The sequence below is a fragment of the Euphorbia lathyris genome, chromosome 2, assembly GCF_963576675.1.
Source record: "Euphorbia lathyris chromosome 2, ddEupLath1.1, whole genome shotgun sequence".
NCBI lineage: Eukaryota > Viridiplantae > Streptophyta > Magnoliopsida > Malpighiales > Euphorbiaceae > Euphorbia > Euphorbia lathyris.
Window position 1 is genome coordinate 39,056,702 of NC_088911.1, and position 142,293 is coordinate 39,198,994.

General features: G+C 35.7%; 12 protein-coding genes and 3 long non-coding RNA genes across 23 annotated transcripts in view; 9 read left to right on the forward strand and 6 right to left on the reverse strand.

Annotated features, from left to right (window-relative positions):
- Positions 1-19,992: 19,992 nt before the first annotated feature.
- Positions 19,993-26,026, forward strand: LOC136217861 (agamous-like MADS-box protein AP1). The gene is made up of 8 exons (XM_066004537.1): positions 19,993-20,337; positions 24,324-24,402; positions 24,584-24,648; positions 24,726-24,825; positions 25,112-25,153; positions 25,348-25,389; positions 25,471-25,586; positions 25,708-26,026. Exons 1-8 carry the CDS (start codon positions 20,153-20,155, stop codon positions 25,808-25,810), a joined length of 732 nt encoding a protein of 243 aa, XP_065860609.1. The 5' UTR covers positions 19,993-20,152; the 3' UTR covers positions 25,811-26,026.
- A 12,959-nt stretch (positions 26,027-38,985) lies between these two features.
- On the forward strand, positions 38,986-40,134 carry LOC136220402 (universal stress protein PHOS32). Of its 2 annotated transcripts, none has more exons than XM_066008224.1 (3): positions 38,986-39,413; positions 39,489-39,562; positions 39,615-40,134. In XM_066008224.1, the coding sequence occupies exons 1-3, from the start codon at positions 39,101-39,103 to the stop codon at positions 39,921-39,923; spliced, it is 696 nt and encodes a 231-aa protein (XP_065864296.1). In that variant the 5' UTR covers positions 38,986-39,100; the 3' UTR covers positions 39,924-40,134. The 2 variants fall into 2 exon arrangements, with proteins under 2 accessions (XP_065864296.1, XP_065864297.1); XM_066008225.1 differs by having other exon boundaries at positions 38,987-39,413; positions 39,633-40,131.
- A 4,800-nt stretch (positions 40,135-44,934) lies between these two features.
- Positions 44,935-47,738, reverse strand: LOC136217863 (receptor-like protein kinase FERONIA). The gene has a single exon (XM_066004539.1). It carries the CDS (start codon positions 47,690-47,692, stop codon positions 45,191-45,193), a length of 2,502 nt encoding a protein of 833 aa, XP_065860611.1. The 5' UTR covers positions 47,693-47,738; the 3' UTR covers positions 44,935-45,190.
- Positions 47,542-56,262, forward strand: LOC136217865 (cytochrome P450 CYP749A22-like). Of its 3 annotated transcripts, none has more exons than XM_066004541.1 (7): positions 47,542-47,675; positions 47,746-47,865; positions 54,233-54,484; positions 54,560-54,780; positions 54,872-55,104; positions 55,188-55,554; positions 55,641-56,262. In XM_066004541.1, exons 3-7 carry the CDS (start codon positions 54,403-54,405, stop codon positions 56,067-56,069), a joined length of 1,332 nt encoding a protein of 443 aa, XP_065860613.1. In that variant the 5' UTR covers positions 47,542-47,675; positions 47,746-47,865; positions 54,233-54,402; the 3' UTR covers positions 56,070-56,262. The 3 variants fall into 3 exon arrangements, with proteins under 3 accessions (XP_065860613.1, XP_065860614.1, XP_065860612.1); XM_066004542.1 differs by having other exon boundaries at positions 47,660-47,675; positions 47,756-47,865; XM_066004540.1 differs by lacking the exons at positions 47,542-47,675; positions 47,746-47,865 and adding an exon at positions 53,034-53,478.
- Positions 48,529-52,154, forward strand: LOC136217862 (receptor-like protein kinase FERONIA). Its single transcript, XM_066004538.1, has one exon. It carries the CDS (start codon positions 49,250-49,252, stop codon positions 51,548-51,550), a length of 2,301 nt encoding a protein of 766 aa, XP_065860610.1. The 5' UTR covers positions 48,529-49,249; the 3' UTR covers positions 51,551-52,154.
- A 3,771-nt stretch (positions 56,263-60,033) lies between the features above and the next one.
- On the forward strand, positions 60,034-63,287 carry LOC136217866 (cytochrome P450 CYP749A22-like). 3 transcript variants are annotated; one of them, XM_066004546.1, is made up of 6 exons: positions 60,034-60,444; positions 61,030-61,241; positions 61,335-61,555; positions 61,892-62,124; positions 62,228-62,597; positions 62,691-63,285. In XM_066004546.1, exons 2-6 carry the CDS (start codon positions 61,160-61,162, stop codon positions 63,117-63,119), a joined length of 1,335 nt encoding a protein of 444 aa, XP_065860618.1. In that variant the 5' UTR covers positions 60,034-60,444; positions 61,030-61,159; the 3' UTR covers positions 63,120-63,285. The 3 variants fall into 3 exon arrangements, with proteins under 3 accessions (XP_065860618.1, XP_065860617.1, XP_065860615.1); XM_066004545.1 differs by having other exon boundaries at positions 60,034-60,434; XM_066004543.1 differs by lacking the exon at positions 60,034-60,444 and having other exon boundaries at positions 60,956-61,241; positions 62,691-63,287.
- A 966-nt stretch (positions 63,288-64,253) lies between these two features.
- LOC136217867 (cytochrome P450 CYP749A22-like) lies at positions 64,254-66,827 on the reverse strand. Its single transcript, XM_066004547.1, has 5 exons — positions 66,330-66,827; positions 66,012-66,235; positions 65,687-65,919; positions 65,233-65,614; positions 64,254-65,153 (listed from the first exon to the last, which is right to left on the reverse strand). Exons 1-5 carry the CDS (start codon positions 66,595-66,597, stop codon positions 64,725-64,727), a joined length of 1,536 nt encoding a protein of 511 aa, XP_065860619.1. The 5' UTR covers positions 66,598-66,827; the 3' UTR covers positions 64,254-64,724.
- Positions 66,828-69,228: 2,401 nt separating this feature from the next.
- On the reverse strand, positions 69,229-79,216 carry LOC136217868 (uncharacterized). 4 transcript variants are annotated; one of them, XR_010683558.1, is made up of 9 exons: positions 78,930-79,214; positions 78,756-78,828; positions 78,537-78,646; positions 78,025-78,120; positions 77,868-77,926; positions 77,529-77,556; positions 70,139-70,980; positions 69,922-70,043; positions 69,229-69,484 (listed from the first exon to the last, which is right to left on the reverse strand). It is a non-coding gene; the product is annotated as an uncharacterized lncRNA (long non-coding RNA). The 4 variants fall into 4 exon arrangements; XR_010683559.1 differs by lacking the exon at positions 69,229-69,484 and having other exon boundaries at positions 69,567-70,043; positions 70,139-70,201; positions 70,908-70,980; positions 78,930-79,216; XR_010683560.1 differs by lacking the exon at positions 69,229-69,484 and having other exon boundaries at positions 69,567-70,043; positions 77,868-77,945; positions 78,930-79,215.
- Positions 79,217-115,063: 35,847 nt separating this feature from the next.
- On the reverse strand, positions 115,064-126,183 carry LOC136217871 (uncharacterized). The gene is made up of 2 exons (XR_010683561.1): positions 125,900-126,183; positions 115,064-115,553 (listed from the first exon to the last, which is right to left on the reverse strand). It is a non-coding gene; the product is annotated as an uncharacterized lncRNA (long non-coding RNA).
- On the forward strand, positions 116,681-118,921 carry LOC136217869 (cytochrome P450 CYP749A22-like). Its single transcript, XM_066004548.1, has 5 exons — positions 116,681-117,138; positions 117,233-117,456; positions 117,540-117,772; positions 117,861-118,242; positions 118,324-118,921. Exons 1-5 carry the CDS (start codon positions 116,976-116,978, stop codon positions 118,750-118,752), a joined length of 1,431 nt encoding a protein of 476 aa, XP_065860620.1. The 5' UTR covers positions 116,681-116,975; the 3' UTR covers positions 118,753-118,921.
- LOC136217870 (cytochrome P450 CYP749A22-like) lies at positions 123,701-125,890 on the forward strand. Its single transcript, XM_066004549.1, has 5 exons — positions 123,701-123,973; positions 124,044-124,267; positions 124,354-124,586; positions 124,663-125,044; positions 125,132-125,890. The coding sequence occupies exons 1-5, from the start codon at positions 123,709-123,711 to the stop codon at positions 125,558-125,560; spliced, it is 1,533 nt and encodes a 510-aa protein (XP_065860621.1). The 5' UTR covers positions 123,701-123,708; the 3' UTR covers positions 125,561-125,890.
- Positions 126,184-128,366: 2,183 nt separating the features above from the next.
- Positions 128,367-130,242, forward strand: LOC136220561 (cytochrome P450 CYP749A22-like). The gene is made up of 5 exons (XM_066008376.1): positions 128,367-128,640; positions 128,706-128,929; positions 129,017-129,249; positions 129,354-129,729; positions 129,811-130,242. Exons 1-5 carry the CDS (start codon positions 128,367-128,369, stop codon positions 130,240-130,242), a joined length of 1,539 nt encoding a protein of 512 aa, XP_065864448.1.
- Positions 130,243-130,502: 260 nt separating this feature from the next.
- Positions 130,503-132,473, forward strand: LOC136220352 (cytochrome P450 CYP749A22-like). Its single transcript, XM_066008161.1, has 5 exons — positions 130,503-130,800; positions 130,871-131,094; positions 131,203-131,435; positions 131,517-131,877; positions 131,965-132,473. The coding sequence occupies exons 1-5, from the start codon at positions 130,503-130,505 to the stop codon at positions 132,391-132,393; spliced, it is 1,545 nt and encodes a 514-aa protein (XP_065864233.1). The 3' UTR covers positions 132,394-132,473.
- Positions 132,474-132,558: 85 nt separating this feature from the next.
- Positions 132,559-133,979, reverse strand: LOC136220353 (uncharacterized). Its single transcript, XR_010684499.1, has 4 exons — positions 133,412-133,979; positions 133,212-133,325; positions 132,913-133,044; positions 132,559-132,811 (listed from the first exon to the last, which is right to left on the reverse strand). It is a non-coding gene; the product is annotated as an uncharacterized lncRNA (long non-coding RNA).
- Positions 133,980-136,956: 2,977 nt separating this feature from the next.
- The window catches only part of LOC136217872 (uncharacterized), a 5,451-nt gene continuing 114 nt past the window's right edge, over positions 136,957-142,293 (reverse strand). Inside the window, exons 1-5 of the mRNA XM_066004550.1 lie at positions 142,155-142,293; positions 139,646-141,157; positions 137,684-137,797; positions 137,449-137,598; positions 136,957-137,297 (exon numbers count right to left, since the gene is read on the reverse strand). The exon at positions 142,155-142,293 is cut by the window's right edge and continues 114 nt beyond it. Coding sequence (XP_065860622.1) covers positions 137,160-137,297; positions 137,449-137,598; positions 137,684-137,797; positions 139,646-141,046 — 1,803 coding nt within the window. The 5' untranslated portion in view covers positions 141,047-141,157; positions 142,155-142,293 and the 3' untranslated portion in view covers positions 136,957-137,159. The remainder of the gene's footprint in view (positions 137,298-137,448; positions 137,599-137,683; positions 137,798-139,645; positions 141,158-142,154) is intronic.

Below are 142,293 nucleotides of genomic sequence, written 5' to 3' on the forward strand. Positions count from 1 at the left end.
AATGAATCCCATACCGCCAAACATCTCCAGAGGTCCATCATCGAAGGTCAACCCTTTGCTGTCTGGGGAATTGACATTGTTGGACCATTTCCTCCTACTCGTAGACAGAGGAAGTACGTGGTAGTGGCTGTAGACCATTTCACTAAATGGGTAGAGGCTGAAGCTGTCTCCTCCATCAATGCTGAACGAATGGTGGAGTTCGTCAAAGATAATATCGTGGGAAGATACGGGGTTCCACACACGATCATCACTGATAATGGGACGCAATTCAACTGTGGTGAGTTCAAAGCTTTCTGTGAAAAATTGGGCATTCTAAACAGATTCGCCTCCGTATATTACCCACAATCCAACGGTATGACCGAAGTCACGAATCGGACAATCGTAAAAGGAATAAAGAAAAGACTGGGTGAGCATGATAAGAAATGGGCGGATCAGTTAATGAGCGTCTTATGGGCGTATCGCACTACTCCCCGAACGGCCACAGGCAAAACCCCATTCGCCCTCTCTCATGGTGTGGAAGCTGTAATCCCAGTCGAGATACCGGTTCCAAGTGACAGAGTTGCATTCTATTGCGAGGATGAAAATAGTCAAAGATTGAAAGTAAGTCTTGATCAAGTGGAAGATAGGAGAGACAAGGCATATGTGCGTATGGCGGCATACAAGCAGCGGATCGCAGCTTATCATGATAAAAACGCCAAGCTTGTAGACTTGAATGTGGGAGACCTCGTGCTCCGCAAGGCTGACAAAATCCAATCTAGAGAAGGGAAAGGCAAGCTAGGGCTCACCTGGACAAGTCCGTATCGAATAGTGGACAAGATTGGGTTCGCCACATTTAAAATTCAAGACATGGAAGGCAATACATTGCCGCGCACATGGAATCTCCACAATCTCCGCAAATACTTCGCCAGAAAATAGAATGTAAACAAGGTCTTGAGTACTCTTTTTCCTTTAGTAAGCTTTTTTCCCCATGGGGTTTTTCTTATTAAAGGTTTTAATGAGGCTCACATATAAGACCCGCTTGCTGTAATAAAGCGTATCTCCTATCAATAAAAAAGCAATTGTTCTATTGTCCATATTCTTTTTAAGTGTTTTCTTGCAGCAATATAAATATTCCAGTCTAAAAAAGAAAGGGGGCATCCAACGCCTCCCACACTAAAAAGTACTGCTATCACATAGCTACTTTTTCTCCTCAAAGATAGGAGAACAATCTCATGGGCGGATCCATCCTTAGATGATCACCATTCGAGATAGAGTTAAAACATTCCTTGGACGCAAGGTCTTTACACTCTCTTGCACCCTTCCCAAAGAAGGGTTCACAAGTCCTAAAGGCGAATCGCTTCACCTCAAAGATAGGTAGCAAGACGATCCCTAAGGCAGCTTAACTTCCTCTAAAGGAATAAAACAGCTTCAAACCTTCACAAAGGTTCGCACAATGGAGTATGGCTGGCCACCTACTCCAAAATAAATCCTGAAAGCTTACAACTTTACTTATGCAAACGTAGAAGTATAATAAATAAATTAAAGGATTCAACAATTGTACTTAAGTTTTACAAACAAAAAACTAAACATTGATAGGAGCATCCTCCTTAGCATTTTTCTCGCCTAAGGCACCCGCCTGAGAAGCTTCCTTCTCAACAGCTCCGGATACGCCCACCAAGGAGACTTCCTTTTCCACAGAAGGTGTTCCCTCAAGAGGAAGGGTGCCATCAGTTATCGGCTCCTCACCCGCCTTTGGAGGTACTTCCTCGAGGTCCACTAGCTTGACACTGGCGGAAGGCTTGCTTTCTTCGACGGACCCCTTTATCCATTTCCGAACGTGATCACGGAGGTAGCCCTTGATGTCCGGGATTTTGCTATATTTGAGAACAACATCTGGGTCCGGAATGGCGAACTCCGGATCTGTAAAATCGATCTCGGGATACGCCAGCTGGACATACGCTATGATCAGCTCGCCGTAATAGAAAGCTTGCTCCCCATCCATGTACTCTGCATCTCCCAAAGCATCCTCATGCTCTTTAGCATCTGCTTCAATCTTCTCCTTTAGCTTTTGGATCTCAGCATCCTTGCAGGCAATAGCGGACGCGGCATTCGCGTTGGCATCAGCGACTTATTTCTCCAACTTTTCTATAGTAGCCTTGTCCGCTACACCTTGAAGGAGCTCAGCTTCCATGGCGCGTAAGCGAGTATACATCTGTTAAGATGAACAGTTCATTCAAAAGCTACCAAAAGGGGATCACTTATAGCCAAAGGACAGAAGGAACTAACCGTTAGAAGCTCCATCTTTCCCATTTGAACATGGGCTGATCCGGGGATCTGATTTTGGTTCTTCTGTACCTCGCCCAACTGACCGAGAGCCTCGTCCAGGTCATTGATAACAGACTCATTTTTCAAGGATCCCTTGATACCATACTTGGCGAACCAGTAACCGCCTAGGTCAGGCTTCGCTGTCTGCATGAAGATGTGAGGATCAAACCTTAGATTCAAAGTATGGCAAAAAGATTAAAGTAAAAGCAACTCGCATGTTCCCCCTCCACCAAGGGCACGGCGGATTTCATGGCATCCGCCATAAACTTTTGACCACCAGAAGCTGCAGGCTTCCTCTTTTTCAGAGGCGGATCGGCCGTTGTATCCGCCAGACGTTTCCCTGCACCCTTTTGGAGATCCACCGCCTGCCCATTCTTGCGAGCCTCATCTTCCTTCAACTTCCTGCGCCTCTCTGCAAGAGCGTGATTGGCCTTAGATAAACCCTTGCCAAAGAGAACAATAAAGCAATCAAGGTTCAAAGAAAAAACAAAGTTACCTTGATCAAATTGTGCAAACTTCGAGTAAATGAACTTGTCCCCTTCTCGACGAATCAGGGGAATGTCATTCATCATGAAGTCTAAGGCGTCAGCATATGTCCAAGCATCCGCCTTGACACTCTTCATGAGCTCCGCCGCTACCTCATCACTATCCGTCAATATACGCATATCTCCCGCCATGTGCAAAGGTTTGGGATTCCAGAATGTTGGAAAGCCTAGAGATTCGCCCTCGTTTATCTTTACATAGAAGAATTTTTCATCCCAACAATGGACGTTGGACATCTTACCGCTAAACGGCGAATACGCTCCAAACTTTGCAAAAGTGAGGAAAGACTCAGACTTTCGCTTTGACGGTTTATGAAAAGATCGAAAGATACGAGGGGTGCACACTACCCCTAAGTTTGAGGCTAGCTAACAATCTAAAGCAAGATCTAACCAGCCATCTGGATGTAATTGGCTGGCGGTAATGTCAAAGTAAGCAAGGATATCCACCATCATCTTTGGAAGAGGCAGTCGGAACCCCCTTTCTATATGACTACAGTATACAGACAAGAATGCGCTTGGCGGACATGCTGGTCGTTGATGAGCATCCGCCAGTTGGGTTTCATAGTTATTTATCCATGGGAATCTACTCGCCAGATCCGCTAAATCCGCGGCACTCATGAGAGAGGAGATGGACTCCGCACGAGGTGTCTTTTTCCTAGGCGGGGCAGAAGAAGAAGCCACCATCCCGGAAGATCGCCTAAAATCTATGGTCGGAGCAGTACCGGTGATAGGAACGGAAAGGTTTTGACTTCTACCTAAACGAGTCCGACCGTGATTACACGCCGAATCGCGCAACTCAGCTAAATCAGAGCTAACCGTACCTTCGGAGGAAAGAGAATTTTCCGATGAAGAAGTGGTCCAACTAACTACAATTTCAGAGGGAGAGGTCAAATTAAAAAGTTCAGAGGTTGATCTAGGGGATGAAGAAGAGCTCCTAAACATTCAGAAAATATAGAATGAAAAGATGGACTTACATGAAAAATAAAGGCTCAAAGGATTCTGAAACTCCGGGAGAAGCTCTGCAAAGAAGACGCAAAGGAAAATGGAGAGGAAGAAAGAGAAAAAGAGAAATGAAGAAAGCATTTTCTCTTTCCTCGAGCGGTGCGCCTGCCATATGTGTCACCCCTCGATTGGCATCGAACAGAGTGATCATTAATGCAGGTAATCATGACGGTGCGCAAAGAAGCTCAAGAGCCCTAAAGGACTTTAAGGGAACTTTGGGGGGGCTTCTGATAACATTGTGATATTATCCCAAGGATCAAAAGAGATATTCGCCGAAGAACACCACATGTTGATCAACTGATACGGGAATACCGCGGCGTATTGAAACAAAGAGATCCGACGGGCAGATCACCAAGGTCTCACCAAAAGAGACCCGCGAGCGAACCTGTGAGGCGAATCTCCATAAACACTCAATCCGCCATTAGAACGGCTGGGCCGATCCTGCTATAAAGACCATTAATGAGCTATCAATTAGCTAACAGCCAACTTAAAGGAAACCAGTAACCGCCATTAATGGAACATTAATGGAGACTTTCTAGTTACTGAAAGTTACGGCTTCATGACTATATATAGCCTATGTCTCAGGCTATCAAGGTACACATTCACTTACTCTTTGTCAATTCAGTTTGCTCTCTTATTCTTCCATACTGACTTTGGCATCGGAGCTTCCCCCCGTCGAACCCAACGACGCCCCCACAGAGATGGAAGTTCCTCGGAAATTCTCCACGAGTCATCAGTTACAAAAACCTATATAAATACCTCCACTCTGAGGTATTCGAGGTACACTTACCAATTCTTGCACACTCTTGTCTATTATTTTTATTATTCTCAAATAATATACTGACTTTGGTATCTGAGTGTCCCCCGTTGATCCCAACGGCACCTCACATGTAAGGGACCCCGATCAAAGATCTTTTACAAGTTATCACTAGCATTTCAAGCCAATATCTCTATTTAACTTCATGCTAGGTCAAACTCTATATTTATCATTCTTCTTTCAAAGCAATAATCAATAAGCAAATAATGCTAATTTCCATATAACACAGAATGCATGCACATACCTAAGAATACTAAAAAAATAAATACCCAAATAGATTTAAGTCTTAGCCAACTCTACCTTTCGATACTGACTCCATGTTGATTGATCTACTCACTCTTCATGATGGTGAGATCATAAAGATCAAGCAGATTAGACAAACTCATATTAAGTAAAAAAAAATATAAGGAATAACTAAAAGCTCCCACGAACAGAAATGGCAGAAAGTAAATTTATATAAAAAGTATACTGAATAGTTGTGAAAAATAGGAGGCAGAATAATGGTTGCCCTAAAGGATAAAACGTTATCATTATAGGCCACCCAAAAAGATAAAACTTTCCCTTATAAGCAAAGATATTAATGTACTGAAATATCCAATAACAAAAGGAATTATGTTGCACTATTCTGCAAAGGGTAAAAACAGTAGCAATCCTACACGGTGCCACCACACCTATTACAAATCAATATGCGTCATTGTCCCCTCCATGCACAAGCTGCATCTTTCTGCCAGAATACCCTTCTTCGCATTCGAACACGCTCATTTATGCTTTTGGTCCTGCAAACATATAATAACCATAATAAACCCAATGTATTGGCCCACAAATGCTAAATCAAGAGATAACACAACCTTTTATGATAACATTTTAGCACAAATTGACATACACCAATCTACTTTGGAGGGCATGACTTTGTCACATGTCATTGGCTTTATAATGGCACATGAAGCCTCGAAGTCCCAATCCTCTTTCATCTTGAGAGTGTGTGGATGCTGCAACGTTTTCTTCTACTTTTTTGTATCCCAAATCTCGAGCATAATAACCTCATTTTCCACAATTATAACATTTGATTGTTCTTATGTCGATGTGTCTTTTCGACCGCTTCTTTGTGGTTATGGTGAGCTCCCCTTGTTTCCAACTCTCTCCTTGTGGTTTTTCCTCCATCCTTGTTGTTTGAACCTTCCGCCATTTTTTTGATTTTGCGGTTTTTGGATCCTTTCTCTTTTTATTACTAAAACGAGCTTTATCTTCATCCTTGACTGAGATATTTGTTTGTCTAGAGCTTCTTGATTAGCCAAGATATTTTCTAATTCATTAAATTTGGCTCTTTAGCCCATCCACGGGTTACCGTGACAAGCACGTTAAACTCTGAATGCAACCCATGAACTATTATTCTTTTGATTTTTGTTTCAATAAATTTTATTTTCAGGATCAAATTTTGAAATTTCTTTACATAAAGTTGTAGCTTTAGTAAAAAAATTAACTCATTGTCATGTCTTTTTGTGGGACCGACAGTAACTCGTTCTTGAGTTGTTGGAGCTTTGCATCATTATTCCTTGAAAATAATCCGACAAAAGTGTCTCATGCTTCTTTAAAGGTTTTAGCATCCTTGATACGTTGCATCATATTTTCCTCCACCGAAATCGATAAAGCTACACTTAACCTTCAACTTTTTAAGATCGTTTTGTTCTGTTAGAGGTGTTGTGTCATTACCTCCAATTGTATCCCACAAATCTTGTACGAGCAGGTAAAACTGCATATGTGCACTCATAGTACTGTAAGTATTATTATTAATTTTTTCAAGAATATTTATCAAGGTAGTCATGTCAGTTGCGACTTGATTATCTCATTTGATCAACCAAGTAAGTTTGGTCCCGACCAATAATTTTTACAGTCCCGGACTGCGCTCTAGCAATACCTCGTACAATCACGATCCCGGATCGAGAACTCATTAGCACTCGGTGACTGGTCCATGATCGCCTACTTCTACTCGAGTATCGGTACCTAATCGCCTGCTCTGATACCACTTGTTGAATATTGACGATTTAAATGAACAAAAATAATAAGACTCATTTCTCCCTACTTTGAGGTTTTTATTTTTGTACACATAAAGGAGATTCTAAGCACCTATTTATAGTATGTTAAATTGATTTTAGATAACACATTAAGTATGTGAGGAAACAAAAAAAATCAACCAAAAAACATTTAAAAAAAAATCTAAATACTATAGTATATTAATCTAAAAATGAATTTTATAGACTACTTTATAAATTAATCTACCCATCCCTTAAAAAGTTGGTGATGTATAAAACCTAATATAAACTACTTTGCAGAAATTATTGGTGATTTAAGCTAGTCTAAATAAGCCCATTTAAGGTATCAGCCTATCTTCCAAAATATTAGTAATTAATAAGATTCCATGTTATGTTACTACAAATACGTAATACCATATAACCATATCTCACTAAATTAAGAAACCTGCATGTCCTTTTTTACTTTGTTGGGAAAAATTTAAAAAAGGTATAAATAAATTGATTTCATTTCTTCATTCAAAATAATTATGCCAATTTTGGAAACCTATTATTGATTTAAATGTTCGGTCCATTTGTGAACATCTATATACTAAAATACAATAAGTTTATTTCTTAGTTCTTAATAAATTTTTATTATCCTATATTTGGTTAAAGAGATTGTACTATAAAAGATAATTCTTTACTTTCAACTATTTTTGAAAGTAGAAATAAGCTTTGAATTTCTAAACATGGCATGGGAGCTATTTAGAGTAACATAAATATCCCAGATCAGATATTGATAAAAAATAAAAAAAATTTATATGACTATTTATAAATTCAAGATCTGTTTAATTCTTAAATTAAATGACTAAGTATATCTTGAATTATTTTTATTTATAGTAGTGTACATATATTGTTGGGCTTCAACCATGATATATATTGAAAATTTATATTGGAAAAATATGAGATGAATGAAGAGTACATAATTAAGAAAAATCTATTAACTCATAAATTAGGGTTTTGATATTGTCTTTATGTGTGGTTATAGTTTGTCTTCTATATGAGTGTTATCATGAAAAAACAGAAGAATTTTATCCACTATCACATAAATCTGGCTCATTGAAAATTTGTGAACTCATTCCTGAAACAAAAAAAAGACTATGAAGTCAATTCTGGGTGGAGTTTGTTTCCGTCGTCGTGCCAAAAATTGTTTCAAGAGCTGTCTACCATTGATCTATCACGATTTATGATATTGAATATGCAGATTCAAACTTATTTGATGTACTTATAGATTGTAATGTTAATTACTTATATCGAGATGTATTTATTAACGAAACAATTACTTTCTTTTTTTTCTAAAAAAACAAATTGGAAATAAGATTGTCCGAGAAGAATGGGTATGAGCCCAAATATATAAAGAAAAATATTTTATTACAAAAAATATATGGTGAAAAAATATCTCCAATATTAATAGTTATGAATAATTGTATTTACAGTGTCTAAAATGATGCAAATTTATCTTTAATTTTGTGAGTTGGGAGCAATTTTAGCTCTAATTTGGACAATCAAAAGCAATTTTACCCTAATGTTGCCAAGTTGAGTCAATTTCATACAATTAACTAAAAAACATAGATATTTTGTTATCGTATTTTGCATCAGTTACATATCAGTTGATTTTGAAAATATTGCATTTTTTTATAAGTTTATAATAGAATTAGAGATTAATATATTTTAAATTTGATGAAATATTTAGATTTTAATTTTTTTTTTGTCCAACTCATATATAATACTATAATTTTTATTTTTTAATGTGTATTCATATGTTTGTGATATGTTACATATGAATGATAAACTAACGCATATTTGCAGCGGTGATGACAAACTTCTCAACGAAGAAGACAGTTTGATTAATTATTTCTCAAATTAACACAACATGTCAATGTTAAGGGGAAATTTGTTCTTGAATGTCAATATTAGAAGTAAAATTATACTATTTTAGATGTTCGGTGTAAAATTGCTCGTAACTATCAACAGAGATGGAGACAAAAGTGTGCCCGGAGGGACATAGGTCCCTCCGGACGCCGAAACCACCCTACCATGGATGGTTTAGGCACTCTCGACGCTAAAACCACTCCTTCCATGGATGATTCCGACTCCTTAACTTTGAAAAATTAAAGTTGGAGATAGTCAATTAGTTAATTGAATTTGTATTTAATTACAAAATTCAACTTGATTAACTTATGATATGATGTATATATTTTACTAAGTTTGATCAATACAACCTAATTTTACCATTGGAGTCCAAAAATCTAGTTCAATTTTGATATGTCTTATAATGGTATGAAAAAAGATTAACGATTACGAATTAACATTTTTTTTTTTTTTAATGCTTGTAGGTATAAAATTAGCTCCTAAAGGTGCAAGTCTATATTAAACCTTATGCGAAATATGAGAATTAGAGCTGTTTGAAAGATATATGGAAAGTTATTTTCAAAGAAGTTAAGAGAATTGTGACATTACATACCATTGCAGAAAATATCTGATGTGAAAGGATACGTGGCATCAATATCCGCCGTTAATACTATTGAATCTGAGTATCTGTCGGTGGTATCCACAGGACCACATATAGGCCCGTCCGTGTCATACTAGTACTACAACTTTCTAGCTAATAGAGAAAGAAGGGTAATTACCACTATCACTAGAGTTTGTACAATATTTAAAAAGATCATAAATTTTTTTTTTTGGGCTAGCCCTTTCCCAGCCCCTTAACTTGTAGTAACTTTTTTTTCATTTAGCCACTTTAATTTTAGGTCTTCCTATTTAGCCACTTAAACTCAAGGCCTAACCCCTTCCCAGCCCCTTAAACTTGTAACTTTTTTTCATTTAGCTACTTTAACTTTAGGTCTTCCTATTTAACCACTTAAACTCAAATATTGTAACTCTTTTACCTCTTTTTCCAAATCAAAATTTAAAAAATTAGCAATTCGCTTAAATGCAGTTGTTAATTCATTATAACCAATTAAGTTATTAAACAACTAATCCCATAATTTGGACATCCATAAAACAATCTTTCCGGATTTGAGAGTTTCCGTGATACTTTAAGTGGTGAAATTTTACCGTTATACAGCCTAGGGGAATAGAAATTTAATATCCTACGTGCCTCCTAATGTTTGGAAAGACAACAAGTAACACGTAAGTGCCATGTAGGCTTATAAGGGCTAAATGTGTCTCATTTGTTGAGTTTAAGTGGCTAAATGGGAACACTCTAAGTTTAGGTGGCTAAATGAAAATAAGTTACAAGTTTAAGGGGCTGGGAAGGGGTTATGCCTTTTTTTTTCAATAAAAAATCACTTAAATTTAATGTTTTTCGAAATTGCTGACGTATCATCTCAACGATACACTAACACCATTTAGCATATTAAAAAAATATAACTACACATTTTAATTGGCAATTTTTTTTTTGGTAAGAAGGGAAGAAAAAAACAAACAAACAAAAACCTAACCCGGGATCAGTCTAGGAAGACTGACCCCAATCCTATCCTCAAGAAGAGAAGATAACAGAAAAGAAGGAGGAACGGAAAGGGTAGAAACACCTAACATCCCCCCATGCCCAGCAGCTGCCAAGCGATCCGCCACGCGGTTTTGCTCCCTATAAATATGGGAGAAGGTAAGAGAATCGAAGGCAGGACGAAGCCTCAAGATGGCTTTAATGAGATTCTGACTCTTAAGACAAACAGTCTGTCTATCCGAAATCCTGTTGATAGCCTCCAAATTGTCAGACTCCACCGAAAGTCTTTTAACACCCATGCGAATGGCGAGTTTAATGCCAGACAAGATCCCCCAGAGCTCCGCAGTAAAGGAGGAGCCCGTACCTAAGTTATGGGTAAACCCAGCCAGCCAGGCGCCACTAGCATCCCGAAGAACTCCACCACTAGCAATTCTGCCATTACTAAGGCAGGAGCCATCCGTATTCAACTTGACAACCCCTTCCCTGGGCTTCCTCCAACCAACTAACTGGACCTCTTTAACCGGGGAGGGGTGAACCAGGGGCTCTCCTTCAAAACTCTTTGTAATAACAGAGAGTTTTTTCGAGAAGTAAAACCGGAGGTCAGGAATAAAGACAGTCTTCTCAGCAAATAACTCTTCATTCCTCCATTTCCACATTTGGTGACAAATAATAGCGAAGAGAATAGCCCCGTGCTCCATACTGGCCAACAAATTCCCATTAACGCCTTCAGAGAACCAGTCAATATCAGAGAACCCTATAAAGGAAGGAAGGATGTGGTGAGGAAGGACCCCTTCCCAAACCTTTCTACTATTCGGACAATCCCTCAAAGCATGGCACAAGGTTTCCACATGGCCGCTGCATCTGCTACAGGCACCAGATACAACCAAGTGCCTTCTGTGTCTATCTGCATTCGTGAGGAGCCTGTCTTTGACTCCCAGCCATAGGAAACTCCTAATGCGGTAGGGGACTTTGAGGGCCCAAATGGACTTCCAAATTTCCAAGGGAGGATCAGCCCTATTAGGGGTAAAAGCTTCATAGGCCGATTTGCAAGAATAAGAACCATTATTAGTCAAGGCCCAGCAGTGTCTGTCCTTATCCTCCTCCCGATTACTAATCTTTACACCTCTAATATTAAGGAGGGTCTCAGGCTAAGAAAGGAGTCGAACTTAGACCAGATCCAGTCTCCCTCCGAGTCCACCACATCAGCAATTCTCCAGGAGAGGAGATCATTCGGCGGAGGGGCGATGCACACCTCAATCAACGGTTTGTCACCAATCCAGGTGTCATACCAGAAACTAATGGATCTCCCATTACCCACCTCCAAGCCAATCCCCGTACAGAACTCAGCAAAAACAGCACTAAGCCCTTTTCAGAGGAAGGAACAGCTGACAACCCTCTCCTTCGGGCCACCAAAGATTCTATCTTTCCTATACTTGCCGCACAGAAGACGAACCCAAAGGGAGGAGGGGGATTGCCACATTCTCCAAAGAAGCTTCATTAACAGGACTTTATTATTGTCCTTAGCTTGCCTTATACCAAGACCCCCCCTGCTCTTAGGCTGGCAGGCTTCCTTCCAAGGGACCAGGTGAATCTTCCTCCCATCCCCAGACTCTCCCTACAGAAAACGCCGATTAATTTTATCAAGGTCGTTGAGGATCGGCTCAGGGAGCTTACAGGCTTGCATGATGTGATTTGGAGCAGCGCAGTTGATAGACTGGATTAAAGTAAGGCGACCTGCAAGGGAAAGAGAATTAGCTTTCCAGCTAGCACACAAACCGTTAGATTTGTCCAAAATGTCTTTAAAAGAGGCTTTGGACACCCTATCACTATGAAGAGGGATCCCAAGGTATTTCCCAAACGACTGAGTCAGGGGAATGCCAGACATCTCACTCAGTCTTCTACACAAGCTATTATCCATATTCTTGGAACAAAGCATACAGGATTTATGGATGTTAATCTTCTGGCCAGAAGCCTCACAAAAGTAGTCGAGGATATCCATCACAGCCTTAATTTATTCCTCATTACCCTCCACAAAAAGCATGACATCATCAGCAAAGAGTAAATGGGTAACAGGGGGGCAATGTCTGTTGATGGAAACAGGGTGGAGAGTCCCTTTGCTCATCGCCTCTTGGATCAGGTGAGACAATCTTTCCATGGCAATAACAAAAAGGAAGGGGCTCATATGATCCCCTTGACGAATACCCCTGGATGGAGAGAACTCATCCGATATATCCCCATTGATCATAACCTGGAAAACAGGAGAGGAGATACACTTTCCAATCAAATTCCTCCAGTTCTTCGGGATACCAGCTTTGGCTAAACTATCCAGAAGAAAGCTCCAGTTCAACCTATCATAGGCTTTCTCCAGATCCAGTTTGAGAGCCACGATCCCTTTCTTGCCTTTTTAATCTTCATAGAATGGACAACCTCCTGGGCAATAACAACGTTACCCATCAATTGTCTTCCAGGAACAAAGCTCCCTTGATTTTGGCTGATAATATCCGGAAGGATCTTCCGAATTCTATTAGCCACAATCTTAGTAATAGCTTTATACAAGACATTACAAAGACTGATGGGTCTCATCTGGAGAAAGGAAGAAGGCTTGGCAACCTTAGGAATCAAGACAATGAGGGTTTTATTAACCAAACTGATATCGTTCGAACCACCAAAGACACCTAACACAAAGCTGTATATACCCTCTTTAACAGTGTCCCAGTGTTTATGATAGAAACTAGCGGGGATACCATCAATACCAGGAGCCTTAGTGGAACCGATGCTGGAGAAGGCCATATCAATCTCTTTAAGCTCAATAGGATGGAAAGCATTATTAATAGCATCCTCCCCCAAACGAGGAAAGGAAATGCCAGAGTGGGCACTCTCTAGGTCCACAGCTTCCTCTCTGAATAGGTCCTTGTAGAAATCAAGGGCAAGGCGCCGAATGTCCTCCTCCTCAAAAATCCACTCACCACTGGCGTCTTTAATAGCCTCGATCCTATTTCGCTGTCTGCTAATGATCGTTGACAGGTGGAAAAACCTGGTATTCCGGTCCCCGTATTGAATCCAAGCCTTCCTAGATTTCTGGAACCACAGAAGCTCTTCCTGTCTAAGCACAGCTTCCAACTCGTTCTGAAGAGCTCTTAGGTGACCATTCAGGCTATGATCAAAACGAACCTCCAAGCAACGCTGAACACCTTCCATTCTCCTCAAGAGTTTGTTCTTCCTCCTGATAATATGACCAGAAGTATTTTTATTCCAAACAGCCACATTCCTCCTGAATTCCTCAGTAGCGAGGAGAACATCAGAGTGGGGATGCCAATTGCTTTTAACGAAATCCTTAAACTCGGGGTGAGACTCCCAAGCCACCAGATACCTAAAAGGTCTATTACCTTTCAGGTGATTTTCTTTGACCAAATTAATGAGGATAGGGCAATGGTCTGAGTGACGGAAAGGGAGATTAAGTACCTTGACCTCAGGAAACCTATAAATCGCTGCAACATTAGCGTACACCTTATCCAACCTAACAAACACACTATTCCTTTTCCAGGTAAATTTGTGGCCAGCAGCACCCAGGTCCGAAAGCCCGCACATTGATATGTCACATCGGTTAATTTTTGGTCAAATTTCAATAAATAATTCTTATTTATTTGGATTAAATTGTGGTTAATTTTTTTTAGGGAAAAGTACGAAAAAAATGTATGTGGTTTGCCCAACTTGCAAATAGAGACATGTGGTTTAAAAGTTTACAAATAAGGGTTTGTGGTATATTTTATTACAATTACACTTTTAAGTTTTAATTACAACTAAATACATTTTTATTTTAAAAAAAATTATTCTTACATATCAGCAAAATACAACCTCCGAAAAAAACAACTTCCTAAATCGAAAAAATAAATAATATGATGAAATTTCACATTTTTTACTAATCTGACAGTTTACGAACTAAATTGATATTTAAGTCATTTTACATAGTTGCAATTTGATTTTTGGATCTATGTTTTGTCAATATATAAATGTAATTGAAAAAAAAATTAAAAAACACTCTTATTGTCATCAATTACTTAAAGTTTAATTTTATATACTTTGTTTGTAAATAAAACAAACCACATACCTCTATTTGTAAACTTTTAAACCACGGACCTCTATTTGCAAATAAGGCAAACCACGAACATTTTTTTCGTATTTTGCCCTTTTTTTTATTATGTGACAATACGTTGAAACATGTGATTAGTGTAAAGTATAACATTGTAAATCATAAAATAGGCAGGAGCTTTTACGTAATTGATTTGCTGGATTAAGTAAGCTTTTTTCTTCTTCTTCCTTCTATTCTGTAATTGTACAATTCCTTCTCATTCTCCATTAATGAATTCTCTCTTCCATATTCTTTTCATCTATGATTCTTCATATGTTATCACCTGCCTATTCTATGATTTACAATGTTATACTTTACAATTAGATGTCACGTAATCAACTGCGACGAAATATGTTCACTTTATTAGACAAAAACAAACTTAAATAGTTTTATGAATATAAATTAATTTATACCCTTTTAGAAATATTGTCTAATTTTTTTTTTTGCAACCACTGATATTAATTGCCCGGAAAAAGAAATTTATATTATATTATTTACTTAATTACTTGAATTCACTCTCTAAAAAAAACTTTGAATTCACTATTCCTAAATTCTAGAAAATTTGTGACACTATTTTATTAAATCGTTTTATTTTATATGAAAAGTTTGTTTTTCTTTAAGACTTTTTTTCTTTTTTTTTTTCTAGTTAGAGAGTAGGAAATCTCACCTTCCAAACTAGGTTGACATCTTAATTCAAAGTGTCCAAATATTATTAAAACTAATAATAAAAAAAATAAGTCTACAACAGACAAAGTTAGCAATCTGTATAGCTACGAGCCAATAAAATAATAAAATATAAAAGAATCATAGAAAGGTTGGTGTGTTAATCCATAAAAGTAAATATAATATAAACATGAATATTAATTATTGATTGCAGAAGGAACAAAATATTAAAAGCAGAAATACAAAACGAAAAACAAAAACACTTTTAAACATTTGAATCAACATGAGAAGTTAGTTGTGGTTGAAGCATGAAAGTATTCAGTTTATTTAAGATATATTTTATCCCATAAGAGCATCTCCAAGAGACTCTTAGTGAGATTTCTAAAAATAATATAAATAATTAACTTTTAGTGATTCAAGAGGGACTAAGATATATCATCTCCAACAATACTCCTTATATTTACTCTTTATTTATTATTTTATTATTAAGATTATTATTTATTGTTATATTTACCAATAGTGTAAGGAGAGAGACTTATCAATAATAAATTATTAATAAAAAATGAAGTTATGAGGCATTAAGAGATTGAGAGATGCTCTCTATTAATAGAGAGGATAGAGAAGCTCTTAGTGATTTGAGGAGCCACTAAGAGGCTGTTGGAGATGCTTTAAGTACCAAACCGTCTCCTTAGGCCAGGATACAAGAATATCGGAGGCGAACTCGTACAATTGCACCTAGCTATCACCCAAGGCAAGAATTGAATAATGCCGAACGAGATCATATTTTGCATTTTTGGAAGATTTTTTTTTTTTGAATTTGCAATACACTCTTTGTGACTGTATTGGACATAATAATCTGATCCTTATTCATATAAAGGAAAATCAGAAAACTCTATCAATATGCCAATTAAGCACGATGTGAATGTTGTGTTAAAGTCTTGTAACCACACAAATGTTTGCAAATTTGAAACCAAGAGGTTCATAACGTTATTCCGTTTTCCAGCTCATTGATACAAACTGTAATAGGTTTGAGAAAAAAATACAGACCGAAAAAGTAGACCATAATTCAGTACAACATTCGCATTACTCACGTCGCGCAGGTGCATCCGAAATCCGGTGGGATTGGATTACACCCCTTCTCGTGAAAGAGCATGACCTCTAATTATTAATTAAAAACTTGTCAAGATTTCTTCCTTATAAACTAGAGAAAAACTCCTCATATTAGCAATGTGAGATGTGAGAACTTTAAAACTCAGTTTTCCTCTTATAAACCATTCCATGCGGTTCAGTTTGATTTTTAATTTTTCCTTCATCTCTGGTCGGTTTTGGGTTTATAATATATTTTGAAAAACCCAAGTGACATACAATATATTGACATATTTCAAGTTATTCTAAGCGCCAAGTAACAGTTGTGTATTTAAGCCTCAAGCCAATAAAAAATCACACGACATAAATGCTATTTTTTGTCCTATTTTTCCAACAACGGGTACTACCACTCCAAAGAAAAAACAACAACACCTGACGAGTCTAAGCATTGGCAACTTTATTGTCTTCTCATAAAATTTGGAAAAAATTGAATTGCCACTACACCGATAACCCCTTCAGATGACGGTTTAAAACCGTCATCCCAAAGAATATAAAACTATCACGGGGCTCGTTGTCGTCTGATGCCTCTTCAGCTGATGGTTGCGTTCTATCATTTGAATTAACCTCATATGACATCAGCCTATTGGTACGATGTCATCTTACGCCTGTTCCGATGACGGCTTATTTATTATTCTCGTCACCTATATGACCCTTGAAATGACAGCCTACTAAACAAAAATGTCAAAAAATTATGAGAAACTGGCGTCTTGGTTATCGTGATAAGCATATTGATTTCTGTCATTGTAGCTTGTTTCAGATGACATAGGTCTTAATCAATTATGTCAATAGATTTTTATTCAGATGCCAAATTTTATGTATTATTTGTCTTTCTATTGTTCTTTATATGACATTTTTTTATTCAATGTGATTTGCTTTCTTCTTTGTTTGGTATTTCAATGAAATTTCTTGGTAATATTCAGATTGGCTTAGAAGCCAATTTATGTTTTTACCATAAATAATGAAACAACCATATTAAATGAACACTAATTTTTATATATCAAAGATTTGAAATCAACTTACAGAAACTAGTCAAGAACAAATAAAAGCAACATATACGAGTTGATTTCAATTTCTGAAACTATAGTTAAGAACAAACAGACAGATTATAATCGATGTGAATTAGATAATAAAGATTAGTCTTTATTCCCCAAAAAAGAATTCCCCAAATGCCTTGTTATCTGCAAAAACAATCATTAATTAGGCAAATAATCCATAATTCCAAAGCAAATAAACCTAACACAATAGTACGCACCACCGTTTTATCTTCAACATGACCTTTCACTTTTCCACCCTTAACTCATTACAAATAAAACGATGTTTCTACTTTGAGGTTTTCCCTAATCTTAAAAACGTTCAGATAAAAGAGCATACCAGCAAATAACTACACTTGAAATTTTGTAGAGACGAATTTGGTTGGACTTGTGCCAAGTCGCTCATGAGTCACTAAGGTGGCTTATCAGCTTTCAAGGTGTCTCAGTTAACCTACTTTTGTAGACTTCTTATTGCATTTCTTCTTATCAATGTTTGAGTCATATAGGTCCTTCACAATAAATGAATCAACAAAGAATTAAACGAATATATTGTTAGTAGCAGTTAAAGAACGAACATAAATCAAATTTTTAGAAGCAAGAGGAACAAATAAAATGTCTTTAAATTTGAGATTTTTACCACTGAGAGAGCAATCAAAGGACCAATAGATTGAATATGGAGTTTAGAATCATTACCAATGATTACTTCCTCAATCTGTGATATTTTGAACGAAGAGGAGGATTTTTCCAAATTAGAGGTAAGGTGATGAGTGACACATGTATCCATGACGCATGACCGATTGCACAAATTCGAGTAAGATGAATATTGCTAAAAGGTTAAGGATTGCAGTGTGGTGCTTGATTGAAAATTTGAGAAGAAACAATTGTTGCGATAATGTTGACGACCATTACAAATATATAACAAGTAATATAATACATGTCACTTGAATTATTCTGAGATTGCATTGAAATAAGATTGGTGTAGGTCCACATCAAGAGTGAAAATTGGACCGTTCGCCCCAGGATGTCGTCCACATCTTCGGCACAGTTTGTATTCCCTTCGCCACGAGAGACAAAGTTCAAGATGAGATGCATCATGCGCCATTTGAATATCTTTGGTGATGAGAAAACCAATAAATCATCGTAGGTGATAGGTTGTAAATGAGCCTCTAGAGCTCGTACGAATGGTCGATAAGAGGGTCCTAAACCTGTCAAAATACAATTAATAAAATCTTCGAATTCATTGGACTTTGCAATACCTCTAGATGAGCAAAAATTTTGTTTGCTTTTGCAAATAATTGAAAATTTAATATTGTTCCATTTGAGGGTGAGAAGTTGATTCCTTAAATCTCGAATTTGAGAGCATGAAGCAATAGATCACGTCGCATGAAGCTTGTCCCATGCATGCTTTGTTGTTTACGATCCGACCAGCTGGGATAACAATAATTGAAAACTTTGGAGTCTTGATGTTCCCAATTTAAAGCATCATTACAAGGGATGGGGTTGATGTTTCAACATGGTTGAAAAGACGATAGATTTTCGGAATATTAGTTAACTGAGCTTTCCATAACATGAAATTATTAGAGGTGATTTTGATAGATAAACTTTGAGAGAGACTTGGTGTAGAAACGAATTTGAACAAGGGATGAGGAGGACAAAGAATTCAATATAGTTAGGAGGTTTGAGAAGAAACAATTGACATTCCGTGTAGTTTTTAAACCCTAAAAAACTGTGATACCATATAACAATAGTATAATTGAATAGTCTTGGCTTGTCATTAATCACAAATCTCATACACACGTAGATATACACATAGGGGTCGAATACTATAGAGGCATTCTACTAGCCAATCTCTACTATTCAGGTGTGTAGTATAATCACAATCTATATCTAGGAATACATGTATATAGTAACTAGGAATGTAATTGCTTGATACACAAGTGACTTATCCTTATGATAGTTGAATTGGTTTATTGACATTGCGAACACAATACAAGCTTAATATGACAAGTGCAGATTGATAATATGCTCAAAATGTTGTGTTGAATTATAGTTAAGCTGACAATGCTACGTAAGTTTTTGAGTCGGGTTAGAGGTAATTTTGCTAACATAAAAATGACATAAATATCTAAAATTATTATTATATTATCTCATATTCTCATATGTAACATACGGCTCACCAACAAGACATGAACTGAACACGAAATTAATATGTGCCTAAACTTTTGAATTGGATTGGGTTGATCCATTGAACATCACTCGATAATCAACATACTACAAACACAATCCACTTACATGAATTGTCATCCCATTATTGATGTGGAGGTATGTCCAAATTTCTCATCAATACATTTAGGTTGTTTTATAGTGCAAAGTTAAGCCTTTAATCTTTTAGGTGTCTAGATCTTTAAAACCGTACAAAATAAGAGAACTTTGGCTGAAACAGATTTATAATAGATTACATTAAAGAAACGAAATTAAAAGATCTGTGAACTTGATTTTAACTATGATTCTTCTAATGTATATATCATTGAAAAAGGTTTGGCATTCACTTATGTTTGTGCGTATGGTGTAGGAATTGTGTAGTGATGTACTAAGAAGGAATATAATATACAATTTCTTTATCTTTTTCTTTTAAGTGAAAGGGAGAATAAATGAAGAAGTGAAATAATATAATTGCTGGAAAATAAAAGGTAAGGTTTTAACCCAGTGGACGCAGAGAACTAATTAGTACAGAAAAGAACCAATAAAAGAGTGACAACAAATCCTAAAAAAAACAAAGACCAGAGTGGTTTGGGGAAAACCGCCATATAAACCACCACTATTTCACCATTAACCATTCTATATATGTGCATGCCTTGTTAGGAAATAGGAAGAAGAAGAAAGGAAATAATCCCATTAATAAACTCTCTCTTTCTCTCTTCCCTCTTTGAGGTTAGGGATTTTTATCTTTTTTAGTTGTTTCTTGGATTTAGTTTGTTGGGTTATTTAGAGGAAAGTTAAGATGGGGAGAGGTAGGGTTCAGTTGAAGAGAATAGAAAACAAGATCAACAGACAAGTAACATTTTCAAAAAGAAGAGCTGGTTTATTGAAGAAAGCTCATGAGATCTCTGTTCTTTGTGATGCTGAAGTTGCTCTTATTGTCTTCTCCCATAAAGGGAAGCTCTTTGAATACTCTACTGATTCATGGTACTCTCTCTTCTTAGCTTTTCTTTCTTATAAGATCTGAAATGGGTTTTCTTTCCTTTTTCATGTTTATTGTACATCACAAAAACATATTTTTTTTCCCCATATGAAAGGGTAAGTACAACATGTTCCTCTTCTGGAGAATTACTAATACTAGAAGTGTGACTGTGAGTCATGTTATCAATTAAAATTAATTAATAGTAATTTAATGGTTCAGACATGTAATTAGTAGTTGAGGTTCAGACTGGAGGACTATGTTTAAAACCTTAACAGAAACTGAAGGTCTTTGGCCGTTGGTGGAAGACTGGCAGTTCTAGGTTTTATATGAGATTTAATACAAAAGGTATCAGAAGAAGCAGAAGATGTAATAAAAACTTGTTTCTTTCTTCTTTTACTTTTGTTTAAGATAAGCTTATCTTTTCCCTGTTTAAACCCTTCTTCTTTCTCTAAAAAGCTGTGAGTTTGAGTTTGAGTATGAACAAACTCTGAATTTCAATACCCATTTTGACATGTGTCCCAGATCCACTCAAGTACTAAGCTACAGAAACTAAATTGTCTGCTTCTCTATAATATTCTGCATGTAATAGATATAGGGAACCGATTTTTTTCTTAAAAAAAAAAATTGGGAAAAGTTGGTTCAATTTTCAGTGCAAAACCCTACTGCTCAACAGGAAGCCGATTCAATTTTTTTTTTCAAGTCTTAGGATCATAAAGTAAAGTAGCCGTACACTTACTTCTACCTGCGATTGCACGAAAAATATATACATAAATTTATTTATTTTCTTCTTTTTGTTTCATGTTTCAGAAAAGAACTACTTTAGCAAACATTGGACATTCTTTTTATGTGAATCATAATGAGATCAGTATATATATATAATTCTTTAGAGGGGTTTGACTGTTGTGATTTGTTCTATAGTTTTAATGTTTAGAAGTTTGTCTGTTGTGTCTTGCTTTGAAATGGGAGTTCAAACTTATTAATAGAGTATTTATATTGATCTTGAATAGAAAAGTAGTTTCTAAAGGAACTGTTAAATAGACAAATATATATTTTTTATAAAGAACATAGATTTATTCCATTATAAGAGGAATACAGTCACAAATAAATTAAAGAATGTTAAATTAATTAAGGGAAAGAAAGTCAGGTTTTGATTGAGAAATTATGGATGAAAAATGAAGAATGGTAGACTAATTAGGGGAAAGAAAGAAAACTTTTGGTTTACAAATTATGAGAACTCGTGACTCCAAACATGTACAACACAGATTCTTCTTACTATGTGTTATTTAATCAATAAAATGAGATTGCAAAGATTACCAACTCAAAAAATTTAGATTTAAACTAATTATTATTATTATTAATATTTCTGAAAGTGTGTATGTAGGTTAATTAGATAAAAATAAATAAATTGAATTCTTGCATCAATCTTGAATGTAAGAGTTATAGCATTCTGTTGTTAAATTAGGTTTTGTCTAGGATCATCTTGAGTGTTACCAAATCTCGGAGGTTTAGGAGTCTCCGAGGTTTCCCAGAGAAGGGGTTGAAGACATATATAGACATTACCAAAAAAGAAAATACAATTAAATAGATAGTGTGCAATGTAATGTAATAGAAAGAGCTAGCAGTTCAGCTTTTGTGAAGTCCCAAACTGTGATTAGCCCAACCTATGGTGTTTACAGTTGCATATATGTCAGACTTGCATAGGGATTAGGGAGAGTTTTTTGTTATTTGTTTCCCTAATTGTTTATTCATTTTATCTCTATTTACTTCTGTTAAACATGAAAAGAGTTGTTAGAGGTATAAAAAAATATTATTCAAAGCTTATCTATCATTTTAAACCTTAAAATTTTGTTTTTTTATTAATATAATAGTAGATTTTCTCTTATATTGTGCATAAGTATATTCAAGAGGTTAATTTGTGGGGGGTTTTAAATTAAATTTTAAAGAGATCGTGTTAAAACACAACTCCAAAATGTGTCAACTCTTCTTCGAATCACTAAAAGTTTCATTTTTTTCTCTATTATTGAAAATTTTCTATCCTTTTATTATTTCATTTTTTATTAATAATTTATTATCGAAAAACTTTTAAGTAATGAGTGTGAGAAGTATTGTTATATTGATGTCTTATATAGTTAAGAACCAATTTTTTTTATATTATATTTAAAGAGACGACCCAAACCTTCTTAGGAATCTTTTAAAGAGTTACCAAACCAAAGGAACTAGAGAGTTTTTAAAAGTGTAGATTTTCTTAATAATTTATCTAATTACTCAGTTTGAGTTTGGTCATGTACTTTTTAAATGAATCCACTTCTAACTAAAGTTTTATGACTTAGTCTCAATATTTTTAGCTTAAAAGACTTTAGTCTTTTAACCGCTCAAACAAACATTAATTAGTTTATAAACGAATATAATGATTTAATTTTTATTGTGCAAGAATGAGTAAACAAAAGTTGATATAATTTTGAAAATCTGAATTTATAATAAGATTAGTGAATTAAGCTTTAATAAAATTACTATTTTAATTAAAAAAAAGATTTAGTAAATTTTAATTATTAATTTATTTAAATAATATATACTACATATATATTTAATGACATTAAAACAGTTAAAATATTCTAAAATAAAGAGATAATACTCTAGATTTTGTAATTAATAGTTAAGATTATAACATCACATCTTAAGTTGAAATTCAACTTGATGAATGCCAATCCAATCTAAAGAAAATATAGCTTCCAAATATCCAATTTGAAGGATTAAAATTTGTTGGCTTTGCAACTCTTTATATTCTCTAAACTCTAAAACCTTATCTATCAGTTTAAGTTTTGAGTTTTTGAGTAACTATACAAGTTTGCTATGTAGAATTACATATTGCATGCTTAGATATGTTTGTATTAGACATTGTTGCATGTCCTTTTATATATATATATAAACATAGTCAGGTGATATATACATTTCTGAATATGGAAAGAGAATCTTAAGGTCTAGTGTTTATATATGTAAGTTTATATATGAGAAGAGAAAGAAAGAAAGAAAAAGCATCTTGTATATATGTTCCCTAAATGTAACTACATACTCAGAGAGATAAGAGGGAAATAGTGATATATAATTCCCTTTCCCTTTCAATGAATGACTTAGAAGAAGAAGAGTAATCATTCATCTCAAGATAAAAAGTACATAATCACTGTCAAAGATAATATATATTACTTGTCTGCCTGGGAAAAGAAAAGATCATTAGTTTTTCTTGGAAATGATATGGTCCCACTATACCCAGAGAAGATAAGGTAGTCTACCTAGTACTGATTAAAAGTTGGAACATTTTCTTTTAGTATTTTTCAATGAAAATGGCTGCTTTGCTTTGGACTATGGAATATCTGCACTTTGTTTCTTATCCTTACACATCTTTTTCATTCAATGAACATTTAATGACCCCAAATTCCCATAAATATATATATCTTTTAAATTTGTTTACATCAGTCTATCAATTTGATTCTTTGTTGGGAATCAATGAATATGCAAAATAAGGTATATATAGTTGTTTGATTTTATCCCTAGCAACAACACATGCTTGCTACATGAATATGTCAATCATAGTCTGATCTTTGAGCATGTTTCAGGATATGCTTGTACTTAGGTCTCCCATCCTATATATGATTTTGTTCAACTCTACTTTATTTCATTTCAACAAGACATGATTCAACTTTTGGAAAAATGAAATTTATACCAACTTCAAATCTCGACAACTCAATTTGTTAATGGAATTTCAATACACGGTAAAATGAGTTTGTGTTGTTCACGCTTAAAAATCCCCCGGGTATTCATGTGTAGAGGTATGTTAGAGATATAAGAAAAACTAGACTTAGACTTACTGTTAGTTTAAGTTTTTAATCAAATGGTCCGGTGACAATGATAACTTAAAAAATGGCTGATAGATCAGGCAAACAACATAAAGATTTATATTATTTGGTGCTGACATGATGGTATTCTTATGCAACAGCATGGAGAAAATTCTTGAACGCTATGAGAGGAATAATTATACAGAAAGGCAGCTCATGGCAACTGATCTCAACTCTCATGTATGTAACTTGTACTTATTCCCTTTACAAAAATTCAATTAGGTTTTAGTTGTTTAAGAACATCAGGATTAGTTTATCTAATCTATGTAATATACCTCATAATTAGTGAAATAGCAAATGAAAGTTTTTCTTAATTTATGATATTGTAGTATATATTTTTAAGCTGAAATTTGTTGTGCAGGAGAATTGGACCCATGAGTATAACAGACTCAAGGCAAAAGTTGAGCTTTTACAGAGAAATCATAGGTACTAGCTACTTCACACTTTTAGCTTAAATCCATTGACATGTATTTTTATTATTGTTTCTTTGTAAACCTCAACAGGCATTATATGGGAGAAGATCTAGACTCAATGTCTCAGAAAGAACTTGCCAACTTGGAACAACAGCTTGAAAATGCTCTCAAGCACATTAGGTCAAGGAAAGTATGTATCTTTCTCCCTCTGTCAATATGTAATTTATTTTCATCAAACCCTAACCACCTTTGGCTGATGGATGCAATGCAAAGCCACATTGCAATCAAATGATCTTTAATTATAAATGTACAATAAAATCTCAATTTTGGTTTGCAGTATCAATTTCTTCCAAAAACTAAACTCTGAGCATTAATTTAATCCATAGTTCATTCCTCAGATGAAAGGTTAAAGTTTTAGGTTTAGATGATCTGTTTGCTATTAAGTAGCTAATAAGCAATATTCCACTCTCTTGCAGAACCAACTGATAGGAGACTACATCTCTGAACTCCAGAAAAAGGTAAGATCACCTGTTTGCACTTTATGTTGTTTAGGGTTTTCTTTGCTTTCTGTAAACCCTAAACAAGTTTACTATATTCCTCAGCAATATCCAAATGCTGGGTTGGAATTACTTGTTTGTGTTCAATCAGAATGTTTGTTGGCTGGCTGTATTACTTTACTTGATTTTGTTTTCTAATGGTTTATCTATGGCAGGAGAAAGCAATCCTGGAGGAAAACAGCATGCTAACAAAGCAGGTAATCAAACCCTCTACCTTATCAAATCTATTCTTAAAGAGGGTTGAGTCTAAAAATATTTTGATTTTAAAATGAAAATAGATCAAAGAGAAAGAAAAGGCAGTAGCACAGCAAGCACAGTGGGAGCAGCAAAACCATAACAACAATGTCTCACAATTCCTTATGCCACAGCCTCCACTTCCATGCCTTAACATTGGGTATTTTTCTTCATTCTAATCTAATTAGTTTTCATTTTCGTTGCACATACACGCCTCAAGCTCAAATGGCATTTACGCGTATGGATGAATAATTGTGATTTGAATAAATGAAAAAATGCAGGGGAAATTATCAGGAAGAAGCAGTACCAGAGGTGAGGAGGAATGAACTAGACCTGACCCTGGAACCAATATATTCATGTCATCTTGGCTGCTTCACCTCATGAACTTAGGTTGAAGAAAGACAACTATTATTCTATTACTGCTACCTGATATAATGAAGGTCTTAATTTGTTAATATATGCAAGATCAAGAACTCTTTAATTATGTGTTTTTTGTTTCTTGAAAAAAGATGTTGGCAACTAAACTGTTTGAAAGAACAAATATCTATCCTTTATATATTTATATTAATATATGCATGATGATAATTGTGTATATTTCAATGCTCTTGGATGTATATGCTTAGCCTTTCATCTTTTTCTTTTCCTTGATGATAATTAATCAAGATGGTCCAGAGATCATCCTCTACTCACTCATTCAACAAAAAATACACGTGTTTGGAAGGTGTATATATATTTAGTTGCACGAATCAAAACCTCGGAGCTCAACTTTTAATGGAATAATGTCATTTCATCAGCAATTTATTTAAAAAAATATTAATTTTTAAATTTAGTGTTATAGAAAGGGATTAACGGTAATTAATCCATTTAGATATACGGATTCAGACGTACCTTATTGAATTGCAGAACCTGTAGAGAGGAGGAAGAGGCAACCTTTCTAACCTTATATTCTCTTATGGGGTGATTAGGGTTAAGCTTATTTATAGGAAGCTAAAACCCTAATCCTTCATCTCTTAAGATGGGCTTGGCCCATTCCATTTCAAACGGGTAATTAGATACATATCCAATTAATCCTAACATTATAGTTATCTAGTTTCCGCTTATAAACAGTTCAATTTTGCAATCAATATTTATAAAATAGTGCGATTTCAAGCATAATTAACAAATAATATTTTTTCTGTATGTAATTTCATGTTCTAACTACTTCTAAACTCTAGCGTTTTGATCATTCAAAATGACTTGAAATTACACATCTTTTGTTTTAAAAAAACAAAGCAAAAAGCATTATTAGCCTCTGATCTTTCATTTTTTTGGTTCATTAAGTCATTCATCTTTTATTTGGATACATTAAGTGTTTGATCTTTTATTTTTGGTCTCATTAAGCCATTGATGGCCAAATTAGTAAGTTGTGAATATGTAATTCTGTTAACAAGGCGTTATTAACTTTATATGTATTTGAAATTATTAAAAAAATAATTTTTACATTTTGTATTAAGGTTTTTACAGTTTTCTTAGGGCCCGTTTGTTTTACCTATTGTTTGCTGTTACAGTTTGCTGTTGTTGTTTGCTGTTGGAAAAAAGTTGTTCTCTACTTTTGTAAAAAGCTGCTTTTCGGGTGTAAAAAACAAACAGGAGATCACTAACCAAACACCTAATGCTGCTTTTCAGATGTAAAAGGCAAACAAGAGGTCACTAACCAAACACCTAAAACTCTCCCTTATGAAGTGAAAAGGTAAAAATGAGCATGAAAAGGAGCAACCAAACACCCCCTTATAGTCACAAACACATCCAAAGCTGCTTTTAAATAGCGGAAAAATACAAATTTCGAATGCAAGTGCAATGAATATAACAGCCTATTAACCAAATTTTATGTTCAAAATTACTTTTTTTTTTTTGTTATCAAGGGCTTAATGATACCTAAAATAAATGATTAGTGTCTTAATATATTCAAATAAAAGATCAAAGGCCCAGGGTCCGTTTGTTTTACTTGATGTTTGCTGTTTCCTGTTACGGTTTGTTATTTGCGGGTTGCAAATACTACTTTTCCAAAAGCAAGGACCAATGATGCGCGTTTTACGTATACGTGCACGTGAAGGCAAGTGTACCTTAGTCGTGTATCAAGTAATAAATTGAAAGTAGAGTATCGTTCTCACGAGGATGGTGATTATAAGTACTAATATTTTTTCTCACTAACTATTATTTAAACAATCGAAAGGTAGAGTTTGATGGACAACCAAACTAAGACTTAAGTAAAAAGTGAGATGAAAATTGTACAAAATTAGATGAGAGAATACTTATAATGAAAGAAACTAAGGCTTCTAGCTTCACTTAACCTCTTTGCCTGGTAATAACACTTAACCCCTTTTAAGTTGTTTTATCCTTTTTAAGATGACGATTTTTCTTATTAACTAATAGTTCTCGGGATTGGTTCTAAACTCTCGACTAATTACTTTCCCTTGACAATACCACTTTTGTGTAGTTAAAAGGGTAAATATGATATTTTATGAGTTAGAGGGGTAAATGGACAAGTTGAGGGGATGAGAAATACCACTTTTATGGAGTTAATGGAGTAAATAAGACATTCGATTAGTTAGGAGGGTAAAATAACCAATTTGGACAAGTTAAGGGGATTGAGTGAGCATTAGGCCTTATTTTAAATATCATCAAATTTTGATGATATTTTTATAATATCATATGTTAAGGTGTGAGTAAAGCCAAATTAAAAACTGAAAAAACCGAACCTGTTGGATAATTGTTATTGTTGGACAGACCACTTGGTCCAATTTTGAATTTACGAAAAAAAACTCAACCTTAGTCTTTTTTTTTTTGGTAAGATAGAGTAGCCTAAGGGCTACAAGGGGCATAGCCTGGGGAAGGAGACGCCCAGGACATCTTGGAGTAGAATTTCATGAATTACATTGGGGGATTGATTAAGGATGTGCAATCCCAATGGAACATCATGAGCAAGGTTAGCTAAGCGGTCTCCACTTCTGTTTCCTTCATGGTACGTGTGGGATATTACCACCATCCAATCTCGGTTCAGCAGCTCCTTAATGTCGTCAATCAAGTTACAAAACTCATTTGGACTGAGATCCTTTCCCTTCACAAGGCTGATCACAGTTTGGCTATCAGATTCCACCTCCACAAATCTTAGACCCTTAGACCAAGCAAGTGAGAGACCTTCGTCTTTAAACAGGACCAGGTTAGGTTGGTGTGGTGTTGAATCTATATTTTTTATTGAAAAAATAATAATATTTATTATTATTATTTTTAATAATTCGGATTTAATTTTTTATTTTAATGAAATTCATTTTCTCCTAACGTTTTTTCAATGGTCATGGTCAATAGTCAAGATTCAATAAGGAGTAACCTTCTCTGATTTCTCTCCATCTTTATTCCCCGTAAATCAGAGCATAACAGCTAGGGGTGAGCATCGATTCGGTTACTAACCGAACCGAACTTTCAATTAACCAAACCGAAATTTGTGTTATTTTCATAACCGAATCGAACCGAATAAGATTGGTAACCGAATTTTATTTAACCGAATTTTTTTGCTTCGGTTCGATTACCGACCGAATAACCGAAAACTTATAATATTTAATTTTTGTATATTTTTGTTTAATTGGTTTTCAAATAATGTTCTTATATAAAAGTTACAATTGAAGAAATTAAAGACTAATGAATCAAAATTTATATAGATAAAGATAAAAGTATATTTTTTAGGGGTTGGATTTTATATTTTATAAGTTATTTATATATGTAAAAATAAAATTATATTTTTTATATCTATATAATAAGTTCGGTTATCGGTTATACCAATATATTTTTCAATAACCGAACTGATAACCGATTACCAAACTAAGCTAAAATTAAAACCGAACCGAATGAGAATGTTAAAATAACCGAACCAAACTAAAATTTCGATTTGGCTATTGGTTTGGTAATCGGTTACCGGTTATTTTGCTCACCTCTAATAACAGCTCTTTTTTCTTATATAAATAGTTGTTGAGACTATCATTCCAAGTACGAAGAATTACAATATAATTTGCTTTGAGTAAATTGAAACTCGGTATTTATAAAGTGTAGACAGAAACGAGTTCGTACGGTGCAATATGAATTCGTATACGAGAGGACTTTTTTTTATCCTGTAGGCGACCGGAAATTACATTGCTTGCACTTTCTGACAGTTCCACGAACGTGTTAAAAAAAAGCGACTTAGTCCTCAACTCTGTCCATTGTTTTGTTTGGTGAATTTCGGGTTTTCAAGTTCCGATTCCAACAGAACCTAATTGATTTAATTTAGAAGCCGGTTCGATCTACTTTATAATTTATAACAATCAAATTTTCATTCGGTTTTGTTCAACTCAATAAAACAAAACTAAAATTGCAATATCACAACTTTTTTTTTCGATTCTCAGCCAAACTTGTTTCCAGATGATCCTGAAACGTTGACAAGCATTTATGAAATATGTATAAGGAAGATTGTGTCGAAGGATTTGATTCTGGTTATCCAGTATCGATTATTACCAAGTTGAACATTAAATGATATGATATTATTACAACTTTTATTCTTTCGAATAAATTCGTATAAGCCCCTGCTTTGCTTATATCTCATTGAAGATTTTGGTTCTTCTAACAATGTCAATATAACTTTTTTTTTTTTTTTTTTTTTTACTACTTTTGATATTCAAAAACCACAAAATGAAATTTGTAGTGTAGACCATGTTCATAGATTAAAATTGTGAAAAGTGAGGTTATATGTATTCCCAAGTTGCAAATGACACATTGACAACACGACAAAGCTACTCAAAGTTTAAGACATGAAAGGACTTGCTAACCAATCAATTATATCTGAAAAGTTATTGTGTGTGAAGGTTGTTCAATTTTAAATTGCTTTAAATAATGCCTCACTTTTCTCTATTTTTCTCAATGTCATTTCTAGTTCCCCTTCTTATTTTAATTCATTCATTAAACCACCTTCTTATTATTATTATTATCCACCTCATACCTATTGGATTGGGTGTTTGGTTGCTTATTTTCATGTTGCTCTTTGTCTTTTCACTTCAAAAGCAAAAGTTTTAGGTGTTTGGTTAGAAATCTTCTGTTTGCCTTTTATACCTGAAAAATAGCATTTTACAAAAGTAGAGAATACCTACTTTTTGGAAAAGCAGTATTTTTCAACACCAAACAGCAACAGTAACAACATACAGTAGGTAAAACAAACAGGCTCTCAATGTTTACTTGTAAATATTTTATAATCACGGGGTTGACCTTTTTCTAATAAAAGCAACATTATATATATAAGTTATTGTTTATGTCCATGAATGATGAAACCCTAGCTTGTGAATTACTTATGATCTTGATTTATTGATCATTGCCCTAGATTTGGTAAAGTTTTATGAGCTTAGAATAGTGGGTAATATCCTTATAACTATAGCATTAATAATTATCATAATCTTTACCTAACGGGATTCATGATCTTACCTAATGGTAATGGAGGAACAAGAATATGAAGTTTCTATAGTATCGGGATTCTTTTCTCTTTCTTTTGTTTTTTTTAATCACTAATATAATATTACTTTATTAATTTTATGATGACGGTATAATAATATAAGGGATATGTTGCAGAAATACCCCTAATATTTACAGTCACATACAATTTTACTCCAGCATTTAAAATGGTGCAATTTTACTTCTAACGTTGTCAGCAAAAAGCAATTTTTACCCCTAAGGTTGTCAAAATTGCATATCAGTTCGTTTTAAAAAAAAATCATATTTTCTGTGAGTTAATAATAGAATTGGAGGTTAATATTTATTAATTCGGCGATATATTTTAATTTTTTTTTTGTCGAACTTGTAAAATAGACAGTATATTTTTTTTTAATTTTTTTTCACGTCTAATCATATGTTTATGGTCTGTCACTAATGAGTAATAAAATGACTCACATCTGAAGCAGGGCCGATCCTGAGGTTTTAGAGGCCCAGAGGCGAGTTACTAATTAGGGCCCTAATAAATAAGTACAAGTAAGAAATAAAATAGAAAAATCAATTGTATATAAAAAAAAATAGCACTTAAAAATGACATTTTTTTTTGTTACATTTAACAAACAATCTAATAAAAACATTTCATTTGAAAAACATTTTATATTCCTTTAAGTACCCAATTTCTTATACAAAATGATGTCTATGAGCATTTCTAAATGCAAAATTTTCAAATCTAATAGATTATGAAATAGTTCTAATAGATTTTATGCTTTTCAGGACACAAAGTATGATAACAGAAAAATGAAAAATCAAATCTGAAAATCATCTCACTTAACGGGCTTCAGCGCGGCTAAGTTCTTGAAATTAGAAGATTTTGTTGCATTTCTCCCAAATTGTCTCTAAAGACCAAGTAAATCAGAATATGATAGAGTTTGGTAAAGACGGGAGAGATAAATTAGAAATTTTGCTAGGAATAATGGGCGGGAGAGATAATTATGGAAAGACTCTGAAATAAATTAGGGAATTGATATCTAACATTTTTATTAAGAAATTTGGAAAGAATGTGAGATAAATTAGAGAATTTGGAAACACTACTTAGTAACTGATGCCCATGTTTTTAATCAAGTATTTTCTTTTTTAATTTAATCTAATGCCAAGATTTTTAATTTGGAAAGAATCTTATGAAAATATTTTTAATCAAACTATATTTTTGTTTTGAATTTAATCAAGTATAGTTTTTTTGAATCAAAGAATGACTTTTATTAACTTAAATCAGAAGATAACACATCAATAATAAATGGTGGTTGACAAGCCCACTTACCACGAACAGAACTAGAAGTAACAGCTTTAGCTAGGCTATGGGCTGCTAAACTCGCTGATCGTTTAATAAAAGAGATCGAATAGGAATTCAAATCTCGTAACAAATCACAACACTCACGTATCACATCAGACAAATAAGATAATTGATATTTTTGGAGCTGAATAGCCCGAACCACCATCAGACAGTCGGACTGAACTTCAACATGGCTTAAGTTATAGTTCTTGATCCATGATAACGCTTCGCGGATTTCCATTGCCTCAGCCAAAGGTGTATCCGTTATCTCAGCAAGGTAACCCATACTTGCCGCAAAGCATCGCCCCTGATAGTCGCGTAAGAGGAAGCCAAAAGAGCAGAAATTATTTAAACCATTTACCCCTGCATCGACATTACAGATGTAGTAGCCTGCAACCAGTTTCTTGCATTTACACAATGCACCCGTGTATTGATTTTGTTGATTTGGGTGATGCCTTTGCGCTGCCTCCCAAGCTGTCAGTTCAGCAGTGGCGGTCTGAAATATTTCCTCAGGCGTTCGAAATTTATCATTCCAAACTTTTTCGTTTCGTGCCCTCCATAGTTGCCAACAGATCATCGCAATAAGGTTACAATCCATCGTCACATCACCAAAGATATTTGTAAACCAGTGGATAAAATTCGTGATTAGATCCAACCGATTGTCTTTAAACAATAATTTCCATACCTGAGCAGCTCGAGGACACCCTATGAACACGTGAAACACGTTTTCCCCAAAAGCTCCGCACACCGGACAGCAGTTAGGTAGCGAACTATGACGAATTGCAAGATTATTCAAAGTTGGCAAACAGTTGGTAAAAATTCGCCATAAACAGTTCTTGACTTTCGGGGCAACCGCCAAATTCCATATCAGCTTCCAGTTTATTCCGTTCGGATTTATTTGATTCGACGGTATCAGTCCCCTTACCCGAAAATATCCGCTCCTAACTGTATAAGCACCAGATTTATCAGATGGGCAAAACCAAGCATCTTCAACACGTGTACGCCTGGGCGGTATGGAATAAATGAGTTTGGCATCCCGTGGACTAAACGAGCTGTTAATAACCTCCTGGTTCCAATTTCCTTGATCATCCATAAGGTCTTTGACAAGTCCTGAGGGCAAAGATGTTGCAGCCGAACTTGTTGGGAAAGGGTTCTGATCGTCCGGCAACCAAGGGTTGTTCCAAATAGAGCTGGATTCTCCATTGCCAATTTTCCTCCTCAATCCGTGGATCAAGATCCCTCGACCCGCAATGATGCTGCGCCATATGAAGGAAGGGTTGTGCCCTAGGGTTGCCTGTAAAAAATCAACATTAGGGAAATACCTTGCTTTTAGAGTTCTTGCTAACAGTGAATCCGGATTCGTAACAAGGCGCCAACTTTGTTTTGCTAGAAGAGCGAGATTAAATTTATGGATGTCTCGGAAGCCCAATCCTCCATTAGCTTTGGGCCAACAAAGCTTATCGCATGCTTTCCAGTGGATTCCATTTGAGGTTGAGGATGATGAATTCCACCAGAACCTATTCAGCATATTGTTAATGTCATTACAGAAATCCATAGGCATGAGGAATATGCTCATGACATAAGTTGGAATAGATTGAAACACAGCTTTGATGAGAATTTCCTTCCCGGCACGGGATAAATATTTCTCCTTCCAATTATTGATCTGCTTCCAAATTTTGTCTTTTAAGAAACTGAATGCTTGCATCTTACTTCTTCCAACAACAATCGGTGCCCCCAAATAGAATCCCATATCCTCAACTTCAGCAACCCCAAGTTCGTTGCATACATCAGACCGATCTTCATTTGACGAATTGCCACTAAAAAAATACCGAAGACTTTTGGAAGTTCACGCACTGACCCGAAGCTTGTTCATAGCACCTTAAACAGTCTTGAACCACCCTTGCCTCTCTCTTATTGGCTCGAAAGAACAGATAGTTGTCATCTGCAAAGAATAGTACTATAATCAAGTATAGTTTAAAAGCCTATAATAGTACTATACATTATTATAATTGGGCCCCTTTCATCCATGGGCCCTAGGCAGGCGCCCCTCTTGCCCATGCTCAGGGACGGGCCTGATCTGAAGTGTAGATGATAAGATTAATGACCGAGAAAATAATTTGATGAATTATTTCTAAAATTAACCCAACTTGACAACGTTAAGGGTAAAATTACTCTTAGTTGCCAACGTTAGGTAAAATTGCACCATTTTAGACGTTAGGGGTAAAATTGCTTCTGGCTGTAAACGTTAGGAGTATTTTTACACATTAACCTATAATATAATTACCAAATTATCTATTTATCATTACAACTAAAATTTTCATAACAAACCTATATATGTGTGTGTGTGTGTGGACATCCTTTCAAGAGGGGAAGATTTGGCGAAGGCAGATCTATGAGCGCGCCTTACCAAGTCATTGGGATGGTCAATCGAGTCCTTTATACTTACTCAATTAAAGGGGTTGGTTGAAATTTCAACATTTTGCCATTTGCCAAATCCACTTGGATTTGAAGATCTGTTCAACGACTTGCCTCATCAAGCGATCCATGTTCAAAATGCCTTAATTTAGTTTTCTATCCATAGTTCCTCTAAGAATACCATTGTAATTATTTTATTGAAAATGAACCATTTTGCACTTGTTCCCGAATGAAATAAAACGCGATGGCAAGATGCTTCATTTTTTAATGGAACACCAGATTTGCACTTAAGTGAGTGGCGCTTAGGTTATCACAATAAATAACTGGAACTTGAGACACAAGGACAGCCAATTCGGTTAACAAGTTCATGACCCACATCAATTCTGTTGTGGTTGTTGCCACTGCTCTGTACTCGGCCTATGTGGAGGAGCGAGCTAGTGATTTTTGCTTCTTCGAGCTCCTTGAGATGGGGGTTCGGCCTAGGAACTCAACATGACCCATTGTGGATGTATAATCATCTTTGTTTCCTGCCCAGTTAGCATAAAAAAAGCATGAAGAATAGGGGATGACTCACGATAGATTGTAACCCCTTTATCTAGTGTGCCACACAAGTAACGCATTAGACGTTTTAGAGCACACCAATGATCACTGGTCGGACAATGCATAAATTGTGACAACTTGTTGACTACAAATGTTAAGGAGCTTAGAGTTGGCTTTGAGAAGCTTAGCATGACCACGAGATTGGCGAGCAAAGGTGTGTGCGAAGATGTCCCACGCTTCCTTAGCCGTGGAAGCACGAGAGACAAGTGGCACGATTGTAGAATCTAACATACCAATGAGAGCTCCGAACAACAGTTTATCCCGACGAACCCAAATTGTATGTGCTAGGTTGTTTCTAGTAGCAGCAGGAGTCCCAGTGGTGATGGTGGAAGGGGATGTTGGGTGAGAGCCATCAAGGAACTTGAACAAAGCATAGCCCACCAGTGTTGCTTCAAGCTGCAATTTCCATGACAAATAATTGGTGGTTGTCAGTTTGAGAATGTTTGAGAGGGAGACTATGACCAGAGGATGGTTGGGTTGAACATCATTCAGAATAGTATTGTTTGCCATAGTTGAGAAGCGTAGGCAGAATAAAGGGAGAAAAAAAATTAGGTTTAGGTTTAGGTTGAAACCTGCTCTGATACTATATCACGATAGAAGAGATAATTCTTTCATTAGTGTTTAAACGTATATAAAGAGTACAGAGTTTGATACTAGATAGACTTGTTAACAAACTAAGATATACACAAATCCTATATTTACAGTTAACCAATTTAACAAAAAGATAGTTGGACTTTATCAGCTCTTATCTCTAATAGATATGACTTATCTATTATTAAAAGAAGCATTTAGAGTTTTCATTTTTAGGTTATAAATATGTGGCTTCAAATTATAAAGAAATTAATCTTTGAAATATTATGAATCAAGTATTATCATTTAAAGGTTCGACCTTTCTTTGAAGACTTGCCCTTCTTTATCTTTGGAAATTTCACAATTGCTTCAAGTTAAGTTTGAGAATTCTTTTTTGTTGGTTTATGATCCAAACTTACGCACTTCTTTTTCTCGATCCATATCAGGTGGTATCAAAGCCTCATTATTTCCTAACCAGAAACCTCTTTGAAGATATGGTTCAACCAAGAGTTACTTCGGAACAAATGGAAGCGCTAGAGAAACACATGGAAGATCTAAAGTAAGAAGCTTGTGTTGAAGCCCATGCTACCATGATAACATAAGGGAAATCATCACTACATTGAGGAGAGAATTGTTGGAAGTGATTCAATAGAACCAACAAAGGAAATTGCAAGACATGGATGAGAACTTTAGACACAAGGTGGATTTGCTAACGTTCGAAAGGGACATAGAGATTGAAGGATTCATTCGAAGTGGAACAATTCTTTGAGTATCCAAAGGTATTAAATGTAGAAATGTGATGGCTTACCAACTGAATGGAGTAACTTCCATTTGGTGCGATTAATTTGCCTAAGACTGAATGAGGTGTGGAAGGGATCCAATCATATCTTGGCATCAGACGAGAGCCTTGCCGAGAGAAAGGTTGTTACCCCAAATTTTGAGCAATATATATTCCACATCTATCAACATTGTCTTTAGGGAGCACAAAGTCTCCATAGGTACGTCTAAGTTCTTAAGACTATCCGCTAGAGCTCCACCCACTAAGATGGAAGTCCAAAACGCCTCACACCACTTACGAACTAACAACAGAGAGAAGATTGGCATTTTGACAATTCTAAGGTTCGAGATGCACAAAATATAGCTTTGAAAGAGGACCTAGAGTTGAACAAACACTACATTTATCACCGAGTAGGGGTAGATGATTCTTTTTTCACAAGGGGTTCTCCCATATAGACTATAAGGGGGGAATAGTGTCAGACCTAGAGGATCAGACCTAGAGGAACATAGCCTGCCTATGGAGGAAGAATGTTGAGAGATGAAGGGAAACTAAAGGAGTTTTCCACAACTCCTATGTAGAATAATCTATAAATTTGTCCCCTTTTCATGTGCTTTAGGTGTAATTAAAAAACTACAATCCATAAGTATATTTGAGAAGGTTGAATCTGCATCTTCAATGACGGGAAACAAACTCCACTCAGAATCGAATTCAAAGTATTTTTCTTCAGGAATGACTTCATAATCTTTCAATAAACTAGATCTGTGTGACAGTAGATAAAACTCTTCTGTTTTCCATGAAGGCAAAATGATAATACCAATATAGACAAGGCCACAACCACCCGTATAGGGAGAAAGACCATGACCTATAGGGAGAAATACAAGAAAAAAGAAAAAACTTTAAATAAGAGAGAAACTATCAAATCTATCATAGTATAGTAGTAGACTGATTAAAATAAAAGCAAAGTAAAGTAAAGAATGAGCTTATCTTCTAACTAAAAGTCGAAAGAGAATCTCAAAATCTAGATAAAGAACTTGAAATTTTTTTTTTTTTTACGGCTAGGGTTTTGCTTTCCGATTTTTGAGTTTTCTTTTCATTTTTTTGTTTCTCATATCTAAAAGTCCTTTTTTTTTCATTTTAAATTAACTATTTTTTCTCTCAATTCACATTTGATCTGTATTATACATATGAAAATGCAAAAGCACATAAATCACTTTAGTTGTGTGATATGATACATGCCAAACTTGAATGCTAAATTCATAGAGATGGAATTAATTGTTAATATTAATTGAAACTATCGTGAGTAAAAATGAGAGAACCAAATAAATATTCTATACCCTTCTAGGCAAGCACCTCCCATCAAAATTAAGTAATAGTGTAAATGCTTACCTTTTTCTAGTTTTCTTATTGATTACTCTTGACTACCTTAATTATTTCGTTTGTACCAAATGAAATTATGACCAAAACCGAATTTTCCTTATTTGTTTAGTATTCACCCAAACAAATTTATAATCTGCACCATACAAATTAATGTCGATTGCCACTTTTGTATTGAGAAAATGCACTAATCATTATCTTTTGTTTTTATTTAATTTATACCAAAAGAAAAGGAGAGATAACATAAATAAATAATGCATTATATACTTTAATCAAAATGTTAATTACACATAGCTTTTACTACTACTATTTAAGTGAAAAGTAATGTTAGTTGTTTGATACTTATATCTATAAATAAAGTGGCCTCATATATAGATGAAGCAATAAGTAAATCGTGCCCTTAATCTCTCTGTGGTCTTTAGTTTTATTTATTTATTTTTTTTTTTTTTTTTTTGCCATGAATTGGAGATAATTATGATCTCTTATCTCTCAGTCCAATATTATGATGATTAAAATTTAATTATGAAGATAAAATTGGATTAATATGTTATTTATTTCATTTGTCTTCAAAATTTGTAAAATAAAAGTATGTAGAGATTTAATGTGACCAAAATAAATTATTAGGAATAAGTAGCAGGATAAGATGTCTTTGCCAAAAAAAGAAATATATCTTTAATAAAGGAAGATCAATGAATGAGATTAAAATATCCATTTATAGCAAAGATGATGAGAAAGACTAAAAGGTGTGGTATGCACATAATAAGATTGATTAGCGGACCATGATTAATTAAATAAAAAGAAAATCAAGTAACTGTATTGGAGGGCCATGTCTAAAATGAAGAAGACCCTACAAGTTTGATGACAAGCACGTTCATGAATAGCCCCACAAATTAAAGGAGAAAATAAAAAAGAAGTTGAATGATTAAACAACAAAAGTAAAAGCAAATCAAATATATATAACTCATGTGGTCCATAATAATAAGGACCATAACATAACCAACATTTAGAAACTTTATTGAACAACAGAAACAGAAACATTTAGTGTAATAATTACATAGAATTCTCTTACTTTTCAGTATAAAAATTGTTTGTTTCCTCATTGCACATTAAGAGAGAGAGAGATATGGGGAAAGTAGGCACAAGGCTGCCTAGTTTCTGCCTGAACAGAATCAGACCTCATGTTAGAGTTCGTTCTCCTCCTATTCAATCAAAGGTTAATCTGAAAGTGAAGTCTGCACCACCAGCAGCAGCAGCAGCAGGTGTTCAAGATCAAGAAAAAGAAAAAGAGGGATCAGTGAAATCAAAACCTATTATTAATGGTAGAAAAATCATGATAGTAGTTGATTCAAGTGTTGAAGCTAAAGCAGCACTATTATGGGCACTTTCTCACACTGTTCAGAGCCAGGATGTTCTCATTCTTCTTCATGTTACAAAGGGTTTGTTTTCTTGATTTCTTTTATTTCTTTTAATCAAAAGAAAGCATGTAATTAATCTAATTCTTTCTTCTTCAGTTACAAGTGATAAAGGGAGGGGTTATGAAGTGGTAAATTCGTTGAAGAAAATGAGCCAATTAAAGAGACCTGAGGTGAGTTTTATTGATTTGGTTTGAGTTTGTAGCGTGTGATTATGTTAAAAAGGGTTTTGGAAATGTGCAGATAGAGATAGAGACAGCGGTGGTGGAGGGGAAGGAGAAGGGGGAGATAATAGTGGAAGAGGCAAGAAAAAAGGGGGCGGGGCTTCTAGTAATAGGGCAGAAGAAGAGGTCAATGACATGGAAACTGATAATGATGTGGGCAAGGGCAAGCAATAGAGCTACGAGTGGAGTTGTGGATTACTGTATCCAAAATGCAGATTGTATGGCTGTTGCTGTCAGGAGAAAAAGTAAAAAACATGGGGGGTTTTTAATTACTACTAAACGTCATAAAGATTTCTGGCTCTTAGCTTAGCTTAGCTTTATTTTTTTTACTTTGATTCCTAATACTTGGACAGTTTTTCTGTGTTTATTTTGCTTTTGTAAAATTAAAATGAGAAATGAAAAGGGTTGATTATAATTATGAAAAAGCATGTTTTGTCATAATTTAGGGTAGTGGGAGTGGTTAAGGGAGCGACAATGGGGTCCTTTCACCCCTTTTGAGTCTCGTCCGTGGACTACAGTGTCTCAATAATCCACATGTTTGCTTCTTCTTCTTTTTTTTCACTTCATAATCCTATTAATGGTAAAACAAACTGTAGCTTCAATATCATTAGAGTTGTAAATGAGTTCAACTGTTCATGACCAGTTCAGTGGTCGGCTCGATAAAGCTCGACTCGGTTCAATTTATAAACGAGCCACTCGCGTATATAGTTTAGAGGCTCGATTCATAAACACACCGAGGTTGAACATTACAAAGCTCGGTTCAAAAGCTCGCAAGCAGACTCGGTTATAGACTTGTGAATAAGTTTATAACCAAGCTCGATTATAATAATGTTAACGAATAACATTGATTTAAGGGTTTTTTTTATGAATAATCATGGGATCACATTCACTTCTCCTCTCATTTCTACCTCTCACTCATAATATTTTTTATTTAATGACTAAAATGAGGTTTTTAATGTTTATGCATGTAAAATTGTATTATTTCATTTGCTAAACATGCTATTATTTTATTTGATATTATTTTGTTCGTGGACAAAAGAAACAAGTTGCTTGCAATCAAGCTCGTGAATAAAATAAATGAGTAGCTCGCGAGCTAGGCTTGTGAACAAGATAAACGAGTTGGATCGTGAGCAACTCGTGAACAAACAGAACCGAGCTCAATGACAAATTTGAGCTCGTTAACATGATAACAAGTCGAGCTTGAGCAGACAAAGCTCGGCTCAGCTAGAACCCTAAATATAATATAGATCGTGATAGCGCAATAGTAGACAATGCTTCAAATTACTTTTAGCACAACAATGAGAAATGCACTCTACCCAGAATTGACTTCATAGTCTTTTTCTTCATCTTCATTATTTGTTAATGAGTTATATCTATGTGATGATAGATAAAATTCTTCTAATTTTTTTTATAAAGTAAAACATGATAATTCATATAGAGAGACGAAGGACAACAATTCATATAGAGAGACATATCACAACCGCTCATAAAAGGAGAAAAGAACCAAAAGAAGAAAGTATCAAGTAGATAATAAAAACAAAATAAAAATGTATATCCAAAACTTGGATGAAAAAGAGGAGTTATATATATATATATAAATTAAATGCCCTTTCTACTAAATTTCATCATTTTTTAGTTAATTCATACTCTAAATGATTAAATGCTATAAAAAATACTAATTAAATTGATTTGAATGAAAATGGTAATTAGATCTCCAGTTTGATTGTTGACATTTATATATAAAAAAACTTTTTTTAGAAAATATATAAAAGAAACTTTAATGGAAAAAGAAACCATCTAAAAAATAACTAGACAGTGTAATAAAAGCTAGTAAAAACAATGGAGAGAGAGAGGCCTGCGAAGGGAGCCCAGAGCGGTATTGATGAAGATAAGTGAGCAATAATTATTGGGTTGTTTACATGAAATGCATAAGTATAATAATATTTATAGTGTATTCAATATTGGTAATTTAATTAGTATAATATTAAAAATATAAATTTTTATTTTATAAATGTCAAATGGTGTAACCGGTTAACTACCACACTTGACACAATTCATAATATTTACTGATAAAATTAGAAATAAATTTTTAATTTTGAATTTCCGTGTAAATTCCCCATAATTATTGTGGAGAAATGGGGCCTGTGGGTGGGTATGTATGTGATACATGAGTTTGAGTGCCAAATCTTTATTTAGTATTTGCTTTCGTGGGCTTTTCTGGGCCCTTCCTCCACTCACTTTTCTTTTATCATTTAAACATATTTTAAGCTTTATATCAATAGATATTAATTCTTTCTAATAAATTTTTATCAATATTGAAATTCGAACTTGGGCAAACCTGAATCCTCATCTTGTATTAGTCGGTACCCTCATTTTGGAGGGGACTCCTAGTGGTCAGCTTTTGAGCTTGCCTTCTGTGGCAGGCTGAGCCTTGGGCTGGCCAGCTCGTCGAGTTAGTGTTTAGCAAGATTCAGTTTTCGTCTTCTCCGGTCAATTGCATTTTCAGTTGAAAATCCATAAAAATCTCAATAAAATCTCACAAGAAATCTCCTTAAATATGTATCAAAATTCATTTAATTAATCCATAAAAAATTCCATTAAATACCAAGTCAAATCGATTATTTTTGATAAATTGATTTCATGAAAACCGACATTAAAATAAACCTTAATTTAAATTGATAATCTTTTATTGAAAATAAAACAAATTTGACAGAAACATAAATAAATGCTGTAAAGATAAATAAAAACTAAAGTTGACGAAAGAAATATTAAAATTACACAAAGTGATTCAAAATGATCAAAATAATCTTGAAAACTATACTAAAAATAGGATAAAAATACCTCTACTAGTGTCCGTCTTTTGAAATTTGATGAATCACTAGGGCTCAGATTTCAATTCCATCATCTTCTTTTGAGTAATTGCGGCTTTGATTGTAATTTTGATTTATGAGTTTTGTTTTTAGATGTGAAGAATGCGAGAGGAGAGAAACGAGAGACTATATAGAGAGAAAAGAGAGATTGAATAGTGAGAGAGAAAAAAGAAATAAGAGAACAAAAATATCATTTGACTATTTTGTTTGAAAATTAATACATCAAATTTTTTTTTTTTAATACCATTAGTCTTTAGAATCTTATTTGCTAATATAATGAATCTCAATGCTTCTATTTATTAAATTTTGAAATTCAAGATTATACTTGAATAACATAGTTTATTTTCGTACATTTCTAAAATCACAAAAACTAATTAGTGGATTAGATAAAAATATAATATTTTTTTTATAATGGTTTATCTAGTTATTTTAAGTTAACAATTAAAGTTAAGAAGCCTTATTCCATTAAAATCATCAATAATTCTAGGGATAATGTGAAAAATACCATCAACGTCGATAGCGAATAACAATTTTACTTTTAAAGTCTGCAATTTTACTTTTAATACTGGCAATGAAAACCAATTTTACCCCTTACACTATCAAGTTGGGTCAATTCAAAAAATAATTCATCAAATTGTCATCTCAGCCGTGAATCTTGTCATCTACATTTTATATAGTAACATATGACAATCTTGTCCTATTTGGAGCTATTTATAAACATCTGTTTGTAGTTATATGTTATTGATAAAATTATCCTTCTTATTTCCATAAAAAATGTTTATTCTTTAAAAATTATTTATATTTTTACAACATAATTATCAGAAGGACAAGATTTTGTTGCGTTCAATAAATTTTTTGTTTTTTATATAGATTATTTTTATTAATTTTTGTAAGGTGCAAAAATATCCCTAATATTTATAGCTATTGAGCAATTTTACCTTTAACGTCTAAAATAGTGCAATTATATCCATAATATTGGCAGCCAAAATCAATTTTACTCCTAACATTGACAAGTTGGGTCAATTTAAGAAATAATTTTACTCCTAATATTATCATCTACACTTCACATGTGCATCATTTTATCATAGTTAGTAACAGATCACAAACATATGATTAGATGTGAATTTTTTTTCAAAAAAATAAAAGAATATATGTTGTATTTTGTACGAGTTGGACAAAAAAATTCAAATATTTCTCCGAATTTATAAATATTAATTTTTAATTTTATTATTAAATCATAAAAAAAATATGAAATCTCTTTTTTAGAACTACTGATATGTGCAATTGGTGTAATAAGAAATAAAATATCTATGTTTTTTAATAATATCTGAAATCGACCTAACTTACCAATGTTAGAGTTAAAATTGCTTTTAGCTGCCAGTATTATGGCTAAAATTGCACCATTTTAAATGTTAAGAGTAAAATTATTTCTAGTTGTAAACGTTATGGGTTTTTTTTTGACATTTTTCCTTTTATAATTTCATCGTTGATTAATTTAAAACATGTCCATTTTAGACATTTTAAATCCGAACAGCAACAGTTCAATATAGTTTTACCAAACACTAGTAATTAAACAACTAATAACAAACAGGTAAATATCAAATAATTTTTATTCAATATATTTCACGAGTTTTTATTAAACTTGTTAACAAACCTACAATTGAACATGCTAACGAGTTTTAACTTGCTCAAGTTCGGTTTGTTTATGAATCGAATCACTGAATCGTACTCACGAAAACGGTTCGTTCATAAATCAAATCGAACCAAATTTTTATCAAACCATTCACGAGCGGTCCGATTCATTTAGGGCGCCATTTCTAGTGTAGATATTACTAATTATTTTTATGCAAGTAAAACCATAAAAATTCATTTCGATTTAAATGATTTAATAAATGATTGGCCGAATAACAGAATTAATTCCTAATTAGAAATAAAATGAATGTGATAGTAGAATTAGACGACGTAGAGGATACTTAGTGGATTTTCCAATATTGCATTGACAGCTAGCTGTCGACACATTCTTGCAAATTATAGCACTGTGGTTCGGCGATCAGGGGATCCAATTTTAGGTATTCTTAAAATCTAATTCAGAAATACATTTACTTACAGCATTATGCTTTTCAGTTTAATAATTAGTCTCTAGAAGAGGACAAATTTGATCTGGGTGTTCCTTTTTACAGCTTCATATCAGGTGCTTACTACCTGTTTGATAAAAGTCCTATTTGATAATTTTTACCTCTCTGTTTTGCTATTACAGATGAGAAACTCAGCCTGAATAACTGTAATCCTTTTGGGTCGTCTTCTTCTTTGCCTAATAATGGCTATTGGCTATGTTACTAGCTCTCTGAAACTTCTGGATTGGAATTTAAAAGTTATAGTTGTTAGAAGAGTGCCTGCTAGTTTATAATAAATTATAACAACTTTAAAATGAAAAAAAATATACATAAAACCTCAATATAGGAATGCACTTGGATCAGCCTATTTGTATAACAATTAACAATTGGAAGATCGGCAGTATTCTAGAGTTTTTTTTTTTTATAACAAAATAGAATTTATTCCGAGTATTCCATACAGAGGAGGTTTTACTGTATTATGTATATAGAAGATCATGAAGCAGAATCTCAAATCTAACACATTTAAATGCTAGTCCTAACTCTTAGGAGACATTATTTCAGATTTTGATAATTATATGTGTTCAATTTTATATTTACCTCCCTAATGGTATCATAATTTCAGAAAATTCCACTCCTTGAAACTTATCTGAATTGCCTAGGGACACCAATGTTATGTTTCTATCCTCAGTTTGCTCGTTCATTTGCAGTTCTAGCACCAATTCTAGGCTCCCAACCACCTCAGTTATCGATGGCCGATCCATCCCTCGTTCTGCCAAGCATTTCTGTGTTATCTCCATGAACTTTGCAAGAGATGCCGGTGCTATATTTCCTTCCAAATGTGGGTCAATGAGTTGATCCCATTGTGCCGTTTCGTACATCTTTAAGGCCCACTCGGTAAAGCTTATAGTATCCTCACCTTCCTCATATTGAACATGTTCTTCTGCAGGAGAATTGATCACAAACTTGGCAGAGAGTACCTCCAACAACACTACTCCAAAAGAGTAGATATCAGATTTTTCTGTCAATATATGGAGACGGCAGTATTCTGGGTCTAGATACCCAATGGTACCTTTAATCTTGGTGCTTCTATTGGTAGGTCCTATTTTGGACAAGCCGAAATCTGCAATCTTGGCAACCCACTTGTCATCTAACAGGATGTTGCTAGTCTTGACATCGCGATGGATGATTGGAGGCTCCATTCCTGTATGGAGGTAGCATAAACCTTGTGCAGCATCTATGCATATTTGGAGCCGCTGAACCCATGAAAGAGCCGATTTATGTGGTTGATTAACGTAATGAAGATGTTCAAACAGAGTGCTATTGGGCATATACTCATACACAAGTATCATCTCGTGATCATCACTACAATAACCAATCAAAGAAACAACATTGCGATGACAAAGAAGAGAAAGCGTCCTGATTTCTGCCTCAAATTCATCGAAACCCTGTTCTATCGATGCCTGATTCCTGCGCTTGACTGCGATTGCAGCCCCCCCAACTTGAGTCACACCTTTGTAAACAGTACCAAATCCACCAGTACCAATGATCCGTGCTTCATCAAAGTTATTAGTAGCTGCTTTGATCTCCTTGATAGTAAAATACTGACAAGCTGACTGGTCATGGCTTATCTTCTTCTTTTTCTTTCTCTTTTCTGTTGATACTCTAACCCAGACAAAGAGGATGATTAATGCCAGGACAACTACACCAAGAATGTATCCAACTACTCTAGCTATTATTTTTTTCGATGTTGGCGAATATGGATAAACTGGTGATTTTTGTAGTTGGGGAGGATTGGATCCAGAAAGATCTCCAGCATAATTGCTTAACTTGAATATCTCAACCCCATTTAATAATGCATCATAGTATTGAGGTTTTAGACCATTATCATGGTTGGGGTGCAGCTCCAGCCAAAGGTCCTGAATCTTTTCTTTGACTTGTGGAAACATCGACACATAGTCTTTATATACAGGAATGCCCTGTCCACCGCTCCATGCAATTATATCAGCTTGATCCTCAGCTGTTTCATTATTGATGTATATATTGAATACCCTCTGGTTTACTTTTGTTGTATTTCGATCAAGCTCACAGAAATGGAGCCTGAAAAGATACAAAAAACCAGTCTCCACAGGAAAAAACCAGCTTAAATTATAATTCAAGTTGATGGGAGCATAAGGACCCATAAAACGACCAGTTTGATATACCATTTCAGGTGCAGTATATGGTGGTACGGTGGGTGAATACCTGACTGAAAGATTGAAATCAAATATTTCTGCCCCATAACCTGCTCCAAATATGTACGGATCATCTCTTGTCCACGTTCGAAACATCCCAGAATCCAGTTTGGGTGAAATGTCAATCCCAGCAACATTTATCCTGTATACTGTTTCAAGTGCAGATTTGTTATCCAATGTGATGGATGTTTCAGGATGCCCAACAAAGGGAAGAAGAGTATACTCTCCTGGTAAATAGAGATGTAGAGGCATAGAAACGATTTCAATTCCGTTCAAAAAGGCGAACGTATCACTAGGCCTAAAGGTTAGATGAAGCGAGTGGTTAGGTACCTGAATTATAAATTCCTTGAATAAGTAATCAACATTTTTGTATTGAGCAGCAAGAGAGGCGCTGAAGTTGGATAGTAGAGTATGATGATCACCATCGGTGACTGAAAGCAATGCTTTTGAAGGATCAAAACCAGAATAAACAGAAGGATAGAAGTGAAGACGGACAAATTTCGGGCCTGGTGTTACGTTGAAGGTGTAGGTGAAGTTTGAGTAAAACAGCCTTGCAGTTTTATATGGAATGTAAGGGACTCCGGCTGGATTGTTGGCCATAGAAGAGGCTGTAGAAACTGTAGAGTTTGTGTTTGAGTTGGAAGGTAAAAACTTTGATCTCACATCACCACTCCAGTTTCGGCCATCAAAAAATGAAGTTTGCGAATAATAGGAACCACAATCTAGAAAAATGTTTTCTGAAGGAACATAATAAGGATGGCGAGTTGCAGCAAGGGATGGTTTCATCAAATGCAAGGATATACAGAGGTGTAACAAGATGGAAGTGAGATTACAGGAAGCATTCATGGTTGGTGTTTTCTCCATTTCTTTTCAATTTAAGATATTTCATTAGCTACATTAACTTTATCTATTATCAGTACTGTGTAGTTACATGACATTCAGGACTTTGAAGGATGCAATATCTTTTGCATTACACGGCAGCCTCCTGTTTTTAACTGTAGCATAAGTGGACAATACTCGCTTGCAAGTTGCATTAGGTAAAAGTCATCCCATTTATTTGTCTACATTAACAAGTGGTTTACCATGTAGCTTCCTCATTCTGATTAATTGTAACCACTAACCAATCATATACTTATTCTACCAATTTTGAAGAATTTCGGAGCAAACATTTTAAATTGATTGATGCTAGCTGTTACCTGCCTGTCTGTAGTACAAGTCATGCATTTCTCTTTCAAGTGAGAGATAGTTGATAGGAGGCCACTGTGAGGACAAAAATTTAAGGGTAAAATTCCAGTTTATGGTAGTTGGAGAAATATCTTTCCATTTTAGGCAGGTTGTAAACTATTTACAAGTTTAGGGTAGTCAAAGGATGTTTCTACGAGTCAAACTAGCAGACAAATTCTCTGCCAATAAAAAGTAATGGAGAATGATAATAATATAGTGGATAAATTCCCCGCCAATAAAAGTAACAAGTAACACAGAATGATATTAATATAGTGTCCGCAATTGATAATTTCGGACACAATATGTAACATATATATATTTTTTTTGATGGGAAACAGCAACTTGTATTAAAACATCAGCAAAGTACATCAGATTGAATACAAGTAGAGATACAGGGAGGAAAATCTTCTATTAAGATTTCCGATTGATTCAAGGTTAAACCCCAAGCGGCAAGTTTATGTGCCGGGATATTTGCAGATCTTCGTTCATGAACAATTCTGAACTGTGTGAAACAGTTGCTGATATCCAGGATATTACCAACCAACAGACCCAGCCAGTTTGGCCCCAAAAGTAATCATGTGACATTACGTTATCAATGGCGAAGATGTTAAGTGCTATATCTTCCTTTCCTACAGTAAAAAATAAATAATTGCAAGTTACCAATGAATAAGGTAAATTTGGGTAACAAAAAGACTAGAAAGCTTGACTCTTCATTTTTGTATTTTTAATAACGTGTTTTGTGCACCATTAATAATAGTGGAGGTGGTTTATAATAAAATAAAATAAAATAGTGGAGGTATTGTGTACTGCCCGCTATTCTCAATTGCAGATATATAGTTTGACCTGCAGAAACAACCTTTGACTACCCTTAAAATGGTAAAATGTTTCTCCAATTACCATAAGTATATTACTTAAAATACTATCTTCCAATGAAAAGAAAAAAGAAAAAAGAAAATAAATTGGAATTATATTACTGACTTTGATTACATGGACTCTTTGTGTGAATATGTGATTTTTTTTATTACTAGTTTGAGAACAGAAGAATGTTGTTAATATACAATAATGATGGAGTGAATATTCTGATGTGTTTCTAAATTTCATTTCTGGAATTTCTTGCACTTGTGCATTTGATGAGAAAGGTTGACTATCATCATCAGTGTCGTTGAACATATTTAGCCATCTCAACTGATCCCTTCCATGATTCGTTGGATCTTCAAGGTTTTATGCTGTTATTTGCTATTTGATTCCATAATATGTGCATTCGACAATTCATCCCTGGATAAAATTATCCTCAACTGTGGATCTGCTGAGTTTGTATCATTCAATGGAAAATATTGGAGTGGTGATGTAGACTTGAAGTTCATACCTGCAGAGTATGCGAGAAGAACAGTTTCTATGGCTTCAACTTCAATGAGTGATGATGTGCCCAATATTCCATACTCAACAGCAAGAGTCTTTCATTTTCAATTTGCTTATAGTTTTCCTATGTCTCCTGGGTTCAAATTCATCCGCCTTCACTTCTATCCGACTACTTATTCTGGCATTGGTGGAAGTAGCCGCAAAGTTAGTTTCTCGGTTTTCTCTGGTCAATACAGGCTTCTGAGCAACTTCAACCCTTCTGCAATGGCAAATACTTTAAAAGTAACTTACTTCACCAAAGATTTTGTTGTTAATTCGAAGGAGAAGGTATTGAATATTAGTTTTATACCGTTCCCTGAAGCTTATGGCTTTGTGAATGGAATAGAAATCTACAGCTTCCCATCCAATTTTCGCAATTATTCAAGGAAAGAGGCAGCCTTTGAGATGGTTCATAGAGTGAAGGTGGGCCGCAGTAATGAAGTCCAATCGAGTCTCTGGGATTGGTCAGATGACTCCAGTTATATTTTGGGGTCTATGAGTGGTAGTTCCATTTATACACAAGAGGAAACCCAGGATCCTTGGACGGACATGTCAGATTATTCTGCGCCAATTTCTTTGTATGCTGCAGCCAAGACAATGGGAAGCGACGAGGCCATTAACATGATGTACAACCTGACATGGAAATTCAATGTTGATCCAGGTTTCAATTATCTTGTTCGGCTTCATTTCTGTGAGATTTCTTATGAGGTAAAACAATTGAATCAGAGAGTTTTCACTGTTTATATCAACAATCAGACAGTAGAGAAACGTTTAGATGTTATTGCTTTGGCTGGAGCACCACTGGTTGGAGCTTTCAGAGACTACCTGGTTTTTGTTCCCAAGGAGAAAGGTGAGAGACAAGAGCTGCTATTGGCCTTGCATCCTAATATAGAGTCAAATCCATTGTTTAAGAATGCAATACTAAATGGGGTCGAGATCATGAAACTCAGTGATGAGCATAACAATCTTGCAGCAGAGGTCCTTCAAATAGTTGGGAAAAGGAAGATTCCGATCCGCCTCATGATATTTGGAGGCCTTGGTGGGATTTCAATGTTATGTTTGATTTTAGGGACATGGTTAAAATTGAATTCTATCCATTCCATAGTTCCAAAGCTTCAATTTAAATCTTCAACAATGCCGATGGAGAGTTTGAGTTTATCTGGGCTCTGCTGCGAATTCAAATTGGCAGATATTAAAGCTGCAACCACCAACTTCACTGAAGCTATGGTGATTGGTGTGGGTGGTTTTGGTAAAGTATACAAAGGCTCCATCTTTATCAATGGTGGAGCGACCGAAGTAGCCATCAAGCGTAAGCATCTGCAGTCTAACCAAGGAATCCACGAGTTCCAAACTGAAATCAATTTGCTTTCAACATTTCGTCACACCAACCTTGTTTCCCTACACGGGTTTTGCAGGGAGAAGGAGGAACTAATTCTGGTGTATGATTACATGTCCCACGGTACTCTTCGAGACAATCTGTTATTAAAGAATTCACCATTGACATGGATCCAAAGACTAAAGATTTGCATAGGTGCTGCTAGAGGATTACACTATCTTCACACAGGCACAAAACATCCAATTATTCATAGAGATATCAAGTCTACAAACATACTATTGGATTCCGAATTGGTGGCGAAAGTATCTGATTTCGGGCTGTCGAGAATTGGTCCGACTACGGCATCAACAAGTCATGTAAAAACAGAGGTGAAGGGTACATTTGGTTATCTTGATCCTGTTTACTATCGGAACAGAACATTGAGTAAGAAATCAGATGTTTACTCTTTCGGCGTGGTGTTGTTTGAAGTGTTATGTGCAAGACCAGCTGTGCATCCAGCTCCAATGGAAGAAGCTAACGATGGCTTCATTAGCTTGGCAGAATGGGCACTTCGCTGCCATAAAAGTGGTGATGTTGATTCCATTGTTGACCCATTTTTAGCAGGAAAAATAGCTCCTCAATCCCTTGTGATATTCATTGAAATTGCAGTGAAGTGCTTGGCTGAAAAGCGAACACAAAGGCCAACAATGGGTGTTGTGCTTCACAATTTGGAGCTAGCATTGTACCTACAGGAACAGGAAGTAGAAGATATCACCAATCAATAGTCCTCTCAGAAAATTAGGGCACCAAATTATTGCTGTTAGTGTTCTTTTCAACTTTCAGTTAGAACCGTTTTCTTCTTACTGGACTTGAATCGAACCCTAAACCACTTGTTCAAGCTGGCTCTAATACCATGTCATAGAACCGATTGAACTAAAAGCTCAAACTAATAGTTAAAGGTCCACTTGGTATTAATATTTGACAATTTTGTTGTAAATTAGACATTTGTGATATATGCGTTATGTCATGGTTGTTTTTAGAATTAAGAGTCAAATTGGCCCCTAAAGTCGGCAGACAAGTTTAGTTTAGCGCAAATTGAAGTTTAGGTATCAATTTAGCTTGGAAGTTGGTAATATTTGACAAAATAGCACATATTTGACAAATTTTTAGGTATTGAAATTGATTGTATTTGGACTAATTTATCAAATATTACTAACTTCAAAGCTAGTGGATCAAAACTTTGATTTGGATTAAATTGAACTTGACAAGTTGAGGGTAAAATTCGTCGTTTCTTTTGGTGGCTTTGGCTATGTTGATTAAGTGATATTTTTTATGTTTAGTTGTTGATATGATTAGTGTTCCCGAATCATTTCGGGACTAAGGCTTTGTTGTTGTTGTTGTTGTTGATATGATTAGTGTTGCTGCCTTGTGTTGATTATGACTTGCCAAGTTATAGAATCGAATTAAGGGTAAATTTGGTCTTTGAAGTTTGCAAATAGGTTCGATTTAGTTTAAATTGAGGTTTAAATATCAATTTAGTTTTGAAGTTGATAATATTTGATAAATTAGTCCAGATTTGACAAATTTTTAGGTATTGTAACAGATTATATTTAGACTAATTTGTTAAATATTACCAATTTCAAAACTGAATTGATACTTAAACTTCGATTTATCTGTCTGGAATTAAAGTGACCCTTAATTCAATATAATCACTCTTTAATTTTCAGGATGTGACTGATGTAGAGAGCGTTCCTTGTATCTGTTACGGGAATAATTCAGTTATCCTTCAAATAGCAATTTTGCTTTAAAGTTCGTGTCTAAAGCAGTAATTTAACAATTAGCAACGAAATGGTTGCACATATATGAATGAGAATACTTCTTATTTCATATTACTAAAAGCTCATTTTTCTTCTGTACATATCTAATCTGATGGAACTTAGAGAGTATTATAAGTAATGATTAAGAAAAATTAATAATAAGTTTGAATGGTTTGACTGTTTACAATTCATAATACTGTTCGATAGAATTTGTTAGTGGTGCTCTAAATCAATGTTTTTCAAAATTATGGTAATCCATTAAACACAAAAGGCAACCTTGTCATAATTGCGCCACCATTTATGAATTTGAATGGAAAGTGTTCAAATTGACAATGGAAAAGTTCAACTCAATTTTCTTAAGGTGTTTGAAAATCCAACTTTTATTTCTATTAATCAATATTTTTCTATTCCCCCTCTTTTCTTAACTTGGGGAATAAACCAACTCACAAAGATGTTGCTGTCAGATATTAAGATAAGATATATGATTAGACTTTAACTATCAGTTCAAGCTTTTAGTTCAATCGGTTCCATGATATGGTATCAGAGCCTCTAGGACCAAACGGTCGAGGGTTCGAGTCCTGACAACCTCATGGTCCAGTGTGCCTAATAGTTGCTTCACGTTCTTCGCAGCCTATCAGTTGACCCGTAGGAACAATATGCTCTTGAACACAATTCCTTGGCTTTTAATTTGGAAATTTGAGGTTCCAAAAAGAATTTGAACTTATTGTTGGCTGTTTGCTCATGACTGCATTATGTTGAACATTAATAGAGTTACATGGCATCTAGGCTCTCTAGTTTGAAACATCTGGGGCCTTATTCGAGATTCAAATGGGGATTGTATTGGGGATTTGTGCTTCACCTTGGAGTTTGTTCTGCTGTACTGGCTGAGATTTGGGGTTTGTTTTTTGTTCTGCCTAGCTTGGAATAAAATGGTTTAGAAAGATGTTTATTGAATTGGATTCTCAAATTGTTCTTTAGTTACATGCGGAGAGAGATTAGTGCGCATCACCCTTACATAATACATTGTCACAAGCATAAGAGTAAGAATTAGGATCTGAGAATTGTCTATGTGGAACTGACTGGATGACGAACTTCACATCATTTTTTGGTTAGGCTTTTATATATATAATTGATTAATTGAAATCAGTGTACAAATTGAGCAATTAAATTATAAATTTATTTTGATTTTCAGAAATCTTAGTATTTCGTTAATTACCGAGTTAATGATTCTGTTTAGGATTCTAAATAGCCCAATTCCAAAGGAGGAATTGGCTGAGTTAGAAGATTGCTCCACTTAATAGGACAACTGAAATGATCCAAAAGAGCTAACATCAAAAGCCAATCATGCTCTTGAAGATGCAGCCCATAAATCCATTTAAAATGAAAGATAGCCAAGTGTAAAATCAGCAATTAATTTAATATGATGTATCATTGTTTATAAAGATGCCAACATAAACAAAACAACTTCACCCTGTTATTATCGACATCTATAAATGATGATAAGAAATTGCCAAAAATGCTGAAATACAAATAGTATCTAGATCTGTAATCATGACATAATGATACTAAATCTGGTGGGTTATATTATTATATCACACTGAAGAGATTAACTGCTAATCATAAAATTAATGATGATAATTCTGATTTCAGGCTGTGTTTTTGCCTGCTTATTGTTTCTACTACTCATCAAGTTTTTGAATGAGGTTTGGTGGAATCCAATTCGAGTACAGAGAGCACTAAGAGCAGGTGGAATAAAAGGACCTTCCTACAATTTCTTCCATGGAAACTCCAAGGAAATTGTCAAACTTGGAAAAGAAGCTATGGCTACTTCCATGGAATTATCAGATCATCAACTATTTTATAAAGTTCAGCCTCATTTTTACTTATGGACCAAGCAATATGGTAACTTCTTTTTTGCTGTTAATTAAGGCAATTAAGTTATAATCTTTGATCTTAATTGGGATTTATTTGATGCAGGAAAGAACTTTGTGCAGTGGCTAGGTCCAAAACCTCAACTGATAGTTACTGATACTCATCTGGCTAAACAGATTCTGTACGACCAAGAATTATACCCAAAACCAGAATTTGAATCTTATGTTAAAAGGATGTTTGGAGATGGACTTGTTGCTACCAAAGGAGATAAATGGAACTCCCAGAGAAAACTGGCCAATCATGCCTTTCATGGAGATAACTTGAAGGTAACCATATATTTTTCTACTTTGCTTTGGTCAGATATTCATAAAATAGATGCTATTCTTGAATTCTACCTATTGGTAAATTTTAACATAGGGTATGATTCCGGCAATGATTTCGAGTTTGGAGATAATGTTGGAAAGATGGGGAAAGAATGAAGGAAAGGAGATAGAAGTATATCAAGAATTCAAGCTTTTAACTTCAGAAATAATATCCAGGACAGCCTTTAGCAGCAGCTACTTGGAAGGGCAGCATATTTTCGAGATGCTTGGCAAGCTAACCCATCTTCTGTTCAAGAATGGTTATAAAATCAGATTACCTATTATTAAGTAGGTTTTCTTCTTAATTTCCTAGATTAATTATCATGATATGTTATAATGTAGTAACTAATGTGATTGATTAATTGGCTCAGAGACTTGTTTAAGACAGATGATGAAATTGAATCAGAGAAACTAGAACAAGGGATGAAAAATTGCATCCTGGAGATGGTAAAGAAGAGGGAGGAGGAAGCAAATGGTAATACAGAAAGTTATGGAAATGACTATCTTGGAGTACTTATGAAGAAGAATAAGGAAGCTGAGAAAATATCAATACAAGATATAGTTGATGAGTGCAAGACATTTTATATAGCTGGACATGAAACTACGACATCTGCACTTACTTGGACTATGTTTCTTCTGTCTATTCATACTGATTGGCAACATAAGGCAAGGAATGAAGTCCTCCATTTATTTGGCAGTACAACTCCTACTTCCGAGGACATTCCTAAACTCAAGATTGTAAGTTTAAAATATGCATTTTGCTTATGAAAAATATGATCTTAATTAGAACTTTTAAAAGGAATCTGATGATTGTGTTTGTTCAGATGAGTATGATTGTGAATGAAACGTTGAGGTTATATGCTCCGATTAGTAATCTGGCAAGGCAAGTTGAAAAAGGAAGCAGATTAGGAAAGCTACAAGCTCCAAGTAGAATGGATATACTAATTCCACCTCTATCAATACATCATGACCCTGAAATATGGGGAGAAGATGCAGACATATTCAAACCAGAAAGATTTGCAGAAGGAGTTGCTAAAGCTACAAACAATAATATAGCTGCATTTGTACCATTTGGTTTGGGACCAAGAAATTGTGTTGGTATGAACTTTGCCATGGCTGAAATAAAGCTTGCTCTCTCAATGATTCTACAACGTTACACTTTTACTTTGTCACCGAATTATGTCCATTCTCCAATTGTCATTTTTGGGATATGCCCAATGAACGGCCTTCAGATTAATTTTCAGCCATTATAGATTGTTGATCAAGCTTAGTACAGTTGCTGGGTTTTTCGGTTCCTTGGCTTTGATTCCCATGTTGTTATCATAGGATATGTAATAAGATTTTCGTTCTTGGTCCACTACTTAAATGATGAATTAATGTATATTGGTAATTGTTGTTTATCCTACTACATTTTCTTTAATAAGGAAATTCTGTACATTAATTTGAGACTGATCATGCACATTTTGAAGAGTTTTGATTTGAATTGGCTTTTTTTTTTTTTTCTCTGAGTTTGTAACTAGCTATACAGTTGTATAATGGATTGGATATACAACTGAAACTATTTGAATTTAAAATACACCTAAGTCTAGTTCAAACAATAGGAACTTTGCAAATATTACTATCCTTATTTAGTCCCCTCAATTAATAGAAGGTTAACCATTAATTGGTCGCAAAAGAGCTGGAATCGAGATTTGGACAATGAGTTAGTTAAAGTGTATGTTGTTTGATTTGATTCATGGTGGAAACATAACATACACAGAAACTCTTTCTTGGAAACTTTATCACGCAGAAAGTGAAAGCCAAGTTCCAAATTCTTGGACCAATATGGAAAATCAGATTTGCTAGAGGATGAGAAAAATTAAAATTTGGTACCATATGGAGCCATGTAACCTTAACCTTATTAGAGAGGTAAGAGAAGCCATAAATTCAATTTTGTTGTTTCCTTGAATGCCAAAAAATAAGATTAGGACCCAGAAATAACAGGAGATGGATTGGCAGAAATTGGAAGCCATGAGTTGGTGTGGAATGCAAGTAACAAAGTAATACATTTGACAACCTTCGAATGGTCATTTGTTAGCTGATACATGAATTGCGATATAAGCTATTGAATTTCCAGCATCAACTTTTGACATCTAGAATTATCTACTAATAATATCTAGATTTTTCTTTGATTGTTTTGTGGTCTTAATTTATACAAGTTTGTGGTCGTATTTTGTACAAGTTTATAGCGCAAAAATTATATTTCTATTCACATTTAATCTTATAAAATAATACAATATGATGATGTTATACAGTTCAGTTCGGGATTTGAACTTTGTACTTTTAATTTCATTCATAGGGAGGGGAATGAACCGGCTCATAAGATGGCTATGTGGGCACGAGACTTTAATTCTCCATTAGTTTTCATTGAGGATTATCCGTCTTCTGTTTGGGAATCTATATGTAAGGGTACTACAAGAATATGATTTATGATAAGTAAGTTTTCATCAAAAAAAAAAAATATATATTTTTTTAAATATCAATAATATTTTGAAATATTAAGTCAATAAAAATCGTAAGTGAAATGTTCGTTTGATGGCGAGCATTCGAATCCTACCCTGATTAAAATTAAACATACATGCAATCTAATCAGATCAAACCGTTTAACCGGAACCGAGTCATTGAGTTCACGATTCTAACTGATTTTTAAAGATTAAAAATTTGAACCACCTCTAGTCCGGAATTGTGGTTCGAATCCTACCCGTGCTAAAATTTATTTATTTTTTAAAGCAAACATGCCTGCAATCTAATTGAACTAAACCGCTCAATCAGAACTGAGATAACCGATTCACAGTTAACCCAACCGGTTTGAGCGATTTTAACCGATTCTCAAAGATTAAAAATTCGAACCACCTCTGATTTAGAATTGTGATCGATTCTGATCAAACCGGGTTGAACTAGCTAATCTAATTCGATTCTTACAATCATATTTGATTGTACCTTTTTCATTTGTTTAATCAAATCATAATAGATTTTCTACTGTATGTACTTCAATAGATATTGATGTGGCAATTAGGAAAAATTTCATATAAAAGATTTCAAGTTTATTCTTTATCATTGTTGTGCAAGTACAAATTTACTCATAAAGTATGAAATGATAAAAAAAATCTAGTAACATTTCCAAACAATATGTATTTTACCCCATTTAATAGATACTTTGTGCAGAATGATTTTACTGTTATTTATTGGCATATCATATCTTTCAAAATAAATTTGTATATAAGTGTTGGGCCAATAAATAAATTTTATTTATTCATGTGAATAATAGCTTATATTAGTTTTTAGACTAAGGTTGTAAATAATAAAAATCATATAAAAAAAATTAAAGAAAAAAATCAAATATGACCCTCTTTCCAACAGCACCAACATCATTTCCACGGACCACTTGAGGTATCAAATGGATGAATTTTTTCACAATGCCGAGTGTTCCAGAAACTAGACATCCCGAGAAATCCATGATGTGTTCGTGGGCCTAATTCGGGTCCATATGGAGAGAGAAATAAGCTTTGGAAGTTAGAGTACGTGGACCAATGTCACTTCAACAGACAATTTGAGATACTAAACAGATGAATTTTCACACAAGATCGAGCGTTCCAGAAACTAGAGATCCATAGGAAACCATGATGTATTCTTGCGCCTAATTTGGATCCATAAGCAAGGAGAAATAGGGCTTGGAAGTAAGGCTCATGCTTAAAGAGTTAGTTAAGTGGGTTGATATCCCTACTTTTACTCTAACCAACTTAACTATCCATTCACTCTACCTAACTTAACCACTCACTAGCAAGTAAATAAACTGAAATTAAGGGTTAGTGGAAAGAAATTAGGGATTTATTTACAATAAAACCTACCATTTTCAACTATAAATAGACCTCAAATCTTTTATAAATAATCACTCATTCAACACACAAAACTCCCTCTCAAAACTCCAATGCTTAGTTCTTAATCCTAGGTTTTTAGTTCTTGTTTATTTTTCATTTTTCTTAGTTTTAATTCCCTCATTTAGTTTGCTTTAGCTTCGATTCAAGTTTTAATAGTCTTTTTTCAAGTTCTTTCAATTCAATTTAGCATTCCTAAGTCTCAAGTTTTCAATTCATTAGCTAGAGTCCGTTTTTGCTTTCGATTCCTTCTATATATTTGTTTCTGACTTCCTCAAGTTAAATTTAGTCTTTTGATTCACCCAATTCCGTATTCAGAAACTCAATTTACAAGCCAATCTTTGCACCCCCAAAATGTTTTAGACATTCTGTTTCCAGCTTTTATCATAATTCATCCAGTGTTTCTCTAAGCTCATTTTCATCTACTTAACGTTCATTTTAGCATTCGATCCCTTCTAAACATATGTTCTTGACGTCCTGAAGTTCAATTTAGCCTTTTGATTCGCTTGATTCCGTGTTCGTAAGTATTCATACTGTTCCCCCGAAATTGAAGATCAAATCTGCCCCATACTCGCCTACTACGAGTCAGAAGTTTTCAAAACCAATTCTGCTCTTGCCAATCGACTCAGTGCTCCGAAAACATCAAGCCGACACCAAATTTAACGTCTAGCCGAGATAGCTATTGTGGCTCCGAGTTTGTCGTTGAATTTCAATTTTATTTGTTATTACATTTCAATTATGTATTGATTTGTTTTTAATTTACTCGCATTACTTAAATAAAAATAATTTATCTAGCAAAGTTTCTATAACGGCGCTAGAGACCCAAGAGGGATTTTCTCAATCCTTACGTCCCTTGCCAATCGTTTCGTTTAGATTTCAAGTTTTTTACCATGCAAATTCTATAAATTTAACCATTTTAAATGAGAAATAATCTTCTGTGGTACGCTTACCCTCTAGCTAACCACACGTGACAAAGTTGAAAATTAGCCTTACTCGCAAAATATCACTAACAATATATTAAACCAGTTTCGTGTATTTTACACGTTGTTTGTATTTGTGCTAATAAAATGATAAATATTTTAGGGATTTGGATCCTCATAAGTTCGTCTCTCATGTTGTCTACATTACAATCATTAGTTACAAACTTCAATGTTTGAGATTTATTTATTTAATAAATAAATAAATAATTTTTAGAATTTAACAACTAAACTTTAATAATTAATTTTGTCATTAAAGGTTGAGATAACAACCTGATCAATTTGTGTTTTAACTTTAGATGATCCAAATTCATATTTTAGGCTTTTTTTTTGTGATTATATTAGTATGTGGACGACTCACCCCTCTCTACAGGAACTTGTTTCCACGCAGTGGACGACTGCTCACATCTCTCTCCCGCACGTGCAGCTGCTGGGTCACAAACCGAAGACGCTTCGGCCGATCTTGCGGAAGTGGAACCTTTCGGTTTTCAAGAGGGTTGAGGCAAACATTAAGAATGCTACTGATCAGTTGAAGCTAATCCAATTGGAAATTTCTTCTCATGGGCACTCCCCGGATAGTCACTCGCGTGAAATTGCTGCGCAGGCGGAGCTCGACATGCAGTTATATCGGCAAGAATTGATGCTTCGGGAGCGCAGTCACATTTAATGGCTCACCGCAGCGGACATGAACTCAACTTTCTTCCACCGTGCAGCTAAGATCAGGAAGGTACAGTCAGGTCTGTCTTCTCTACTCATTGGTGTGGAGTGCTCAATAGTGGTGAAAATTGCATCTCGGAGCACATAATTGATTTTTATACTACCCTGTTTTCTAGTTCTGTACATAATTGATTCCCTGGCATGTTATGGTGCTTCAGTCTCCGGTGTTACTCTGGTGGCCTTCTGCCCCGGCTTTCAATAGTTGTTTTATTTTTGATGACTTTTGTAATATTGCATACTCCCTGACTAAAATTATCATTTTATACACTACCGATACTAAAAAAAAAAAAATGAATAGGAAATATTATCTCAAAATTAAAAGAGATCATCTTATAAAATGAACAATTTAATATTTATCATAGTTTATAAAGAGGCCAACATAAACAAAACAAGCTTGCCCTGTTACTATCGACATTTGAAAATGATAACAAGAAATTGCCAAAAATGCTGTATGACAAATAGTATCTGTAATCATGACATATTAATACTATAACCTGGTGCGTTATATCACAAGGAAGTGATTAACTTCTAATCATCAAATTAATGATGATAATTCTGATTTCAGCCTGTGTTTTTCTCTGCTTAGTGTTTCTATTTCTCATCAGGTTTTTGAATGAAGTTTGGTGGAATCCAATTCGAGTACAAAGAGCACTAAGAGCAGGTGGCATAAAAGGACCTTCTTACAATTTCCTCCATGGAAACTCTAAGGAAATTGTCAAAATTGGAAAAGAAGCTATGGCAACTTCCTTGGAATTATCAGATCATCAAGTTCTATATAAAGTTCAGCCTCATTATTATTTATGGGCCAAGCAACATGGTAACTGTTTTTGTATTCAGAAGATAATCTTTTCTCTTAGTTATGGCAATTAATTTATAATCTTTGATCTTAATTGGGATTTGATGGATGCAGGAAAGAACTATTTGCAGTGGCTAGGTCCACGACCTCAATTGATAATTACTGATACTCATCTGGCTAAAGAGATTCTATACAACCAAGAATTGTACCCAAAACCAGAATTTGAATCTTATGTTAAAAGGATGTTTGGAGATGGACTTGTTACTACCAAAGGAGATAAATGGACTTCCCAGCGAAAACTGGCCAATCATGCCTTTCATGGAGATAACTTGAAGGTAACCATGCATATATTTTTCTACTTTGTTTTTGTCAGATAAGCATATCATAGATACTATTCTTGAATTCTACCTATCAACTTCAAATTTATGGTTGAAATGGTTGTTTCAGAAAGTACTAGACCTTCCGACGGCAATTTCTATGGCTAAACATATCATTTATGCCGATAATTTCACTCTATTCAGAATCTGGGACAGATTTGGAATTAGCAACAGAATTTGTCAACATTATCTGTTTTTTTAGGCTTACTTCCCAAAATTATAATATGTAAATTTTAACATAGTTTGGTCGATTGACCCCCAAATATTTGTTTATGACTCCGCCACTGCATGTAGGGTATGATTCCGGCTATGATATCAAGTTTGGATATAATGCTGGAAAGATGGAGAAAAAATGAAGGAAAGGAGATAGAAGTATATCAAGAATTCAAGCTTTTAACTTCAGAAATAATATCCAGGACAGCTTTTAGCAGCAACTACTTGGAAGGGCAGCGAACTTTCGACATGCTTGGGAAGCTAGCCTTTCTTTTGTTCAAGAATAATTATAAAATCAGATTGCCTATTATTAAGTAGGTTTTCTTCTTAATTTCTTTAATTAAGTTTCGAGATATATATGTATAGTATATATGTATAGTGTTGTAGTTAATTAATTAATGTGATTGATTGGCTCAGAGACTTGTTTAAGACAGAGGATGAAATTGAAGCAGAAAAACTAGAACAAGGGATGAAAGAGTGCATCCTAAAAATGGTAAAGAAGAGGGAAGAGGAAACAAATGGTAATACAGAAAGTTATGGAAATGACTACCTTGGAGTACTTATGAAGAAGAATAGAGAAGCCGATGAGAAAATATCGATACAAGATATAGTTGATGAGTGCAAGACATTTTATATAGCGGGACATGAAACTACGACATCTGCACTTACTTGGACTATGTTTCTTCTATCTATTCATACTGATTGGCAACATAAGGCAAGGAGCGAAGTCCTCCATTTATTTGGCACTTCTACTCCTACTTCTGATGACATTCCTAAACTCAAGATTGTAAGTCTAAAATATGCATTTTGCCTATCAAATTATGATCTTTATTAGAACTTTTAAATGGAATCTAATGAATTGTTAGTTATGTTTGTTCAGATGAGTATGATTGTGAATGAAACGTTGAGGCTATATGCTCCAATTACTAATCTGGTAAGGCAAGTTGAAAAAGGGTGCAGATTTGGGAAGCTACAAGCTCCAAGTAGAATGGATGTACTAATTCCACCTCTATCAATACATCATGACCCTGAAATATGGGGAAAAGATGCACACATGTTTAAACCAGAAAGATTTGCAGAAGGAGTTGCTAAAGCTACAAACAATAATATAGCTGCATTTGTGCCATTTGGTTTGGGACCAAGAAATTGTGTGGGTATGAACTTTGCCATGGCTGAAACAAAGCTTGCTCTCTCAATGATTCTACAACGTTACACTTTTAGTTTGTCACCAAATTATGTCCACTCTCCTGTCGTCATTATTGGGATATGTCCAATGAACGGCCTTCGGATTAATTTTCAGCCATTGTAGATTGTTGATCAAGCTTGGTGATGTTGCTGGGTTTTTTGGGTATATGTAATAAGAATTTTGCTCTTGGTCTACTACCTAAATGATGAATTGATTTATAGCTGCAATTGTTGTTTATCCTACTACATTTTCTTTAATAAGGAAATTTGGATATATTAATTTGAGGTTCATCATGTATATTTTGAAAGTGTTTTGTTTTTGAACTGACTTTGTTTTGTTAAGTTTAGCTATATAATTGTACAATGGATTGGATATACAACTAAAACTATATTTGAATTTCAAATACATCTAAAGTTCAAACAATAACAAATATTAATATCCTCATTGTTCCACCTCAATTTAATGGTGGCCGAACCATTAACTTGTCCTATAGCAGCTAGAATTGAGATTTGGACAATGTCTTTGTGAAAATATCTGTTGTTTAATCTATGGTGGAAATGTAACATACACGAAGGTCTATCTTGAAAATTTTGTCACGAACAAAGTGAAAGTCGAATTCCAAATGCTTGGAGCAATCATAGAAAATCAGATTGGTGGCACTTAAGTTGTAAGAGCACAAAATAGGATCAGGAAGAGAAAAATCCAATTTCGGACATAAGCATTCGGAGTAAGATAACTTCAGATGCAAGAGAAGCCACATTTCAATGATTAATCTAGAAACGGTACGTTAAAATAAGATTAGAATCCCAAAACGTATACTCACCCGGATATGGATTTTTTATCATCAAGAATATCCCCCAATCTGCATTAGTGAAGCCAGAAATAGCAAGAGATGGACTGAGTTCGAAGGCCATAAATTGGTGTGGAATGTAAGGTGATATATATATATATATATATATAGAACTAGTAACATGAAACTCTTACGTCTAAATTAACTTTTCTTTATTGTTCGTCGGATTCCGGTCCCTCTCTGTTCTTTGGTTCTGTTTTACACTGTTATCAACTCTTAAATTATTTGTGAATTAATGATTTGATAAATTAATATTGAAACATAACAGTTCAGGAAGTAATTATCTTAACCGTACATTGAAAAAAAAAAAAATCAATCAACTAATTATACACTGTATTTTACATATAGATGGACTACATTAATTGGAGAGATGATAAAATTATTTGGAGAGAGAATGGAATAAATGAGAGATATAATGAGAATTTATTCTATTGACTAATGATATTATGGTCCTATATTTCTTTATATTTACAACTTCGACACAAAGTTACTGCATTTATCAGTGTACATAAAGAATATAAGTGTGAGGGAGAGAGCTAAAATGCTTTTTAAAGCATTTTTGACATGGACTACATCTTTCACTTAATTAAAATAGATTCCTATCTATGTCTCTCATGTCCTTTTTCCTTTGTTTGGGACACTATAAAATGTGAGATTGCTAAATCATGATAAAATAAAGCAATAGGACCACCATTGCTTTTTTTGCCCATACAAGTCCATTATGAAGCCAGCTCAAGTATTCTAAAGTACTTCTCCAATTTGAGTACATAAAGAAAAGGCTAATGTAGAAAAGTTCCATTTGGAAATACTATGAAAACATGTCTACAATATAAGATGTTTTCATATCTACAATATAAGATGAAGTATACTGAGATGATCTACAATGGTTGAAGCAAGACCTGCAGTCCATGTTGTGGGGCTATGGTAAGAAATATATACGGAGAATGAACATAATTCGGTGATAAGACAAGACGATAACGTTGAAGAATCATTGATACTGCTATTTTGGTCTCTGTTATTGCGAAACTAGAACCCACACAGCTTCGAGCCCCCATACCAAATGGAATATAAGCTGCAACGTTGTTGTTTGTAGCTTTGGCTATTCCTTCTGCAAATCTATCTGGCTTAAACATATGAACATCTTCTCCCCATATTTCAGAATTATGGTGCAATGCCAAAACTGGAATTTCAATATATACATTTTCAGGAGTAACTATTTCCCCCAATCTCGCTTTCCCTTTTGCTCTCCTGAACATCACAGCAGCTGGAGGATATATACGTAGAGCTTCATTGATAATCATGCTCATCTGTTGTCAAACAAATTACTCAACTTCAATTAACACGATAAGAATCGTTATAATAATCTCTAATTTCATTTAAACTTACTATCTTCAATTTGGGAAGTGTTTGAGAGCATGGATTGTTTGTCCCTAAGAACTCAAGAACTTCTTCCCTAGCTTTCTGCTGCCAATCTGCGTGAACTGCTAGAAAAAAGAGAGTCCAAGTAATAGAGGCACCAGTAGTTTCATGACCAGCAACATAGAAGGTCTTGCACTCATCAATTAAGTCATCAACTGATATTTTCTTAGACATATCATTCTCATGATTAGCCTTAACAAGTAATCCAAGAAAATCATCCCCAAACCAATCCAATTGATTCTTCAATATTGCTGTCTCTTCTCTCTTCTTTATCATCTTCATCAAACATACTCGCATCTCTTCTTCTATCCTGTCCGATTTCTTCTCATCTTCGGATTTCACAAGCTTTCTACAACAACAATGAACAATTAATCGGTGTTACATAATATATGCACATCAAAAATTCTGAATATGTGCATACTGGGTTCCAGGAATTCTGACTTTATATTTGTTTCTGGAAACCATAACAGCCAACTGCATTAACATATCAAATAGGTTCTGTCCTTCTAAGTAGCTGCTGCCAAAAGCTGTCCTGGAAATAACTTCGGATGTTAGAAGCTTTATTTCTTTGAAAAGCTCTATTTCTTTCTCTTCATTTAGTCTCCACCTATCAAGCATCATCTCTACACTTGCAACCATTGCTGGAATCATTCCCTAATCAATTTAGAAAACATCATATTAAAAAAGAGTCATGAAAGTGATTTGTTTTGAGGCAATTAATTAAATTGAGTCAAAAATATATATACTTTCAAGGAGTCAGAATGGAAAGCATGATTGGATAATTTTCGAAGTCTAGACCATTTTTCTCCTGTAGTTGTTAGAAGTCCATCCCCTATGAGTTTCTGCATAAAAACATCTGGTTTTCTTTTGGTGAACATTCCATCTCTGTTGTTTAATATCTCTTTAACCAGCTCAACTTCTGTCACTGTCAATTGAGCTTGAGGACCTCTCCAACTCAGGAAATTCATCCCTGATTTACCATAAAATGAAACAATTCAATTACTCCAATTATACATACATTTCAAGAGAAATAGCTAGTTTTTCAATCAATTGTGCTTACTTACCATAAAGCTTGTTCCAGGCATAAATGTGAGGCAGTACTTTGGGAAGAACTTCGTGGTGCGATAGATGTTGAATAGGTCCTTTCATACCCATACTCAAAATCTCTTTACTGTTTCCATGGAAGAATCTGTAAGAAGGTCCTTTAATTCCTTGACACCTCATCATAGACTGTATTCGAATTGGATTCCACCATAGTTTCTTCAACGTCTTCACTACATATGACAGAATCATCAAACACACTACTGCACATATTGACGCATAGATCATCATATTTCCAATTTTTTAGTACTGCTTATCAACTACAGATTGATTGCTTGTTATAAACAGATTAGTCCATGATTAAATTCCATAACTCCTGTTAAGAAATTATAGGCTTTGTCCTTGTCTGATAGGACAACTAAATGAGTATTTCACATAAAGCACATAAAGATGGGCCATTCAATGCATTTTGTTTTCATTGAATGATGATAAAAAGACAAAAGAGATCAACCCATATAATTGAATGGCAAAAGATATATATCAGGAATTTGTGGTGTTTGTATGAGTAGAAAATATATGAAGGAATTTAGATTTATTAGATTTTGAGGTGCATCTTGAGTTTTATGTCAATTTTAAGCTATACATGTATAAAGAGGTGATGTGTCAAAACCGGAATGGCTCGGCCGTGTCAATCCAGTTGAACTGGATCCGATAGATAAACCAGTCCGAAAGTATTAAAAAATCGCATAGCTCAAATCCACTTGAAACACGTTCAACTGGCCAGTTGAACCAGTCATGGATTAGCGGGTTGTATTGGTCCAAAATTTAATCTTATTTAAAAAAATCAAAAATCAGATTTAATTTAAAGGGTGTTGTTAAACCCAGCCCCAAATTCCCACCCCTAGCCCCGTGAAAGGACGAAAATACCCTTTCATGGGTTTTGGGGAGGAAAAAGCTTTTTTTTTTGCTCTCCCGACACGCGGGCGTGTGCCTATCACGCCTCACCTTGTGGTCGGGCGTGATAGCCCCACGCCTCACCGTGTGGTCGGGCGTGATCGCTACACGCCCGACCACACGGTGAGACGTGGGGCTATCACCAGTGGCGGAGCCAGAGCTCAAGGTCCGGAGGGGCTCAATTGCATGAAGATTTTTTTTTAATAACGACTTAAGGCTTTGATTCATAGTAGTCAAATCGAAATTTTCAAATTTTTGATAATTAAGGGTAAATTTGATCATAATTGGAAAAATTAAGGTACAAAACAACTGAGATTCAATATGAAGAAGGATAAGGTGCAAAAATACTCTAATGTTTAGACCTAAGAATAATTTTACCTCTAACGTATAAAATGATGCAATTTTACCCTTAATATTGGCAGCCAATTTTATCCCTAACGTTGAGAGGGAGATTTGAGCACAGGACAACTTGGATGTAGAGATGTCTTTAATTATCACTACAACCAACTATGCAAACTTAGTTTTGTGTTATATAATTACATTCTACATTATAAGTATTAATTTTAACTATTTTGGGGGGGCTTCTCGGGACTGAACCACTATTCATCAAGGGTGTTCCGGAGGGTCGGGAGACCCTCCCTTACCCCCCCTAGATCCGCCCCTGGCTATCACGCCCGACCACAAGGTGAGGCGTGATAGGCACACGCCCGCGTGTCGGGAGAGCAAAAAAAAATAGCTAGTCCGCTATTGAATTAAATCCGTAAATACCTGTTACGTAAAAAAAATTAGTCCGCTGTTGAATTAAACCCGTAAAAAAATTATTCCGCTATTGAATTTAACCCGTAAATACCGGAATTAACAAAATAAAAATTTAACTAAAATTAACAAAATAAAGATTTAGTTAAACTAAATTAAACAAAATAAAATTTACAACTACTAAAATTTACAACATAAAAATTTAGTTAAATTAAATTAAACAAACTAAAAATTACAAAAAATTAATTAAATTAATTAAAACCCCTCGGGCGTATGAACATCACGCCCGAACCATAGGTCGGGCGTATGAACATCACGCCCGAACCATAGGTCGGGCGTGATAGCCTCACGCCCGAACCACAGGTCGGGCGTGATATTCATACGCCGGAACCGTAGGTCGGGCGTGATGTTCATACGCCCGACTGCGATTCCGACGTTTTGAAAAAATCACCCACAGATTCAATTTTTAAGCTCAAATCAAAAAACAAAAACGGTAAATCTTATTATTTTCGCTTTCTCTTTACGGTTGTTGTTACACTCCATGTTTTGGTTCACAAATTAGTCCGGATTTGATCAAAGAGTGTGTAGGGTATTTGAGAGGTTTTGTGTTTTTTCAAATTTTGGGTAAAGGGTAGTTTGGTCTTTTCATGGGGCTAGGGGTGGGAATTCATGGCTGGGTTTAGTAATCCACAATTTAAATTATTAACTCATTAATTGATTAGTTAGGAATTAATTAGTAATTAGAATTACAATAATGATAAAGTGTTTCTCTTGTTAAAATTGGAAAATTAATTAGACTCTAAGTATTCTCTTTTATTTAGGCTTTCTTTTTTGGCTTCTATATTATACTAGGTAAATACCCTCGCTTCGCTTCGGGACAAAAATTAGACTAAAAATTTAGTCATAATTACAATCAATTAATTATAGGATGAAAGCTAATATCTTATAATGCATAAGGATAGTAAATTTAGCTATGGTAAATATAAACTACAGTATGAATCATAGAATGAAAGCTAGTAAAATTAGTTATGGTAAACTTAAGCAGAATATGTAGCATTATACACAAAATTACTTAAGTTTTAGAGAGAAATATCATTTTCCTTATAGCAGTACCTAAAATTTCTACACAAAATTCTCTCATTTATAACATGATAAAATTTGAAAAAACACAAATATACTTACGAAGAAACGTAAAACCTCAAATAATTTGAAACAATTTTTTTTTTGTCTTGAAAGTGTAAATTATAATGAAATAAAGTAACATTCTTTTAATATCAAGTACAAATAATACTACAAAATACAAAACTGTGGTCTAGAAGTTGCAATCAACTGTTTCCTCAAGCTTTGCCATACATAAAAAATTCCTCTCCTTCAATATCTGAAACTAAGTATAAATTATCTTAAATTGCTTAATATGAAAAACTCTTCCTCTTCAAGTTGCAAGATGTCATTCACTATTTGATTGAAGCTAAAATGAGAAAAACAAAGTTGTTAATGAATCAATATGTTCATTTCCCATGACATTGGGATAGATTAAAAATATGATAATATTTAGCATTAAGTCGATATTCTCCTATTATTTGATATAAAAATTGTGTAACCTAATTTGGAACTTCTTAAAATGAGTGGAAGAATATATACCATTATGACACAACATGCCAAGCACTTTGATGTCATTGACTACCAAACAAACTAAAAATACGAACAAACGGTTTAAAAAAACAACAATCATATCACAATTTCTTTTTAATCCAAGCATCTTGCTCACACCTAAAACACACACAAAATGGAAAATGCATGCAAGGAACAAACATTTTACCAATATCAACCTCATTAGCATTAAACTGAAGGTTTTAACATAAGCTGAAACCAATGGAAGAGCTAAGAGAGAGACTCAATAAATACATGCGATTGATTGTTACCGCCAAACTGGCACCATCTGTCTAGGAAAAATCATTTGGATTAGCAGGAAAACCATCACGAGCTTCAATTATTGCAGCAATTGTATCACATAATCCTTTGAGACCCTGATAAAAATAAGAATATCTTGTTTTATCAAAATGAATCCTTGAACTTTCATGTAAATCTCGAAGTTCATCAAGGTGGATAGTATGATTATAACCTGACTGTGACTGTAAGCACTGGTTGCCTTTCCAGGAATTTGATCAAGAATCTGACAAAACAACTAAAGAACCAAAACAAACAGACAATTGCAAATCGACTAATGCATTTTCAATTAACAACATGAATTTAGAAATCAATAAGCCTATAGTAAAAACATAAATTACATTACTTCTAAAGCCCATAACAGTAAGTGCAGCACAACTATATAAATTGCTAACAGACAAAATGAGTCACGAAATACAAAATTAACAAAAAAGAGACAGATTTAGAGCTTGGCAAGTGAACATAATATAAAGGTTTAAAAAAAGTGACAGCTTTTAAAAGTCATGCCATTCAAATTTAATAGTTGGTGCCTGTGAATTTTTTCAAGCAAGTTGGTTGATGCTATATTGAACATATGAAACTAATGCATGCTTCCTCTGGTAATGCTATAATACCTGATGCTAAAACATGAGCCAGAGAGATCTGACCAACACAGAGAGGGAGATTTAATTAGAGATACAAATTTAAACTTGGTTTGAATGAATTGAGCGGGAAAAGATGTAAGTTTATAGAAGTGATTAATAGAAGAACAAAATGAAGCAATTTTTTGTTTCCATAGAAAATATTGAGAAAGACTAAGGATAAATAAACAGGAATAAAATAAGTAAAAGAAATAAATTGTAGTAAGAACAGTTAAAACATTCAAAACCATTACATAAGTACACATACAAAAACATATATTTTGAAGAGGTGTGGCCTTATTTCATCAGAGAGTTGGAACATACCTTATAACCAAACTCCCCAGGTCACATCCCCTTCAAAGTTGCACCAATGTGGAACATACTTCTCATGAGCATACTAAATAAGAGAACACCAGTCAATAAGAAATAAGGAAAACATATAAATTAAATGGATAGATACCAAAATATGTCTATGGTTTTTGGGGAAGTATCAATTTAGGCTCTACATACAAAATAGCACCAATATAGGCTTAACGTTTAAAAAATGGTACCAATTTAGGCCTCGATAACGGAACGTGACACGTCATTAATATCACTCCGTTAAGTTATGTCAATTGTATATGGAGGGAGAAATCAGAACTTAACGGAGTAATAAAAATGAAGTGTCCAATCCGTTCTCGATGCCTAAATTGATACCCTTTTCTAAACGTTAAGCCTATATTAGTGCTATTTTGTACGTGGAGCCTATATTGATACTTCCCAAAAACTATATGCCTATTTTGATACCTTAAAACTAAATTAAAACCATGAGAAATTTGGAAACTTCTTGTGCACATTGGCTATAAATTTTAGCAACTAATATAAGTCACTCATTGAAGTGCAAGCTCCACTCACATATTATGACCTAATCCGATGACGACACCCTCTTCTTCGCCGCCGCCACCCCCCCCCCCCCTCGGCCGCGCCGTTTGCGATTGCTCACCTATTCTCCCGACAATCCTTCTCAAAATATGGCAAATCCACTTCCTCATCCAGTGCCACTAGCTCCATGGCCGGTAAAGAATCATTGGGCGATTTCAATATCGCGCATCTGTTCGGCAGAGGAACGCAGAAATCTGGGGAATCTGGCAAAAAAGTCTCCTTCATGGATGCATTAATTGGTTCCTCTAACACCTCAATCGGTCAGGACGACGACATACCTCAGATTACAGAGGAGGGTGGATTTCGAGCCATCAAAATCCCGCAGTCGATATATCAGGAACGGATCGCAGCCTGCCAGAACTCAATCATTGGTAGAATCACTCTAGCTAAAGGGGAAACACCCTGGAAACAGCAGGATTTAAAGCGCAAGCTGAGCGCTATCTGGAACTGCAATTTAAACTGGAAGCTAATCTCGTTAAGGAGAGGTTTTTATCACATACTCATGCCGTCTGCGGAGTCGCTGTAGGCCGTCTGGGGTAAAGGTGCGATCCCTCTGAAGCCAGGTATTATGCGATTTATCCCATGGACCCCGGTTTTAACCCTGAATCACACAAACCAACATCGGCTCAGGTTTGGGTTAGAATCCACAACTTACCCTGGGAATATTGGGATAAGAGAATAATGACCAGCATTGCCAGAGCAATAGGTGTTCCCCTCAGGTTTGACAGAAATACTATTGAAGGAGAGCTTGGGCACTATGCAAGAGTGTTGGTTGACGTTGATCTGGCTCAGGATTTACAATACAAGCTGAGAATTGACACTGACTTAAAGATGCAATGGGTCCACCTTGAGTATGAAAACTTGCCCGCCATGTGTTCGATATGCAAGTCTATTGGCCATTCGGCAGGGAACTGTCGACGCAACCCAAGAAGAGAGGAGATTACCAAACCGCAAAGAGAGGGCAAACATATGCCTCAGCCCATCCCCGCGGAGTCGCGCAACCGGACAAATAAGAAAAAGCCTCTTCTTCTGCTGAACATATGCCAGTTGTTAATAGCCAACGAGAAGGGAAACGGAGCTGGGCAGATTATTCCTCAGATTCCGACAGCCTGCATGAATCCGAAGCTGAAACAGACACACAGATATCAGATACAGCAATTGAGCTGTACAAAGGGCCGGGTACCCCGAATTTGAATGTGCTTCGCCCATCCATGCCAACGGATTGGAACTGGAGTTTGCCAATCTCCACTATTCAACCTCTTAAGGAACACATGCCTCCGACACAGCTTCAGATGGTAGTTCACCCAAATGCCCAGGTTGCAGACCCTACAGCTAAGGGAACTGATTGCAGGACAACTGAGAAACCAGCTCATGATTCAGAAGGTGACAGGGAATGGTCCACGGTTAAACGGAAAAAACAAACATCAAAGGAGATCCAGACTGTTGTAGCAAGAGCCAAAAGGCTTAGTCGGACGCCAAAAAGGTACTTATGAATTCTATATTCTGGAACTGCAGGGGAATCAATAACCTCAGAACGCAACGATCTTTGAAAATGATTTGTAACTCTCATAAACCGGACATCATATGTATTGTTGAACCCATGATCCAGTTTGACTCTATTCACCCTCAATTCTGGTCGTCTCTGGGTCTCTCTCTTATTGCCGCCAACAGCAGACCTTCTCTGTGTGTCCTCGCTAAGACAAATTTGAATATCACTGTCGCTGAAATTCATGATCAGCACATAACGGTTGAACTCAGAACACCCGTTAGTCTATCCAGAATCTCCTTTGTTTATGGTTGCAACACTATTAATGGTCGTCTAGCACTTTGGGACGCTCTGGCTGCTTATAATTCGCTCCCTCTCAAAGCTTGGCTTGTGATGGGCGATTTCAATGCCGTGATTGGGGCTTATGAAAAAACAGGCTTGGCCCCTTCGCATATTTCATGCTCTAACTTCAGACAGTTTATAAATCAGTGTGATCTTCTGAATGTGGAAACAGCTGGGGCTCAGTTCACCTGGACCAACGGGCGCAGGGGAGAAGCTCACGTGGAATGCAGGCTCGACAGAGCACTAGTGTCTGAAGAATTTCTTGATCAATGGACCTCGATCAGCTGCACCGCGTTGCCTAGACATTGCTCTGACCATAATCCTTTACTTTTGATCTGCTCGAACAACCGGAATAACATCAGCAGATTCTGTTTTCACTCAATGTGGCTAACTCATCTCTCCCTAAAAAATGTAGTGAGCTCGCACTGGGCCTCGGCTACGATCTCCTTGCCTCCAGCTCAATTGCTATGCCTCAAGCTCCGTACTTTACGCCCAATTCTCCGGAAATGGAATAGGGAGGTTTTCGGCATGGTTCATGATAACATCAGACAGGCAAGCGACAAGTTATCAGTCATCCAAAATGAGATTTCGCTTCGCGGGGCTACTCATGAGTTGCAAATGCAGGAATGTATTGTTCAAGGGGATTTAGAGCTGCAACTGCTGAGACAGGAGTTGCTTTACAGAGAAAAAAGTAGAAATAAATGGATGAACGCTGGGGACCGAAACACCTCTTTTTTTCATAGATCTGCAAAAACAAGAAAATCATGCACTGGCATAGACCCAATGTTAATTAATGGGCTGGTCTCCTCCGATCAGATTGCAATATCTCAGCATGTGATCAATTACTACCAAACGCTCTTTACAGGAGGCCAAATTAACACCAATCTTGACATTATCAGATCTGTCGTCCCTTGCTCAATGTGCAGCGATGATAATTCGCTGCTTATCAGTATGCCCTCACCGGCGGATATCAGAACTGCTGTGTTCAGCCTCTCCAAAGACAGCGCCCCTGGTCCTGACGGGTTCGGTGGAGCTTTCTATCAAGCATTCTGGGAAATCATAGGTCCGGATGTCAGCAATGTGGTTCAGCAATTTTTCCGCACTGGTTCAGTCTTTCCGGGTATGAATTCTAATTTAATGGCTATTATCCCTAAAGTCCCTGGTGCAAATAGAATTGAGAATTTTAGACCTAATGTAATGAGTAATTTCAGCTATAAAATAATTGCTAAGATCTTGGCTGATAGGCTGGCTACAGTTGCTTCAAAAATCGTTTCCCAGAATCAATTCGGCTTTGTTAAAGGCCGAAGTATTCATCACTGTATTGCGGCTGCCTCTGAGGGAATAAACTTGCTAAACAAAAAATGCTTTGGGGGAAATATGGCTCTAAAGATTGACATCAGGAAAGCCTTTGATACTGTGGACTGGAACTTCCTGCTTGCAGTTATGGAAGCGTTTGGGTTCTCTTTGCAATTTCGTGACTGGATTCTTAATATCCTATCCTCCCGCATCTCGGTTTTGATTGCCGGAGAAGCCAAGGGTTACTTCAGATGCTCCAGGGGAGTCAGATAAGGGGATCCCCTCTCCCCCCATCCTGTTTGGTATTGTAGAGGACTTCTTCAGCAGATGGATTAGCAAATGGAGAGAGATGGACTGTACTCTCCCATGTCTTACACCAGCTCAAATAATTTTCCCTCTCACCTGCTATACGCAGATGATATGGTGCTTTTCGGGAATGCTACAGTGGCAAACATGAAATCCATAGTAAATATTTTTCAGCTGTATGGGGACCTCTCGGGGCAAAGAGTGAACTGGGACAAGTCTTCGGTGTATTTTGGCAATCAAGTATCTGCTAGGAGACGAATAACTCTAGCTGGAATGTTAGGCATTCGGCAAGCTTCTCTTCCAATCACTTATTTAGGAGTTCCTTTATTTCAAGGGGCGCCTAAAACCAGACAGTTATCAGGCATGACAGACGGCTTCATTGCAAAATTTAGTAATTGGAAAGGTATGTCCCTCTCTTTTACTGGCAGGTTGACCCTGATAAAATCGGCTTTTACAGGAGCCTTGGTCCACGCTTTATCAATCTACAAATGGCCAGTTAAGCTCATGAATCGGATTAATCGCTGCCTGCGTAATTTCCTCTGGACAGGGTGCACGGATCTGAAAAAGCTTATCACGGTCTCCTGGCAGAGCTGTTGCCGTAGCATTGTTGAAGGCGGTCTCGGTATTAAGGAGCTGGGTAATTTTAATGCAGCTCTCATTGGTAAAATGGCCTGGGAACTGATTCAGAGAAAATCCTTCATCCCTGCTTTGCTCAGAACTCGCTTCCTGACTCCATCGGGCGTGCCGAGACTACAGGTAAGCTCCTCCTCAATTTGGTCCTCTTGCAGGTCTACTTTTAAAGTGCTTCAAAGCCAAATTCAGTGGTGGATTGGAAGGGCCTCAAATCTAAATTTCTAGATGGGTTTATAGATCAAACCGTCGGTGGCAGAACAGCTAGGCCTCTCAGCGGCAGCTCAGCGCTCCCTTACCGACACGGTGGAGCTTTTCCTTTGTGGAGATCATTGGGTGAATATTCACAGCTTCCCTAATCAGATTCAGGACCGAATCAGGGAGGTAAATCGTGTTTGGATCAATGACGATATATGTATTTGGGAGCCGGCGAAGTCTGGAGTTTTTTCAGTAAAGAGTTATTATCAGAACATACATTCCGAGGGGTCTCTGTCTTCATGGCACAGTTTCATCTAGGGCTCCCAGATTCCGCCCTCTAGGTCCTTCATCTGTTGGAGGCTGATTCATGACAGGCTGGCGACCCATGACAACCTCCAGAAGAGGGGAATAAGGCTTGTTTCTCGCTGTATCCTCTGCAAAGCTAAATCTGAGAACAAGACGCATTTGTTCATGGGCTGCACTTTTGCCAAGTCTCTTTGGCGTCACTTAGAGGAGACGTTTGGGGTTTTAATTAACTGCTCTGGTAACTTTGTCTGTTTTCTCTCCAGGCTTGCTGGTTTACGCTTTGGCACTCAGGTGCGTCTTCTCTGGCAGGCAGCGGTAATTGGCTGCCTATGGCTCATCTGGCATGCAAGAAACAAAGAAACTTTTGATACTGAGCCCCCTTCAATCCAAAATTATATCACTCGTTTAAATTGTTGCATCCGGGAAGCGAGTTCTTTGTGCAAGGGCTCCTGCTCAAGCTTAGCTGACAAACGAATTCTGCAAAAGCTTCTTATCCCCCACCGCCCGATGCCTGCTCCAAATATAATATGTGTTCGTTGGACCCCTCCTGAGCAAAATTGGCTGAAAGTAAACACAGATGGCTCTGTTTTGGCTACCGATTCAGCAGGCGTTGGTGGCATCTTCCGGAATTGCAGAGGTTTCGCCCGAGGCAGTTTCGCCTACCCTTTTGCTGCCTCCGAAGCACATGTAGCTGAACTGCAAGCGGTTATTTGGGCTGTAGATTTCGCGTGGGAGAGAGGATGGCACCGTCTGTGGATTGAATCAGATTCAACGTTGGTAGTAAAATTAATCTCAGAACGTGCTTCTGAGGTGCCATGGCAAATCCGTAGTAACTGGCTAAAATGTTTGTACCATTGCTCACTGATGGAAGTTAAAGCCACCCATATATTCAGGGAAGGCAACTGGGCCGCAGACGCGCTTGCTCATTTTGGGACTTTGACCACGGGAATACAATGGTGGAATTCGGCACCTAGCTTCTGTCATGACTTCATCCTGGAAGACATTTGTAATTTTGCTCATTTTCGCTGCTCTTGATTTGTTATTTTATTTTCCCGCTTTCTTTTTTCTCTCTCTGTAGAACTCTTTTTATTATATTTAATCTATTCGGGTTTCTGAGGTTGTTCTTGGGGGTGCCAGCCTAGCTGGGATGTCCAAGCTCCTCATTCGTCCCATCCTTTATTCAAAAAAAGCTCCACTCACATATTTCTAAAAAAAGAAAAAAGAAAATTGAAAAGAATAACATGTCTTAACATTCTAACACCTTCAGAATCATAATAAGCCAAATGATGCATCTATAATGCAAAGAAAGTACAAACAACTCCCACCATAAAAAAAAAATTCAATTCTAATAATAAAAGACCATCCAAAAGTCTGCCTGTAACAGAAAAGAAAAGAAAAACAATTTTAAAGCAAGTTGGTTGATGCTATGGAACATATGAAGCTAAGTAATGATATAATACCTGATGTTAAAAGATGAGCGGGAGAGATCTGAGCAACACAAAGAGGGAGATTTAATCAGATATATGAATTTAAACTTGGTTTGAGTGAATTGAGCAGGAAAAGATCTAAGTTTATAAAAGTGATTAATAGAAAAAAATGCAGCAATTTTTTTGTTTCCATAGAAAATATTGAGAAATACATAGGATAAATCAACAGAAATAAACACATTCGCATTGGTATGCTACTAAAGAACTGAGAAATCAATAGAAAAACTTGGAACAAAAATTTACATTTAGAAAGCAATGCAGTCAGCCTCATGTTAATTGGCTATCCCCTGAAACTAAATATAAATACTTTACCTGCTTCCTGCTATGCTGAAAGAGAAAAATGTAAGCCTCTCTAGCTATTTTAAATGCTCCTGCAAAAAAAAACAAATTCTACGTTGAAAACAATGTTGCCTAAAGCTAGCACGAAATTGTAGAACCATGCCGTAAGTAGGAGCGTAATTAAACTTACTTTTAGTGCAGCGTACTCAGGAGCTCGAGGTTCCAGAGTAAGAACAATGTTCCCATATTGAGTGACAGAGAAGGGCCTGAAGTGGAAATTCTCAGACTGCACAGTTAAAATGAACTCAGTAACACTATTTGAAAAAGAAAAATTAAATGCAAACAAAAGCAAAGGAAATTTTTGCACACAAGAAAAAAGTGTTACATGTTTTCTCCTTATCCTAATTAAAGTATCAAACTGAATTTCATTGCCTTTAATATCCATTAATGGCTATATAGATAATATTATTTGTGTCATCCCAGATCTAACAATCAATGTTTGATGTATAATGATGAAGCACCAAACAAAATTAAAAAAATGACATAGACAGAGGATGAAGAATGAAGAGAAAAGAGAGAAGAATAGAGGCAACCTACCTTGTTTTCATCAACTGCCAAATAGAAAAACCTCCCAAAAAATAACCAAGATGACATATAGATCATAGGAAAAAGAAAAAAGCCATAGATAAGTTTCAAATGTACCTAAAACAATTTCTCTTGTTGAAGACATGCAACCAAACATATAGATTCATCAGATCTGGCAAGATTACCAATCAACTGACTTGTTGAAGAAAAGGAACTAAATCAGACACCTACCATACAAAATCATCATATTTGAAGATCAATCAACACAAAGATCAATATTATAAAGAACAAAAGAGAAGAGAAGGAAAAATAATAGAAGGGTTTTCACTACAGTACCCCATGCTCAACAATCCAGATTTGGATCCCTTAAGGCTCAGACAACATGGCGAACTCAGATTTTCGAACTGCTCTGAAAGGCAAAACATGAAGACAAAAACTCAAATTTAACGAAAATATCACAGCAAAAGAATGAAAGACAAAATAGATTTAAATGAAAGAAATGAAAACTACCTCATTATGGTTCTCCAGTTCTGGAATGGAGGCGAGCTTCTCCGACCGAGTATGAACTTGGTGTTGTATGGGAGGAGGAGGAGAAAGGAAAAATCGATAGGAATAAAATTGACTGAAGCCGGTTCCAATCTGATGTATTAACAACCGAGCGAAAATCAAAAACTAAAATTGCAGAAAGAAATTGAAGAGATAGAAAGAAATGAAATGGATGCAGAAACCCTATACACAAAAGGATAGAGGGAGAGGGAGAGCGGCGGATCTGGTGTGAAAAGAAGAAAATAGTGAAATTGATGAGGAGTCTGTAAACCTATCATGTTAATGCAAAGGACAACAATGCCCCTTTTTGAGTGACGTCGTTTTATCGTAAGTGTGCTAAATACACAAATGCCCACATGTTGTGTTGCTGGACTGTTGTAATCAAAGGACAAATTTGGAAAAAAAATCAATTTGTTACTGTATTGAATCAATTGGAATTCTACTGTTCCTCAATTGATTCATCTTTATATAATAGTATTGATGTTCCTTTTCAAATGCCACTAAGTAGTTTCAGCACAAAGCCCATATGGTGTGTCGAAAACCCACATGACGTGTGGACTTTTTAAAAAGACCATACAAGTCAACCATTCCGCTTCTCCAGCTTTCTTCTAATTACAAGTTTGTCACTACTTCTTTACAACTTCTACCCTTAGCTTATTTACAAGCTTTTCACTCGTTACATTTATCTCATTTTATCCATTAACTTTATCCCTTTAATTACTTATGTAATTTGACTTTTATGTAATTTGTTTTTTAAGATTTGAAGATGATATAAATCCATCTCTTTCTTTGTAAAAAGCAACCTTTTATAAATCTAAAATATATTTCTCTTGGAGAGCTTTGCTAAGGTTCATCCTTTGACAAATGAGGATTTTTCAATTCCTACTGGTTTAGTTCGTGAATCTTGGGGGTTTCACAGCTCATTCAATTTTAGCTTAAAAATATCTTTGATAATTTATGATTGAAAATTATCATTGTTACCTGATTCGTATCAGGTGGTATCATAGTTGACCATTTCCTATCTAGAGACTTCTTTGAGCACTTGATTCCGTCACTATTTGAAGCACATCCATGAGTATAATAAAGAACAGAGGCATTTGGAAGAACGGAGCAAGGAAATCCATGAAAAATTACTAATATGTATAGATACCGACTTAGAGAGACTTCGGATAGAGGTCTAAAACACCCTCCAACCAACCTTAGGTGTCCCTCCTACAAGAATTGAAGAAAACCCAATGTTGCCTCCTAAAGGTTCATCACCAATCTTTCCTCCATTATACATTCAAGAGGTAAATCCTAAATTTGCAATTTCTCATGTTGGAGCTATGGGTAGTCAAATTACTAGTGAGAAGTTAGATGTTTGTGGTGTTAATGATGATTTAAATTCTTATTGTATGAATCATGTATGCGGGATTAGTCAATATTGTGAATGAGAATTTAAATTCATGTATGAATAAGGAGGAATGAGTGCTAATACGTGGGATTAGTCAATATTATAATTAGCTATGGTATGCTTATCTTACTAAGCTATTTAAAGCCAAGAGTTATCAATATACAAATACCTTAAATTAGAAACTCTTCATGGTATCACATATTTAAGTGGCTTAACAACCCTGATCCTTTCTTCCTGCAATTTCCATGGCAGCCACGAACTGCAATAACTTCCTCCACAGTAAGACAACCCATTTCCTCTCTTCCAAGTCCAAACATCTCCACCGTCCTTTCAATTAAGTTTACCCTAAGAAATTTCATGTTATGGAAAACACAATTGATACATGTGCTTAAGGGCTGGAGGTTAATCAGTCATGTAGATGAAACTACTGCACAAACGAAGACTCTACCCACCAGAGCTGACAATATGGCTTATAGTAATTAGGAGCAATTGGACCAACAAGTCCTGAGTTGGATCATCTCTTCTTGCTCTATGGAAGTTCTGCCTTATATTTTTGGAGCAGAAACTGCAAGAGAGGCTTATGAAAAGATAGTCAAGGCGTATTCCATTGGATCGAGATCTCGGGTCCGAGAACTCAAATATCGACTTCACAATTTAAAGAGGAAGAATGACAATATCCTAATCTATCTTTAGAATGCTAAATCCATTAGCAATCAATTGGCTTCGATGCAGCATCCCGTTTCGGATGAAGATCTTATGGAGGCTATTCTTGATAGCCTAGGGCTGGACTATAGACCCTTTACTCCTGCTCTTAAGACACATCTTCAACACGTGTCTTATGATGATTTGATTAGGCTTTTACTGAGTGAGCAACGACAACTGTTGAAGTATATTCACAAATGTATTTGTAAGAAGTAATTAGTTTTATAATTGACTAGTCAACAAATAATTAGTTGTTAGTTTGTTAGTTTGTTAGACAGCTATCAACAGCTGTAATTGTTACTTTCCTATTTTAACCTTGTAACAGCTCTATATAAGCTGATGATATCTTCTTCAAATAAGTACGACGAAGCATACATTTTCTCAATCTTTCGATTATCATGGTATCAGAGCGGGCATAATTTCTTGGGCTAATTCTTCGATCGATTTCTGGAAGGAATGCGTCCAGGAAAAATGAAATCAAAGAGTTTTGCAGAAATTGTAAGTGCTTCAATATCACATTCTGAATCGGAAGATTCAGGTGATAATTCCGACGACTTTTCCGATCAGAATCCAGATCGGAGACTAGAGATACTTCATTACACTCGTCGGAATCGAAACATCAACTCAGAGCGAAGAAATCAGAATATGGCTGCAAATCAACAGGTAATCAGTTCTAACGATAATCCAAGCATGATTTTAGTCAGTAATTTGCTGAATGGAAGTAATTACATAGCTTGGAAAAGATCTATGGTTTTAGCTTTAATTGCAAAGCGCAAACTGAAGTTTATTCAGGAAAATACTGAGCCTAGTGATAAGAGATCTGAAGAATACATCAAGTGGAAATGGGATGATGATCTTGTCTTCTCTTGGATTCGTAGTTCTCTCACTAAAGAACTTGCTGATGTCTTCTTATTTGCAAAATCTTCTTTTTCTCTATGGAAAGAAATTGAGCAGAGGTATGGTGAGAGTAATGGTCCTCTGATTTTTCAAATAAGAAGAGAGATTAGCAGTATGAATCAGGGGAGTCTAAGTCTGGTGGATTTTTTTAACAAGATTAAGAGGAAATAGGATGAGTTGGCTGAGATTAAGCCTTTACTCAGTTGTACTTGTGGAGAAGCTAGGAAACAGGCTCAAGATCAACTTGAAGAAGAGCAATTAATTCAATTCTTATCTGGTTTGCATAATGATTTTGATCACATAAGAGAACAGATTCTCTTGATGGAGCCACTTCCTGCAGTAAACAAAGCGTATTCCATGTTGATGAGGATTGAGAGACAAAGAAACGTTGGCAATGAGGCCAGAGATGATTTTGTAAATGTCACTGTGTCAAAGTCCCAAAGCAACAAGTCAGGGAATAAGTATGGAAACAAGAAGAATCAGAAGAGTGATAAAGATGATAAGTTCTGCAAGCATTGCAGAAAATCTGGACATGAGAAAGCAGATTGCTTCCAAATTGTGGGATATCCAGAATGGTATAAAGGGAAAAAGGAGAAGGGAAACAACTACAAACAGCAGGCTCACATGACTAAAGAAGAGTCAACTCCTTTGATTGAGTCTGATTCAGACAGTGATGAGGAAGATTCAATACAGACCATAGTCAGAGAAGTTCAGAAAGCATTGAAGAACAAAGGGAAAAGTCATTCTGATGGCAAAAGTCATGAATTCTCTGCATTTGCTGGCATGAGTTCTGCATGTAAAAGCATTAAACTCAAATCTTCCTTAGAAAATGAAAATGATGTGTGGATTATAGATTCTGGTGCAACAACTCACATGTCATACAATATAGAGTTTATGCATAATGTGTCTAAGTTGCCAACACAACATAGAAAAGTTTTTCTGCCAACAGGTGCTTCTCAAATGGTAACCAGAAAAGGAGATGTTGAAATAGGGAAAAATTTTGCGTTAAGAAATGTGTTGTATATACCAGAATTCCATTACAACTTACTTTCTGTGGGTAGGCTATTACAAGACCAGGATATTAGCATCAGATTCTTTGCTAAATACTGTGTTTTGCAGGACCAAGCAAGTAAGAAGGTATTGGCTGTGGGTTTTATGGAGCAAGGATTATACTTACTCACTAGAAGATCTTTTAATATAGCTATAATAAAGGCTTATTGTAGTCAAACTAAAGATATAGATTGTATTTTGATTGCTAAGGAGCATGACTTGGATGTAAATGTTTGGCATCAAAGGCTAGGACATTTGTCAAGTAGTAGTATGAAGCATGTGAGTTCTATACAGAAAAATATGTTGAGTAAATCTTTAGATTTTGAGTATTGTGATGTATGCCTGAGAAGCAAAACATTGAGACAATCATTTTGTAAAAGCTCTACTAAATCAATAAAGTTGTTTGAATTGGTTCACATGGATGTTTGGGGGCCTTACAAGAAAGTCTCTTTAACAGGTGATAGATTCATATTAACCATTGTGGATGATTTTTCTAGAGCTTTGTGGATTGTTTTGTTCAAATCTAAGGATCAAGTACCAACTTTGATTGACAGTTTTACAAAACTAGTGAAAAATCAGTTTGAAACGTCCATCAAGGTTATAAGAACTGATAATGGAACTGAATTCACTGGTCAAAGAACTCAGTTGCTTTTCAAAAAATTGGGGATTATACACCAAAGATCTTGTGTGCATACTCCACAGCAGAATGGCACAGTTGAGAGGAGGCACAGGAGTCTGACAACTGTAGCAAGAGCTTTGATGAAGCAAAGCAATCTACCACAGAAATTTTAGGGAGAAGCGATGCTTCATGCAGCCACCTTGATCAACCTATATCCATCTAAAGTATTAGATTGGAAAACCCCCTATGAGATTCTGTATCAGAAGAAACCCAAATACAACAGATTGAAGGTATTTGGTTGTACAGTATATGCATTGAATACAGATGATAAAAAAGGGAAGTTTGATGATACAGCATTTCGATGCATTTATCTAGGAGAATCACCATGTCAGAAAGGGTGGAAATTGTACAACTTGAAAACACATAAAATATGCGTATCAAGAGATGTACATTTCATTGAAACAGACTTTATTTTCTCTATTAAATCTTCTGTTTTGACAGCTCCTCAAGATAATGGAGGATATACAGCAGGAACTGAATGTACATTTGATGATGCATCTCCTGTTTCTGAGTTCACAGTCATTTCAAATGAAGAGAATGCAATTGTTAATGATAATCCTAGTGCAGGTGACTTGGAGGATATCAGCAACACAAAAGATAGTTTAGTTCCTGAACCTATCAATACAAATTCTGCAACTCCTGAGAATTCAGCAGCAGACATTGCATAAGAGGAGATACCTGAAGTCACATCAAATGAGCCAGTTTTAAGAAGATCGAGCATAAGTACCAAACCTCTAGTTTGGACTTCAGATTTTGTTACTAATGTAACATATGCAGAAAAAATGAAAATGCCCCATTTCACAAGTGATCATGCTGCTTTCATGCTTAGTATATCTAAGATACCTAAACCAAAAGCATATACTGTGGCTAGAAAAGATCCCAATTGGGTGCAGGCAATGAAGGTGGAGTTAGATGCATTGGAAAAGAATGAAACTTGGACAATGTGTCAATTGCCGAAGGGAAAAAAGGCTATTTCATCTATGTGGGTGTTGAAGGTGAAGTATAAAGCTGATGGATCATTAGACAAGTATAAAGCAAGGCTGGTAGCCAAGGGATACAACCAAAAGTGGGGAATTGACTATCATGACAGCTTTGCACCTGTGGCAAAAGTTGTGACAGTAAGAATGATCATAGCTTTAGCTGCTCATTTCCAGTGGGAAATCTATCAAATCGATGTTAACAATGCATATTTGCATGGTTACATTGAAGAAGAATTGTATATGAAGCCACCTGAAGGGTACAGTGTCAAACCAGGAGAAGTTTGCAAGCTCAACAAATCCATTTATGGTCTGAAGCAAGCTGGAAGGCAGTGGAACAAAATGCTCACTAATACATTAATGAACATGGGATTCAATAGGTCTATGCATGATTATTGTATGTTCACCAAAAGAGTGGAGAATGACTTGATAGTCCTTGTGGTCTATGTAGATGATATCTTACTCACAGGAACTTCTCTTAAGCAAATAGAAGAAGTAAAAAAGGCACTGGATGAGGCTTTCACAATCAAAGACTTAGGAGTGGCAAGATACTTCTTGGGTGTAGAGTTAAGCCGATCAGAAAAAGGTTTTGTGATATCACAACACAAATATATCACTGACATGTTAAATGATGCAGGTTTACAAAATGCAGAAGAAGCATCCGATCCACTACCTGCTGGAATAGAGTTAACAGCTGAAAGCCCTTTGATCACTAATTGTGATCAATATAGAAGAATAATTGGGAAATTGCTTTATCTGGGATTTATAAGACCAGATATAAGCTACACTACACAACAACTGAGCCAGTTCTTGCAAAATCCTACCAAGGTGCATTTTGATGCAGCTATTCATGTGTTGAGGTATCTAAAAGGGACCTCAGGGATGGGATTGTTATATCCTAAGCAATCTAGTTTGGCTTTAAGAGCGTTTTGCAAAAACGATTTTGATGATCAACTCAAAAGAGATGAGATGAGGTTATCAGCTTTTAGTGATGCTGATTGGGCCAGATGCAAGGAAACCAGGAGATCTGTTGGTGGGTTTTGTGTTTTCCTGGGAAATTCATTGATTTCTTGGAAGGCAAAAAAACAGCCTACCGTAAGCAAGTCCTCTGCAGAGGCAAAATATAGAGTCATGGCAACAGCATCATGTGAAGTAAAATGGATTACTTTCCTAATGAAAGAGTTAAAATTGGATGTGCTAAAACCCATACCATTGTATTATGACAATAAAGCTGCAATCCACATTGCAGAAAACCCGGTGTTCCATGAGAGAACTAAACACCTGGATATAGATTGTCACATTGTAAGAGAACATTTACAGAGTGGTTTACTAAGCACCCCTTTTGTGAGTTCAGAGAATCAGTTAGCTGATATATTTACTAAACCACTCACATATAGACAAATGATGCCTGCAATTGAAAAAATGGGAATGGTGGTATTTCACAAACTCAAGACAGAGGTGAAAGAAGAGAAGAACACACGGTCATAACCAGTATTGCATTCGTGAGGAGGGGATGTTGAAGTATATTCACGAATGTATTTGCAAGAAGTAATTAGTTTTATAATTGACTAGTCAACAAATAATTAGCTGTTAGTTTGTTAGTTTGTTAGTTCGTGTTCCTAAGACAATAAATAATTTACTGTTTGTATCTTCGCTAACCCATTCTAATCCAATTTCCATAGAATTTTTTACTGATTTCTTTGTTTTGAAGGATTTAAGGACAAGACAAGTGTGGACGAAGCCTACCTCGATGCGCTTTCACCCGCGGGAGGTCCGCCATGACTACTACGGTGCTGTTTGGACTCGAGGTCCGCTAGAGAAAACGACTAGCTCGGTAGGGCCAGTGTCGGAGATAGAGTCGCCACTCAGATTTTAGGTCCGAGAATGTTACTGAGATTCCTTGCGGGAAGCAAGTGGGTTCGGGAAGTTAGTTACGCTTGGGAAAGGTTAATATCTCCTCAAAAGGAAATATTAAGCACCCCCAAAATCGCTCGGTGAACCCACCGGCCTCCTACTTAGTATTTCTAAATATAATCAGGCTATTAATAACTCTTTTAAGCTTTTTAAATTCGTTTTGAATGTGATTTGTTTGGAAAATATCATTTTTTATGTCATATTGCACAATTGTATACAAAAGAAAATAAATAAAATATTACAACCCTAAAAGCGATGAAATAGGTACAAAATAAATACAATTACATCCGGGCATTCCCGGGTCTTCAATGCGCACCAAAATAATATTCCTCCACACTCATATCAACCAAAATAAAAGATTAGAAGCAAATAACATAGTTGTACAATTAGTTATGGTGTAAAAATGGACAAAGGACTAAATTGAATAAACTTAAAAAGTTTATTTAAGGACCTAATTGAAAGAAAGTGGAAAACTTTAAGTTAAGAACCAAAGTGAATAAAATATAAAGTTCCAAAATAGGGACTAGAAGGAATAAAAGGAAAAAATCTAAATTAGGGGCTAGAGTGGATAAAATAAAAAGTTCTAAACTAGGGACTAAAATGAATAAAACAAGAAGTTCTAGATTAGGGACTAAAATGAATAAAATAAAAAGTTATTAGGTTAGGAATCAAAATAAATAGAATAAAAAGTTTTATTTATAATTATTGGTACCTAAACGATAGTGAGATAAAATTTATTTCGAGTTGATTCGTTTATCCCAAATCATTGTTACGAACGAAAAGAACCAATTAGATAAAAAATAACAGATTCAAAAATAAAAGTATACAAAGAGTAGATTAATTGAAATAAACAAGCATGCTTAAAACAAATGATTTAACTGGTAAATCATTGCTTTATAGTTAAATCAAATCAATTTAGGTATCAAATATATACAGAAAATATATTTGAAAACCTATTGACAATAAAAATCAACAATGAAAAATAAAATAAGAAAGGGGGGGAACAATCTATATTTCAGAGTATCAAATATTAAATAATAGACAGGATTTGTCCCTCAGAAACCTTTACCTAGGTTGTGGGATGATTGGAAAAATCACAAATATTGGAACACGGATGATGAATGCAAAAAACTAGAATTTATTCGGAGCGATTCGGTGGAATTTCGGCTATTTTCCGTCTAATTTTCATCCTATTTTTTCATCTCTTTGGTTGTGTAAAAGGTTGCTATCTATAGGCTAGAATTAGAGTTCAGGGTTAAGTTTGGAAACATAAAATTGAAACATGGGTTAAAAGGAATTTACTCAACCTTTTTTAAAAGGTTTTGGCGGAGAGCAAAAGGAGGAGAGTAGGGCTGACGTGCATCAGTCCTGACGCGCGTCTGCCACGTGTCAGCACGTGGTTGGTGCGGCCAATCACGCGCCGACACGTGGCGCCCTCCGCCTTTCATTTCTTATTTACGTTTCAGTCGTAAAAATGCTCTTAACGACCTCCGATTTTGACGATTCTTGTTCTGTTGGACTCGTTTTGATGAGACGGAAATTTTTGTGCCTAATGGGCTAAGGCTAAAAAAGACCCGAACTAAGGTTATTGTCCATTTTACCCCGATTTTCACTTTAAAACTTCAACTAGTCACAGATTTTTTGTTAGACCTCCGAATTGATCCTGGAAATGTGCGTTATGACACTCTCGGGGGACATGACTCACTAAGATATCCTAAAATTCAATTTGGTTCTCTGAAAACTTTGGTTTTGGATGAAAAATGGTTGACTTGACTTTCTAACGAGGGATTTTTCCGTGATCAATTTCTGATCATATTTCCAATCATCTTTAAAAGGTTTTCATCACAGGGCTACGACTCCAGTGTCTACAGTTGCCCTTAATTTATCATGCATTGTGAGTTGTGTGCATTTTTAGAAAACTGAAATCAAAGTAGATGTTTTGAGAAAAACAGTTTTTGCCCCTACTTTGAAGAGGTAGAAAGAATATGTATGTAATGGAACAAAGTATGATAAAGTAAATACTCATCTAGAGTTGGTGGGTATTGTGATTGATTTATCGATCCAGTCTCTTAAACGACTGGGAGCAAATAGATATCTGATTATTGATCTCTTCAGCAGTCTCAGATTGTAGGTCTCTTCAATGAACTGTGGTTGTTGATCTCTTCAGCGATCTCAGATTGTAGGTCTCTTTAACGACCTGTGGTTGTGGATCTCTTCAACGATCCTGGATTCTTGGTCTCTTTAATGACCTGTGGTTGTTGATCTCTTCAGCGATCTCAGATTGTAGGTCTCTTTAACGACCTGTGGTTGTGGATCTCTTCAATGATCCTGGATTATAGGTCTCTTCAACGACCTGTTGTGGTTGTGGATGTCTTCAACGATCCTGGATTATTGGTCTCTTCAACGACCAATTGTGGTTGATCACTTCAGCGATCTTAGATTGTAGGTGTCTTCAACGACCTGTGTTTGTGGATGTCCTCAACGATCCTGAGTTGTAGGTCTCTTCAACGACCTATAGTTGTGGATGTCTTTAACGATCCTGGGTTGTAGGTGTCTTCAACGACCTGTAGTTGCGGATTTCTTCAACGATCATGGGTTGTAGGTGTCTTCAATGACCTATAGTTGCGGATGTCTTCAACGATCCTGGGTTGTAGGTGTCTTCAACGACCTGTAGTTGCGGATGTCTTCAATGATCCTGGGTTGTAGGTGTCTTCAACGACCTGTAGTTGCGGATGTCTTCAACAATCCTGGATTGTAGGTGTCTTCAACGACCTGTAGTTGCGGATGTCTTCAACAATCCTGGATTGTAGGTGTCTTCAACGACCTGTAGTTGAGGATGTCTTCAACGATCCTGGGTTGTAGGTGTCTTCAACGACCTCTAGTTACGGATGTCTTCAATGATCCTGCGTTGTAGGTGTCTTCAATGACCTGTCCCAAAAGTTGATCATTCTTGTCAAATAATCCACTTGTGAGCTACAAAACCCCACTCTCCCTTCAGGAGCCATCTGGCTTTGTTGAATAATTGATGATAATTTTTTTCTGTGACCCAACTCTTCCTTCGGAAGCTATCTGATCTGCAGAAGATAAAACCACACTCTCCCTTCAGGAGCCATCTGGCCTTGATGATAATTTTTCTGTGACCCAACTCTTCCTTCGGAAGCCATCCGATCTGCAGAAGACAAAACCCCACTCTCCCTTCAGGAGCCATCTGGCCTTGTTTAATTGATGATAATCTTTTCTGCGACCCAACTCTTCCTTCGGAAGCCATCCGATCTGCAGAAGACAAAACCCCACTCTCCCTTCAGGAGCCATCTGGCCTTGTTTAATTGATGATAATCTTTTCTGCGACCCAACTCTTCCTTCGAAAGCCATCTGATCTGCAGAGGACAAAACCCCACTCTCCTTTCAGGAGCCATCTGGCTTTGTTGAATTGATTGGAATTCTTCTTGTGGGCTGACTCTTTCTTCAGGCCGCTATTGAGAAATTTTTTTGTCTGTTGACAATTCTGTTGTTTTGCTTAGGACTAAATTTTCTCATTCAATGCCCCTGGATTCTCTTACTTCAGAAGATGTTGTTTTGGTGACGATCCCTGGAGTTTCAGGTATTCCCTGCAATAAAGCAAGATGCCTATTTTCTCGTAGAGTTGACATCAAATCAAATGACAAATGTGTAGTGATGCGTATGTAGCCTAATGTATGCATGTAAGCATGTGTGTGTGAATGAATGTGTGTGCTAGACATGCATTTTACTCCGTGTTGTTACATTGGTACATGTGTGAAGATTATGCATGAATGGATGAAATGATTTCATAGATTCTCTTTTTCAAACTCGATAGATGGGGCATTTTTTGGATCAATGAATGATGTTTTGACGATATGCCCCAGTTTGTGAGAGCTTATATTGTCTGCAAATGATGATGATGATAGATAGATAAGTCTGACATGAGAAGCTCTGGGGGCAAGGTTTCAGCTTGGAGAGGCTCATATCTTTTTTCAAGAAGTGTTGATATGTTCGTTTTTTCCCTAATTTTTGCCTTAGCCGCCCTTTTCGGGTTTTCAACTCAACGGGATCTCTCTGTTGTTCTCTATCTCTCCTTTTGCCTGAACTGCCCATATGGGTTTTCAATTAAGCTTTTTAACATCTCACAGTTTTTTTTCTCTATCTCTCCTTTTGCATGGACTGCCTCTTTTGAGGTTTTCAATCCAACATTTTTTTCTTTATTTTCATAGATGCAAGAGAAATTGGGTATTTTGAAGTCTATGGACCCAAGAGACATTTTTGTTGATTTCCATACTTACCATCGAAGATGAGTTGGGGCTCAGTCTTTTGATCAATGGAGAAGCCTTCTGAATGGGCTGACGGGTGATCGGGTCATGCAGATGTACCCTTGATGAAGATTGCAGCTTGGGTGCTGACCAGAGGTTCATGTGGGTGGATGCCCCTAAAAAACTTGAGGTGGGGCCTCATTTGTGTTTATATTGTGGAACACCACCGTTGGGAGTGAACCATTGTCACTCACTCTGCTGATTGGTCTGTGTATACAGATGAGGAGTGAAGAACTCGATATATTCCCCAGTTTGGATCGGAGTTCACTACTCTGGATGATTATAAACGCAAGATGCTTCTGTCAAAGTCGGCTCTTGAGAGGACAACAGAGGAGTAGAGAGACCAAGCTTCAGGGAGCATAGAGATGGAGGAGTAGTCTTTTTTACTCAAATCTTACTTATTCGATTTTTTTTTTTTACAATTTCACTTGAGGTGAGATATCTATTGATTCAAACATTTCATCGTATATACAGCTTCTAACTGTTAACTCAAACAAAACACTTGGCAAATATACATTGAATTGTTTATTGCTCAGATTCCTAACCACTGTCACTGAAGTGCGCCTTTACAGGTTTTCACGTTTCAGCTATTTTATTTCCTCACTTTTGTTCCCAGAATTTTCAAATGAATGCCTTTTACAGGTTTTCACTCATTGGGGAAGTCCCTTATTGTTGCATAGGTTGTCCTTTGCGGATTTTCCACCTATCAGGATTTTTTTTTAAAAAAAAATTTTGCATTTTTATGAGAAGGATTTCTTGGCTTCACTGAGGGTGATTGTCTTCCCAAACTTGTGACCGTGCTTGTCTTCACTTAACTGCACTCCTTATCTTGGCTATGAACTTCCATGTTGGATATGAACTTCTGAGAACATGATTGATAGACTCCAGATTTTCTTCCTTGACGAAAGTGAGCTTTTTCTTGAAGGCTTGATTACCCACATGTGAAGCAGTATTGATCTTTTTTCCTTGAAGCCACTTAGTTGACTGTGTTGGCTTTTAATCTCATTCGAATTCTGAAGGATTTTCTTCCAAAATGGATTTGGATTGCTTCATCTTCATTTCTCATTGCTAGACTTTGCCCCTGAACTTTTCTAGCATCTTTTTTGTAGTCTTGGATTATCACATCATGGGTTTGTACCTTGTTGTTGCTCATGGAATAGGGCCAATTGTCGTTTATGGGTCGGTTGGCCCTTCATGCTTCAATCTGAACGGTGTACTTATGTAACTATGTCCCTTTTGGATTTGAAGGTGACCTTCTCATAGAAATCTTAGTGCTTGAGACCAGTATGATTTCGGTTTTCTACTCGCCTCTTTGAGCTTTGTCAATTGTTGGTTGACCTTCTTTGTGTGCAAGTAGGTTAGAACTCTTCGCTTGATGAATTTAGGTTTGGCTTATCATTGTAAGGCCAAGGAAACCCTTCTCATGATTTATTTTATTTATTCACTCCATTAATTTTCTCTCTTCAGTGGTTAAGTTCTGAGCAATAAGTATATTTTTGAGACTTTCACCCGTGCCATGATAACAAAGGAAGTGTTTCAAATGAGTGAATGTCAAATGCTGATATGTGGGGCAGATGAGAATGTACGAAATTATCAATATCACGCAAAAACAGAATTTTATTGAAATCAAGAGAGTAATTCATAATGTCTTATTGAACAAAAACAAAGATAAAAGATAAAGACTAGAAATGCAATCCTCCATTCTCATGCTGCTTCAAGGAGCTTTAGGTGCCTCTGCTTCATTAGTGTCCTCAATCTCGAGGACTTCTTCTTCAACTCCCTATGATTCGTTCTGGAGTTCTTTTGTTCAAGGCATTGTTGAAGGATTCACTTGTGGGATGAATTTGGATCACTTAACTTTCCTGCATCAATAAGATCTTGAATCTCATGCTTTAACCTAGTACAATAATTTGTCTCATGACCATGCTTTTGGTGGAAATTGCAGTACCCATTACGTTCAGCTCGAACAGAGGCTAATGCATCATTGGCTAGAAATGGATGGAGCAAATTAAGCCTTTGTAGCCTCTCGAGCACTTCAGACAATGGTTGAGTAAAAGTGGAGAATTTCCTTTTCACTTTAACAGACTGAGGGTGTGATGAAGGGTGAACAACTCTGTTAAACTTACTGCCCCAATTGGGTGGAACTTGTTGTTGTTAAGGAGTAGGTAAATGCGCGGCAGGTCTTCGTGGAGTGGATGTTGGCGGAGCAAACTGTGGTATGAACTGGAAAATAGACTCCACACTAGCAGCTTTGGGGGTCTCAATAATCAGCGACTCATTCAGGGTCTCTCGGATCAACTTTTTTAGCTCAGTCTTGAATTCAATAGAAGCAAGAATATCAGGGAGGACTTGCTTAATTGCTTCTCGGAGGTCATGATCTCTAACCATCCCCTTAGAGTTTTTGAATTTCCTTCCTTAATTCTCTAACTCGGCCAACTGCTTCATCAGTCACATCATTCTCAAAAGCCTCTTTGATGTTAAGAGCATGCTTGATCTCATCAGATATGAGGCACTCCACTAAGCTCTTTTGCACTTTGCTCTCAAGATTATGATCTAAATCACTAGATTGTGCCATGACTGTGATCTAAACACGAAAAAGGAAAAGATGCATGAGTGAGACATTCTAGACATTGTGAATTTGGATGATTTTAATGCATGTACAAGCTGAATGTCGGAGCTACCTATTTGTGCGTTCTACAAGTGGATGTATGATTTATGCATGATTTGTCGTGTGTGCTTTTTTTTATTTTTACAGAAAGAAAGAAAAAGAAAACAAAACCAACAAACAGTTAGTCATAGCACACATAACACATATCACAACATTATTCCTTCCAACCTTATTCCTCCCATACACATATTGGTTCGGGTCATTTCCTAGGATTTTGGCTTTGGTTCCTTTTGCATCAACGGGGGATGCACGAAACCGATGACATGCATAACTCTCAAAGCAATGTAAATCAATCATCATACAAGGTTGGCCTTTAGTTCGCCTTTAAGATAAACCGTATCAAAAGTTTTTTAGGTCATATGGGACCATGGGATACGATGTGGACTATCTTAATGGTTAGGGTCTTGTTTAGGAAAAACAATGCCAATCTAGTCTGTAGAATTCACCAGTTTCATCATTTGGAGTTTTAAGCCTCCTCAGGGTGATTTCCAAAACTTGGATATAGCAAAGGTTGTCTTAGACAAGTCGATGTCTTTTTAAAATAGGTTATGCCGGCTTTATTTCGAAAGTACCCTTAGGATAGAGTTGAAATCTCTACTGGGGTTTTCTCTCGTTTCAAGTATGACACGTACTACCTTTAAATGACATGTTCGTTTCGTTTACTATAGGTTGTACCAACCTTGATCTCCATTACTGTTTTGATTTGAAAGAGATGAAAAGCTCTTTTAAGTAAACGGAGATTTTGGGTGTAGTACATCCTATACTAAAATACTCGAAACCCTATTCTTTTGACATAGATTATAGCAAACTGAAATTTGAATTCTAATATGACATGACTTGGACAAAAGATGCCAAAGTGGTCTCTTTGAATCATGGTGTGTACCGACCTTAAATTTCATTTTTCCCTTATTGACGAAAGAGGTGAAATCTCTTTTTGGGAAACATGAAATTTTTAGGTCTAGTATAAGTCATGGTTAAAGAGACTACTTAGTTCCTTTCAGAATAGGTCATGCTAAATTAGAATTTTGCTCCTTCTTTCGGGTTTGAACAAAGAGGTAAAATCTATATGAAAGAGGTATGAAACTTCAGGTATGTCATAGGCTATAACAAAAGACAAACAAAAGGCCAAAATACAATGGAAAATCAAAATCATTATTAGGGTCATGCTTTATCCTAAGGGAAGTAACTAAAGCCATTACATGAGGTTTGATTGAGAGATAGGGACCATTGCAATAAGATCAAACTATTCCTTTCGAATGGAGTTAGAATAGTCCAAAACTTTTTACAAGGGGGCATTGACACTAGGTAGGCCCCAAGTATCGAATGGATTCTTGGAGAACTTTCATGGAATTTCCCAAAAGGTTTTCTTTTGTATGCAAATGCTATGCGAACTTAAAAGAGAGTAAGAATAGTTCAAAAAGTACAGAAGAAATTGCTTTTCGGAATCAACTTCTCTTTATCCCCAGCAGAGTTGCCACTGTGGACGAAGCCTACCTCGACGGGCTTTCACCCGCGGGAGGTCCGCCATGACTACTATGGTGCTGTTTGGACTCGAGGTCCACTAGAGAAAACGACTAGCTCGGTAGGGCCGGTGTCGGAGATAGAGTCGCCACTCAGATTTTAGGTCCGAGAATGTTACTGAGATTCCTTGCGGGAAGCAAGTGGGTTCGGGAAGTTAGGTACGCTTGGGAAAGGTTAATATCTCCTCGAAAGGAAATATTAAGCACCCCCAAAATCGCCCGGTGAACCCACCGACCTCCTACTTAGCATTTCTAAATACAATCAGGCTATTAATAACTATTTTAAGCTTTTTAAATTCGTTTTGAATGTGATTTGTTTGGAAAATATCATTTTTATGTCATATTGCACAATTGTATACAAAAGAAAATAAATAAAATATTACAACCCTAAAAGCGATGAAATAGGTACAAAATAAATACAATTACATCCGGGCATTCCCGGGTCTTCAATCCGCACCAAAATAATATTCCTCCACACTCATATCAACCAAAATAAAAGATTAGAAGCAAATAACATAGTTGTACAATTAGTTATGGTGTAAAAATGGACAAAGGACTAAATTGAATAAACTTAAAAAGTTTATTTAAGGACCTAATTGAAAGAAAGTGGAAAACTTTAAGTTAAGAACCAAAGTGAATAAAATATAAAGTTCTAAAATAGGGACTAGAAGGAATAAAAGGAAAAAATCTAAATTAGGGGCTAGAGTGAATAAAATAAAAAGTTCTAAACTATGGACTAAAATGAATAAAACAAGAAGTTCTAGATTAGGGACTAAAACGAATAAAATAAAAAGTTATTAGGTTAAGAATCAAAATAAATAGAATAAAAAGTTTTATTTATAATTATTGGTACCTAAACGATAGTGAGATAAAATTTATTTCGAGTTGATTCGTTTATCCCAAATCATTGTTACGAACGAAAAGAACCAATTAGATAAAAAATAACAGATTCAAAAATAAAAGTATAAAAAGAGTAGATTAATTGAAATAAACAAGAATGCTTAAAACAAATGATTTAAGTAAATCATTGCTTTATAGTTAAATCAAATCAATTTAGGTATCAAATATATACAGAAAATATATTTGAAAACCTATTGACAATAAAAATCAACAATGAAAAATAAAATAAGAAAGAGGGAGAACAATCTATATTTCAGAGTATCAAATATTAAATAATAGACAGGATTTGTCCCTCAGAAACCTTTACCTAGGTTGTGGGATGATTGGAAAAATCACAAATATTGGAACACGGATGATGAATGCAAAAAAACTAGAATTTATTCGGAGCGATTCGGTGGAATTTCGGCTATTTTTCGTCTAATTTTCGTCCTATTTTTTCATCTCTTTGGTTGTGTAAAAGGTTGCTATTTATAGGCTAGAATTAGAGTTCAGGGTTAAGTTTGGAAACATAAAATTGAAACATGGGTTAAAAGGAATTTACTCAACCTTTTTTAAAAGGTTTTGGCGGAAAGCAAAAGGAGGAGAGTAGGGCTGACGTGCGTCAGTCCTGACGCGCGTCTGCCACGTGTCAGCACGTGGTTGGCGCGGCCAATCACGCGCCGACACGTGGCGCCCTCCGCCTTTCATTTCTTATTTACGTTTCAGTCGTAAAAATGCTCTTAACGACCTCCGATTTTGACGATTCTTATTCTGTTGGACTCGTTTTGATGAGACGGAAATTTTTATGCCTAATGGGCTAAGGCTAAAAAAGACCCGAACTAAGGTTATTGTCCATTTTACCCCGATTTTCACTTTAAAACTTCAACTAGTCACAGATTTTTTGTTAGACCTCCGAATTGATCTTGGAAAGGTGCGTTATGACACTCTCGGGGGACATAACTCACTAAGATATCCTAAAATTCAATTTGGTTCTCTGAAAACTTTGGTTTTGGATGAAAAATGGTTGACTTGACTTTCTAACGAGGGATTTTTCCGTGATCAATTTCTGATCATATTTCCAATCATCTTTAAAAGGTTTTCATCACAGGGCTACGACTCCAGTGTCTACAGTTGCCCTTAATTTATCATGCATTGTGAGTTGTGTGCATTTTTAGAAAACTGAAATCAAAGTAGATGTTTTGAGAAAAACAGTTTTTGCCCCTACTTTGAAGACGTAGAAAGAATATGTATGTAATGGAACAAAGTATGATAAAGTAAATACTCATCTAGAGTTGGTGGGTATTGTGATTGATTCATCGATCCAGTCTCTTAAACGACTGGGAGCAAATAGATATCTGATTATTGATCTCTTCAGCGGTCTCAGATTGTAGGTCTCTTCAATGAACTGTGGTTGTTGATCTCTTCAGCGATCTCAGATTGTAGGTCTCTTTAACGACCTGTGGTTGTGGATCTCTTCAACGATCCTGGATTCTTGGTCTCTTTAATGACTTGTGGTTGTTGATCTCTTCAGCGATCTCAGATTGTAGGTCTCTTTAACGACCTGTGGTTCAATGATCCTGGATTATAGGTCTCTTCAACGACCTGTTGTGGTTGTGGATGTCTTCAACGATCCTGGATTATTGGTCTCTTCAACGACCAATTGTGGTTGATCACTTCAGCGATCTTAGATTGTAGGTGTCTTCAACGACCTGTGTTTGTGGATGTCCTCAACGATCCTGGGTTGTAGGTCTCTTCAACGACCTATAGTTGTGGATGTCTTTAACGATCCTGGGTTGTAGGTGTCTTCAACGACCTGTAGTTGCGGATTTCTTCAACGATCATGGGTTGTAGGTGTCTTCAATGACCTATAGTTGCGGATGTCTTCAACGATCCTGGGTTGTAGGTGTCTTCAACGACCTGTAGTTGCGGATGTCTTCAATGATCCTGGGTTGTAGGTGTCTTCAACGACCTGTAGTTGCGGATGTCTTCAACAATCCTGGATTGTAGGTGTCTTCAACGACCTCTAGTTACGGATGTCTTCAACGATCCTGCGTTGTAGGTGTCTTCAATGACCTGTCCCAAAAGTTGATCATTCTTGTCAAATAATCCACTTGTGAGCTACAAAACCCCACTCTCCCTTCAGGAGCCATCTGGCTTTGTTGAATAATTGATGATAATTTTTTTCTGTGACCCAACTCTTCCTTCGGAAGCTATCTGATCTGCAGAAGATAAAACCCCACTCTCCCTTCAGGAGCCATCTGGCCTTGATGATAATTTTTCTGTGACCCAACTCTTCCTTCGGAAGCCATTTGATCTGTAGAGGACAAAACCCCACTCTCCCTTCAGGAGCCATCTCGCCTTGTTGAATTGATGATAATTTTTTTTGTGACACAACTCTTCCTTCGGAAGCCATCCGATCTGTAGAAGACAAAACCCCACTCTCCCTTTAGGAGCCGTCTGGCCTTGTTTAATTGATGATAATCTTTTCTGCGACCCAACTCTTCCTTCGGAAGCCATCCGATCTGCAGAAGACAAAACCCCACTCTCCCTTCAGGAGCCATCTGGCCTTGTTTAATTGATGATAATCTTTTCTGCGACCCAACTCTTCCTTCGAAAGCCATCTGATCTGCAGAGGACAAAACCCCACTCTCCTTTCAGGAGCCATCTGGCTTTGTTGAATTGATTGGAATTCTTCTTGTGGGCTGACTCTTTCTTCAGGCCGCTATTGAGAAATTTTTTTGTCTGTTGACAATTCTGTTGTTTTGCTTAGGACTAAATTTTCTCATTCAATGCCCCTGGATTCTCTTACTTCAGAAGATGTTGTTTTGGTGACGATCCCTGGAGTTTCAGGTATTCCCTGCAATAAAGCAAGATGCCTATTTTCTCGTAGAGTTGACATCAAATCAAATGACAAATGTGTAGTGATGCGTATGTAGCCTAATGTATGCATGTAAGCATGTGTGTGTGAATGAATGTGTGTGCTAGACATGCATTTTACTCCGTGTTGTTACATTGGTACATGTGTGAAGATTATGCATGAATGGATGAAATGATTTCATAGATTCTCTTTTTCAAACTCGATAGATGGGGCATTTTTTGGATCAATGAATGATGTTTTGACGATATGCCCCAGTTTGTGAGAGCTTATATTGTCTGCAAATGATGATGATGATAGATAGATAAGTCTGACATGAGAAGCTCTGGGGGCAAGGTTTCAGCTTGGAGAGGCTCATATCTTTTTTCAAGAAGTGTTGATATGTTCGTTTTTTCCCTAATTTTTGCCTTAGCCGCCCTTTTCGGGTTTTCAACTCAACGGGATCTCTCTGTTGTTCTCTATCTCTCCTTTTGCCTGAACTGCCCATATGGGTTTTCAATTAAGCTTTTTAACATCTCACAGTTTTTTTTCTCTATCTCTCCTTTTGCATGGACTGCCTCTTTTGAGGTTTTCAATCCAACATTTTTTTCTTTATTTTCATAGATGCAAGAGAAATTGGGTATTTTGAAGTCTATGGACCCAAGAGACATTTTTGTTGATTTCCATACTTACCATCGAAGATGAGTTGGGGCTCAGTCTTTTGATCAATGGAGAAGCCTTCTGAATGGGCTGACGGGTGATCGGGTCATGCAGATGTACCCTTGATGAAGATTGCAGCTTGGGTGCTGACCAGAGGTTCATGTGGGTGGATGCCCCTGAAAAACTTGAGGTGGGGCCTCATTTGTGTTTATATTGTGGAACACCACCGTTGGGAGTGAACCATTGTCACTCACTCTGCTGATTGGTCTGTGTATACAGATGAGGAGTGAAGAACTCGATATATTCCCCAGTTTGGACCGGAGTTCACTACTCTGGATGATTATAAACGCAAGATGCTTCTGTCAAAGTCGGCTCTTGAGAGGACAACAGAGGAGTAGAGAGACCAAGCTTCAGGGAGCATAGAGATGGAGGAGTAGTCTTTTTTACTCAAATCTTACTTATTCGATTTTTTTTTTTTACAATTTCACTTGAGGTGAGATATCTATTGATTCAAACATTTCATCGTATATACAGCTTCTAACTGTTAACTCAAACAAAACACTTGGCAAATATACATTGAATTGTTTATTGCTCAGATTCCTAACCACTGTCACTGAAGTGCGCCTTTACAGGTTTTCACGTTTCAGCTATTTTATTTCCTCACTTTTGTTCCCGGAATTTTCAAATGAATGCCTTTTACAGGTTTTCACTCATTGGGGAAGTCCCTTATTGTTGCATAGGTTGTCCTTTGCGGATTTTCCACCTATCAGGATTTTTTTTTTAAAAAAAATTTTGCATTTTTATGAGAAGGATTTCTTGGCTTCACTGAGGGTGATTGTCTTCCCAAACTTGTGACCGTGCTTGTCTTCACTTAACTGCACTCCTTATCTTGGCTATGAACTTCCATGTTGGATATGAACTTCTGAGAACATGATTGATAGACTCCAGATTTTCTTCCTTGACGAAAGTGAGCTTTTTCTTGAAGGCTTGATTACCCACATGTGAAGCAGTATTGATCTTTTTTCCTTGAAGCCACTTAGTTGACTGTGTTGGCTTTTAATCTCATTCGAATTCTGAAGGATTTTCTTCCAAAATGGATTTGGATTGCTTCATCTTCATTTCTCATTGCTAGACTTTGCCCCTGAACTTTTCTAGCATCTTTTTTGTAGTCTTGGATTATCACATCATGGGTTTGTACCTTGTTGTTGCTCATGGAATAGGGTCAATTGTCGTTTATGGGTCGGTTGGCCCTTCATGCTTCAATCTGAACGGTGTACTTATGTAACTATGTCCCTTTTGGATTTGAAGGTGACCTTCTCATAGAAATCTTAGTGCTTGAGACCAGTATGATTTCGGTTTTCTACTCGCCTCTTTGAGCTTTGTCAATTGTTGGTTGACCTTCTTTGTGTGCAAGTAGGTTAGAACTCTTCGCTTGATGAATTTAGGTTTGGCTTATCATTGTAAGGCCAAGGAAACCCTTCTCATGATTTATTTTATTTATTCACTCCATTAATTTTCTCTCTTCAGTGGTTAAGTTCTGAGCAATAAGTATATTTTTGAGACTTTCACCCGTGCCATGATAACAAAGGAAGTGTTTCAAATGAGTGAATGTCAAATGCTGATATGTGGGGCAGATGAGAATGTACGAAATTATCAATATCACGCAAAAACAGAATTTTATTGAAATCAAGAGAGTAATTCATAATGTCTTATTGAACAAAAACAAAGATAAAAGATAAAGACTAGAAATGCAATCCTCCATTCTCATGCTGCTTCAAGGAGCTTTAGGTGCCTCTGCTTCATTAGTGTCCTCAATCTCGAGGACTTCTTCTTCAACTCCCTATGATTCGTTCTGGAGTTCTTTTGTTCAAGGCATTGTTGAAGGATTCACTTGTGGGATGAATTTGGATCACTTAACTTTCCTGCATCAATAAGATCTTGAATCTCATGCTTTAACCTAGTACAATAATTTGTCTCATGACCATGCTTTTGGTGGAAATTGCAGTACCCATTACGTTCAGCTCGAACAGAGGCTAATGCATCATTGGCTAGAAATGGATGGAGCAAATTAAGCCTTTGTAGCCTCTCGAGCACTTCAGACAATGGTTGAGTAAAAGTGGAGAATTTCCTTTTCACTTTAACAGACTGAGGGTGTGATGAAGGGTGAACAACTCTGTTAAACTTACTGCCCCAATTGGGTGGAACTTGTTGTTGTTAAGGAGTAGGTAAATGCGCGGCAGGTCTTCGTGGAGTGGATGTTGGCGGAGCAAACTGTGGTATGAACTGGAAAATAGACTCCACACTAGCAGCTTTGGGGGTCTCAATAATCAGCGACTCATTCAGGGTCTCTCGGATCAACTTTTTTAGCTCAGTCTTGAATTCAATAGAAGCAAGAATATCAGGGAGGACTTGCTTAATTGCTTCTCGGAGGTCATGATCTCTAACCATCCCCTTAGAGTTTTTGAATTTCCTTCCTTAATTCTCTAACTCGGCCAACTGCTTCATCAGTCACATCATTCTCAAAAGCCTCTTTGATGTTAAGAGCATGCTTGATCTCATCAGATATGAGGCACTCCACTAAGCTCTTTTGCACTTTGCTCTCAAGATTATGATCTAAATCACTAGATTGTGCCATGACTGTGATCTAAACACGAAAAAGGAAAAGATGCATGAGTGAGACATTCTAGACATTGTGAATTTGGATGATTTTAATGCATGTACAAGCTGAATGTCGGAGCTACCTATTTGTGCGTTCTACAAGTGGATGTATGATTTATGCATGATTTGTCGTGTGTGCTTTTTTTTATTTTTACAGAAAGAAAGAAAAAGAAAACAAAACCAACAAACAGTTAGTCATAGCACACATAACACATATCACAACATTATTCCTTCCAACCTTATTCCTCCCATACACATATTGGTTCAGGTCATTTCCTAGGATTTTGGCTTTGGTTCGTTTTGCATCAACGGGGGATGCACGAAACCGACGACATGCATAACTCTCAAAGCAATGTAAATCAATCATCATACAAGGTTGGCCTTTAGTTCGCCTTTAAGATAAACCGTATCAAAAGTTTTTTAGGTCATATGGGACCATGGGATACGATGTGGACTATCTTAATGGTTAGGGTCTTGTTTAGGAAAAACAATGCCAATCTAGTCTGTAGAATTCACCAGTTTCATCATTTGGAGTTTTAAGCCTCCTCAGGGTGATTTCCAAAACTTGGATATAGCAAAGGTTGTCTTAGACAAGTCGATGTCTTTTTAAAATAGGTTATGCCGGCTTTATTTCGAAAGTACCCTTAGGATAGAGTTGAAATCTCTACTGGGGTTTTCTCTCGTTTCAAGTATGACACGTACTACCTTTAAATGACATGTTCGTTTCGTTTACTATAGGTTGTACCAACCTTGATCTCCATTACTGTTTTGATTTGAAAGAGATGAAAAGCTCTTTTAAGTAAACGGAGATTTTGGGTGTAGTACATCCTATACTAAAATACTCGAAACCCTATTCTTTTGACATAGATTATAGCAAACTGAAATTTGAATTCTAATATGACATGACTTGGACAAAAGATGCCAAAGTGGTCTCTTTGAATCATGGTGTGTACCGACCTTAAATTTCATTTTTCCCTTATTGACGAAAGAGGTGAAATCTCTTTTTGGGAAACATGAAATTTTTAGGTCTAGTATAAGTCATGGTTAAAGAGACTACTTAGTTCCTTTCAGAATAGGTCATGCTAGATTAGAATTTTGCTCCTTCTTTCGGGTTTGAACAAAGAGGTAAAATCTATATGAAAGAGGTATGAAACTTCAGGTATGTCATAGGCTATAACAAAAGACAAACAAAAGGCCAAAATACAATGGAAAATCAAAATCATTATTAGGGTCATGCTTTATCCTAAGGGAAGTAACTAAAGCCATTACATGAGGTTTGATTGAGAGATAGGGACCATTGCAAAAAGATCAAACTATTCCTTTCGAATGGAGTTAGAATAGTCCAAAACTTTTTACAAGGGGGCATTGACACTAGGTAGGCCCCAAGTATCGAATGGATTCTTGGAGAACTTTCATGGAATTGCCCAAAAGGTTTTCTTTTGTATGTAAATGCTATGCGAACTTAAAAGAGAGTAAGAATAGTTCAAAAAGTACAGAAGAAATTGCTTTTCGGAATCAACTTCTCTTTATCCCCAGCAGAGTTGCCACTGTGGACGAAGCCTACCTCGACGGGCTTTCACCCGCGGGAGGTCCGCCATGAAAACGACTAGCTCGGCAGGGCCGGTGTCGGAGATAGAGTCGCCACTCAGATTTTAGGTCCGAGAATGTTACTGAGATTCCTTGCGGGAAGCAAGTGGGTTCGGGAAGTTAGGTACGCTTGGGAAAGGTTAATATCTCCTCGAAAGGAAATATTAAGCACCCCCAAAATCGCCCGGTGAACCCACCGACCTCCTACTTAGCATTTCTAAATACAATCAGGCTATTAATAACTCTTTTAAGCTTTTTAAATTCGTTTTGAATGTGATTTGTTTGGAAAATATCATTTTTTATGTCATATTGCACAATTGTATACAAAAGAAAATAAATAAAATATTACAACCCTAAAAGCGATGAAATAGGTACAAAATAAATACAATTACATCCGGGCATTCCCGGATCTTCAATCCGCACCAAAATAATATTCCTCCACACTCATATCAACCAAAATAAAAGATTAGAAGCAAATAACATAGTTGTACAATTAGTTATGGTGTAAAAATGGACAAAGGACTAAATTGAATAAACTTAAAAAGTTTATTTAAGGACCTAATTGAAAGAAAGTGGAAAACTTTAAGTTAAGAACCAAAGTGAATAAAATATAAAGTTCTAAAATAGGGACTAGAAGGAATAAAAGGAAAAAATCTAAATTAGGGGCTAGAGTGAATAAAATAAAAAGTTCTAAACTATGGACTAAAATGAATAAAACAAGAAGTTCTAGATTAGGGACTAAAACGAATAAAATAAAAAGTTATTAGGTTAAGAATCAAAATAAATAGAATAAAAGGTTTTATTTATAATTATTGGTACCTAAATGATAGTGAGATAAAATTTATTTCGAGTTGATTCGTTTATCCCAAATCATTATTACGAACGAAAAGAACCAATTAGATAAAAAATAACAGATTCAAAAATAAAAGTATAAAAAGAGTAGATTAATTGAAATAAACAAGAATGCTTAAAACAAATGATTTAACTGGTAAATCATTGCTTTATAGTTAAATCAAATCAATTTAGGTATCAAATATATACAGAAAATATATTTGAAAACCTATTGACAATAAAAATCAACAATGAAAAATAAAATAAGAAAGGGGGAGAACAATCTATATTTCAGAGTATCAAATATTAAATAATAGACAGTATTTGTCCCTCAGAAACCTTTACCTAGGTTGTGGGATGATTGGAAAAATCACAAATATTGAAACACGGATGATGAATGCAAAAAACTAGAATTTATTCGGAGCGATTCGGTGGAATTTCGGCTATTTTTTGTCTAATTTTCGTCCTATTTTTTCATCTCTTTGGCTGTGTAAAAGTCTGCTATTTATAGGCTAGAATTAGAGTTCAGGGTTAAGTTTGAAAACATAAAATTGAAACATGGGTTAAAAGGGTATTTACTTAACCTTTTTTAAAAGGTTTTGACGGAAAGCAAAAGGAGGAGAGTAGGGCTGACGTGTGTCAGTCCTGACGCGCGTCTGCCACATGTCAGCACGTGGATGGCGTGGCCAATCACGCGCCGACACGTGGCGCCCTCTGCCTTTCATTTTTTATTTACGTTTCAGTCCTAAAAATGCTCTTAACGACTTCTGATTTTGACGATTCTTGTTCCGTTGGACTCGTTTTGACGAGACGGACATTTTTGTGTCTAATGGGTTAAGGCTAAAAAAGACCCGAACTAAGGTTATTGTCCATTTTACCCCGATTTTCACTTAAAAACTTAAACTAGTCACAGATTCTTTGTTAGACCTCCGAATTGATCCTGGAAAGGTGCGTTATGACACTCTCGGTGGACATGACTCACTAAGATATCCTAAAATTCAATTTGGTTCTCTAAAAACTTTGGTTTTGGATGAAAAATGGTTGACTTGACTTTCTAACGAGGGATTTTTCCGTGATCAATTTCTGATCATATTTCCAATCATCTTTAAAAGGTTTTCATCACAGGGCTACGACTCCAGTGTCTACAACAAGTGATCCATTGATGGAAGAATGAGAATGGGCTCTACATGTACACCATGTCCCTACCACTTAGTATTCAAGTGCAAGCTTATAATGCATCTCTTTCTGTGTGGCATGCTCGATTTGGACATGCGAATTTGCCACTTGTAAAAAGAACTCTTTCTATGAATAACATGAAGTTTCTTAACAATAATAAATGTTCTGCCTTATGTGATTCTTGTTGTATCATGAAACCTCATCGTTTAACTTTTCCAAAATCTGATTTCACTGCTTCAGTTCCGTTATGTTTAATATGTTCTGATGTTTGGGAACCCGCTCCTACTATTTCCCATGATCAGTGTCGCTATTATGTCTTATTTTATGATCATTATAGCAAATTCACATGGCTTTACTTTGTACGTTTCAAGTTTGAAGTGTTAAGTGTCTTTATCGAGTTCAAAACACTTGTGGAAAAATACTTTAATCGACCAATAAAATCCTTTCAAACTGATTAGAGTGGGGAATTTCAAGCTTTAACCAAGTATCTAACAACCAATGGTATACATCAAAGAGTATCGTGTCCCTGTACTCCCTAAATGGGTATGCAGAACATAAGCATAGGCATGTAGTTGAAACATGACTATCCTTACTTCATTTTTCTTAAATACCTACAAAATTCTGGAGTTATGCATTTGATTCTCCTATTTATGTTATTAATCGCTTGCTTGTTCCAACGATTAATTATTGCTCTTCATATGAAAAACCGTTCGGTAAACCCGATTATTCAATGTTATTATTTTACGTGCTTTTGGTTGTTTATGTTTTCCTTGGCTTCGTCCATATAATCAACATAAATTGCATCCCTGATCTCAAAAGTGCATTTTTATTGGTTATAATAAAGTCCACAAAGGATATCGTTGCTATGATCTTCTCGGTGATAAAAATTTTTTTTTTGTCTCACAGCATGTTATTTTCAATGAACACGAATTTCCCATATTTGAAGTTAGCTCACGAGCAGCGTTCCAAATCAGTTGTCAATCAGTCACACCCAGTGCCCCTTACCTGTCCTGCTGTTCACGAACCATTTGTAGCAATACCACCAACAGCTCCCATGCCTACTGTGTCGCTGCCCAATTCTAAAATTCTGCCAGAATTTATTAACAATTATTCACAAACAACACAATTCCTGCATCCTCTCTCCATCGATAACTGCCAGAACAGTCCATAACCACTCCTAATTCGGTCAACCACACAACATCCCTCAACACCTCTGCCAATACTGATCTTCACTCCTCCAATTTCCCAAATTACAGAACGTCACCTGCACCAAAGAACCCACTATCTAAATTGATCTAACCCATCACCATGTCAACAACGCTGTTACAAAATTGAGAATTTTGTTCTATTTTTATATTTAATTAAAATGTATGTTTTGTTCTAAATGTTTGTAAACTTTAGTTTATAATATTTGACTCTTTAAAAGTTAATTATGGTTAGTTGTTAGAAGTTTGTAGAAGAGTCAAGAAATTAGAAGTTTGTAGAAGTCATGTACTGTACAAACAAGATATTTTAGATTAGTATAAATAGAAATGAAGTACCTCTCTAGAATGAGAGAGTTTTGTCTATTTCACTATAATCTATCTATTTATCTGTTCTCTGTAATCACTATAAAAAACTGAGTGTCTGAAATTGCAGCTTGTTCTCTTTTGAAATTAACAAGTGGTATCAGAGCATTCTTCTCAAAGGGGAAATGACATCCAACAATCAACCAGTTCCTCAATTTAATGGAGAAAATTATCACATCTGGGCTTTCAAAATGGAAGCATACCTAGAATCTCTGTGTTTATGGGATGTGGTACGGGAAGACACGGATCCACCACCTCTTCAACAAAATCCAACTTTGGCTCAGATTAAGGCACATGAAGAGCTCAAGCAAAAAAAAACCAAGGCTCTTACTGCAATCCACTCTGCTCTTTCAGATATGGTCTTCAATAAGGTAATGAATATAAAATCTCCAAAGCAAGCATGGGATAGGTTGAGGGAAGAATATGAAGGAGATGATAGAGTTAAGCCTGTCAGATTATTCACTCTTATGAGAGAATTCAACTCACTAAGCATGAAAGAAGATGAGTTAATATCTGAATATTCTTCCAGGTTGATGAATTTAGTGAACAAAATCAAGCTCTTAGATAATGGGTTTTTAGATTCAAGGGTGAAGGAGAAGCTTAATGGTAAGCCTCCCATCAAAATTTGAATCGAAAATTTCAGCAATTGAAGAGTTTTGTGATGTGAAATCTCTATCAATTAATGAAATTATAAGTAAGCTTCAAGCTTTTGAGGAGAGAATCAATCTCAGAGATGGTGGCAACATGGAGGGGGCTTTTCAAGCTAACTCTAAAGGAAAATAGTTCAGAAGGGAATTGAAGAAATATGCAGGGGAAGGTTCAGATAAGGGCAAGAGAGGACAAGGATCAAAAGATCAAGGTAGAAAAGGAAATTTCCCACCTTGCAAACACTGCACTAGAACAAATCATAAGGAGGAGGATTGTTGGTTCAAAGGAAAACCTCATGTTCAATGTAGATTCTGCAAAAAGATGGGTCACATTGAAAAAACTTGCTGGGAAAAAAGGGCTCAAACTCAAGGCAGAGTGACACAGCTAGCAAACGTCTCCACTCAAGATGACGATGAAGATGACGAACAGAAAGCGAGTTTATTTCTTCCTTCTCACAAATTCAGCCCACTTGATAGTCAATATTGGTTGATTGACAGTGCGTGTACAAGTCATATGGCCAAGGAGGAAGCTGCTTTCTACAAGCTAAACAAAGATGTGAAGATCAAGGTGAGACTTGGAAATGGGCAACTGGTTGAATCAGCTGGTAGAGGGGTAATTGCAGTGCAAACAAAACAAGGTACGAAATTTATAAATCAAGTTTTGTTTGTGCCATCTCTTACTCATAACTTACTAAGCGTCTCACAAATGCTGCAACATGGTTACTCTCTCATTTTTAAAAATAATCAATGTTGCATATATGATGATAAAGATGTTTTGTTGGTGAAAGTGCCTATGGTAGACAAATGTTTTACTTTAAACATGTCTTATGCTGAAGAAAATTTGAATTTAATCAGTCATGATGAGTCTGTATTATGGCACCATCATTTTGGCCATTGTAGTTTCAATTCATTAGTTAAACTAAGTAAGGAGGGGCTGGCTAGATTTATTCCTGAAATCATCATGTATGTTGATGTATGTGGTACTTGCCAATTTGGTAAAATGCATAGACAACCTTTCCCCTCAATGGCTACTTGGAGAGCCACAAAGAGGTTGGAACTTGTGCATAGTGATGTTTGTGGCCCTATGAAAACGGAATCTTTGAATAAGAATCGATATTTTGTGTTGTTTGTGGATGATTTTACTAGAATGACATGGATTTATTTCATGAGAAATAAATCTCAAGTCTTTGACGTCTTCAAGAAGTTCAAGAAGCTTGTGGAGAATCAAAGTGGTTGCAAGATTAAATATTTTAGGACTGATAACTGGAAGGAGTACAACTCCATTGAGTTCAGAGATTTATGCGATAATGAAGGAATCTGTCATCAATTGACAGTGGCTTACTCCCTTGAACAGAATGGAGTAGCTGAGAGAAAGAATAGAAGCATGGTGGAGATGACAAGATGCATGTTAGCTGGGAAATCTATGCTGAATCAGTTCTGGGCAGAAGCGGCATTTACTGCAGTCTATATACTTAATAGATTGCCAACTGCTGTTGTTACAGGAATGACGCCAATTGAAGCTTGGAGTAACATCAAACCATCCGTGAAGCACATGAAGATTTTTGGGTCTTGTTGCTATTTTCACATTCCTGCAGTAAAACGAACCAAATTGGATGTGAAAGCTAAAGTTGGAATTTTTTTAGGCTATGCATCACTTTCAAAAGGATACAGGATATTCGATCCAGAGAAGAAAAGGGTGGAAGTCTGCAGGGATGTTACAATCGATGAGCAAGCATATTGGGATTGGGAATCAAATGAAATTAAGAAGCAAACTGATTTGCAAACTCAAGCTTCAGAAAAGTTGTAGGTGCAAGGTGACTCCTATAAAGATAATGCTTCGTTAGAAAAGGAAAATGATGATGAACCTTTGAATCCAAGGACAAGGAGCTTAGCTGATATATATGAAGAATGTAATGCAATAATAGAAGAGCCGACATCATATGAAACAGCAACTCAAGATCCAAATTGGATTCAAGCAATGCACGAAGAGTTGTCAATGATAGAAAAGAATCAAACTTGGAGTTTGGTAAAGAGACCAGTTAATAAGAAGATTATTTGGCTCAAATGGGTATATAAAGTCAAAGTAAATCCTGATGGAACTTTGAATAAAAAGGAAAGCAAGATTAGTGGTTAAAGGGTATGCACAGGAAGCCAGTGTGGATTATGGAGAAACTTTTTCACCCGTAGCAAGGCAAGATACAATCAGATTTTTGGTTGCCTCGGCAGCTCAGCACAATTGGAGATTGTACCATCTTGATGTAAAATCAGCCTTCCTAAATGGAGTGCTTGAGGAGGAGATTTATTTTGATATTCTTCCTGGATATGAGGTACAGAACAATGAAAATATGGTGTTGAAGTTACATAAGGCCCTCTATGGTTTAAAGCAAGCTCCTAGAGCTTGGTATGGCAGGATAGATTCTCATTTCATTCAATGTGGTTTCAAACGAAGTGAATCGGAAGCTACTTTATATGCGAAACATGATACAAATGGAAAGATGGTTATTGTTTCTCTTTATGTCGATGACTTGTTAGTCACAGGAAATGATGAAAATCTGGTCAAGCAATTTAAGGAGGAGACGGAATCACAATTCGAAATGTCAGATTTGGGTGAAATGAGATATTTTCTAGGCATGGAGGTAAAGTAAACTTCTCAAGGAACATTCATTTCACAACAAAAATATGCAACTAGATTACTTAAGAAGTTCAAAATGAATCAATCTAAACCTGTGTCTACTCCCATAGGGCGTAATGAAAAACTCTCAAAAGACTATAAAGGGGAAAAGGCAGATCCTTCACTCTATAGAAGCTTGGAAGTTTGTTATTCCTCACTCACACTAGGCCAGATATCATGTTCCCTGTAAGTTTTCTCTCTAGATTTATGCATGATCCAGGTCAAATACATCTTGTTCATGCTAAAAGGATCTTTAGGTATGTGAAGGGAACAATCAATTATGGATTATGGTTTGAAGCAGGAAAGCCAAGAAATTTAATTGGATTTTCTGACAGTGATTGGGCTGGAAATGATGAAGATTGCAAGAGTACATCATACTATGTTTTTTCATTTGGGAATTGTGTGTTTTCCTGGTGTTCCAAAAAGCAGGATGTTGTAGCACAATCATCAGTCGAAGCCGAATATATCTCTGCTGCTGGTGCTGCTAACCATGCTGTATGGTTGAGAAAGTTGTTGATGGATTTGGGAATGACTCCTACAAATGCTACAACTATCTATGTTGATAATAAGTCTGCTATATGCCTTGCTAAAAATCCCATTTTTCATAGGAATTCAAAACATATACGGGTCAAATATCACGTTTTGAGGCAATTAGAGGCTGATAAGGATATCAGTTTGCTGCATTGTTCATCTGAAGAACAACTAGCAGACATCATGACCAAGGGACTCCCTAAAGGAAGGTTTGAAAAGTTGAGAAGTCTTCTTGGAGTATTAGAACAAAATTCTCAAGGAGGAGTGTTACAAAATTGAGAACTTTGTTCTATTTTTGTATTTAATTAAAATGTATGTTTTGTTCTAAATGTTTGTAAACTTTAGTTTATGATATTTGACTCTTTGAAAGTTAATTATGGTTAGTTGTTAGAAGTTTGTAGAAGAGTCAAGAAAGTAGAAGTTTGTAGAAGTCATGTACTGTACAAGATATTTTAGATTAGTATAAATAGAAATGAAGTACCTCTCTAGAATGAGAGAGTTTTATCTATTTCACTATAATCTATCTATTTATCTGTTCTCTGTAATCACTATAAAAAACAGAGTGTCTGAAATTGCAGCTTGTTTTCTTTTGAAATTAACAAACGCCAATTCAATTCCAACTACATCAAGCCCACCAACACATAAAACCCATCTTATGATTACAAGAACACGAACCGGTAACCTTAAACCCAAAGCACATCAAGCTACTGCCACACATTTAACCCCATCTTGTTACTCAAAAGCTGTTCAAAAGAGTGAAATAACAGAGGCTATGCGGTATGACTATAATGCCTTGATTGAAAACGGTACATGGGAACTTGTACCATGTATTCTTGCAAGTAATATAGTTGGTTAAGCTGAAATTTATAAGAAATGTTGGTTTTGATTAACTTTTCATCCTTTTATATATATATATATATATAGAGTATCGTGAGACATTCACTATTGAGAAAATATACAACACCAATTTTTAGAATTCTCTAGATATATAATTACACTAGATATTATAAATATCCAAGTACAATATCTAGATTTTTCTCTAAATTATTAGTGGCATTTTGTCAACAAACATAATTTGTGGTTGATGTTGTAGTTTCCACCGACATAATATAAGTATAAATAGGATCATTGAGTTATTGTTGTAGTGTGCAGCAAAAACAATTAAAAAATTAAGAGTGTGTGCACAAGTGTGAGTTGTGAGAGATATTAAGTGGTGAAAAATATAAATACATATTAATAAAAACAATTTCATGTTCTCATTCCACAATTCAACAAGTGGTATCAGAGAGAGACTGGTACGTGGTCGAGTGCAAGCAAGCGGTCAGGGACCGGGAGTCAAGTGTTTCGCAAGTTCGCAATCCGAGATCGTAGTGGTATGAGGTATTTTTAGCGTGCAGTCCGAAACTGTGGAAATTATTGGTCGGTGGCCAAATTTCCTTGGTTGATTAAAGGAGATAACCAAGTCGTCATGGCAGACATGTCTACCTCGGTAAGCACTCTGGAAAAACTCAATAATAATAATTATAGTTCTTGGAGTACTCGTATGCAATTTTATCTGCTCGGCCAAGATTTATGAGAGCCTGTTGGAGGTAATGAAACAACGCCTCCGACGGAACAAAATGACCTTAAAAAGTGGAAGGTCAAGTGTGGTAAAGCTATGTATGCTTTATCAATTTCGGTGTTGGACGATATGCTGCAACGCATCAAGGATGCCAAAACCCCGAAGGAAGCATGGGACACTTTACCGGAATTATTTGCAAAGAAAAATGATGCCAAACTCCAACAACTCGAGAACAAGTTACTGTCGGTCTCGCAACAAGATATGACGGTGAGTGAATATTTTACTAAAGTTAAAGCTTTATGTAAAGAAATTTCAAAATTGGATCCTAGAAATAAAATTACTGAAACGCGAATGAGAAGAATTATAGTCCATGGGTTGCGTCCCAAATTTAATGCTCTTGTCACAGCAACCCGTGGATGGGCTAAATATTTTGGCTAATCAAGAGACCCTAGACAAACAAATGTCTAAGGTCTCAGCTAATGATGAAGATAAAGCTCTTTTTAGTAATAAGAATAGCAAGGATCCAGACACCGTGAGATCGAGAAATGGCGAAAGGTTCAAACAACAAGACAGATGGCAGAAAAGTCCACAAGGAAGGAGTTAGAAACAAGGGGGAGCTCACCACAGCCACAACCATAAGGAAGAAGATGATAAGGCGTATCGACATAAGAATAATCAGTGTTATGTTTGTGGCAAAAGAGTTCATTATGCACGAGATTATTGGTACAAGAAACTAGAAGGCGACGTCGTTACATCCACACACACTCAAGAAGGAAGCGAAGAAGAATGAGATTTCCAGGCCTCAAGTGCCATGGTAGAGCCGATGATATGTGATCCAGTTAGATCATCTATAGCAGATGGAAAGAAAGAGCAAGCATTTTCTACTGGACATCAAAAGGAGGAGGAACTTATAAGGCAGTTGGGTTGCCTTCAGCTCCTCAACTCTAAACAAAAGATTGAAGAACATGGTGGTGATGAGGAACCACTCGGGGAGCCTTCCAATGAAGAAAGGAACAAAAGAGATGCCCAACAGGAGTCACCAGCTTCATGTGAAACGCCACTAGTCAAAGGAGAGGTGAAGCGTCAACAACAATCAATGACAAAGACGATGTCACAAAAAGGGAAGATGGTGAAGACTAAGCTAACAGGTTCACCAAAATGGTTGTCACCCAAGGAGAGGGTGAAGTCTACGCTAATGCAGATATTCAATGTGCAGAAGCCACATGAGAAAGTGAAGCACAAAGTGAACATAGCTAAAGGCGAAGTTCTTACGTCGAGGAAAGGTAAGCATGGTGCTTGCAAGCAATCAATTGCGATGGTAAGAATTAAAGAGATGATGCTGCTTGAAGCTCTAGTCAATATCCTGAAAGAATTAGTTAAACTAGGAAATGCTGGTCAATATTGGTTAGAGAACCAACAACGAAAAAACGAAGAGATTTTTTAATCTTACATCAAGGCGACGTAGATCGAGGGAGACCGACAAGAAGCAGTGTTGCAATCCCAATAGGACGGGAAAACCTAAGCTTACCATAAGCATAAAAAAGGAGCACCAATCATAAGTGTGAAGGTCAACAAGGCAAAGTAAACCAAATCCTAAGTACAATAATGAAGCATTGATTGTAGAAGCTGCGATAGAAGAGTCTGCAATATATGAAGAAACATCTTCAAACAAGGAGTGGAAAAAGGTTACAAAAGAATATTTGAGAAAAGCAACTTCAAATGGCTAACAAATACGGAGTACTAAAAATCAGTGTTGATGGGGAGTATTGAGAAAATATACAACACCAATTTTTAGAATTCTCTAGATATTTAATTAACACCACATATTATAAATATCCAAGTACAATATCTAGATTTTTCTCTAAATTATTAGTGGCATTTTGTCAACAAACATAATTTGTGGTTGAGGTTGTAGTTTCCACCGACATAATATAAGTATAAATAGGGTCATTGGGTTGTTGTTGTAGTGTGCAGCAAAGACAGTTAAAAAAAATAAGAGTGTGTGCACAAGTGTGAGTTGTGAGAGATATTAAGTGGTGAAAAATATAAATACGTATTAATAAAAATAATTCATATTCTATTAAATCTCATTCCACAATTCAACATTCGCTTTGACTCGTAAACGTCAGTGGTGATGTCTCACCATCATATCTAATTCTATTTTAGATCGGGTGTGACACAGGACCCCCCGAAGTGCCTTTCTTGTTTATGTGTGGCTTTTCGAAATTGGCGGACTGTATATTGATGGACATGGCTGTTCCTGACCTTTTATAGGTCCAGGGCGAGAGAATAAAATTGGACCCTTTAATACAAAATTTCTAAAAATAAAATTTATTTAGGGTCAATTACATGAATATCATAATTAACTACAAAATTATAACTAAGTCATATCAACAAACTTATTTCTTAATATGTCATTTTGTATATATTATGATTTTACATCATAATTTAAAAATTCTAGACTCCAATTCATAAATCATAAATCCTAAAAAATATATTCTAGACTTCTAATTTATAAATTCTAATCCTTAAAATATATTAAAAGTACTGATTTTACTAGTTTGATATAGTCCAAAATTATGACTTGACATAGTTGTAAATAGTTTCAAAAGATGAATTTCTGTGTAATTTACCCATTTATTATTTAAACGTTGAAATAGAGGTTGGTGAACATCCCAACTAGGTTGGCACCCCCTAACAACCCCTCAAATCACCTGGATGTAATTTTAAAATATGCTAAATAAAATCAATATTGTTCTAAACCACTAAAAAACGGTTTCTATATCGATATTGTTCATTTTCTAACTCTTTTCCAACCCTTGAATATCATCTTTAATTGCCTGCAAAACAAAGTATGCAAATAATCAAAAAAGTTTACTTCTCCGAGCATTACGAAAGGAAAATCATTAATGATAATATCAACATCCATAGTTCCCAAAATTTCTTTCTCAGTAGATAAAATTGCTAAACCATTTAACTTTTTTTAAGACATTGATGATCTCAAAGAAGTTTTTATTAGCTTTAGTTTTGAAAAGCTTATTTCAATTGATGCTAACACCTTGAAAAAATCAAAGCAAATTATTATGCAAAATTATAGAAAAAATCAAATCAAATCAAACTTATTTAAAATATAGAAAAACATAAATCAAATCATCAAAATCATAGAAAAGAATAAATCAAACTTATCTAAAATCCAAATTTATCTAAAACATTAAGCTTCATCTAAAAACACAAATCAAATCAAATTAAAGAACCAAAATCATAGAACAGCAAAACCAAAGCAGCAAAATCATTATGCTAACTTGAACTAACAAATTATGAATTGACTTTTACTTACCTACCGGAGACACAAACAAACGCAGCAAACGCAAACCAAAAGGAAGCAGCAGCAGGCAGAACAGAAGGAGATGACGCCACAAAATGAAAGTCAGACGGGAAGCAACGGCAAAAGAGAAAAAAGAAAGAAGAAGGGAAGACGCAAAAACGAAGAAGAAGGCTTTGAAGGAAGAAATCGCAAAAAGAAGAGAAGGAAGAAATCGCACAGAGATGGAGCGGCGCAACGGTAGGTTATTTTACTCTTTAATAATTATATATATTTTTTAATATTTACTGAACTAAAAATATTTTGGGGCCTCTGAAATTTATGGACCCTGAGTCTGCGCCCAAAAATTAAGGTTCAAGGCCGGCCCTGTTGATAGGCCCGTAACATCCGAAATCGACTTGATGACCTCATCAAGATGAATGATAAATTAACAATTGATGTGTATATGATAAATTGACATCAGAAACTAAGAAATGGCAAACAGGTGTACTTACATTGACACATCAAACCCAACAAGACAATGAGTCATATTCTTCCTTTTTTCTTTCTTTTAGGACAAACTCACTGTTTCTATTATTTAATATAACATATATATGTGATGCTATTAAATTAAGTCTAGTTTATTTTTTATTATTATTAGCCGAATCTACATTAACATTATTCTTTTTGAAAAAGACAATGTTTTGAAGTATTGATTTAGTTATCTTTATAACCGCCTCCAATCAGACAAGGACAAAGCATATAATTGACCTTTTAGAATTTATGAACAGGGCTTAAAGGTCAGATATACAATCAATCCGTAGTTAAGCAGTACTAAAAAAAATTGGAAATATGATGATCTATGCGTCAATATGTGCAGTAGTGTGTTTGATGATTCTGTCATATGTTGTGAAGATATTGAAGAAAGAAACTATGGTGGAATCCCATTCGAATACAATCTATGATGAGGTCTCAAGGAATTAAAGGACCTTCTTACAGATTCTTCCATGGAAACAGTAAACAGATTTTGAGTATGGGAATCAAAGGACCTATTCAACATCTATCTCACCATGAAGTTCTTCCCAAAGTACTGCCTCACATTTATGCCTGGAACAAGCTTTATGGTAAGTAAGCACAATTGATAGAAACACTAGCTATTTCTGTCCATCAGTATGTATAAATAGAGTAATTGAATTGTTTCATTTTATGGTAAATCAGGGATGAATTCCCTGAGTTGGCGAGGTCCTCAAGCTCAATTGACAGTGACAGAAGTTAACCTGATTAAAGAGATATTAAACAACAGAGATGGAATGTTCACCAAAAGAAAACCAGATGTTTTTATGCAGAAGCTCATAGGGAATGGACTTCTAACAACTGATGGAGAAAAATGGTCTAGACTTCGAAAATTATCCAATCACGCTTTCCATTCTGACTCCTTGAAAGTATATATATATTTTGGACTCAATTTAATTAATTGCCTCAAAACAAATCACTTTTATGACTCTCTTTTTTCCAAATTGATTAGGGAATGATTCCAGCAATGATTGCAAGTGTAGAGATGATGCTTGATAGGTGGAGACTAAATGAAGAGAAAGAAATTGAGATTTCAAAAGAATTAAAGCTTTTAACATCCGAAGTTATTTCCAGGACAGCTTTTGGCAGCAGCTACTTAGAAGGACAGCGCCTATGTGATATGTTAATGCAGTTGGGTGTTATGATTTACAAAAACAAATATAGAGTCAGAATTCCTGGAATCGGGTATACACAAATCAACTCAACTATATAATTGCTCTTTTTAGAATGTTTTAGATATGTAACACCGATTAATTGTTCATCGTTGTTGTAGAAAGCTTGTGAAATCCGAAGATGAGAGGACATCAGACAGGATAGAAGAAGAGATACGAAAATGTTTGATGAAGATGATAAAGAAGAGAGAAGAGACAGCAATATTGAAGAATCAATTGGATTGGTTTGGGGATGATTTTCTAGGATTACTTGTTAAGGCTAATCATGAAAATGATATTGCCAAGAAAATATCAATTGATGATTTAATTGATGAGTGCAAGACCTTCTATGTTGCTGGACAAGAAACTACTGCTACCTCTCTTACTTGGACTCTCTTTTTTCTAGCAATTCACACAGATTGGCAGCAGAAAGCTAGGGAAGAAATCCTTGAGTTTATAGGGACAAACAATCCATGCCCTCAAACACTTCCAAAATTAAAGATAGTAAGTTTAAATGAAATTAGAGATCATTATAACAATTCTTTTATCATGTCAATTGAAGTTGAGTAATTTCTTTGAGTACAGATGAGCATGATTATCAATGAAGCTCTACGTCTATACCCTCCGGCTGTTGTGATGTTCAGGAGAGGAAAAGGTCAAGTGAGATTGGGAGAAATAGTTATTTCTGAGAATGTAAATATTGAAATTCCAGTTATTGCATTGCACCATAATTCTAAAACATGGGGAGAAGATGTTCATATGTTTAAGCCAGATAGATTTGCTGAAGGAATACCGAAAGCTACAAACAACAACGTTGCAGCTTATATTCCATTTGGTATGGGGGCTCGAAGCTGTGTGGGTTCTAATTTCGCAATAACAGAGACCAAAATAGCAGTATCAATGATTCTTCAACGTTATCGTCTTGTCTTATCACCTAATTATGTTCATTCTCCTTATATATTTCTGACTATAGTCCCAAAACATGGATTGCAAATATTGCTTCAACCATTGTAGATCATCTCTGTATAATTCATCTTATATTGTAGACATGTTTTCATAGTATTTCCATATGGAACTTTTCTACATTGGCCTTTTTGTTTAATGTTCACATTTCTCATACCCTGCCTCAAGTTCAAACTAGCCTAGCTCAGTAATACTTGAGTTGGCTTCATAATGTACCTGTGTGGGCAAAAATATTATAACAATGTCGTTTTCTTTTTTTCTAATTCTTTTTCCAGGTTACATTCGCCCCACTTACTTTCCCTCTCAATTATTAAGAAATATTATGATCCCCAACTAATGTTAGACTCTAAAATATTCAAGATATACTATTAATCAAAAATATCTATACGCATCTAGAAGGTGTGAGAAATATCAATCAATAATTGATCGGTAACCAACCAAATTTGTGGTTATAATTAGATATATAACCGACCTAAACGTGCTATAAATAGAAAATGAGTGGGTGCAAGAAAATAAGGAGAGAAATAAGTGAAATCAGTGTGTGAGTCTAGTTAGTGTTGGTGAGCAAGAGGAAGAGTGGGTTGTAATATATTTGGTTTTGTTTGTATAAGAGTTTTTGCTCGTCCTTATTTTTGCGAAATATTTTACATTTATTTCCAACAATCGGTATCAGAGCCTAGTCAGTATGAAGGCAAAATTGACAATCAAAATAGTCAGTTAAATGGCTCAAACTACCACATATGGAGAAGAAAGATGAAAGATCTACTATATGTGACGAAGATGCATCTACAAGTGTTCGGGATAGATAAACCCGACGGCAAGACTAATACAAATCGGGGTTTCGAGCATGAGCAAGTCTGCAATTTTATCCGATAATTTGTCAACGACATTGTGCATAATCATATTGCTGGTGAAGCTCATGCACGAACTTTATGGAATAAGCTCGAGGAATTATATGCCTCAAAAATTGGTAATAATAAATTATTTTATTTGACCAAATTGGTTCAAATGAAATATCGAGACGGTACTTCTCTCGCATATCACTTGAACAAGTTCCAAGAGATTGTGGATCAGCTATCCAGTATATGACTAAAAATTGAAAATGAGCTCACGCCTTTACTAATGTTGGCTTCCTTGCAGCAGTAGTGGGAGACTCTAAGAATTTCAATTCAAACTCCGCACCAAATGACAAAATTAGCATGGAGTTTGTCAAAAGTTGAATCTTAAATGAAGAGATGAGGTGCGGGATGCAAGGAGCCTTTACATCACAATCACATGTTCTAATTGTGAATTCTAAAGGAATGAGTGAAACTAGAGGATCCAACGAAAGAGGCAATAGTAGAGGAATATCTAACAAGTATGACAAAGTTGAGTGCCATTGTTGTACAAGAAAGGGCAGCATTAGAAGATTTTGCAAGAAGCTCAAGCGAGATAAGAGCAAAGGCAAAGAAGAAAATGGAGATGATAGTACCGATGACGAATTAGCAAACATTGCTAGTGAGTTCAATATTGTCTGCGATACCGATATTATCAATCTAGCAACCTGGGAGACTGGTTGGGTGATTAATAGTGGTGTTACTACTCGTGCCACTCCCCGAAGGGAATTTTTCCCATCTTACACGCCATGAGATTTTAGTGTTGTAATGATGGGAAATGACAACTTCTCTAAAGTTCTGGGAAAAGGTGACGTTCACCTAGAAGCTAAGAATGACAAAAGATGTCGGGCATGTTCCAAATATACGTCTGAATCTTATCTCCGTAGACAAACTTGATGAAGAAGCTTTCAGTAATACCTTCTGCAAAAGCCAATGGAAGCTCACTAAAGGTTTGATAGTGGTTGCAAGAGGCAGAAAGTACTCAAGATTGTATCTAATACAGACAAAGCTCTTCTAGGAAGCGGTCAACGCGACACAGAATGAAAACGCAATCGAATTATGGCATAGATGCCTCGAGCAGATGCCTGAGAAAGATATGACAAAATTGGCCAAGAAAAATATTCTGAGTGGACTAAATCATGTTCATTTGAATAAATGTACTAACTGTCTAGCCGAAAAATATAATCAAGTTGCTTTCAAGAGTTCCTCTCCTTATAGAGTGGAAAATATATTAGATCTGATACACTCATATCTATGTGGGGTGTTCCCAAAGTCAATTGGTGGTTCTGAGTACCCTGTGACTTTTATAGACGACCATTCTAGAAAAACATGGGTGTACACTCTAAAATCAAAAGATCAAGTCTTAAATTATTTCAAGCATTTTGTAGTGCAGGTTGAGAGACAAACTAGCAAGAAGCTGAAGTGTATTCGAATAGACAACGGTGGGGAGTACACTGGTCCATTTAATGTGTACTGCAAGAAGCATGATATTTGATGTTGGTCCCTTGTGAGATAGAATTAGTTCCAAAGGGGGTGAATGGAACTATTGGGTAAATTTAACCCTTAATAAATTTTCTCACGTTTAATTCAATAGCACAGAACTGAGGCAAGTTCGGAATCAGTTCATTTACTGATTTAAACAGCTTATGAAGCTTGATTCTGCTTCTGATCTTTCTAAACAGAAGATGGCTCACACAGAGGAGCTTCTGTTAGGCTTTCAGGTTATGCGATCTATTGGTGCACAATAGTCGGAAGTGTTACTTAAGTGATTTAATGTAAAAGCATGCAAATATCAGAAGTAAAGGGTTAGAGAGAAGATAATTAGTGATTTATACCGGCCTTCTGTCTATATCCAGTCCCAAGAATACCTTCTTCTGGGTTTTAATCCACTAAAGAACTCTTTCAATTGGTAGAGCACAAACCTTTACAATAGACACAAAGGCTCTGCAAAGTACCATCCTTTGCACATTACACTCAGCTATCTATCTATCTTTCAACATGTTCACTTATAACCGAAGTGAACAGAAGAGCTTCTGATCTTTTAACTATTGATGATTTTGTTCTAACTTAAAACACAAAGTGAAGTTCTATTATCTATCAGTTATTACACGAATTACAACAATGAATGTGTATGAGCTTTTGCTTTTTGCTTTTGCACTTGACGAATGATTCTCTTGATTTCAGCGTGAATGATCAAGTTGCAACTGTAGCTTTTGTTGGGGATTTTATAGTGAAGCCTGAAGGCAGAACTTTCCAAATTTCGAAAAGACCGTTGGACGGAAAGCGCCCTTCTGTCCTTTTCAACTTCTGTCTTCTGGTACAAAAGCTTTACTGTTGTAGCCTCTTTTGCTTTTGTCTCTTGAGGCAGCGCACTTCAGATTTCTGTCGAAGGCAAACTGACTGTTTGGACAATTATGGCAAACAGTCCAAATTGTCCAGGGACAAGCCAACTGTTGCTTGTGCTTTTTTCCATATATAGTAGCGCAATGTCAGACAGGTAAGTCAACTCTGTGATTCTTGTCTTCCGGTTGATTTGCGCACTGTTTGGATCAGCTTCTGGATTCTTCTTGCTTCTGGGTCGGAATAAGGTTTTTGGCCTTTGTTATCGCTTAAGCCCATTCTTTGAATTTCTTTCTCTTTTCTTTTTAATCAAAACGTTTAACATAATCATTAGTTCAAATAAATCAATATTTATTTTTTATACTTAAACTATTTTAGGGATTCTAATTTCCTATTAAATACTTTTGTTATAATCAAAAGTCACTGTAGAAATTGTGTTTCAACATTCGACATCAACAAACTCCTCCAAAAACTCTATAGTTGAACGGGTTGGCTGAAAGGAATAACAACATGACCCCTAGAGCCAATTTTCTCGCACTAGCAAGTTCATACGAATCTCCTTGTATTCTGCAATTACTTTGCCAGATATAGTGCAAAAGATATATCAGCAAACAAGAACCCACATAAAGAGGATATGCTCAATCTGTTTGTTTTTTGGAGGATAACTAGCCATATATTTGATCAACACCATTAAATCCACATATTTTTTAGTTTTAAAACATTTTGGAAGCTCATTTCAGACTAAGGAAGGTATCTTAGGAACAACCACCGGTAATCCGGCCACCACGAGTACATCCCTCAAGGTAATGGTCATCAGTTCAGCATGAAATAGAAAAGCAAATCATTTATACAATAGATTCTTGTTTGGTGGAAGGTCTATTTGGGACATTATAATCAACTCATTGATTCCAAGATTGCACCATTTTATCTCATGGATCGGTTTCAATCGATTCACCCAGGTGGACCAGGCGGTTGAGGCTGTTTCACCAGCAAGATGGGCCAACTTTTTCTTTTAATATGTTTGTTAGTGCGAAGGTCGCGTTTCATCAAAAGAAGCTCTTCCTCCTGAGTTAAAGGAAAATGACAGTTGAGGGGGTTTGTCTCAACTAGTAGGCAAAAGGGTATAAAGTCCACCATCCTTAAAATTTATCTTGATGACGTTAGGTTGATGTGCTTTTTCAAGATGAGTAGTACTTTTTCTAGGAGGATTTGGGCGTGACTTTCTAATAGGTGGAACATTTGATTTCTTGATAAAAGGGATTTCTGCCAAATTAAAGGTTAAAGATTAGTCTTTTTAATAAAATTTTGGTAGCATTTCCCTTAAATTCCAAGGTCACAAAAATTAAGAAGCATGAAATTAAGGTTTTATAATTGTTGTCTCCTCCATTTCTGAGAGAAATTGTTCCAAGAGCAAAGCAGAAAAATTGGACGCATCTGGACAGTATAATGGAAAACAGATACTTATATTTATAAGTCAGCTCTAGAAGACAACGTCATACTTCTAATTTTTTTCCTTTGGGAGCAAATCATTGTTGCTATTAATAAAGATTAAGAACAGAAGAAAATTGATATTTCAATATATTTTCTTGTAAGGAATCTACATTAATATTATTCTTACTGAAACAAACAAAGTTTTGAAGTATTCATATAGTTGTCAGCTTCACTGCCCTCCAATCAGACAAGGACAAACCATAAATTAACCTTAGAATTTCTGAACAGGTATACATATTGAATCATGCACTCGTCTATTTATAACGAGCAATCAATCTATAGTTGATAATCAGTGCTAAAAATGATAATCTATGTGTCAAGCTGTGCAGTGTGCTTGATGATTCTGTCATATGTAGCGAATATGTTGAAGAAAGTATGGTGGAATCCGATTCGAATTCAATCTATGATGAGGTCCCAAGGAATCAAAGGACCTTCTTACAGATTCTTCCATGGAAACACTAAACAGATCTTGAGTATGGGAATTAAAGGACCTATTCAACATGTATCAAATCACCAAGTGCTTCCAAAAGTACAGCCTCACGTGTATGCCTGGAACAAGCTTTATGGTAACCTTACACAACACAAAACTCCTCCCATTAAATGATACACTAGCTATTAATTGAACTGTGTTTACAGGGACGAATTTCCTGAGTTGGCGTGGTCCTCAACCTCAATTGACAGTGACAGAAATTGGGCTAATTAAAGAGATATTAAACAACAGAGATGGAATGTTCATCAAAGGGAAACCAGATGTTTTTACAAAGAAGCTCATAGGAGATGGACTTCTAACAACTGCAGGAGAAAAGTGGTTCAGACTTCGGAAATTATCCAATCATGCTTTCCATTCCGACTCCTTGAAAGTATGTATCTCATATTTTGGACTCAAAACAACTGTTTAATGTACACTTCTAGGACTTTTTAATAATTTTGATCCCAAATTTTGTAGGGGATGATTCCAGAAATGATTGCAAGTGTAGGGATGATGCTTGATAGGTGGAAACAAAATGAAGCGAAAGAAATAGATGTTTTTAAAGAATTTAAGATTTTAACATCGGAAGTAATTTCGAGAACAGCTTTTGGGAGCAGCTACTTAGAAGGACAACACATATTTGATATGCTAATGAAGATGGCTTTTATTATTTACAAAAACAAACATAAAGTCAGAATTCCTGGAATTGAGTATGCATACACAACTCAACTATACATACATAGATTTGCTTTTTTATGTAATTCAGGTTGTTCAATGTTGTTGTAGAAAGCTTGTGAAAAGCGAAGATGACAAGGAATCGGACAGGATAGAAGAAGAGATGCGAAAATGTTTGATGGAGATGATAAAGAAAAGAGAAGAGACAGCAATATTGAAGAATCAATTGGATTGGTTTGGGGATGATTTTCTAGGATTACTTGTAAAGGCTAATCATGAGCATGATATGTCCAAGAAAATATCAATTGATGACTTAATTGACGAGTGCAAAACCTTCTATGTTGCTGGACAAGAAACTACTGCTACCTCTCTTACTTGGACTCTTCTTCTTCTAGCAATTCACACAGATTGGCAGCAGAAAGCTAGGGAAGAAATTCTTGAGTTTATAGGGACAAACAATCCATGCTCTCAAACACTTCCAAAATTGAAGATTGTAAGTTTTCTTTTAATTTTTTCAAATGAAATTAGAGATGCGCTGGTGTTCAATTCGATTGAAGTTCAGTAATTTGTTTGAGTACAGATGAACATGATTATCAATGAAGCTCTACGTCTATATCCTCCAGCAACTATGTTGATCAGGAAAGCAAAAGGGCAAGTGAAATTGGGGGAAATAGTTATTCCTGAAAATGTAAATATTGAAATTCCAGTTCTGGCATTGCACTATAATTCTGAAATATGGGGAGAAGATGTTCACATGTTTAAGCCAGATAGATTTGCAGAAGGAATAGCAAAAGCTACAAACAACAACGTAGCAGCCTATATTCCATTTGGTATGGGGGCTAGAAGCTGTGTGGGTTCTAATTTCGCAATAACAGAGACTAAAATAGCAGTATCAATGATTCTTCAACGTTATCGTCTTGTATTATCACCTAATTATGTTCATTCTCCTTATATATTTCTGACCATAGCCCCACAACATGGACTGCAAATCTTGCTTCATCCATTGTAGATCATCTCTGTATAATTCATCTTATATTCTAGACTTTTTTTCATAGTATTTCCATATGGAACTGTTCTACATTAGCTTTATATATATACGTAATTGGAAATGGAAAAAATTTGATAGCACAACATCTTAGACAAGTAATTCATAGAAATGACAAATAAAAGAGGTGATTCGGCCACCGTGCCTCAACCCTCTTTTCCCACGAAAAAAACCATTCAAATATATCGTGTAGGAGGAGTTTCTAACAAATATCATTATCCAATTAATAAATTTTGAGGGATATTGAGAACCAATGAACATCTAAATTGAGAACCATGCCGTTTAAACAGAATAGATGCATACCTCTAATTAAATAGCAAGAAATGTTTCTCAAATGCTGGGCGATTTATGCCCAGCAGATGCGTAGGTCGCCGACCTGCGCAGGTCCTGCTCCAAAAATTAGGGTGATGGGTTGCCGGCCCAGCCCCGAGTCGGCAACCAGGCCCCGTGAAATGCCTTTCTTGTTTATGGGTAGCCTTCCGAAATCGTCCCACTGTATACTGATGGCCCCGATTTGTCCCTAACATCCGAAACCCACTTGATGAACTCATCAAGATGAATGGCAAATAGGGTATGCCTGCTTTCAATTTTTATTAATAAATTAACAATTTGATGTGTATATGATAAATTGACCAAATTATTAGAAGCATCCGGTTCTCTTCGTGTTATTTGGAGGATCTTTCATACATATTTTGACACGTGTAACATAGACTCATACATATTATAAGAATTCTTACTATTTTAATTATTATGTAAGGTCACAATATACGTATCCAAATGTAAATTGAGGGTCTCCGAAGACCGAATATTTAATATAAGAACCCCATAAATTGACATCAGAAATTAAGAAATGGCAAACAGGTAGTTACATTTACACATCAAATCAAATCCAACAAGACAATGCCTCATATTCTTCCATTTTTTTTTCTTTTAGGACAACAACACTGTTGCTTTTATTAATTGAATCACGTATGTTGCCTATTTTCAATTTTTCATAGCTTACACCATATAAGAAAGTAGTTGATTTAAAAGCTAATGTATGTTGAAATTTCAATAATAAATGATAATATTCCAATTTAAACCCTTTTGTCTCTTGATCTAAAAGATTTTGAAAGGGCTCTTGATCTAAGAGACTTTAATATATTTTTTAGGGTAATTAATTTATTAGTTCCTATATTTTGACAAAATACACTGTTTAGTCCCTGTATTTTTAAAAATACACGGTAAAGTCCTTAACATTTTTCTCGGTAAACTGTTTAGTCCCTAACGTTTTTCTCGGTGAACTGTTTAGTCCCTACCGTTAGACTCTCATGAAGATTCTGTTAGTCAATTTGGATTTGCGTTCTTCTTTTCCTTTATTTTCCTTTCCTTTTGAGTGTTCTTCTTCTTGATTTTCTTCTTAATCGTTCAAATTCGTAAGCATTGGGTCTGTTCTTTTTCTTGTTCTCCATACAAATAGCTTCCTTTTCTAAATTGGATTTCTCTTCTGAAGTTTGAAGGTAAATAAAGGGTAATTTAGTCATTTCCGAAGTCATAAATGGTAAAAGATCTAACAAACAGACGGAATGACTAAACAGTTCACTGAGAAAAAGGTTAGGGACCTTACCATGTATTTTTGAAGATACAGGGACTAAACAGTGTGTTTTGTCAAAATATAGGGACTAATAAATTAATTACCCTTTTTTTAAGAAATGTTTGTAATTTCATTAAATAAAACATGAAAAAGTACAACAAACAAAATGTAAGAAATAAAACCTCACATGATTAAAGATTAAATCAAATACAGAGTATTTTTCACATGAACTCTGATAACCACGTGAATTTGGTTATTCACCGTTAGATGTAGGCTGATTAAATCTAAGTCTTAGGATGATTTGAATCTCCACCTTAGGATTTTAATCAGCCTACATCTAACGGTGAATAATCAATTTCACCGTTGTCATTAGGGTCCATGTGAACACTACTGATCAAATACAATTTCCATGAAGAGATGAAAATGACTACAAAAAGCAAAAAGAACTCATAAAAAGGCACAAAACAACAATATATTTCTGGTTAATCTAAGTCTGTAGAAAGACATTGCAATCCAAACTTCATCCTTTAGACAATTCTGAATTCGAATCTGAGTCCTTTTTTGTTGTTGTAGCCACATAGATTTATTGATCTATAGACAAGATAAGTCATTTCTGCTTTTGCTAAATCCGAAAAAAGCATAAACGACAGAATAATGAAGAGCAGATACAATTAGACAGATAAAGAGTTGACACAGACTAAAAAAGCAATAAAAAAAAAATACAGAAACCTAACCGGTGTGAGGAGGAAGATATTTCGCCCTACTCAAAGTGATCAACAAAATAGAAAGATTGACGGAACAAGGGAAGAGAAAGGAGGAAGAAAAGGATTAGGAGTTTAATACCATATTAAGGAAACCAATTAATCTAAAAACTTAACTTCATAGATAAGAATGATCAGGATTTTTTTTTTTAATCATTTTATCTCTAACATATATGGTGATAAAGTTAGTGCAACTCACTTGGGAAAAGAGCTAATATCAGAAATTGTAATTATTGCAATACTTTCTACTTAGTAAATCTACAATAAATTCCTTCCGAGTTCTACAAAGTTTTGAAGTTTTAGTTGTCAACATATATATATGCCTCCAACCAGATAAGGACAATGCCTACAACAACCTTAAAATTCCTGAACAGTACTCAATCAGTTTATAAGGAGGGATCATCAATCTGTAGTTGATAATCAATATATCTTAAAAATGATAATCTATGTGTCAAGTTGTGCAGTAGTGTGTTTGATGATTCTGTGGTATGCAGTGAAGATGTTGAAGAAAGTATGGTGGAATCCGATTAGAATACAGTCTATGATGAGGTCTCAAGGAATCAAAGGACCTTCTTACAAATTCTTCCATGGAAACAGTAAACAGATTATGAGTATGGGAATGAATGCCAAGAAGAATCCTATTCAATTATCACATCACCAGGTTCTCCCTGCAGTGTTGCCACACATTTATGCCTGGAACAAGCTTTATGGTACTTACTTTACTAAACATTCCTCCAAATCTCTTTATTATATCTAACTTTTAAATTTGTATTAGGGACGAATTTCCTGAGTTGGCATGGGACTCAAGCTTATTTGACAGTGACAGAACCTGAGCTGATTAAAGAGATATTAAATGATAGAGATGGAAATTTCCCCAAACAAGAAGCTGATCCCTATGTAAAGAAGCTCTTAGGGGATGGAATCATAACCACTTGTGGAGATAAATGGTTTAAACTCAGAAAACTATCCAATCATGCTTTCCATTCAGACTCCTTGAAGGTATTATTAATTAATTTCTTTGACACCTATAATTCAGAGAACAAACAAAGAAAAAATAGAATTACATACGAAAACTAATGTTTGTAGGGAATGGTTCCAGCAATGATAGCAAGTGTGGAGATGATGTTTGAAAGATGGAGAAAACATCAAGGAAAGGAGATAGATGTATTTCAAGAGTTTAAAGTTTTAACATCTGAAGCCATTTCCAGGACAGCTTTTGGCAGCAGCTACTTAGAAGGACAACACATCTTTCATATGCTTACACGCTTGGCTGTCATTATTTCCAGAAACAGATACAATATTAGACTTCCTATCATACAGTATAAAACAATTCTCCTTTGCTTAATTTATAAATTAGAGTTTATCATGTTTATAATCATCTCTAAAAGGTTATGTTCATTTTATGTGTTGTTGCAACTTGCAGAAAGCTTGTGAAAACCGAAGATGACATAGAATCAGACAGAATGGAGCAAGAGATTCGAAAATCTGTGATGAATATGATAAAGAAAAGAGAAGTGAAAGGCCAAAACTCGGATAACTTCGGGAAGGACTTTCTAGGATTACTTGTAAAGGCTCATCATGACACTGATCATTCAAAGAAAATATCAGTTGATGACTTAATTGATGAGTGTAAGAGCTTCTATGTTGCTGGACAAGAAACTACTGCAAGTTCACTTACTTGGACTGCTTTTCTTCTAGCAATTCATACAGATTGGCAGGATAAAGCCAGGGAAGAAGTCCTTCAATTATTCGGCTCCAACATTAATCCGTCTTTCGAAAGCCTTACAAAATTGAAGATAGTAAGTTTTACTCATAACTAAACTTAAGTTTTTATCAGTAATGTACTAGGAATGACTTGAGAATCTTGTTCTGAATGTTAGATGAACATGATTATCAACGAAGCTCTGCGGCTATATCCTCCATCTGTTGTCCTGCCAGGAAGGAATGTGAAAAGGGAAGTGAGATTGGGGAACTTAATAGTCCCTGCAAATGTTAAAATGGAGATTCCAATTCTAGCATTTCACCATGATCCTAAAATATGGGGAGAAGATGTTCATGTTTTTAAGCCAGAGAGGTTTGCAGAAGGGATAGCGAAAGCTACAAACAACAACGTTGCAGCCTATCTTCCATTTGGCTTGGGAGCTAGAAGTTGTGTGGGTTCTAATTTTGCAATAACGGAGACAAAGATTGTATTGTCTATGATTCTTCAACGTTACCGTTTTGTTCTATCACCAACTTATGTTCATTCTCCTTTTCATCTTCTTACTATGTGCCCTCAACATGGACTGCAAATATTGCTTCACCCACTATAGAATTCCTTGTTCTTCATAGTTAATAATATATCTTGGTTTTGTTTTCATTTTCAAGTATTTTCACTTACTTCCATATGGAATTTTGAATTTGTCAACATATTCTAATAATTAATTTATTTTCCTCTGCTGCTGACAGAAGCAACGCTTGGAATCTAGCTTCTGTCCTGTTTGCAGAGCTAATTGTTCTTTCCTTTATTTATTTAATAATATGTTTTATCCAGCCTACTTATCACATTTAGTAAGCATAACTTGGAAGATTGATGACAGAAATGGAGATGGAAAGGCCAACCTTGGCTATAATTTACCTTGTGGGTTTTATCTGTCTCTACTCTCTTTGGATTCTGAGCAGATTCCTTTACAAAGAATGGTTGATTCCCAAATTCATACAATCACATATGAATTCACAAGGTATCAAAGGCCCTTCTCGGATATTCCTCCATGGGAACACCAAACAGATAGCTCAAATGACACAGGAATCCACCAAATATCCCATGGAATTCTCACATGATATTCTCCCAAGAGTCCAGCCGCACATCTACTCTTGGATCAAGCTCTATGGTATTTTCACAATTGAATTTTTAATTTCATCTATTCAGAATGATTGATCTCTGTGTTTGACTTTGTTTAGGGATGAATTTTCTTATCTGGTATGGCGGACGAGCACAATTGGTGGTGACAGAATCTCAACTAGTTAAAGAAATACTCAACAGTAAAGAAGAAACCTACTGCAAAGTTGGGTTCAATGAGTTCATCAAGAAGCTATTAGGGGATGGACTTGTTCTTTCTTCTGGTCAAAAATGGATCAAGATGCGTAAACTGGCTAATCATGCTTTTCATTCAGAAAGTTTAAAGGTAGTTTCTTTTTCATTGTTCATTGATGGGTGGTCTAGTATTGTTCCGAATTAATTTGTTGATTAGAACTCAAAATGTTAGATTCTTTTCTTCTTTTTCGCCTTTAAGAGTATGATTCCAGAAATGATAGCAAGTGTAGAGATGATGCTGAAAAGATGGAGACAACAGGAAGAGAAAGAGATTGAGGTATTTCAAGAATTCAAAATTTTAACATCTGAAATAATCTCTAGAACAGCTTTTGGCAGCAGTTATCTAGAAGGGGAGAAAATATTTGATTTGTTGAAGAAAATGATATCAGTTATCGCTAGAAATCATTACAAGTTGAACTTTATAGTGTTTAAGTGAGAATTCTTCATTCTTCTCCCTTTCCTTTTAATCTAGCTGAAGCTTGGATAAATGTTGACCAATTTTTGTTGTTGCAGGAGGCTTTATAAAACAGGTGATGATGCTGAATTGGATGAACTCCAACAAGAGATTCGAAAAACGATCATAGAAATGGTAAGGATAAGAGAGGAGTCGGGTAGCTATGGGGATGATTTTTTTGGGTTGCTAATGGAAGCTTATAATGATGGAGACAAGAATAAGAAGATAGATATAGATGACATGATTGATGAGTGCATGAACTTTTACATTGCTGGACAAGAAACAACTGCTAGCTCGCTTTCATGGACCGTTCTTCTTCTAGCAATTCACACAGATTGGCAAGATAAAGCACGAAAAGAGGTCTTTGAAGCATTTGGCCAACAGATTCCATCAGCAGATGGTGTTGCAAGATTGAAGAATGTAAGTCAATCTGAACCCAAAATCAATCTAAGAGGATTACTATTTCGATATTTGAAATCCGCATTTTTATATTTTCGAGTATTGTAGATGAGCATGATCATCAACGAATCGTTGAGACTATATCCGCCTGTACTACATTTCAGTAGGGAAGTTCAGAGAGAAGTTAGATTGGGGAAATTGAAACTCCCGGCAAAGATAGAAACCTACATTCCAATACTAGCTCTACACACTGATCATAAAGTTTGGGGAGAAGATGCTATCCTTTTTAGGCCAGAAAGGTTTGCAAAAGGGTTAGCTAAAGCTACAAACAATAACTCCTCATCATTTCTTCCATTTGGTTTGGGATCTCGAACTTGCGTGGGCTTAAACTTTGCAATTACGGAAAAGAAAATAGCTCTTTCGATGATTCTGCAACGTTACAGGTTTATTCTGTCTCCTAGTTATGCCCATTCACCAGTTCAGATTCTCACAATGTGCCCAAAACATGGTGTTCAAATCATTCTTGAGGCATTATGAAGAAGTAGAATAGTTACAACTATGCTTTGTATTTGCTGAATTGTGGCTACTAAATTGGAAAATCAGAATTGTTTTGCCTTAGATTGTTAAAGTTAATGCTAAGTACAGATTGATGAAGAACATTCAAAATTCAACCTTCTAAATAGTAAGTTGGATTGGTTTAAGCATCATAAATTAAAATGAATTAACAGATAGTTGTGACAATAAAGAGACCAACTTGGAAATAATGTTTTACTGCCATGTAAATAAAAAGAAAACATCAGCATTTAGTGTCATCAATCAATCAAGGCAAAAACTTCTCCTTCATGCGAGAAAAAACCTTAAATATCTCCTCAGCCTCAACCTGCCGTTGAATGTCAGTTCTCGGTACTCGATCAGGATGAAATTTTCTGAAGGCTTGTTTACAAGCAGCATCCACCTAACATTATTAGGAAAACAAAAGTAATACTAAATTAATCCTCTATGTATGTATTTATGTAGAAATTGATTAAAAAAGATAAGATTGCATAAGAAATGTACCGATCCAGCTTTCACATCTATACCCAAGGTACCAAATAAGGAGTTCATATCAGTGCATCTACTTTCCAATCTATGAAGCTCCTCTAAAGTTTTAGCACGAATACGCTCTTTCATTTTCAAATCTTCCTCATCCTATATTTGGCAGGCATCAGATCAGATCAGATCAAAGAGTTAATAGTTACATTTCATCATAGAGCATGTTTTAATATAGGTCGACCGACCGAAATAATAAGTTAACCAAAATATGTTTAACCGAATTAAATGGACTGGTTAACCGACCATGTGCACCCCTTACATACCTTCCTTTGTGTCTCTCGCACTTGTTCCACACGCTGTTTTTGTCTTTTCTCGACGTTCAAAATACGCAATGTTTCAGATTTTCGTCACTTCTTCAATCTATTGGCCTCCTTTGTCTATTAAAAAATTTCATGCATTTTAGTCCAACAAGACTGCAGACAGACTATATGTTGATTGACAAGTTAAAACAAAAAAAACAAACCTGACTATTCAGCTCTGGTTCCCTAGCTGCTAATTCTTTTGCTAACATTCGTTTGTACTCCTCAGTCTCTTTATGTTTTTCTCTGACATTGATTATTATATCAATTTCATTTGTCCAAATATCATCACCAGATGAAGAAGCATCTGTATTCTTTCCCTTATGGCTGTTAGACATTGATACAGAATAACAAGTTCAACTCCAATAACTTTCTTCTATGAAAAATGCTAAAGGTTTTCTGATCAGTTAGATGCTTTTTGAAATCTGTGTTGGGAATTTTTCTCGATTGCGACAATTTAGCGGAAGCGATAATGCAATTTTATTGAATTTATGAGGTTTACAAGAGGGTGTTCTCTAGAAACTTTCTAGAGTTACAATGAGATAAAATAAAATAGTAGCACTCGGGTGTTTCCCAAAAATACCTAAAATAATTATCTTTACTATTTTTATCTCTCCCCAAAAATAATTAGACTACCCTCTAAACAAACTCTCAAAAAAACTCACAAGGCACAATTTTACTTCTCTCAAACTACATTTCTGCTCCACTCTATTCACTCTCCTTCTCTCTTTTTCACAATACTCCTCTTATTCTATGAATTGGCATCCTTGGCCTTTTATAAGCCAAGGATGGAGACTTGTTGTAATTAATTGTGCCAGCAAATTTGCTGGCACAATTAATTTTGCCATTGACCACCAATTTTCGGTGGTCAACTTTTTCTTTTTTTTTTTTTTTAATTTCAAATTACAAAAACAATCCCTCCAAAATACAAATTATAAAAATAGTCCTTCACCAATTAGGACTTCACAACAATTCCCATTTTTTTATTTAATCGTTTTAAATTAATAGTTAATTTTCTCAACAATCTGATGAGTTCGGATGATTTTGTGGATTGTATTATGAGTAAAGTTCTTCTTGCTGTGGATGCATCAACCGAAAATATCAATTCACAAAGAAATTATAACAAGAATAGAATGATAATTTTAGTTTTGGAGGTTAATCGAATGTGAGAATTAAAAGAGGTAATGGAAAGGAGAAGGGAGTGATGGAAATGAAAGCTAAATGTGGAGTTTAAATATAGAGGGGAATAAAAGTTAAATTTACTCTACATGGACAAAAGAAAATTAAAAAACCGTAAGTTACTCTCATTAACCCTCAATTTGGAGGTTAGAGTTTGGAAGTTAAAAGGAAGTAAACATTTAACTTCCGTTAACCTTCATTTACTCTACAAAAACAACTCTCAAATAAGATTAACTTCTTCCATGACACTAATTTACTTCTATTAACCCCCTCCTAAATAAGAGCTTATTAAACTAAAGAGCATAAGGCAGACTGTTAAAAGGTTTTTTTTCCTTAATTAATTCAAATATTAATTCACTTAATGAATAACTAATTTTGGTGGATTAATAACAGTTAATGGCCATTAAAATCAATACAACTAAAACATTTTAAGTTACTAAAAATGAATATTAATTTCATTTAATTCCAACTATTAATAATAGGAAAAATTACAAAACTGGATCAAATTGGAGGTTCATTTACATATTTAACTCATTTACTCATCCTACTACATATCTAGACTGATTTTGTGTGACTTTCCCATAATACCCTCAATATTTACGCGCGTCTGTCTCCCTCCCGTCTGACTTCGCAGATTCGACCATATGCGAAGCCTGCGAAGCTAATGTTTGGATTTACTTAATGAATCTGCGAAACTGAAGTTTGTTTTGCTTGATGAATTTAGTTCGCAGATGCGAATGCTGGATATGTTTTGAAGCTAAGTCGCGAAGTGGTATATAACAAAAAAAAATGGCAAACAACAACGGATTCTAACATTAAAATCATAATATTATCAAACTTTACAACAAGATTGCCACAATAACAACATTCAAATCATAACATTATCAAAATTTACAACAAGATTGCCACAATAAACTCCTAACAAATCACTTCAAAGTGAACCTAACTAATCCGGTATCAATTTTGAAGCGGATGAATAATCTTGGTGTGCACCATGAGACATCCATCCCAAAAGGTCTGGACTTCCATTTCTCATCCCAAAAGGTCTTGACTTCCAGACCTTTTGGGATGGACGTGTCCTACGGTGCACACCAAGGTTACTCATCCGATTTAAAATTGGTACCGGATTAGTTAGGTTCACTTTGAAGATTGGCACCATGGGATGGAGGTGTCCCATGGTACACCCCAAGATTGACACAATCTCTCCTAACCAACCATTTTAGGAGTGAATGTGTCAATCTTGAGGGAAGTTAATCCCTATACATGAAGGAAAATCATCTCCCCTGCAGCCCAGTATGTCGCCTTCCAGAAAGGGATGTTACGTATTCAACCACCTTCAGAAAAAATTAATCGTGTTAGGCAGGGAAAAAGACGATTTTGGCTTCGCGAAATGAAGATTAGCGAAGCATGCGAATGTAAATGTGCAGGGAAAGAGGTGATTTTACTTCGCTAATCGATTGTTTCGCGAAGTCTGCGAGGTCTGAAACGTGAATATCTATGTCGTATATCGATGCTTTCGCAAAGTCTGCGAGGTCTGAAACGTGAGGATCTATTCGCAGACTTCGCGAACTAATCGATTCGCGAGGTAGATCCATACGTTTCAGACTCTTTCTCTTCGCATATCTTCGCGAAATCATCGATTAACGAAGTAGATCGTCTACTTTCCAGGCTCTTTCTCTTCGCAAAGCTTCGCGAAACCATCGATTGCGAAGTGAATTCATGAAAAAATGCAGAAAAAACAACAGATACTTACATTTTTCGCCCCTTTCACCCCCAAAAGCGACAATAACAATATGATAACATGGGAAGAACGAAGCAAATATCGTAGAAAAACCATTTCTTTGATGGTAACAAGAAGAAAGAAACCAAGCAACGAATAGGAAGATGAAAAATCATGGATTCGTTTTCTAGGGTTAGGAAGTTGCAGAATCAAGAGATGAAGAGAGGAAAAAGAGAAATTCATTGTGATTTTGACGAAATTGTGCAGATTTCGTGCAATTCAAAGGAAGAAAGGAAGATCAAAAGTCTTCAAATTATTAATGCATGAGCAACTTTTCGCGTAACCAAGGAGATAGGGAGAGCGGCCGTTCGCGAGTGGTGGGAAGTGGGAAGGTTAGGGGTATTATGGAAAAGTCACACAAAATCAGTCTAGATATGTAGTAGGATGAGTAAATGGGTTAAATATGTAAATGGACCTCCCATTTGACCCAGTTTTATAATTTTCTCTTAATAATATCAATTCACAATTGAGGTTGGCTTGAATAGTTAATGATCAAGTCACGTAAACTAAAAATCTTGAGTTCGAGTATCATAGCATACTTGCTTGTATCGCTATAAAATTGGATAAATTACATCCACAATCCTTAAACTTTACATTTACTTTCATTATGGCTTGGCTCCTGCACTTTAAAACTCACATTCTGGCCAAGCACCTCGGTCTCTTCCCAACTTGGAAATAATTTATAACTGAAACTGGTCCCTGATTCTTTATTTTACCAAAGACTATAAAATAAAAATGAATAACAGCTACTTGAAACAATGAAGAAACCAACTTGGAAATAATTATTTCTGTAATGTCAACAAAAATTTACTAAAGATTTACAAATATGATCTGCTGAGGGAGCCTTAAAAAAATTGCTATGTGACAAGTCAAGTTCTTACCAACTGAAGCAAAAGTATAGCCACAGAAATTGTCAACCAAACTAAACAAAAAGGAAACGTCAGCATTTAGTGTCATGAAGGCGAAAACTTTTCCTTCATGCGAGAAATAAGCTTAAATTTTTCCTCAGCCTCAACCTGCTGTCGAATGTCAGTTCTTGATGCTCGATCAGGATGAAATTTTAACACTGCTCGTTTATAAGCAGCATTCACCTGTAACCACCACCGACAGCTAACATTATTAGGAAAACGAACTCCAAAAAAGTATGCAAAAGTAATACGCAATCCTCTATGTATTTTTGTAGATTGCATAATCAATTGATTCAAAAATAATAATAAGATTCCATAAGAATGTACAACTCACAACTTGCAACGATGGGTAGAATCCACCATCCACATGGATGCCCAAGCCACGAAGTAACGAGGCCATATCAGTGCATGTACTTTCCAATGTATAAAGCGCCTTCCTAGTTTCAGAGCGAAGATGCTCTTTCATGTTCAAATTTTCCTCATCCTATATTTGGCTCAGATTAAAGAGATAAAGAAACACAATTAATAGCTTCATCATAAAGCATGTCTTATTTCAGTAAATGACATACCTTCCTTTGTGTCTCTCGCACTTCTTCCACACGCCGTTTCTGTCTTTTCTCCATGTCTAAAATACGCAATGTTTCAGCTTTTTTTCTCTTCTTCAATCTTTTGGCCTCCTCTGCCTATTAAAAAAATTCATGCAGTGAAGTACACTTTAGTCCAACAAAACTGCAGACAAACAATCAAGACAGATTATGTATACATGTTGATTGACAAGCTAAAACAAGATCAAGGATCAACTTTGCTTAACTTGATTTGCAGGGTAAATTTGCTCCAAAATAACTTTGGTATCAAATTGGTCCTTCAACTAGGCGTCTCTTTACTAATTAGTCCAAAATGAAACTCATGGGCATCAAAAAGAGACAAATCATGTGATGATGCGTCACATTTGAACTAATTTGACCAAAAATGCCAAGTTGTGGACTAATTGATACTTTAGGTTCATTTAGGACAAAATAAATGATCCTCGCTGCCAAGTTAAAGAACCAGATTGACCTTTATCCGGCAAAAGCATGATAACTGATGTATCAAGGTTGTAAAAGAAGCTAGGCGCTGATCGGGCTCAAGGATTAATCGGGGATTAGTTGGATTTGTATTTTTTTAGTTTTCATTTGCTAATCAACAAATTCTTATATAAATTCAATTAAAATATGTATTATACTATCTAAAAATAATAATATAAAATTATTTAATATAAAAAAACACATATATTTGTAACATATATCTTTAAAAATGTGCAAACATCAATATTTCAATAACAATATCACTGAAACAACTCAAACAAATAAAATATAATGTTCACAAGTAATATAATTTACCAAAAACTATAAAACAATGTCCTTAGGTCCCGTTTGGTAAGATGTAATGACCTTTGTAATGGAAAGACCATTACATTGAATCTTCATTACCATGTTTGGTAATTGTAATGGAATGTGAAAATCATGAGTTAAATTTGTTCAACAAATCTTGTAATCCCATTACATAGAAAAATGACTTGAATTCTCATTACATCTAAAACATGTAATTCTAATTCCTACTTTCAAAGCTCCATCTAATCCCTCGTTTGTCAAATCTCACATATCAATCTAACCTCTCAATCTTGTAAACAACGCAAAAAGTAGAAAAACATGAAAAATTGAAAAGGAGAAAAAAAGGAAAACCGAAGAACAGGAGAAAATAGAAAATCAATGAAAAATGTTGGAAATGGAAATTAAAAAAAACGAGAAAATTGTAAGAAAAAAAAATATGAAAAACGAAAAACTATACACTAATTTATTGATTTCACTAATCTAATTTTGTATTTGATTTCAATTTGATTTTTTACATTTGAGAAATTTGTCAAGGTTTCATATTTTTTTTGTTGATTTTAATTAAGCAAATAAAATTTTATGATTACATTTAATTAGGAAAATTTAATTAGAAAAATACAAGTATTGTAATGATAATTACATTCCATCATTTTCTTTTTATTTGTCAACCAAACATGGTAATAGAATCACTATTCCATTACATTACAACTTTGATTACATTACATTGCATTACGACCTACCAAACATACCCTTAAGTCTTAAAACCATATCATGGAAACAAGTAGAGAATGTAATTAAACCAAAATATCTTAAAATAATAAACACAATTCACAAATAACCATGAGACAATGTTCAAAACTGAATTACAATAAAGCAAAAAAAATAATAATAATAAAACGTTTTTGTTCATCGTTGCTCAGGCGGCCTAGGCGGAATCCAGTCGGCTAAAAATCGCCTAGAGTCCAAAAAACATCTAGAGGGACTAATCGGAGAAAATCGAAGCGGGTTCTTGATTTCAAGAGACTAGACGAGACCTAAGCTGTCAAGGAGGCTTTGGTTTTGAACAGTGTGTATCATAAATATACACATGGCTGAAACTTGTAAAACAAATGCGCTTAAATTATTATTCCTCTTTATATATCGGTACTAAAAAAAACAAACCTGAATGTTTAGCTGTAGCTGCCTAGCTGCCCATTCTTCTTCTTCTACTCGTTTGTACTCATCAGTCTCTTTGAGTTTTTCTTTCTCATTAATTATATCAATTTGAACTGTCGAAATAACATCACCAGATAAAGCATCTGTATTCTTTCCCTCATGGCGATTAGACATTGATTTATTAAGAGGATCATGTCCTTCCTCATCGGAGCACATATTCCTGCTAGAAGTTGCTTCTGAGAACTTCAAATCTTTCTCCATGGGAGCACCCGGAAAGTGATCCTCACACAAAGAATCTTCTTCATCAAGATCCTGAACACAAGGTCTCTTTGTAGAATCTAAGTTCGATTTCACAACTGTACTTTCAAAAGAATGTTCTCCTACTGTTCTTTGTTTTCTGTGCTGAAAACAACTTCTTGTACCAATAACCTTTTTGTTACTCCTGTGAATGGACAGCGGAGAATGCCCACAAGAATCAGACCTTCCATTCTGAAATCTTGCAGCACATCTGTTGACACCTTGACACTCATTACATGGAAAATCACAATCTATTATACATGTCTGTTCACTAATGCCTACATCATTCTTCCTCGACTGGGGCTCTGACCAATGTGAAAAGTTATCAGCTTTTGTAGAAACACCATCAATCCAGGGATCGAAAGAACAACCAACAAAGTCATCTTCAGTAGCAGGGAAATAAGAAGCACTCGCCTCTTGAAAATGTAAATTTTTTCCTCTAGAGCAAACAGGGTCTTCTGAATATTGTTTAGTCCCATTTCCCACTTCAACACTGGGCTGAGTAGTTTTTCCTCGAGAGCAAACAGGGTCTTCGGAATATTGTTTAGTCCCATTTCCCACTTCAACACTGGGCTGAGTATCAGTTTGGGAACTGCAGGGACTTACCTGATCCAGCAGATCAGAACCCTTATCATAGGAGTTTGATTTCTTCTTTAGACGAACTTTTTTCCATTGCTCACGCAGCTCACTAGAAGAACCTTCAATTACTTCACAATCAGAAGAACTGCTCTCAAAATCACTCTCCGACTGGGAGTTTAAACCGTAGCGATTTCTAGGAGGAGATTTATTTGTATATGTATTTTTGCACTTTGATAAGTTGAAGGCATGTCTCTTTTCCTGGCCAACCCCACAATTATCTGCACCTGCATCTTCAGATTGTGGCATACAATTGGAGGCAGGAGTAGTTCTTGGGTTGTCATAACTGCCGAATGCACCATCGTCCTCTGCACTTAATTCAGAATGGTTCACGTTATGGCTTTCATCGTCATCATCAATGCATATAACACACTTGCCTTCCTGTTGTGATGTGTCGAGATCATCAATGCAAATAACAATATCATCATAATCATCATCATCAACAATTATAACATTATCTGGATCCCCACGCATTCTGCAACTTTCTATTGCGTCCTTCCTGAAAGTTGTAGGGAAAGAATAACTCCTTGATGTTTCCCTCTACTAGCATTTACTTATTTTTCTTGCACATGCTATATGAGGATCCTGCCATTAAGAAGTGCGTAGTCAATGAATAAAACACTCCCTCCGATCTTTTTTAGGTCTTTTAAGGTATTTCATCAAAACCAATGCAACATTATTAAACTATTAAAATGATTAATTTACCCTTAATACCTCTCTCCTAAATTTCTACTCAAAAATTCTCTATCTTCTTAGTTTTATGGCTTAATCAGAGATTATTTGCATTAATACTAAACTTCTCTCTCACCATAAATAAGGGCAAAATTGAGAAAATATTACTAAAAGTGCATTGATAATACAAAAACATATAAAAAGAACAAATTAAAAAACCTAAAACGGCATATAAAAAAACGGAGGGTGTATATCAACAATCCAAATCAGACCATGATAAACATCCTCTTGAAAGGACCACAAATAATGAGAAAAATATACTAACGTTCATTACATGCATGGTGCAGCAGAGAAAAACATTTGAAATCATGACACCTTTGGTTATGGCGAAGACCAAAGTGGAAAACTGCACATAATCTGGCTAATTATATTCTGCACTTTATAGCTGCACTAGAGTTGCTCCATTGCTTAACATATTTTTGAAATTTAAGGGGCACAAAATTCATTAAGAAACCATGAAGGAGAAAAAGAAAAAAAAAAATCCTAATACAGGTATTCATATCCCAGTTAACAAACCAACAGCAAGAATTAAGAGCAATTTGAAGCTTTCAAACATAAAATCCTAAGCGTTTAAACTGAACTTTTCAAATAATTCATTGGATTCCTAAAAAAAAAAAGTGCCTCAAACATGTCACTGAAATTCAAACATTCCACATGCAGTAGAAAGAACGATCAAACCCTCAGTAAGGAGAAAACATAACGTAATACTGAACAAAAACCCATATCGAAATTCCATTTCATAGTCGCCCCGCCTCAACAACCAGAAGAGATCAACGAAGCACATAAGTCAATCGGCAGAAAAAGAAAAAATAAATAAATAAGTAGAGCGGTCGAAAATCTGGGAACTTGCCTGTCAACAGAAACATTGCGCTCTTGTAATCGAATCAATTGCCAGTAGAAACAGTAATAATTGAATTGATTTCATTTTTGTATCCGTTTGCACATTAGGGTTTTCAAAAATTGGAATTACAATTTCCAGCACCAATAGA

What these genes read in the sequence shown, in the direction of transcription:
- LOC136217861 (XM_066004537.1), top strand. Translation starts at nt 20,153, where the DNA reads ATGGGGAGAGGTAGGGTTCAGTTGAAGAGAATAGAAAACAAGATCAAC. An exon ending in CTTTTACAGAGAAATCATAG is followed by an intron (nt 24,649 to 24,725) that starts GTACTAGCTACT and finishes AAACCTCAACAG; the next exon opens with GCATTATATGGGAGAAGATC. An exon ending in TCTCTGAACTCCAGAAAAAG is followed by an intron (nt 25,154 to 25,347) that starts GTAAGATCACCT and finishes TATCTATGGCAG; the next exon opens with GAGAAAGCAATCCTGGAGGA.
- LOC136220402 (XM_066008224.1), top strand. Translation starts at nt 39,101, where the DNA reads ATGGGGAAAGTAGGCACAAGGCTGCCTAGTTTCTGCCTGAACAGAATC. An exon ending in TCTTCTTCATGTTACAAAGG is followed by an intron (nt 39,414 to 39,488) that starts GTTTGTTTTCTT and finishes TTTCTTCTTCAG; the next exon opens with TTACAAGTGATAAAGGGAGG. An exon ending in GCCAATTAAAGAGACCTGAG is followed by an intron (nt 39,563 to 39,614) that starts GTGAGTTTTATT and finishes TATGTTAAAAAG; the next exon opens with GGTTTTGGAAATGTGCAGAT.
- LOC136217863 (XM_066004539.1), bottom strand. Translation starts at nt 47,692, where the DNA reads ATGGAGAAAACACCAACCATGAATGCTTCCTGTAATCTCACTTCCATC.
- LOC136217862 (XM_066004538.1), top strand. Translation starts at nt 49,250, where the DNA reads ATGATTCGTTGGATCTTCAAGGTTTTATGCTGTTATTTGCTATTTGAT.
- LOC136217865 (XM_066004540.1), top strand. Translation starts at nt 53,358, where the DNA reads ATGGCATCTAGGCTCTCTAGTTTGAAACATCTGGGGCCTTATTCGAGA. An exon ending in CTTATGGACCAAGCAATATG is followed by an intron (nt 54,485 to 54,559) that starts GTAACTTCTTTT and finishes TATTTGATGCAG; the next exon opens with GAAAGAACTTTGTGCAGTGG. An exon ending in ATCAGATTACCTATTATTAA is followed by an intron (nt 55,105 to 55,187) that starts GTAGGTTTTCTT and finishes TAATTGGCTCAG; the next exon opens with AGACTTGTTTAAGACAGATG.
- LOC136217866 (XM_066004543.1), top strand. Translation starts at nt 60,968, where the DNA reads ATGATGATAATTCTGATTTCAGCCTGTGTTTTTCTCTGCTTAGTGTTT. An exon ending in ATCAGATTGCCTATTATTAA is followed by an intron (nt 62,125 to 62,227) that starts GTAGGTTTTCTT and finishes TGATTGGCTCAG; the next exon opens with AGACTTGTTTAAGACAGAGG. An exon ending in ACATTCCTAAACTCAAGATT is followed by an intron (nt 62,598 to 62,690) that starts GTAAGTCTAAAA and finishes ATGTTTGTTCAG; the next exon opens with ATGAGTATGATTGTGAATGA.
- LOC136217867 (XM_066004547.1), bottom strand. Translation starts at nt 66,597, where the DNA reads ATGATGATCTATGCGTCAATATGTGCAGTAGTGTGTTTGATGATTCTG. An exon ending in TCCATTCTGACTCCTTGAAA is followed by an intron (nt 65,920 to 66,011) that starts GTATATATATTT and finishes TAAATTGATTAG; the next exon opens with GGAATGATTCCAGCAATGGT. An exon ending in CACTTCCCAAATTGAAGATA is followed by an intron (nt 65,154 to 65,232) that starts GTAAGTTTAAAT and finishes GTTTGACAACAG; the next exon opens with ATGAGCATGATTATCAATGA.
- LOC136217869 (XM_066004548.1), top strand. Translation starts at nt 116,976, where the DNA reads ATGATGAGGTCTCAAGGAATTAAAGGACCTTCTTACAGATTCTTCCAT. An exon ending in TGCCTGGAACAAGCTTTATG is followed by an intron (nt 117,139 to 117,232) that starts GTAAGTAAGCAC and finishes ATGGTAAATCAG; the next exon opens with GGATGAATTCCCTGAGTTGG. An exon ending in GTCAGAATTCCTGGAATCGG is followed by an intron (nt 117,773 to 117,860) that starts GTATACACAAAT and finishes TCGTTGTTGTAG; the next exon opens with AAAGCTTGTGAAATCCGAAG.
- LOC136217870 (XM_066004549.1), top strand. Translation starts at nt 123,709, where the DNA reads ATGATAATCTATGTGTCAAGCTGTGCAGTGTGCTTGATGATTCTGTCA. An exon ending in TGCCTGGAACAAGCTTTATG is followed by an intron (nt 123,974 to 124,043) that starts GTAACCTTACAC and finishes CTGTGTTTACAG; the next exon opens with GGACGAATTTCCTGAGTTGG. An exon ending in GTCAGAATTCCTGGAATTGA is followed by an intron (nt 124,587 to 124,662) that starts GTATGCATACAC and finishes ATGTTGTTGTAG; the next exon opens with AAAGCTTGTGAAAAGCGAAG.
- LOC136220561 (XM_066008376.1), top strand. Translation starts at nt 128,367, where the DNA reads ATGATAATCTATGTGTCAAGTTGTGCAGTAGTGTGTTTGATGATTCTG. An exon ending in TGCCTGGAACAAGCTTTATG is followed by an intron (nt 128,641 to 128,705) that starts GTACTTACTTTA and finishes AATTTGTATTAG; the next exon opens with GGACGAATTTCCTGAGTTGG. An exon ending in TCCATTCAGACTCCTTGAAG is followed by an intron (nt 128,930 to 129,016) that starts GTATTATTAATT and finishes TAATGTTTGTAG; the next exon opens with GGAATGGTTCCAGCAATGAT.
- LOC136220352 (XM_066008161.1), top strand. Translation starts at nt 130,503, where the DNA reads ATGACAGAAATGGAGATGGAAAGGCCAACCTTGGCTATAATTTACCTT. An exon ending in CTCTTGGATCAAGCTCTATG is followed by an intron (nt 130,801 to 130,870) that starts GTATTTTCACAA and finishes GACTTTGTTTAG; the next exon opens with GGATGAATTTTCTTATCTGG. An exon ending in TTCATTCAGAAAGTTTAAAG is followed by an intron (nt 131,095 to 131,202) that starts GTAGTTTCTTTT and finishes TTCGCCTTTAAG; the next exon opens with AGTATGATTCCAGAAATGAT.